Genomic DNA, 144179 nt, shown 5'->3' with positions numbered 1-144179 from the left:
TAAAGATGGAATTAAACTCACAGCCCTGGTTTTTAGATTGATGCCTTAATCAATGATATTCAGTGGAGCAGTTTCTGCAGTTTCTGCACTCACTGAGTGAGTGAGTAAGTGAATGAGTGTGCATGTGTTTTTCTGCATGGTATAGCCTTCTATGAACAACAAACTGCCAATAGAAGTGAAGAAAGCTCCTTCTATGTTATGGATTAGGAGAGCATTTTACTTAGGACTTATAATTTTCATATATGGTTTTGAATATTTATATTGCACATAAATATTTGTACTGTAAGCTCCTAGAGCATTTGTGACTGGATAGTACATTTATTTGTGAAATATGCACATAAAAAACACAAAATCTTTCCTAGAATTTTCTATAGTATGAAATATGTACTAATCAACTCTTCTCCTTGCCTCTGCAGTCTTGGGAAATGATTCTCCTTAATTCTCAGATTGTAAAAGTGCTTCCTATAGAGGATAGAAGAAAATAATGTAGCTTGCTTAATAGAATTTCTGATTATCACAAATTTCTACCTGATCATCACTGAAAGCAACAGCTAATATTTTTTTAGTGAGCAAGCTTCCAAGTATCTCAATTCTATTTTTTTAAAAAATCAATCTTTCTATCTTAAAGAAAGATGTATATGTTATCTATACATATGTACAGTAATAGTTCCACAAAGTCAGGGAATGTGTGTTACAAGTGTTCCTCATTACTGGAAGTTTCTAAACTAAGTAAAATTAGTAGGTTCTCTCTGGGCTTTTGTGAAGTTTTTCCAACTAATAGAGATGATAGGTCTGGTATTCTGAATATCTGAAAGAGTTTTAGGTGCACACACTAACGTGGGATAGTTAGGGTGTATGCAAGTACCTCCGACATGTCCATCAAGCCATCTATCCCACCAAAGAGCTTTTAAAAGATTAGATAGATAGATAGATAGATAGATAGATAGATAGATAGATAGATAGATAGATAGATAGATAGATAGATAGGTAGGTAGGTAGGTAGGTAGGTAGATAGATAGATAGATAGATAGATAGATAGATAGATAGATAGATAGATAGATAGATAGATAGATAGACAGACAGAAATAAAATTGGCATACTGTGTAAAGCACATACCTCAACTAATGTCCCTGTTAAGTATATTGAAATGATCGAGAGCAGCATAATAGGCCAATTCTTTTTTCCAGGAAATTGTTACTTTACCCTCACCATGGCAAGCATGTTTTTTAATGGAAAAAACGGTGAGGCCCAAGGGTCTAAGAACAACACATATTCCTTGGTAGTTTCTTTATTGTTGTTTGCCTACAAACAGGATCTTGCCATACTAAAGCAAGTATATGTAATAACTATAGCAGGGGTGTCAAACTGAATTTTATTGAGGGCTGCATCAGGGTTGTGTTTGACCTTAGGGAGCCGGGGTGGGTGTGGACAGTGTGGGTGTGGCCAGCTTGACATTATTCATGTCAGGGACACCTGTGGTGGCCCAAGTGCTCTGTCAGTGAAAATGGGCTCCCAAGCTCCATTTTCACTGGTCGAGTCCTTAGTTGTTTCCAGGGCATCCTAACCATCCTGCGGGCTGGATCCAGCCCCCGGGCCTTGAGTTTGAAACCCCTGAACTATAGGTATACTCTGTTAATTGCTAGGAAGGTTCTGATCTTGCTGTCTTCCTGTTGACCAAAAAAATAGCAGAGTTGTAAGGCACATTGGAGGTCCAATCTCCTGCTCAAGCAAGAGACCCTATATCATTTCAGACAAATAGCTGTCCAGTCTCTTCTTAAAAGCCACCAGTCATGGAGCACTCACAACTGCTAAAGGCAAGCAGTTCAATTGGTTGTTTTTACTGTCAGGATAATCTCCTTAGTTCTAGATTGGTTTTCTCTTTGATTAGTTTACATCCATTGCTTCTTGTCTAGCTTTCTTGGAGACTAGGTTGACCCCTCTTCTTTGTGGCAGCCCCTCAAATATTGGAAAACTGCTATCATGTCTCCCATAGTCCTCCTTTTTACTAGACTAGACATACCTAACTCCAAGAATTACAAGATCCGCTGTTTGTTCTAATTCCTTCACCACAAAGATGGACATACTAACCATTTTGAGATGGTACAATTAATTTACATATGTCCAACTTGGCCTACATAGGACACTGTGCAAATTAAGTCATTTAGCTGAGATCTTGAATCTTGTTTGGTAGAATAGCCAAGACTCATGTGGGTTTTCTATTTTTATGAATTCCAGTTTGTTGTTTTTAATTCTGGCTGGTGGTTTATATATATATTTCTGAAATTTTACGTCATTTTGCTTCACCAGTTGTTTTTTTAAATGACTAGTAGCATGATCTACCAGTAAGTGGAGCTCTTTGCTAGTTCAGAAAAATGCAGGTGCTATAATGATTGTTATTCAGCTAAAATAAATCCTTCAAGTTTGGGGAATGGATTGTCATAGCAGGCTGATTAGAAACTGTATAGAAGAGAAAATATATATTTCTAAATGAGAACATTGTAATTTCTCTATCTCTTTGAAACCTAAGTAAAACTTTATTATTCAGTTATTTTCATTCCTGTTGGACTCCTTACCAGAACTGGAATTATTCTTAAATTAATTTTTAAAAAAACAGAATTGTTTTCAGGAATAAAAAAACAGAAGTGTCCTTACCAGTACCAAATATATATCAATGTTTCCATCCTAATTTTTCTAGCATTTACTCTTTAATTTAAGTAGCTGTTATTCCAATCATGTAATGACAATTGAGAACTGTAGAATGTTTTCTACAGTAGAATGTACGACTGTAGAATGAAATTAAAATCAACAGAAAACCTTGTGGATCTTTTTATTTAGAAGACAATACCTTCTTAACAGAGATTGTCCAGTAGTCCAATGAATTGAAGAGGACTTACTGCCTATTAAGCATAACAGCCTTAGTTGTAAATTAGAAGCCTCTGTCTATACCAGAAGTAGACAATCAAGTATGTTTTGAACTACAACTCCCATAAGACTCAAGCTAAAGGATCAATATTTATGGATTTGGGGAATTACATGTTCTTACATGTCAGAATATACATTCTGCTTTAGATAGCCAATTAAAGAATTATAACCTATATAACTGAAAAAGAACAGTATATTTCTCTTCCATGCTTCTTGCAGAAAACAAGCAGCCTGTATAAAATACATAAAATAAAATAATATTTCATTAGCAGTCTGTTTTTCTTCCTCAGTGGCAGTAAAAAAAAATTATAGAAGAAAACATTTAAGTTTAACAGTTTCAAAGAAAGCTATCAATAAATCAGAGTTTTCTGCAGGACTGAAATACCTCCTTGGGTTCTGCTTTGCTCCAAGATTGTATCTGACATGAAAACTTGTTTTCATATTATCTCCAACTAGCATAACTTCCCGCTTCAAACTCACCCCATAATGCTTGGTATAAAGAAAAGAAAAAAGACATGTAAGTTTCAAATCAGCCTTTGATTGTCCTTACAATCTTTAATTTTCCTACTTTGAAATTTATGTAGGGACAGGTATATCTCATCTATCTGCATAGGGACCTATTTTACATAGAATATGTCAAATAGATTAGTTGAATATATCAGTTGATAATGCAATGATAGGGTTAGTTAGCTATTCAGGTAAAAAAAGATGCTACCCGCTTTTTGCTAGGCTGCCCATATTTTTTTAAATCTACAAGAGTTCATTAACTCTATCATTGTATAATCCAAAATTACTGCAGTGGGATGTCCCTGGGAATCAACCCCGTTTTTGTTTTATTACAGATGAAATATCTTTTTCAATTTATAATAAGGATTTTAAATTTCACTAGCAGCATTGACAATGTAATTATATACACTTTTGTCTTTGTAAAATATTAATATTGATAAGATATCACTTGTAATGTATGTTTGTGATTTTTAATGATGAAAAGAGTGGCCTCAAGATAGAGATGGCTGAGCAGCTCTGAATCTACGATTTCTCTTTAATTCTTTTCTATCTTCAACTTGCTATTTTTGTTTTTATATACTTTTAATTTACTTTTTATAAACTGTAAAACCTACTTTAGCTACAACTCAGTAAAGTATAAAACAGGATTCAGGAATGGGAAAAAAGAAGAAGAGATTGCACGTACACTTCACAACATAAACTCTATTGAAATCTTTGAAACTGCAGAAAATGAATGACTATCCAGTACAATAAACAATTTAATTAACTCTGAGCCTACTTATTCTCCAGGTAGACATGAGAATTGTATAACTACACACTGTATAATTTTTATAATTCCTTGGAATGGGATCTACAAACAGAAATTAAAAGTCAACAATTTACAGAACTTTCTCCTTCCCTGGTAGAGGATATTCCTCCCCTTCCCCAGACAGCTGCTATTTGTTCAGCAGCTGTATTGCTTCTGTAAGATAGAGAAGATATGAACTTAAAAAGGGAGAATATAACAGATTTAATATCTAGGCACTGCCTGCTTCCAGTGCAAGTGGTGGTCACAGTCTTCGAACTTTTGAACTTATTGCAGTCTAAAATACTACTAAAGGAGTCCTTTGTAAAATGTACTGAGAGTCACTCAAATAAAACAGCAAAAGCTGTAAAGACACCAGCTGCTCACACCAAGGAGCAACTAACAAGAAATTTAGAGCTGACCCCACTCCCAAGTATACTAGGAGAGAAAGATATAACTATGGAGGGTTTAAGTACCAAGCAGAAAAAAGACAGAGCTGAGATAATAAGGAAACTATTTAAACATTCAACAAGTTACATTCCATATTAAACTAACAGAGAACAATATTGCAGTTAATAAAAATCTTAAATCCATGGAAAATTAATTGAGGACTGTAGGTTTCTGAGTTTATGGTCATTCATTTCTTCTTACGGGTATTTTCTTCCATCGATTGAGGTTACACATGAAGTATATCAATATTTTCTCCTTCAAGGTTATAAGGTTAGCTTTCTACCAATGAAAACTTGGAAGTGAAAATTGGAAAGAGAATTTGATATAGTGATTAAATAAAGAATAAATATAGTTGTCTCTGTGAGAAAGGATTTCAACCTGCCTTTTTGTTCTCTTTTTCCTATTTTCCTCTCATTCTGTTTTCATTCTTTTTTCCTGTTTTTCTTTCCCAAACTGTTATTATTATTTTTATAATACGGATAAAACTTCTTCAATTATTGCTCATTCATATTTAAATCAATTCTGCATTTTTTTTCGGAATCACTATTTTGGGTGTCTTAACTAACCTTATTCTGTGATATGCTGTAATTTATTTATTTATTTTTAATTTACTTGACTGCCTATCTCTGGGCAGTGACTCTGGGTAGCACTGAACAAGTAAAGATAACAATCCAAAAAAAAAAAAAAGTTGAAATCCAATATACAAAGACATAAAATCATCAATAGTCACTTTAAAGCAAAAGTAATCATGGTCAGATGGCTAACGTCCATCCTTGGATCAAGCTCAACAAAATCATTGTAAGAGGTCCCTATCACTGCTGGACCCTCAAGCACATGGCAAAGCTGTATCTTCACTACCTTTCTAAATCCTGGCAGGGTTGGGGCAAATATAAACCCTGCTTCAGTTTGGTTAAATTTCTATTATATGCTGCCTATTTTCCATGGTTACATCTTTTTTTGATTTTTTTTAGGTTTCCAGTATTATATTAATAACAAAAGTGGAGGGATCTCTTAGCTGTGCCATGGATGCTAGTTGTGCCTGCCAACTATGGGGAGAGACAGAGATATTTGTATACAGCACTAGCATATAGTGATGGCATCAAGAAAACTCTGTGAACAGTTAGTGAGCAGCAGCCATATCCACTGGCATGATCAAGAGGACTCTCTGCCAAGGTTATGGAAGAGCTGCACAAAACAGAGAAGCCAGAATAAGTCTTATGATACAAACACAGGGACTAATTCCGTCACTAGCTGAATTAATCCTTCCAAAGAAGAAGGAAGAAATTTGCAGTGAGGAAGCCACGTGAAGCCCTGTGACTAAAATGACCTACTTATATCTGCCACAACTTGGGGGGAAAAAGGAACAATTGCAGGTATACTGTACAGATAACACAAAAAAGCATACTTGTTCATACCCAATGCATAAAAACCTTTATCTGCATAAAATCACAAAAACAAATTGAAAGATTACAAGAGCTTTTATAGGCCCTTAAAATAGTGTGTTTCAGTAACCAAATTTCCCAAACCTGCAACAATAGTTTTCAGTAACTTCCCTATCTTCTGTCAAAAATAAGTTTGAAAGGTCCATTTCAAGCTGGTACATGAAGCCACCTTGAAAGGTGAGGTTTAGAAGTTGGGAGAAAAAGTAACACAAATGTTCCCTCTAATGGAGTGCCCATAAACCCCTAATAGCTTTACTGATGCATTCATATTATTCAGCCTTTGGACCTCTGTTTTATTTATACACACACACACACACACACACACACACACACACACACACACGTGTGTGTGTGTGTGTGTGTGTGTGTGTGTGTATCCTGTTTTTAAAAATAGCCATTTCAATGTTTGTTACATGACAGCACAGTATTTTTTTAGTGTCGGACCTATAATTTATATGGTACGATGAATTGTTTCTTCATAGTTGCATGAAAGAACTATACTTATAAAAGGCTTAGAGAATATCAATATTATTTGCTCACTTTTATGCTTGCAATATTAGGAAGAATCCTTGTGCCATTATAGTCATTTCATTATAGTCATTTCACTTCAATAAAGTGTATTATATATACTTCATTGTATATAATAGATGGATAATCTATGTAGTTCAGTTTATGCCTTTTACTTTTCTAAATGTGTTACTTTTTCATTCTCACCAAAATGCTACTCTGGCTGATTTGTTGCCTTGGAAAAATAAATGTTACTCTGGTCCCTATCCCAGAATCCTATGCAATTTTGGGGTCAGAAAGCTAATTCACCCTTGGCTTTGCTTGAAGTCACATACAGTATATCACATAAAAAGCTCAGGATATAGCCTTAAACTATGATTTGTTAACTAAATGTGTTTATCAAGGGCTACTCATGGCAATACTGTAGCAGGAGCACCAGGCAGAATAGATACACTTCATTATTGACTTTTAAAGATCCATCAGAAACTTCCCCTCTCCCCCTGAAGTAGTTTGGAAGTGTTCCCAAGCAATTCAGGCTAGATTTTATGAAAGATGGATACCTAAATTGGGAGAGATTAATAGTCTGTCTCTTATAATTTATGTTTCAGTGACAACCACATTGGAGAAAATGATATCACAAAAGATTTCAGACTGCATGAGCAACCATATTATATTTTAGTACTCCAAGCCCCAGGCAGTGGTTATTGTGTTGAGCAAGACATTAAGATATATTCGACAGCACACACACACAAAAAACCCCAGTAAAAATAAACAGGTCCTCTAAATGCTGTTGAAATTATTCTCTCTCTCTCTCTCTCTCTCTCTCTCTCTCTCTCTCTCTCTCTCTCTCTCTCTCTCTCTCTCACACACACACACACACACACACACACACACACACACACAGAGATGCACACACACTATCAACACACATACTAGTAATGATGTATGTAAAAATGAGAAATAAATTTCGATAAATCTTTGAGCAAGTAGTTCATACACAGTAGAAGCATCCTCTCAGGAGAAATAGAGGACAAAGGGGTTAAGATATAAAATAACAGTGTACAAACACAGTTCACTTCATAACATCATCACACTTATGTTGTCTTTTTGACACAATCTTGGTTTCTGTGTAAGCCATGTAGAATGCAGCAATGCATACTGAAGGAGATTGACAGATATCTCAAAGAACAATGAGCAAAAGCATGTTTCCTTCTCGTATGTCAAACAATTTTGTTAAACAAGGAAAATGGAAGAGAAGACAAATGGCTACACATGTGACACGTAACTTACTTACATGCATTAGATGTCAGGATGCCAATACAGATTAGCAAGATCACCACATTCTCATCATTTTGGTGACACAGTTTTCTGTAGACTTAGCTGCTTCTGAGACAATGTTTTGATGTACTGGAGGAAGGACAACAGCTATAACCAAATTCAGATAAGAAGGAGACAAGCATTTCTCCACTGATAATTTATGGTGTTATCCAGCCTTCACTGAGATGAATGTAACTAGCGAAGGCAGGATTTATATTGACCCAATACCGTAATGGCTAAATGGCACAGTAAACTATTAAAGTGGGAAGTGGTTTGAAACTTCGTTGTCCTCCTACTGTTGGTTGGTGACCCCTTTTGATAAGTTATGTGTGACTAATCTGTTTTAGAAAGGCTTACATTCTCCCTGAAACAGAAGCTATGCTGAAAAAAGGCAGGTGAGACAGGAAAAAAAATATTTTGGCTGTGTCAGATGCTACAGGTTGCTCATCCCTATCCTAAAAATTGACAGACTGACTGATCGTGTACTATCAAATGACCAATAGGGAGCCCATATTGGGAACTCACATCCAGCAGTGCCGTTGGAGCCGCATATATTCTTATTTATCATTTTCAGCCAACAAATCACCTATGACCCTTTATGGATTGGGACAGCCTGACTGTGAACTTGCTGCTTAAATTACTATGTGTTACACATTGCATGTAAACTTGTTTTTCAAAAATGATATGAGCATTACAAATTTCTTTGACATACCAATGGCAATTCATGAATGATAGGATATTATCAGTGGTATTGGCAGGTAAAGAAGAGTTGGTTTTATTATTTTGCTGGGAAAGGCTTAAAGCATTATAGCCAAGTGGAATGATCATGGCTCAACAAAAAGATATATAGTAGTTGTCAACCTCAAGGTGTCAGGTTTGTCATTCAGGTGGGCAGGGGAAGGGAAAATCCCGCTTACCAGCTGTCATGTACAGGATGCTTGCCACTGCTGATTCCACCCTGCTCGCCATTGCCACCCTAGCCGCCGTAACGTGGAAACCTTGGATAGGATCGCTGCCGCTGAGGGAGCCGCCATTACAGCAGCTCCAAATCCGTCACCGCTGCACAGCTGAAAGGTGGACAGATGTTTGTTGGTTTGTGCCGGAGCCGAGGATAAAGATTTCTGGTTTGGAGAGCATTTCTGGTTTGGAGTATTATTTTACCACAGAAATCCAGAACCTGACAGTAGTAATCTTGTAATAAAATGGTTAAAATTATATAATCAAATATTAGGTTTGCACCAGCGGTGGGTTCTACTTACCTTTACTACCGGTTCGCAATGGGAGTACGCAGATCACCCATGATGATGTCATGGCAGGTGGGCGAAGCCTCCCACCAGTTTTACTATCCGTTCTATAGAACCGGACTGAACCGGCAGCAACCCACCACTGGTTTGTGCTATTGAACTTCTATACTTTCTGTTGAGAGTAGCCCTGCCAGCCTTGTGAAGGTAGAAATCTACTTTATCTCTTTAAAATAAAATAAACCCACTGTTCAAATTAATTCTAGTGCAGAAGGTAGCTTTACATATATTTGTTCATATTCCTTCCTTGAACACCAATTACCTATTAGTAACATTTGATCCAGACACTCTAAAGATTTGAAAGAATCTCTACAAGTGTTGGAAGCAAAGATCTTAATTTTCTAAGATTAAAAAATGTGAGAACTTTTTCCATTCTCATATTTTGTTTTCATTCTGCTGAATAAAGGAATTACAGATCAAAAGGTGTAAAGGAAATAAAAGTAACATTGCTCAGAAATATTTGTGTTTTTGTATAGTACATGATATAAAGCTAGCAATAAATGTCATCATTTTTCAAGGTTTATAGGTCTTGAGGCATTTTTAAAAAGAAAGTGACATTTGTTCAACACAATTGGCTTTTTAAACTAACATGGATGGTATTAATACTTCTCTTTCTGTTACTGTAAAATATTCAAAAATTTCTTGACATAAAAACAGTACAAATTAGACCAGGTGTAGTACTTGCTAATAATATGGCCATGGGTAAGGGACATGGTGGCTCAGTGGCTAAGACGCTGAGCTTGTTGATCGAAAGGTCGGCAATTCAGCAGTTCGAATCCCTAGTGCCGCGTAATGGGGTGAGCTCCTGTTACTTGTCCCAGCTTCTGCCAACCTAGCAGTTTGAAAGCACGTAAAAAATGCAAGTAGAAAAATAGGGACCACCTTTGGTGGGAAGGTAACAGCATTCCGTGCGCCTTTGGTGTTTAGTCATACCAGCTACATGACCATGGAGATGTCTTTGGGCAGCAGTGGCTCTTTTTTCACAGACTACAAAAACTAAATAAAATATTAATGGTACACACAGAAGCAATCTCATCAGAAAAATTGTAGATTTAAAGAATGAAAACAAAAATAGTAGTTAGATGGCATGATAAAATTAGGATACGTATCTGTCTTCAGTAGCTTCTGAAACATCAACTGTATGAGGACCAGATATAACTCTTGGTGGGAGATTATTCAGTGGCATCTGCATTCCTGCAAAAACCAGTGCTTTTTCACCATTACCTATCCCGAACATCCCAAAATGTGGGATTAATTGATTTTATTAATTAGGATAGTACTGATTGGGGTAGATAGTACTCCAACCAAACCATACAGTTTCCTATAAGTTAAAATCAACATATTAAAGTGCTCCTAGTATGCTATCACAGTTAAGTAATCAGACTACAACCAGGAGACTGTGAGTTGTAGTCCTTCTTTTGACACAAAGCCAGCAGGGTGACCTTGGGCCAGTCATTCTTTGCTAGCCCTGGAAGGTTAGCCCTGCAATGGCAAACCACTTCCAAAATCTTGCCAAGAAAAATGCAGGGATAAATCCAGGTAGTTAGCAAGACACAAAAATTAACCCAAAAGCACCAAAAGAAAAGAAAAGAAAAATAAATAAATTGACAACCAATGCAAGGTCCACAAAACTGGTGGGAACATTGCGAACCAGATAGCATGTATAAGGAGTTCTGCAAGTTACATGATCAATTGCCATCTACCGTGGTCATGTAGCCAGCATGACCTTTGTTTGTTAATTACTAACCTTATCAAAGAATTGACAAAGCCATGCTGTATCTTGTTAATTCTGGCATGTATAAAACAAACAGTTATTCTGCAATATGCAATTAATGATGCATAATCTAAGCAGATAGCTGCAACTACTGTATATAATCATGGCTACCTTTGAAAAAGGCAAATATATTCAGCTCTTCTTAGTATTTGAATGTGAATCCATACCTAGCAAGGCTATAAACTAGAGCAGGAATCTGAAAACTTCTCAGAAGAATACAATGACAAGCCACTTTTGTAGAGTGTGTATATTACAAATTTTCATAGCCGTTTTAACATATTAAGAAAAATCATTTGCTAACATACTGTATGTCTGCATTGGGGAGAATTACAGAAAATGTTGTAGTTAAGGCTTTGAATAAACATAAAAATATGCATATTAAGGGAAACAAGCATGAAAATATGTCTAAATTTTAATGCTGGGTACTTTTAAAAAATGCAGACAAGTGCAATTTTTGGGTCAAAACAATTTTGTTACTGGAAAATGAAAAACTGGGGGAAAATAAATAATAGTTGAATCTAGGATGGACATTTTGTGCTCTAGATTTATGCTGTGGCCCTTTCCCTCTTGAGCCCACTTTAGAAGAGATTCATATTACTGCGATGTTGACAGGTTTACTGCAGAATTGCACCTGAAATGTCTGAAAAAAATAATGATAAGGAATAGAAATGTATTGCATTACTGTAAATAATATAAAAATGTTGTTTGCCATAATGAACAACAACAAAAAAGCTTGTAGTCAAGCCAGAAAAGTAAATATAAATTCCTTACATTAATCTGATCCCAATTATCCTGTATATTAGTGACCAAAAGACCAACTCATGTAAGGATGAACAAATTGCCCATCTTACTCCTCAAATCAAATTTAAGCATAAAACTGAATTCTAGACAGGGTTGAGCATGAAATTAAAGTCCCCAAGAGCTTGTCAAAATAAAACTTATCTCAAAATAAAAAGCTTCATAAATCAAAAGATAAAAAGCAGATACAATGTCACACTTCACCAATATAGCACCCTGCTCACAACATCTAACCATGTCTGAGCGATATGATTGAAGGATGTATATTTTATAAATGATGGTTCAGAGAGGACCATTAAGTGAAAATGCTATGTCTTTTTTCCTCAAAAAATGGTTGATACAGAAATTCCCCAGAGGCTTCTGAATAACTACAGAAAAGGTAAGACATTCATTGAAGCCAAAGGCAGATTCAAAGGGCAAATAACATATTTTATTTATGATCTATTTTAATCCCTCATTCTTTAGTCTATGTTTAAGATTTAGATCTACTTGAACATTACCTTGAGGATTCCTCAAAGCATGCCATGAATAGTGTCATATTCAAGTAATGTGATAGTCTTGAAGCCAAATTGCAAACATGAATTGTCTCCAGAAAAACTGCTGGCCTCTGGACTAGATTGAGTCAACAAGACAATTAAACAAAGGATTAAAGATTCAAATACAAAGTGAATCTAGACAGGATTTAAAGGATGTACCAATTCCTTAGAAAAGTCAAAATAACCTTCCAATGGATCACTTAAAGTGACTTATTCATCTTACATATTATTGGCTTATACATAATCCACTTATGGATCCACTCCTTAGCAGGTCTTGAGGAAGATTTAACAAAATCCCAGCCATTCAAAGATGATGCCCTTGTGAAACTAGGGAGGTTGATTCAATTGAACATGTGATTTTGAGATGCCTATTGACCTCTGATCCTTTTGTAATTAAAACTAAGAGGTAACGTGAGGTTGCCAAATGTGCCTTTCTATCTTCAAGAACTCACTGTGTTGTTAAATAATGGCAGATAATGTATACAACTACGGCAGTATTTTTAGATGTATTTCATTTTTACTGTGTTTTATTAACATATTCCTGGTCTAAGATAGTTATAAAGTTTATGTATATTATTCATAAAAGCATTCAATGAGTTTCTGCAATCTTCTTCTTAAAGAATTAAAATTTAAGCCAAGGCATGAAAGTATGGACAGACATCTACATCTAAGTAACCACTTTTTGTCCCAACTTGATACTCTCTAGATATTTTGGATTACAACTCCCTTATCCTCAGTCATTGGTGGTTCTAGTTGGGAATAAAGGGAACTGCAGTCTATAATATCTGGAAGACAACTCACTTTCTCCCTCAGTGATTAACAGCAGCTATCAAAAGTCTTCTCCAGCATTACTGGGAGATTGTAGATATTAAACCTCTTCACAGAACCCTATCAAATCCTTGGGAATATTGCTTTACACGTTCATCCATCTCTTCTTCTCCTTCTCCTTCTCCTTCTCCTTCTCCTTCTCCTTCTCCTTCTCCTTCTCCTTCTCCTTCTCCTTCTCCTTCTCCTTCTCCCTCTCCCTCCTCCTCCTCCTCCTCCTCCTCCTCCTCCTCCTCCTCCTCCTCCTCCTCCTCCTCCTCTTCTTCTTCTTCTTCTTCTTCTTCTTCTTCTTCTTCTTCTTCTTCTTCTTTTCTTCCTCCCTTCCTCCGTCACTCTCTCTCTGTTTATGTGTATGTCAGTATATGAGTCAGTTTGAGCTCAGCTAAAGTATTATTCCTACACCAATAAACAAATTACAGATGCAGAAGTATTTCAGTTGAGATCAAACACACCAATAAAAACACTAGATATGCAGGAAAGGGATGTTGAATTTTCAGAATGCCATTGGGAGTGAATCTGTTTAATACTTTTATTATTCTAATATCAGTTTTTCAAAATCTTATTCTATCCTATTATCTCTCTATAAATTTGCCTAAGAATTAAGGGTAACATAGCATTAGAAAGGGAATCTTCAGTTTAACAGATAAATTTAACAGATCAACAGACTTGGAAGGGACCTTGTATTGTAGGTCATCTAGTCCAACCCAATGCCCCAGCAGGAAATCCGACACCATCTCTAACAAATGGCAATCCAATCTCTTCTTAAAAGCCTCAGTGATGAAGCTCCCACAACTTCCGAAGGCAAGCTGTTCCATTTGTTCTCACTGTCAGAAAATTTCTCCTTATTTCTAGGTTGAATCTGTCCTTGATCAGTTCCACCCATTATTCCTTGTCTGGCCTTCAGGTACCTTGGAAAATAGCTTGACCCTTCTTCTCTGTGGCAGCCCCTCAAATATTAGAACATTGCTCATGTCTTCCCTGGTCCTTCTTTTCACTAGACTAGCCATGCCCAGTTCCTGTAACCGTTATTCATATATTTTAATGTCCAGTCCCTAATCATCATGGTTTCTCTTCTCTGCATTTTTTCTGGAGACTCAACATCTTTTTTTATAATGTGACAATCAAAACTGGATGCAGTATTCTAGGTGTGGTCCTACTAAGGCTTTATAGAGTGGTATTAGTACCTCACTTGATCTTGATTTTATCCCTCTGTTTTATAATTGGCCTGTCTCTATCTCTAATTCTGTCTCTTCATACATATATGTAGAGTCTATAAAATATTTTTGAAAGCTATTTTTCCTTCACACAGAGCAAGCATTGCAGCTGCTATGATAATGTCTAAATAAAAACAGTCTAATAAAGGTCAGTAGCAAAGTAAATCATTGCTCTAAATCTGTTGTGTTTTCCTTGTGGGTCTCCACCTTCCTTTGCATGTTCCTGGATTTCTATTTATCTTTTCAGTAATTCTAGGGTTCCTTTTTAAACTCTGGAAACCTCAGAACATAGTGAAGTCAACAACATTCCATTAAAGCTTATTTGGGATTTGCTTCTAAATCAAGCTGTGTAGTACTGTGTATATTTTACACGTAAACCATGACTTCTTTCAATCCTCAGATGTGCAATGCTTAATCCGATGAGTGTTCATCACAGTAATATATTATTTATATGATTCTGACATTAAGTGGATAATGATTCCTAAAGATACAGCCTTGAACCTGCTCAGAAACTGACAATTCCTTTATTGTAAATGAACCATTATTTTGTATCTTAATTATTAAAAGCCCCAGATATGGTTTTAAATAAAAACCATATAAAATTCTCAACAAATCAAAGGAAAACCAAAAACTTCTAAAAGCAGCAGCAAAATCAAAAAAAGATTATAGACAATAGACTGCTATTGTCACACATTTTTCCTTTACTCTGAAGTCTTCCTGACTGACCACAACTCCGAGCCTGAAAAAAAAGTTCCCATCAGTGCGCAGAGTTGATGGAATAATTTCCCGTGAATTAAAGGATCGGCTGGAGAAATAACTGTGCAATGAAAGGTACAATATTATTTCACTTTCTTTTTTTATATATATGCAAATAAACACACACAGCTGAGTGCTCTTTCCTCAAACTCAATGACAACTTTTAGCAAAATAATAGAAGCACTTTTTTTTTTTGCAAGAAAAACAAACCTTTAATTAAGGTTTAGGAAGTAGTCAAGCTTCTTACCATATTGCAAACTCTCTTGATGCAACCATTGTTTCAAGTAACTGCTCCACTAGGCTAAATTATATCGAAATGTTCAATTTTTGATATGCTTTCATGTCAGAGTCAGTGATGAATGAAAATGATCTAATTGTCTGGCCCAATTCTAAATAAGAATAGCTGAATATGTTCTATTTCTCAATCATTCAGAGGAATGTTATCCCTAAACCTTGCTCTTTCATGCTTTGTTGCTTTAATGTTTATAGAAAATTGTCCTAGGAATTAAAGGTAAAAAACAAACTCGTGCCTTGAATAATCAGTGGCCCATCACATAAAATGCAAAGCCATAGTCTTTGACGATTTTCATCTAGCATGCAAGATAGAAGAAAGAAGAACATATTTTGGAAAGAAGTGTTACATGTAAATAAAATTACATGTTCTTAATAATTGTTCTGCACCAGCTACAGACCCCAAAGAATGCAGCACACACAAAATCTGTACAAATCTTAGTTTACTAAAATAAAATCAGTTTTTTTTTCAAACAGAGACTGTTAATTAACTTTCTTAACAGCCTGCAAGAATCCAAAGAATAAATAATCTTAATCTTACTATGGTTGACAGAAATCCCAGAAGCAATTTGCAGAGAACTAAGATCAAGGCACAAAAGAGAGTGAACAGTTGTTCCCTGCAAATTGCTTCAGTCGGCGTTCCTCCTTAAATAGGCTAAGGAAGTGGCCAATTAGCCCCAAGCCTTACTCTCAAGGAGACCTCCTCCTGAGGAGCCACTCCTGCCTTTTGGCAGCTCTGCGTGCCCATGCATCGAGAAGAGGCTCCTCCTCTTCGTCCTCTTCACTTAAGGGAGCTTCTGGAGGTTCTGAAGGCCCTGGCTGAATCCCCGCCTCTGGCACCACATTTTCTCCAGCCTCATTGTCCGGCTCAAGTGCCAGCTGCACAGGCTGCTGGCGCAGCACCACACGAATCTCCTCAGTGTCCGAATCAGCCACCAGCTGTACAGGCTGCGTACGGGCCACAACAATAATAGAAATAATCTGTGGTAAAATATATACAGTAGTAACTGTTCAGTCTGTACTTTCATGATGTATCCTGATTAGGATATTTTTACAAATAGAAGATATGTGTAATTTTGGCACTAGTGCCAAAAAGGAAAGAATGCTACTTTAAAATAGCATGGTTTCTTGTTCAAACCAACCAATCAAAACCCTATAAACATCTTTTGACAATAATTTTACTAGGCATATTAATTTCAGCCAGTCTGCAACTGAAAGCTTGAGTATGTTCAATTTTTGGTTTATTTCCATAATAATAAATTTCAAAATATGGATGCCTAGTCTGCTAAATGCTTTCTTCCTGTGGCAAAAAAGAGCTGTCTTTACAAAAATAGTGTTTCAATCTTGTCATTATTCTTGTAAAAATACTTAACTTTGTCATTTATTGTTCTGATAAATAGGCATCATATTATGCATGGAAATGTTCAAGATTTAACAGAAAATAAATGTTCTAAGCATTGTTGTTATACTGGGCTACTGGTTATTTATTATTTGCTTATACCTGCAAAAGTATAATAAGCACTTAACATTTCATTTAATGCTGACAGCCAAGTTATGATCATTTTAAGAACAAATAGGTTGATTGAGATATGGGTGAAGGCCATGGATACTACATAAAAAAGCAATGGTGGTACACAAAACCAGCACAGTGGCTATAAAAGCACTAGTAGCAGGAACACAAGGCTCCTGTAATCAGTACCTATTTCCAGAACTAAATGATTCTTAGAATCAGCATGGAAGTCAGTCCCAAGAACAGGTATTGTAACCAAATCATGGAAATAATGAGAAATGATAGGACCTGCATATACATAGCACAATGATTATGTTCTTAAAGTGGAATGATTATTTAAACAAAGTCTAGCCAGAAAGCTAAACAAATCATTGTTCCATAGCGAAGAACAGAAAAAAAGGCCACAGGAAAATATCTCTCTTCGAGGTCCTTTTCATTCTATACCATACTTGCTTAAATTGGCTATATACCTAGAAGTGTAAGAATCATCTATAAATGGATATTGAATTGGTAGTTAGAATTATGTAGGGCTGTGAAATCTTATTTGCCATCAGAAAGACAGACTAAAACTGTGATGGTAAACCTATGGCACGTATGCCACAGGTGGCATGCGTAGCCATATCTGTGGGCACGAGAGATCAGCTCCAGAGTGCATGTGTGTGCTGGCCCACTGGATGTAAGGAAGCAGGCTGTTTCCTGTCTCCAGAGGGCTTCAGGTGGGTGGTGGGGAACTCCTATTTTTCTCTCTCCCCAAGCTCCAGAGTCTTTCTTGGACCTTGGGGAGGGTGAAAATGGCTCCCTCCCTGGAGGCCCTCTGGAGGCCGGAAACGGTTCGGTTGCCAACTTCCGGTGGGACCAGAAGTCAGCAAACAGGCTGTTTACGGCCTCTGGAGGGCCTCCGGATGGATGGGGAAGGCTGTTTTTGCCCTCCCCAAGCTCCTAGAAAGGGTCCGGAGCCTGGGGGGAGAGAAAAATGGGCTACCGGGCCCACTGTACCATTTCGTGCCAGGAGCAGGAGGAAGCAGGGGGGTCATGCATGCATGGGCCGGGTGCATAGAATTATGGGTGTGGGCAGGTGTGCACATGACCCCCTCCCCCTTCCCCTCCACTCCTGGCATGCGATGGCAAAAAGGTTAGCCATCACTGGACTAAAGAAAAGCTGATATTCTTAATTATGTTACTTGAAGAACTTTTTGAAAATACCCTGGACTGCAAGAACAGATAATTCAATATTAAATCATACTTCTCCCTGGAAGCAAAAACAATGAAGCTTAAATATTTTGTACATTAAAGGAAAACATGAATCTTAGAAAAACCATAAGCAATCAAATAAGAATTTGACAAAAAGCAAAATGTTTAAGTTCATCCATCCATCCATCCATCCATCCATCCATCCATCCATCCATTCATTTGTTGTATGACTGCCCATTTTCCAAGTGATTATTTGGAGCTAATCCCCCCCCCCCCGCCAAACAGATCAGTATTAAAAATCCAACAAATTATAAAAAATAGTCAAAACAGCCAATAGTATTGGATATGGTGAGATATGTCATGGTATTTAGAAGTGACATATCTAATTTTGTTTATTTATTTATATCCCACCTTTTTACAAATAACTTAATATGGTAAAAGTATCCAATATATCTTCCTCCTATGTTCCCCACAACAACAACCGTGTGAGGTGAGTTGGGCTGAAAGAGAGTGACTGGACCAAGGTTACCTAGCTGGTTTTAATGATAAGGCAGGACTTGAACCTTAATCATAATAATTATCCATGTGCTGCATACTGAACCAGCTTTATGAGTGGTCTTTTGGCAGCTTCATGTATAGCAGGGGTGTCAAACTGAATTTCTTTGAGGGCCAGATCAGCATTATAATTCTCCTCTGCAGGCCGGCCAGTGAAGGGAGATGGGAAAGACGCTTCCTGCAGCACCCTGCTGGCCAAAATGCGGTATGGGGGGCTGTAGGGGGAGGCTACATGCAGCCCCCTGTGCCCTGTTTTTGGCCTGAATGGTCTCCTGCAGCACTTTACTGGGCAAAACAGAGCACGTAGGGGCCACGCACGCCCACCATGCCCCATTTTGGCTGCCAGAGGTATCGCAGGCTGGCCCTTTGCTATTTCCAGGCTGGCCCCGCAGGCCAGATTTAAGCACTCCATGGGCTGGATTCGGCCCGCGGGCCTTGAGTTTGACACCCCTGATGTAGAGTGTCAGGGAGAAATGTTAGCATTTCCCCAAACCAGATCACATTGCTACTGCCCTTTGAAAAAATCCATTGTGACCCATATTATGAATATTTTTATAATGGAGAAGTCAAGTTTGGGTAAAAAAAAATGGTAAGCTAACACCAATTCAATAAATACTGTAACATCAAAGCAGTATGTAAGAAATCGGAGCCAAGATACAGTAGGCAATTTCCAAAAGCAGCACAGAGAGTTAGGATGAGATTTTATTTTAAGAGTATATAGGAAACCTGTAATTCTAGTTAGATGAGCAAATGTTTCTGTGATACTACATAAGCTTAACTTTTTCTTGTCTTTCACTAGCCAAATAAAAATCTTCACTGAAATAAATTCCTCAGACATATTATTTTTCTCTGCATCTTCATTTTTGAAGCCTCTCTATGGATCTCAATATCCATGTGAAATGTAAGCTGTGATTCATGTTATGATTAAGAGAGAGACCTTTAAATGTTCCATTATATCAATTGAATGCATTTTAAAAAATAAAATCAGTGTGCAGCTGTTTTGGTTTATGTGGTCTGCTGAGTTCCACTTATGAAATAAAATTAGGTCAAGTCGACATGATATCACTTCCCTTTTCTGAACAGAGTTGAGAAATAGCACATAATTCAAATGTACGTGCACACTGATTTTAAGACTAAGCAGACCAGCTGGAAAATGACAAAAACTGGCAATCATCTTGTTTAAAACATGAATAATATTTTAATCAGATGCAAACATTTTAATAAAATAGACATTTTATGGAGCTATTTACAAATGGACATATTCATTCATATTTCTAATCCTGATTTCTCATGAACAATATTAAATATAATGCAGTTTATTGTTTCTAAATATTCATCCACTCCCAGTAGGCCTTAATTAAATGTGGACTGAATCAATGCAATATAGTCCATAGAATAATGTCTGCAAATTCAAATTGTGTTTTTACAGTACAGGGCAGTACAGTACCAATGATAGAAACAGGATTACTAGGTAAAATACTAGCATTATGTTCATTATTTTTGATTCAAAAATTCATAGGCCTGGCTCTCCTTCACAGATCTATAATCTGTAAATATGGGTAGGATTTCATGATAGATCCCTTATGCCTGAGTTTCCATGCAACTATTTTTGTGGTTACTTTAACTCATAACTACATTGTATACGGCCAATCTGTAAATTATGACTGATAGCTTAATGTATTGAGCACAACTGACAAATACAACAAAACAATATTAAACCATGGTTTAACTCTGTCCATAAAAAGAATATAATGAACTGAGTGCATTTTGGGATTAGACAAAGTGAGGTGAAGTGAAATGAATATTGCCTATCCTTGAGGAAAAGGCAGATTTCACTGATATAAAATGAAGGAACGTGCAGTAGTATGATGAACCATAACATAAGCAGGATGGGAGAGGATGGAAAATATTCTTGGCTAGCCAACAACAACAACAAAAAAGCTAGAAGTGGGATCTGGTTTTCCTTAAAAGCAGAAGAAAGTAAAGTACATGGTCAGATTGACTTTCATGCAAGGATATGTGGTCTGCTACTTATATAATTAAAAGAGAGTGATATCCCTTCTTGCTTACATAAGAATGAACAAATGGGCAATGAGTAAAAGAGAATTGTGTCTCAAGCTGAAAGTAGCTACAGCTGAAGTAGCCTTGTTTCTTGGATTGAGCACGCGTTACTTCAGTTTAGGTGTTCCCCTTCTTGTTTCTAGAGCCATCTCAATAGAAAATTGCTATTGCTGCTAAATTCCATCAGAATAGCAGTTCGGATTCAAAATAAGGGCTTCCAGTAAAATGGAAGCATTTTCAAAACCCAGAGTCTATCCCAAGAAAGAGATAAATTGCCAATGAGATTGCCTTCCCTTATGTAAAATATCCCGAACTTTTTAGGTTTCCTAGTTCAGTGGCCTCTCTTCGTATGGTTATCTCATTTGGCTAATATACATATTTAATCCCCACTGTAACTAAATAATTTGAGTCAGGGGTGGGCTTCAAAAATTTTAGCAAGGGTTCTCTGCCGGTTGCTGGGTGGGCGTGGCCATGGTGGGTGTGGCCTAGTCAGCCTCCTGCACCATGGCAGGGGCCGCGCTTTTGCTCTCCCTGGGCTCTGGAGACTTTCCTCGAGCCTCTGGGAGGACAAAAATGGCTACCCCAGGCTCCAGAGGCCCTCTGGAGACCTTCTTCCCAAACTTCTGGTAGGCCTATTTTTTGCCCTTCCCAAGCCTCCATTCACACCCTGTACTTACTTGCATCCAAAACGGGCCACGTGGGAAATCTTGGGAGGGGTGGGGTGGGCAGGACCAACCAGGAGTGGGATTTGGGCGTTCTCCAAACTGCACAGAATCTTAGCTAGAGGTTCTCCTGAACCCCTGTGAACCTCTAGGAGCTGACCCCTGGTTTGAGTCCCTTTTGTGATCACCACCCAATAAATGTTACCATAGAATCATGTCAATGTGATTAGATACCTACCAAATACCATAGATTTTTCAGAATCTTTCTGTTTTTATAGAAATCCCAAATGTGCCTTTTGAGAAAAGCACATTTGGGATTTTTATTTTTATACATATAGAGTATTTGTCTTGCAGCACTATTCACATATAAAAATAATCTTTCTTTGCTTTTTTCTAGTTGTCTGTCCATTAATCTCAACAAAAATGGTCTGGTTTTAGTTGAATCTAAGTCTTGAAAATCCTTTTTATCAGTATATATATTAATGTCTATGGAGATTCTCAATCATCCAGGTCATGGTTGTCCCAAAGGTGCTTTTTCAAGAGGCAACTTTCTGGTTTTTCTCTGAAGACGTTTTGCTTTTCATCCAAGAAGCTTCTTCAGCTGCCAGAGCTCCCAGAGCTGAAGAAGCTTCTTGGATGAGAAGTGAAACATCTTCAAAGAAACCAGAAAGTCCAGTTGCCTCTTGAAAAAGCACCTTTATATTCATTTAGATTTGTATATGTATGAATCTAAAATTTTCTGGCTTTTTTCAACAAGTCCAGCAGACATGATTAAATGGCCTTTCCTGTTCACATTTTCAACATAAACGTACTTTATGCATTCTAGACAGTTTTCTGGAGTCATATTCCAACAGAACATCATGCTGTAAAAAATTTTATTTTAAGTTATAACATAATGTGAATTTCAATCCTTTCAGCCAATAGAAAAACAGAAAAACAGGAAGGGACCTTGGCAGTCTTGTAGTCCAACCCCCTACTCAGGCAAGAACCCTATACTATTCCAGACAAATGGATGTCTAATCTCTTCTTTAAAACCTTGGCCAATGATGTACAGATAATTTCTGAATGTAACCTGTTCCACTGATTAACTGTTCTTACTGTTAGCTTGGATCAGGGTACAATTTTGGGTTGGAGCTCACTTTAAGGTTCCATCCATTATTTCTTATCTTGACCTCAGGTGCTTGGATGTTTAAGTCATCCAACTCTTCTTTGTGATATCCCTCAAATATTGGAAGACCACTATCATGTCACTCCTAGTCCTTCTCTTTGTTATGCTAGACTAGTGATGGCTAACCTTTTTGCCATCGCGTGCCAAAAGCGGGGGGAGTGTGGGGGGGTCACGCGTGCTCATGCTCACACCCATAATTTAATGTGCCCGCACGTATGCATGCATGATCCCCCGTGCTCTCCCTTCTTTTGGCATGCAATGGTACGGTGGGCTCAGTAGGGCCGTTTTTTGGCCTCCCTAGGCTCCAGAGGTTTTCTAGGCCTTCCCCACCCCCTCAGAGGCTGTCCAGAGGCCAGAAACAGCCCATTTTCTGACTTCCGATGGGCCCAGAAGGCCTGTTTTTCACCCTCCCCAGGATCCAGATGCTTTCTAGGAGCCTGGGGAGAGCGAAAATGGCCTTTCCTGCCCCCTGGAGGCCCTGCAGAGGCAGGAAACAGCCCATTTCCCAACTACCGATGGCCCAGAAGGCCTGAAAATCAGCTGGGCGGCACGCACATGTGCACTGGGACTGAGCTAGGGCAACACTCATGTGCCCACAGGTACAGCTCCGTGTGCCACCTGTGGCATGCATGCCATAGGTTTGCCATCACAGGACTAGACATACCCAGTTATTGCAAATGTTCATTACATGTTTTAGTCTTTGGATCTCTAATCATCTTTGTTGCTCTTCTCTGCACTCTTTCTAGAGTCTCAATCTCTTTTTTGTATCACGGGTGACCAAAACTGGATACAATATTCTAAGTGTGATCTTGTTAAAGCAATGTATAGAATAGAATAGAATAGAATAGAATAGAATAGAATAGAATAGAATAGAATAGAATAGAATAGAATAGAATAGAATAGCAGAGTTGGAAGGGACCTTGGAGGCCTTCTAGTCCAACCCCCTGCCCAGGCAGGAAACCCTACACCACTTCAGACAAATGATTATCCAACATCTTCTTAAAAATTTCCAGTGTTGGATCATTCACAACTTCTACAGGCAAGTTGTTCCACTGATTAATTGTTCTAATTAATAAGTGGAACATCTAATTAGTGATGCTAATACTTCATGTGGTCTTGATACCATTCCTTTCTTCTTGCCACCTAGGACTGTACTGGCTTTTTTTGGCAGCTGCAGCACACTGGCTGGCTCATATTTAGATGGTTGTCCACTAGAACTCCTAGATCCCTCTCACAATTACTGCTGTTGATCCAGTACTACCCTTTCTATACCTGTGCACTTGGTTTTTCTTGCTTAAATGTAAAACCTTACTTTCCTCACTATTGAATTGCAATTTGCTGGATAGGGCCCAGTGCTCAAGAGCACTGGTTCTCAACCTATGGGTCGTGAACCTTTTAGGGGTCGAACAACCCTTTCACAGGGGTCGCCTAAGACCATGAGAAAACATATATTTTCAATGGTTTTAGGAATAATTTTATGGTTGGGGGTCACCACAACATGAGGAACTGTATTAAAGGGTCGCGGCATTAGGAAGGTTGAGAACCACTGTCCTAGAGCCTTCTGGATCTTGAGTCTAACTTCTAAAGTGTTGCTATTCTTCGTAAATTGGTGCTATCTGCAAATTTGATGAGTTCCCCTTCTATCTCATCATCTAAATCATTAATAGAAATGTTGAAGAGAACTGGGATGAAGAGAAAAACTTGGGTTAATCCACTGCATACTTTATTCCATATAGATGTGGTTCAGTGATGGGTTGCTCCCGGTTCTGTCCAGTTCTTTAGAACCAGTAGTAAAAGTGGCGGGAGGCTCCGCCCACCCACCAGGACGTCATAATTGAATGATCTGCGCATGTGCAGAAGTTTCTGTGTATGCACAGAGGTGCGCCAAGTGAAGCAATCTCGCTTGCACTCTTTCGTTGCAAACTGGTAGTAAAGGTAAGTAGAACCCACCCCTGATGTGGTTCCATTGAAGACTACATGTTGAATGAGGTTTGTTAGCCAGTTATGACTCCATATGGTGGTGATGCTGACTATCCCACATTTTTCTATGTTTTCCCATTAATAAATTATGTTCAAAATGTTTAGCTCATTTTATCATAACGTTTAGCTCTTTGTCCTTATTTCAAATTTCAGCAAAAATGTATACATTTCAACAATTACATGTTTAGCATTCGTACATAATTCATCTTCAATTTTTGTCTTTAGTTACTCAGTTCCAAATATCTTATTGACTTTGAAGATAACCTTTTTATCTTCAATATAAAAACCATTAAAAGCTAAATTCATCTGATGCCAATTATTGTCTTGATTTCATCTTAAATTTTCCATGCTCTTATTCTAATGACTCTCAATAGGCTGACTATTTTTCTTTCCTTGCTGTTTCTTTTCTATAAAGTACTCCTTGTGCTAAGACTCATAAAGGCATCTTCAGGCACAGACTGGGTTTATACGGTATTTATTCCACATTCTCAATAAGGCATTTATGAAACAGTGATTTTTAAAATCTACACTAACCTTAACTTTATCATACCACAGAAAGCTACACCAACCAAACTTCAGATCATGCTATTCTAGTTTAAAATTCTTTTATTTCTTTGTAGCACCCATTCTTATATATACACCAAATGATTGTCTGGAAAATACAATTTTTATCCTCCTCATTCCTATGCAGGATTTTTTATATATATAACCATTGTTTAAATAGTACAGGGTTTTGTTTGCTGCTATGCAAAACTTGATATGTGTGACCAAAATGAGTCCAATCATTAGTTCTGACTACTTGAATGAGATAGCACCAAATGTCTTCCTCTTCCTTTTCTTTCATATTTTATAAATCTTTTCCTCTGCTTGGATTCAAGTGAACATATTGCCGGCATGGCTACTGACAATATGTGTGTTTTTAGTTTCAGTCCATCTGCAGCCAAACCATGGTTTCAAGTAGCACAAGGCTGCAAATTGAAGCAAATTTCTAGTGGCAATATATAATAAATGACCTTACCCAGAACCCAACCCAGCAAAGTTCATCAGAGATAAGTATGTTAGACAGTTCAGCCAAGCACAATCATGCATAATTTGTCATTTTAACCTTGAGAAGTATGTGAAAGGGTGTATGGCTTCAGAGTGGAACAATTGATAGTATATGTACAGAATCTCATTTTTATGTACACTATCACTAGCATTGGGCAAGTTAAATAAACTATTTTTATATTTTAATACCTTGTTATTCACTGCCTATAGTCCTTCTCTGAGGGAGATTAATGGTTCAAAAATGTGAAAATTAAAAAAAAAAACAGCTTCCCACTTCAGAATATTGTTTCCTGATCGAGGATTTCTGCCTTGACTGCTATAGATAGACATTGATGTGACTATCTATCTAAAAAGCCAGTATGGTGCTTTTTAGTGCTTGATACATGAATTCGCCCTCAAATAATGAATGTTTTCTTCAGATCTAAATTTCATCAGATGACATGACAGGGAAAGGGCAGTAAAGAGTTTGTCAAGGTATATCTTGAAAATAAGTCAAAATCAAGCTAGTTTGGAAATATACTGTTCACACTGTATCAACACTTCAATAATAATTTAATTCACAGGGACATTTTCCTTCATTAAAAGCAATTACCCAAGCCTGATATAGTGATTTATCCAGAGTACATATTTCTGTATTTTCTCAACTTTGATGTTGTGCGGCAAACCTTCTCTTATGATTCCACAATAAAGTAAATATCCAAGAGTGTCTCTCATTTTTTGCAAAATACTCGAAAGATTTTTAATGGTACTTTAAAATTTATGAGAAAACTCAATTGCCTAACATGGACTTTACCTTACATTTAATAAACTTCTAATATAGCCTTAGGTGTTTTCTCTTGAGACAGCCTGATTTCCAACGAAATATTGCAGATAGTAATTTGATTATCAGTAAATGTTCAAGCAGGCAAAGGTAATTTGTCATCCTGAAGTGCTCATTCTATTCAAAACACATAGCACACTATTTTAATTTTTATTTGCCAGCAAAGTATTATCATTCAGCCCTTATTATTTTCTATGCATTAATGAATATAAACATGTAGAATAAGATTGTGCATATGTGCATGCATGCTTTTATATAATTTTAAGGAATCTTTAACAAGTTTGAAAACAATACAAATATTAGAAAAGAAACAAAATAAGAAGAGGAGGGAAGGAGAAGAGTGGAGAGGAGAGCTATTATAAAGAAGTGGCTTCTGTTCTTTCTGACAGTGATTATAAATCACTGTCCCGACACTCTCATGTTACACCCCTCCTGCGGGACCTGCATTGGCTACCAGTTGCCCTCCGGGTGAGATTCAAGGTGTGGTAATCACCTATAAAGCCCTACATGGCTTAAGCCCGGGGTATTTGGCAGACCATCTGCGGCCAGCAACAGCTCCCCATCACCTGGAGCGTTCCCACAGGGAGGGCCTCCTTGGGGTGCCGTTGGCCAGACAATGTCGGCTGGCGACCCCTAGGAAATGGGCCTTCTCTGTGGGCGCACCTACCCTGTGGAATCAGCTCCCCCTGGGCCTCCGGGTGGCCCCTGACCTTCGCTCTTTCCGCCATGGCCTTAAAACATGGCTATTTTGCCTGGCCGGCTTGGGCTGAAGGGGTTTTAGAGGGGATTTTAATGGTTTTTATAGTTTTATTGGGTATTTTTAAAGGAAGGATTGGACTTTGTGTGTTTTATTGTTGTGAGCCGCCCTGAGTCCTTTTAGAGATAGGGTGGCATATAAATCCAAATAATAAATAAAATAAATAAATAAATACATTTAATTCTCTCTATATAAGTATTGGAACAGCTCTTCTTTCCAATTGCAATATATATATATATATATATATATAATTTGACACACATACACTGATAAACTATTATTTGCACAAAAATGGACAGAATCTGATTAGCAACAATGAAAGAATGGTTGATGAAGATAATAGAACTAGCAGAGATGGCAATATTAGTTAGGCTGATTAAAAAAAGATCAACAATTACATTCCACAGTGACTGGAAACATCTTATGGATTTTTTGCTGAAGAAAAAGAACAATGAACTAGTGATTCATGGCCTTGAAAGATTAGAAAGGTTAGTTTATCAGAAAAAAAAGGAAATTGTGATTTTTCTGCAAATAATAGTTTCTCAGGATATGTGTGTCAAAGTATATCTTTTTGCAACTGTAAAGAAGAGTTCCAAATATTGGGGGAAAAAATTCTTTTCCTAAGAACTCAGATTTGACCCTCTTTGTCTTTAACTGAATTTTTCTGTATATAGCAATAATTTTCAAGTTTAGATAATTAAAAAAAACAATGTATCATTATAAGTATGAATAATATATACCTGGTATGAAATAGGCCTCATTCACTTTTAAAAACAAATCTTTCATGTAACAAACTAGCAAGAACTTTTGGGTTTTTTTTATTTTTATTTTATTTTATTTCAAATTTATATACCGCACCTTCTCCCAAGGGACTCAGGGCGGTGTACAGCTAAATAAAAACATACAATACAAACATTAAGAACAATTAAAAGAATATATATTAAATTTATAAAATTATATATTAATTTGGCCCCAGTTTAAAATGGGTTAACTTTCCATCATCGCTCTGCCCACTACAGCCCCTCTTTCATATACCTCAACATTAAATCTCCATAGGTTTCACTGCAACCTAAACTTGTCCAGTCTAAATTCTTTGCAGAAACATTCAGAATAGGTTTCCATAAGTCCCTAAAGTTGTCTTGGCAGGGTCTTATGAGTATTAAGGTTATGTGTCATAGTAGTATCACTCAGCCATTAAGCAGTAGGCAACTACTAGAGTATGTAATAACTTAATTCAGCTATGGGGAGAATGTCATGGCAACTATATATCACTTAAATACCGGATCTGACTTATAATTCTTTAAATGAAAGGATCCTGTACTATTTTCATTACATAAAGAAAATCTCCTGCCAAGGCCCAGTCTGTAACTTACCTGCTCTTAAATTGTAACTGAAATGCATCAAGATTGCTCTTTGATGAGCAGCCAAGAAGTAAATTACTCTTTTTGTCCTTTCCCCATCCCAGCCTTTTAAGATCCAGTCTGGCAGCTGGAATACTTCCTTGTTTCTATTTTCAGCTAGAAAACACTGTGGCATGTTGTAATAGAGTTTTTGTTTTCTCTCTCACCCTCCGGGCCATATATTAACAGCAGCTTCTAAATAAGAAAACTGAAAATAAAATCTTAAAGTTAAGATGCTTCTCCAAATAACTCTGGAAATGTCTGATGAAAGGAAGTAGACTCCATCACAAAATAAGATCAAACATCAAAGATCAATGACTCGCTCCAGTCATTGATTAGCAATCAATCTAATACAGCATTTCCCTTTTTGGTTTATAATGTGATTCATAGTTACTGAAATTCCAGAATGAAACTTTCAGTCAGTTTTGTCTAGGTATATGACATTCCCCTTAAATTCAAGCATCTTTGTTACATATACATTCAAGAATTATATTTATCAAAAAGTCATAACCACTATAGCACAAACAACACAAACTATGAAAAGGATAACACTACTATACATCAGACAGTCAACCTGGTACAGTGGTTAAGGCATCAGGCTAGAAACCGGGAGATTGGGAATTCTAGACCTCCCTTAGGCACGAAGCCAGTTGTGTGACCTTGGGCCAATTACTGTCTCTCAGCCCAAGGAAGCAACAATGGCAAATCACTTCTGAAAAACCTTGCCAAGCAAATTGTAGGGATTTGTGCAGGCAATCTCTGGGAAACAGGCATAATTGAAAGGAAGAAGAAAATATATATATTCCAAAACATCTTAAAAAAACATCCAAGGGAAAAAAAACAATAGAGTCATCTACAACATACTGTGTATAGTTTGTAACAACCACTATGTAGACAGATATGCAGGTGATAAGCAGAGCAAATTTATGAATACCAACTAACAGTTAAAGCCAAAATGAACATTCCTTAATCTCACAATAGATGAACAAATTCAACCATAATTTCTACTGGGAAAATCTGAGCATCCTAGACCAAGTATAAACCCCCAAACAGTAGGGAATTCCTGCAAACTTGGCACTCAGACAAATCAATCTTCAATAGACACATACAAATAACCAATATTTACACAGCATTCAAAATAGATAATAACACAGTTAAGAAGGAAACAAAAAGACCAGAACGCATCTTCTTCCAGCAGCCAATACCTAGATAAGCAGGAATTAACACCAGGCAAACAATTAATCAGAAAATAACACCCTAATCAAGGAACTAACAAGTAGAAAACCACACTCCATCAGAACTGGCAGAGCAAGCTATTGCATCTAAACAGAAAACAAACCTTTCACTTACTTACATTGATGATGTTACCTAGTTGGGTAATCCCAAAGGCACTTTTTCAAGAGGCAACTGGACTGTCTTGTTTTCCTTTGAAGATATTTTGCTTCTCATCCAAGAAGCTTCTTCAGCTCTGACTGGATGGTGGGGAATCAAATGATTCATATTCCTTGCACACAGCTGATCATTTGCATTCTTTTAGAGAGTCATTGAGGCCACTTGGAGGTTGTCTGTGTTCAACAGTGAAGGGACACAGGGAAGAAAACATCCTGCAGAAAGCACAGCTCCACAACACAGTCCTTTCAGCAGTTCCAAGAACGGTCCATGCCCATTTGCACTACTCAGGTGACCCTGAGGAAGAAGCTTCTCGGATGAGAAGCAAAATGTATTGAAGGAAAAAAATAAAGAAAATCCAGTTTCCTTTTAAAAAAGTACCTGTGGGGCATGAGTCTGAGGTAGAGATTAACATAAACTTTGGGGTTAACTTCTAGAATTCTTTTTTTTCCCTTTGTAGTCAGTCATTCAAAGAAGTGACAAGTTACATAAATGTCATTAGTAAGATAATAACTAGATTTCTCAGATAGGACTTCTCAAATAGGAACATTGATGAATCAGGTACACATATATGGACCATGGTTGAGGGGAGGCAAAAATGGGTTTAAAATCCACTAACATTTCGTAACAGTACAAATGAGTATTATCAAGCATGCACTTACCTTATTTTTCGGAATATAAGACGCACCGGAGTATAAGACGTACCTTAGTTTTTGGGGAGGAAAATAAGAAAAAAGCTGATTGGCGGGTGGATCAGCCTCCTGGAATACCCCCTATCAGCTGTTCCCAGAGGTGAATTTTAGCAACAGTTTCCTTGGTTGTGATCTCTGTGCTTTGCTTTTTTTTCTGCCTCTGAAACTTCTGAAACTCTGTTTCAGAAAAAACTTTTTTTTTCTGCCTCTGAAAGCCTCCAAAACAGATCTTCAGAAAAAAAGCTTCTGAAGCTCTGTTTTGGAGCCTTTTTTTCTGAAGCTTCCTTTCAGGGTTTTTTTTTTTCCCTGAAGCTCTGTTTGGAGGCTTTTTATCTGAAGCTTCATTTCTGAAGCTTTTTTCAGCTTCTGAAACCTCCGTTTGAGAGGCTGGGTGGGACTACATTCGGAGTATAAGATACACCCAGATTTTCACCCTCTTTTTGGGGGGGAAAGGTGCATCTTATATTCCGAAAAATACAGTATGCCTTTTTTCTTTGAGACAAAATAATGTCAATTATTAAATGTTAAAATGAAGCTGCTTGAAAGTTTAATATCATATATCCATAATGATCCTGCAAATAAGACGTAATGAGCTGATGTATTTTTACAGAAGGAAATATGCATTATTTGGCTTTTGTTTTAAACTCTAATTTTAGAAATTTAGGTGAAAAGGAGATTTGGAATAAAAAATGTTCACCGCTTAAATGAAAAAGTCTGTTAACTCAGACATGCTAGAAAAATGAAATGTTGACACTTGGCTTTCAACATAGAGAAAATATTCAAGAAAGTAGGAAAGTGATAGATATGGTAGACAAATTAAAAGAGCCCAAGGTGCTAATGGGTAGATATATTGGATATTCTCTTTTATCTTCCTAGTAGTCTCCAAAGTTGAATTTTTCTCATATTGGAAAATCTGATATTAAAGTACATAAAAGAGCTATGGTGTAAGTTGATAAGGAAGCATGTTGAAGGAACCCATAGAAACAAAAGATCCATAGACTCTTGATTGACAGCTATGTTTACTGAATGTAAATATTCTTTAGATTGCTTGCATTGGAAACAAAATTCTTTAAAAATGCCAGAACAAAGGAAAATCTTTTGGTTCCTCCATTTGGCTTCATCAGCATCTTCGCAGCTAATATTTAGTCTTAATTTCTGAGCTTGTTAAGATTATTCCACCCATGGGATAAGATTTTAATTGCCTTAAGTATTCTCACCTTGCATGGTTTTGTTACTGAAAGTAAATTCAAACAAAATTTGTAAATTATAATTCAAAGAGTATGGGTGTGAATTAATAAGAATACAGACTAGTGAAATAGAGTACCACTGAATGTCTCAATAACAAGTTGGCCTGTACAACCAAGAGGACTTTCATAGCTCAAATTTGAACTAAATTATGGCCTGGGGAATGGATACTATGTAACGTCTTCATTGCTTCAGTCATTGCAACTCCAAAGAGGTTAGAAACTATCTGAAGAGAAAATGCTTTATCCCGAGAGTTATAACACTAGTTGGCCCTCATTGCTAAGTACATTACCTATATTTTGTCAAGGGACCACTATAAATCTTGAAAGAGCAGCAGCTACACAAAAAAAATAGCCACAACAACATTTCAGCGGAGATGACTATTTACTGCCTCATTCCCCATTGCTTGAATAACACTGACACTGCAAAGAGACATGATGCATAGCCTTTAAAGCTGCCAAAAACAAAAATTTGAGTTTCAGAGAAATAGGTGGCTGAAGACTTAGGAACAGGGATTGAGGGGGGAAAACCTTTTGTTGGAATACTAAGCAGCCCATGATTTTATTTAGTGAGATCACTAATGGAAGTAGTCTAGTTTATCCTAGAAGTTATAACACTGAGCTTCCAACAATTGTAAATTCCACAATTACTCTTGAGTATATTACATTAAGTACAAGAAATCCCATTAATTTAAACAGATGATTTTTATTTTATTCATTCATTCTAGAAGAGAACCCTTTAAATGTTTTAACTGTCCCTCTCCATTTTTTTTTTTTCAGAAATCTTAAAGATTGGCTGGTCTATCCAACCTTGGCACAAAGTTGCTTGGCTTGTCCTTTTTTTCATAATGAAATGGCTCTTTGGTTTTGAATACTGAGATTTATGTAGGATTGTACTATGATTTATAGCTTTTTATTTTGCTTTAGGTTAAGTGATGCTATTTTTGATGTCGTTGTCTTGTCTATATTAAACTGTCAGGCCAAAAAAACCTAAGTCATATAATAATTCTTCCAAACTCAATTCTTTATTCAAGTATCAAGTATCTTGCAAAACCAAAATATAAATTCTATTCATAGATAAAGCCAAATTTTAAAGGTGCTGCCAGTCCATGATTAGTTTATATGAGACTAGTTTCCAATATAAGTTGGAATCTATGTCAGATTTACTTTTAAGGTTAAAAAAAAAAAGTATTAGCATAGCAACTTTGTGGGTCCTAGATGCAATGGCAGAAACAGGATTTGGGCTTTTCTGCTGCCTTGATGTCAATTAGTTTCCCATTTTTTAATTAAAAGTATCATTTAAAAATATGAATTAGATAGAAATGAACTATTGGAGACAACCCAAAAATATGCTAGCAGGCATATTATCAGGCATATTATCAGCTCTGGGGACACAGAAGATATCTTAAATCTTCAACAGTAAACATTAAGATTGTGCAAATAATTCAGAAGAGATGTTTAGCACATGTTGGAATGAATATAAAGCTTTTTGCTTGAGATTGGGATGCAATAAAATAATAAACACAACTATGATGAAATGCCAAAAAATGGATTTTATTAAGTTTAAGAGAATTACTGGTGGGGAAAACAGCTGTACCATTCAGTATGTAACGAAATTTCATTTTAATGAATGCTGATTAGTGTATATTCAAAGTGACAATAAAGTTATTCTAAGTCTAAGTGTTCGTTCAGCTTTCCAGCAAGTCAATGGCTAGAAAATTGAAGGATGGACCCATAAGAGCCAGTGGCTGTGCATCACTCCCCTAGAACATTTAAACCAAAGATAAATTTTTTATACTTTTCTTAAGGAATTTTGAAATGGCTTGATAGCTCATTTAATCAAAGACCTGGCCTCAGCTTCATAAAGCTGAACCTCTGCCAGAGCTATTTTTAAAAGACATTGTCTCCAGCAGGAACATCTGGGATCATCTGATCACCTACCTTGCCAATATCTTGGGAATTTAGATTACTGATTGTTTCCTAAGAATATTTTTAAGGAAGAAATCATTTCAAATACATAGCCAGTGATCCCCAACCCTTCTCAGAAATCTGATTAGGGAGCTCAAGCACTTCTATTAACCTTAATTGTTTTAAGTAGAAGTACATATTAAAGGCTCAAAGGCAAGCATGACTTATAGTACAATAATTTAATCTGTAAATCTTGCTAAGTAACTTTTTCTAAGATTACATATGCAGGAATTTACAATACAAAATTTGTCTGAGTTGATTAAATAATAATTTCTACACTGGTGTCTATGCACTGTGTGCTCACCAATCTCACAGGCTGCCACTATAATCACCCTCCATAGCAAAATACAATACATGTTAAATTGCTGTTGTGAACAATAAACAATGGCATCAATGCACTTCTTTCTAGCACCATGAGATACACAATACAGTCTCATTATTGTATTATGGGAATTGTGGATTCTCTTGCAACAGAACTCAGCCTGAAGCTGTTAGTTCATGTAAACAGCAGAGTACCATAATTCACCATAAATTTTAAACATAAATTGATGGGAAACAGCCATTTTTAGTGGAACTGTTGGAATCAGAACAATAGTAGTAATGGAATAATCCCTAGTTACCCATAGTGACATCTGTTGTTTTACTCTTTAAAGAATTCTCATTCGCAGAACCTAAGAGCTCACAATTCTCTTGACCAAATGTGTGTGTACTGTATACCTTTTGGCTCAGCATTATCATCTCACCTTTATTGCTGGGCAATAATGCTATTTCTATGTTAATGCCTGAAATAATTGGAATAATTGTGTGAGCGCTGCATAGCATTAAGTTCAATAAAAGTAGATGGAGTCCAAGAGACATCCCACAGTACATGGATAAAAATTGCTTCCTCTCTTCATTGTGTATGAAAAGAAGCAAACAAAAAAAACCCTCTCTCATGTTAACCACTCTGCACTCCATTCCAAATGTCACATTTCTTCATGCTGCTGGGTAAGTTTCCATTAAAAAAAGACACAGAAAGGTCACAACACTCTCAGTTGTGCATGAAAAATAAAATCAGCTCAACTTCTGCAGGACTGCTTCATTTTCATGAGTTAAACGAAAAAGTGAATCCTATCCAAATGGCATTTTGAAGCTCAACTCCATTTTCTTGCAATTTGGAATTGAACATGTTTTGGTTTTCTTCCAACTTCTTTTTGTGTGGAACAAGCATTTAGAAGAGAAATGTGAGTTTGGAAAGATTTACTTATGTACTAAGTGTGCAATTTCTATGGAAACCCTGTTACCTGCCAAAGAAATTGCTTTCATAGTCCTCCATCTTCTTCAGCCAGTACAGTAAATTATAGTATTTGAAGTTCTGATGGAAACTCTAACGACCAGGTGACAGAGAGTGAGAAATGCCAAATATATCACAATTGGCAACTTAATCCAAAGGTAATTGCTATCTTTGCAGTCATTTCTTAGATACTCCTATCTGTAGCAAGAAAAAAATCTGAACGGCTTTTCTTTGCTACATATTTTTCTCCCATATTTACACTGCTTTTATTCTCCTAACAACAAGAACAAAATAAATAAGGCTTTGTATTTGGATGAAACCAAATATTTATTTGGTTATTCTTATTTTCTGAGAGATAGATGTGGAAAACATTTTAAACAGAATAATTGTCAGGTTCCAAACAAAAAGAAAAAGAAACACAGCCAAACACAAATTTAGTTTGTTGCTGCCTGCTTTACTTCTTTTTTGGCACACGCTAACAATCGCAAAAGGAACTTCTTGTTAGGGCTAACCACCCATGCTCCCCGCCACCTTTTAAACTACTGTATAAGCACCCACCCACTCACGCGTGCAGCTCCCTCCCACATGACCCTGAAATGAGCAGGGAATAACACATGTGAAGAAGCCAGCATCTGCTTTAAGTCCAGCCTTCCTTTTCCTCCTCCTCCTCAGATGCCAGTAAGTTTTTAAGGAGGACTGGTCCTCTTCCTTCTCTGTCAGTCAGCCTTTACTGTCAGTCAGCCTTTACAGGAGGACCCTTCCCGACCACTCACCCAGGACATTTCAGGATGGCCAGGGAGAGCGATGGCTGCCTCCCCTCCAAATGGCAGCTCCAGGCCGGTTGGCATGCCAGAGCTGACAATAATTGTATTGGATTTGTTAACAATTCTAATAATAATAGCACTGTGATATGCAAAACATCTATGGATGTTGTAGAATACATTTTAACATTCTCAATTGATTTTGATCATTTGGTCAGAATTTCCCCTCTAGATTGACTCCAGTTTTTGTTTTTACTTCGTATCACCTCTTTCTTTTGAGCTTTCTTGCTTCTAATGGTGGGAAGAAGCAATGCTTAGATTTGAGATTACCAGTAATGCTTCTAGTAATGTGGAAAATCCAGGACATTGTAGATACTTAAGGAAGCACCCTTTCAGTAAATGTATTCCTTTATAGGTAATCCTCCTTTAGTGGACCAGATTACTGGACCAGAGGAATGGACTTCAGTAAGGCATTTGATAAAGTAGACCATAACCTACTACTTGATAAGATATAAAAATAGACAGCATCACCACCAGATATATTTGTAACTGTCTGACTAAATGCAGTCAGCGTGTAATCATGAATGGAACTGCATCTACATGGAGTAAGTATGTAGTGGGGTACCCCAAGGCTCTGTTTTAGGCCCAATGCTCTTTAACATATTCATCAATGATTTGGATGAGGGGCTGGATGGGGAACTCATCAAATTTGCAGACAACAAGCAAAGGAAGTCTGTTCATCAGATTGCTTAGGATTTTCTACACCATGGACAAAATTTGAAGATAATCAATATCCTGCAAAACCTCATCTTCAAGAGTAGGTAAGTTAGTGCTTCCTTGAAAGAGAGTGAAACATGCAAAGACTAACACACTCCATGAATGTATTTAAGTGGCCCAAGGGGCAAAGGAGGATGTGCTAGTCAGGAGAAGCTGGAGCTTTTATTCATGACTTCAGACCATTTAAACTGAAAAATGACTGTACAATTTGTTCATATGCTGCACTGAATATCTTAGTATGCAATGCATATAAATAATGTTCAAATTAGCATGGAAAGCAATTTTATCCTTGAAGGGCCACAAATATCTCTATTTAGCAGGTCTTTCAGGGTTTTGACATTAGATTTTCTAGGTCAGATGGCAATAAAAACTTAACTACTTTAAAGAGCTTTGTTGGATGGTTATTTCAGAATGCAGTAAAAGTCATGAAGTTAGCTTTCTCTACAATAACATACAATAGGTATGATTATATGCAGTAATTCTATATAAATACTATTCACTTTGGAATGTATTTATTTTATCCTCTATATTCTTCATTTAAATGCATGACTGGAAGTCCTTCCTAAACAAAAAAATTAAATTATAAGTTGTCAGGGGAAAAGCCTGAATTCATAAAGAAAAGACTCCTAAATAATAGAGTGAGAACTGTCGTAATATACTTTGTAAAAGTTTTCTAAAATCAAAACTATTGCCTCACTTTATGGAACTGTATTCAGTTAAAATAGACACACAAGCAAGACCGAATATGTATTTCACTTGAGGTCAAGAAATACACTAGTATCATCTTTGAAATTTCTGTTGCCTCTGTATTTAAGTCTACTGTATATGGCATTTGTAATGGTAATGACCTCAAGAGGCAGGGCAAAGAGATGCAGCCAAGAGAACATTCAGATAAAAAAAAATCTTGTCCCACAGCAGGAATTTGGGTGGGACAAGCAGTTCAGAAGAGATCCACCCTTGTTTCTTGGGCTGTAAAGGCAGCAAGAAGGAAAATGTTCTTTCAGGCACTCAAGATTCTGTTAAGATAACCTTACCATAAAATAAAATAAGCTCATCTAGGTTACTTCCATATATGACAATAGCAGTGAGACTTTTATAGGCTCCAAGATGGAATGACTTATACATATTTGTGTGATTAGGGACTGGAGGCTAAAACATGTAAAGAACATGTTGCTGGAATTGGGTATGTCTAGTTTGATGAAAAGGAGGACTAGGGGTGACATGATAGCAGTGTTCCAATATCTCAGGGGCTTCATAAAGAAGAGGGAGTCAAGCTATTTTCCAAAGCACCTGAGGGCAGGGCAAGAAGCAATGGGTGGAAACTAACAAAGGAGAGAAGAAATCTAGAACTTTCCTGACAGAACAATTAATCAGTGGAACAACTTGCCTCCAGAAATTGTAAATGCTGTAACACTGGAAGTTTTTAAGAAGAGGTTGGATAACCATTTGTCTAAAATGGTATAGGGTTTCCTGCCTAAGCAGGGAGTTGGACTAGAAGCCCTCCAAGGTCTCTTCCAACTCTGTTATTCTATTCTGTTCTGTTCTGTTCTGTTCTGTTCCGTTCCGTTCCGTTCCGTTCCATTCCGTTCCTATTCGATTCGATTCGATTCGATTCGATTCGATTTGATTTGATTCTTTACAATGGACGGTGAATCTGGTGAAACTGGCAGAGATGGTGAAATGGACAGCCTTGATAAAAGAAAGAAAAGACTTTTGACACATTGTATTTCTACTTGGAAACCACTTTTGAACTTCCTTTGTGAGAAACTGAAAGAAATGAAAAGTTTATTTTGAATTTGATGATTAGAATTATATGGCACTATGTAAATAGCATAAACAAATATGAACTGTAGAGTAACAGTCTGATGTATTTAGTATATATCTGAACCAAACAAAGTTTGGAAGTCTTTTTTCTATCTTTTTCTATCTTTCTCCCTTTTTTTTTCTTTCTCTCTTCTCTCATATTAATGATTTACTATTTACAAACCAAGAGAATGATTTGGAAAGGGATGTTTCATTGGATTTACAAAAGTAACTGAACAATGCTTTAAAATTCAAAATGACCAGTTACCAAGACTTAAAAGATGAAGCTTTATAGATTTCTATTTAGATAAGAATGAAGAGCCACTATATTTGTTTATACTTGTGATGAAAATGGAATTTACTTCTTTTTCTCTTTATTCTTTTATATTTATTTTTTTTCTTGCACTTTTATTTTTTTCTCTTTCTTTTTCTTTAAGTTTAGTTTGTACTCGATTTTACTATTATAATAAAAATTTATAAAATTATACCTGCACATCAGTATGTCTACAAAAAGAAGAGATTATTTTCAACGTTCTTGAGCCACACCCTCATTACAAATGTATTTTTCAAATTAAAGTCTCTTTGTGAATTTTTACATAATGATTGATAAAATGAAAAAAAACAAACAATATAGACTGGTTTTTAAAGATTGGTCATGAAAGCTGTTACCGTCTCCTTTACAGTGTGCTGTTCTACATTTAAAAAAAAAATCTTTTTACGTTATATATTTAAAATGTTTCTATTGCCCCAGATCTTCTTCCAGCAGCTGGCTTACAGATTTAAAATAAAACCTTAAAAAAACATATTATGTTTACAACACTAAAAGGGCAAGCCTAATATAAGATTAGAAGCCTTCAAGATGCTCAAAATGTTTCTAATGAAAGCACTGGCTGCAAATGTTGGGATTCCCCTTTCCCCTTGTTAAAAATATAAACTTCATAACAACTCTTTTCATATATTAATGTTTAACGTTTATGGAAAAAAGTATTCTAAATGATTACAATATTGTTGTTGCTAGCTAGTTTGAATTCTTAGGAGAAAAGATGCAGCTTAAACATTTCCACATAAAATAAGCATTTTAAATAAATTAGCTTCACATATTGCTGCAGGGGAAGGCAAACTTCATTTCGAAACGATGGGGTGAATTGATGATTTAATGTGTGAAACTTCATAAATAATGTACAATGAGAAAACTGACTATATCTTAGAGGTGCATTTACATTGAATTATTAATCTTAGCGGAGCTGTTAAATGCATTTGTGAGGTCTCAGTAAGTAGCTGATATTTAATTAACATAACACTTTATTTTTAGGACATGCTTTCTTCTGCAAAATAGACTGACCTGAAATTAGTTTATTTATTCAATGCCACAAGAAACTTTTATAAAGATGATCTAAAAGGTTGTTCTTATATTTTTTTTCAATAATAACTAATCAGTGAATTACTATAACAATACTGAGAGACAGAGGGTGATTTTATTTATCTTTACCTATAATCGCTAAATTACTAGATTCATTAGTCTTATATTTAAACCTATCTTTAATCTGATATGGTCTTTAATCTGATACGTATAAAGTATTTACATCTACAAACGAAGCAAGTCTCCAAGACATTTAAGAAATTCTATACACCAAATAAAATCCCAATTTTTACAACTTCTCCTCTCCTCTCCTCTCCTCTCCTCTCCTCTCCTCTCCTCTCCTCTCCTCTCCTCTCCTCTCCTCTCTCTCCTTCCCTTCCTTTCTCTCTTTACCTGTAGGAAGTACATAAGGTATGAATACCTAATAGCCTATCAACCATTATGTTATACCATATACATAAACATTGGTATCTGTATTCAAAGTAATCCATAAATCATCTGCCTATAATCATTTGTGTCAGCTCCAGCTATACATGCCGTTCAATTATTCACAAGAAAAGCCAGTGACTACAATGTTTGCAAAGATAAAGGACATCTTGAGAAGTTCAAAAGGACATCCTGATGGGCAATATATTTAAATATAATTAATAAAGGACAATGCACACTTGGGGAAACTTTGCTCTAACCATTTCACTGTTCCATTTCAAAGGTCATTTCTGCATTCAGTGAAGCCACTTCTGCTAGTGCAGGTTTTTTTTTTTTTGAATGGGGTTTAACTTTAAATTTATCACTGGGGTTATGTTTTTAATTTTATTTCCTTGTGGAATTTAAATGATCAAGTGCAAAAACAACTATAGGTACAACTTCTCCCCACTCCCAAGAAAAGGGAACACAGAAGATTTCTACAAAGGTTAGTCATGTCCTAAAGTGGACATGTACTTTTGCTGAGTAGAGTTTGGGAAGAGTAAGAAGAATTCCCAAATCACATGGATTTGGGACGGATGTCAAGGGATAAGTATACCTAGGAGCAGAATAGTAGTGGAATAAAAGCTCCATAGGAAAAAAAAATCCTAATTCATTCCTCTCAGAATGAGAGCTCATTCAGCTAAAATATGAGCTATAAGGATATTATAGCTCATATTATATTATAGATATTATAAGGATGTAAGATATATTAAAAGTTGAAATGAGAAGAGGGGGGAAGACCCTTCTGATCTAGAGAAAGTGAAATATGAATGATAAGTTGTTTATTCCATGTTCCTGCAATGAGTTCAGACTTTGATAGAGAATTTTACTCATTGGCACCAATGATTATGGCCAAAATCTCCTTATGAAAATATAGCTCCTGTACTGTGGAAGAATTGACAAGAAAGGGACACACAAGGAAAGAGTTTCATCACAAAGTAATGTACAGCTTGCAGGGCAGCCTCAAAAGGATTAGCCCGTTCATTCCAATAGAACATGAATGAGATGAAGAGTGAAAAATGCATGTATAATTCAGTCCAACAAGATATTAAATATTAGAACCCAACTTAGAGAGACTTCTTGGTTAAGTGAATTAATAATGTAATCAGTGCAGCAATTTAAAAACAAAAATTAAAAGTCCCCCCCCAAAAAATTCAAAAAGCATCTTTGATAGCACGGGAAGGCTTCCTAAACAGAATAGATTCTACTTTAGCTGAGTCCATCTAAATGCCTTCCAATTGAATGTAGTAATAAAATAGTCCAATACAAACAGATTAAAGACATATTTCTTTGTAGAGGCTTTAATCATGGAGTGTCAAATCACTTGAAATGCTTAGCAAGTAAATGAGCAAATCAACACTGACGTTCCCTCCCAGAAAACATGAGAATTGACCAATCTATACGACTGTACCATTTATTCAATCTTCCCCTAAAGGGAATGAAAAACAGTTAAATACTAGTGTCCCCCTTCAATGGGAATCAAATTGTAGGTCTCCTGCCCAACATTCAATTTAGTAAAAATAGGAGCCTTCTGTGGTTGTTCCAGGAGTTTGGTAACCAAGGAAAGATTGCATAGTACAAAAGCTAATCATGGGCTATATGGAGGGAGTCATACTTAACTAAAAAAGGTAGGAATGGTGTTAGGAGAGGAGGAAAGGTGGATAAAGACTTTATATAAGATCTTATTGATAAGTTCTTTTATGCAGGGAAATCTCATATTACTGTACATTGGATAGCAAACATTTGCAATAATCTTGAGATCTAGGAATGAACTGAGAGGGCAGTCATATAATCATCTGTGGAAGGAGTAGGATTTGTGCTTCTCCTTTTCCCCAACATTGTTGTAGTCTGCATATTTGGCAGGCAAAGTAGGAGGGAACCCTTGCTGTGGAATTATGAGCATTGGAGATTTAAGGTATTGCAGGCTTGCATGCTGAGGAATAAAGGTGTATGTTTTCCTGACTCCGGTGAACATTTGAATTCTGAAATTCAGTCCATTATCAAAATTATTTGAAAAAATAATTGAAAGATCAAATGAAGTTGCAGAGACTGCTGATGATTCCTGGTACAGAATAGTTGAAGTTCCTAGGTACTCTGTTGAAATCTTGACCAAATCTAGCAAAGTTTCAAACCAATAAGAGATTGGGTAATAATTCTAGTTTCACAAATTTGCTACAGTGTTTAAACTTTGCTTTTTAGGCCAGACATTATTGGCAGAATTTTAGTCAGTATTAGTAGATTTAATGCTATCACTGATCTCATTGCAAAGTCCAGTGGAAACAGAATGTTCTTTTTTAAATTCTTTCTTTCCTGGTAGTGGTGTTCAGGGAGTCTTTTTACACTCCTGTCTAGAGCCCAAATTTGTAACACATTAGATCAAGTTTAATTCCTGTACTGAAAGAACTGTTTGGGCCATTACTCTAAATGGATTTTTCCACTTTCATGATTTATAATCTTCCTGTCTGAAAATGAAATATGGGTCACTTACCGACAAAAAAAAATCTAATTGAAGAAAAACAGCATATTAGTGAAAATAATTATTGCAGCTTTCAATTTTCTAGTAGTAGTATTAATATTTGTTCATTAATATTCACTTGCATATTCTAATATAAATGATGTGAAAGAAAACATTCATTTAAATGTCTTCATTGAAGTCATTAACCATTTAAAAATTACTCCTGAAAGCAAGACTCTTATTGATATTTTATTGCAGTGTACAATAACTTTTGAGAAATTTTAGGAGAATTAGGGCAATAACATTAAAACATTAAATATACTAATTCAAGGTTATTATTAAGGACCATGTTAAATACTTTTCTGTTTCTATTTGGGGGAAATTATGTGTTTAAAAAGGGATAAATTAATAGCTGTGGATGCCATCCTGACCTTTGGATTGCCATCCATTTCCCACCAATCAGCTTCCTGCAATTTGTAAGTATTTCTTTAATCTTGAGAAGATGTAATTTTTCTAAATTTCAGTTCTGTTTGGTTAATGCTCCAAATACATTTTTCCCCTTGTACTTTTTGTAAATGGGAACCTTACCCAATGAAGCACTATGGAATGGATAGGATATTGTAAGGAAGAGCAAGACAATGACAGAAGACATACTTAGTATTCACATTCAGTCTCTAGCATGTCCATTAGGACACCATCTAGAAAGCAATTATTAGTCAATGTAGACAATCTTGAAAGAAATAATATATCTATAATTTGATTTAATGGAGTACATTCTTTCATCCTTTATGTATTATAATGTAATTGAGGCAAATGATAACAATTCTTAATACTTTATCAAATGGACTATACAACCAACTAACGATCATGTCATCATATTGCCAAATTAGATTATGTGACAGTGTCAATCATAAAGACCAAATAATGTGAGAAACATCAGGAGCAGATAACAGAACATATTTTTTTCACCCTAAGTAAAAAAAAAAAATGTGGGCTGTGTTTTCATGAAAATGTTTTCCAAATACCATGAATTGGCATAGTGTTTATTACAACTAAGGTCAAGCATTTCTGTTTAAACTGCATACTGACCTATTTAAATAAATTATCAGTCTGATTCTTATATGTACCTTGGCCTGGTTCATTGCAGTTTCCTTGGCCATAAAGTCCAACTACATTTTTCCCCCTTTCGCATTGCCAACTTTGGCATTCTAATCTCCAAGTACCACATAACATATTTTGCTTGTATGTTCTGTCAATCTCAGATTGAACCTGATCAAAATCATCAACTTTTTCTTCTTCTGCATCAGTGGTTGATAAATTTAAATAATCGACATGGTAAAGGTTTGTCCACAAAATATAATTAGTATTTTTTGGTCATTTATTTGTACCCAAGTATTGTCTTTCCTAGATCTTTCTTGACTATGAAAGCAAAGCCATTCCTCTTTTGCTTTTTCTATTCAGATTAGTAAACCGTATTATATTATAATTGAAAATGTTCAATTACACTTCATTTCATCTCAATATCTAAGCTATCAAGGTGTAGTTGATTCATTCATTTTTTTACTGTTTTGAGTTTTCCTGTATACAATTCATTTCCAACTCTAATTCTGTCTCCATATTTTCATTTCCTGCAATAGCAACATCAATTAGACATCCAGAAGTTTTAATCTAGCCCCAGATTGTTAATACTCCAATCATCCTCTGCAATAGGCTCTTTCTTTGGTAGCATGGTGAGCACTATCTGGTTTCAGGAGCTCATCATACAGATCTATATTGTTATTCATTTTAACTTGTCTATCCATGTGGCTTTCTTGGTAAAATACAGGAGTAGTCTTCTCCCACACAGTATGAAATTATGCATTTTGCATTTTAGTCACTGACATTAACACCCCTTCCAACATGTTCCTATTTCACTATAATACAGGTGCATGGACAGCTGGAATGATCATTTTGCTTTGGTGGAATCATGCTGGAAGTATATATCCTTGGCATTCTCACCCTGTGTTCTTCAATCATCCCTCCCATCAGTCATAGCTCTCCATCATTATGAAATGACAATTTGATGGCAAAGAGGTGTGTGTACGTGAGAGTGAGAGAGAGAGAGAGGGAGGGAGGGAGGGAGGGGGAGAGAGAGAGAGAGAGAAAGAAAGAGAGAGAGAGAGAGAGAGAAACAGAGAGAGAGAGACACACAGAGTGTGTACTCAAGATGTAGCACAGTGAGCAATATTGATTACTATGGCAATACAGTAGAAACAATAAATTGCTTTCAAAAAATGAATCAGAGATTCTATGAGAAAACTGCCACATATAATTTGTTATCACTGAAGTGTTTCAATTTGGATACATAGTTACTGCATATCTACTAAATCATGGCTGATTATCTAGTTAATATTATATTCCCAGTATTCAATGGTTTCAGTACAACATGAGAAGACTCATCAGTAACAAAGTCAAACTGTCAAACTGATTTTTTTCCCATTTAAAATACAAGTACCATAGAATATATAGGATATATGAAAATGAAATGGATAATAAATTTATCTAAGTATCTTACCTCCTACTCTATAATTCATAGGAATCTCCATTCTAAGTAGATGCCAGTCCATTCAACTATTGCATTTTCTACAAGCCAATAGCATCAGTTTATCTAGACAATTCAAACATAAATCTCTTCTAATTGAATTGTTTAAATGAAACACAATATATGAGTTTTCCATGTTTTCAATAAGACACATTGATGAAGCATAATGTAGCACTCTTACACAGGCCAAAATAATGAAAGTTTGGACAAAAGATTGATGTTACTATAGAACAGAGCATTAGTTGCCTCTGATTCCCCTTAGGCATTTTAGTTGTGGCTTTTGAAACATGTATCTTGTTGATACCTTCCAAAAACTTGAATCCCACTTTTCAGGGAATCCCAATATTCAGGGAAATATTTTGTTCTGTATCAGTTTACACATCATCACTGCCTATACTTCTTTCTTGCCAGTCTCTTGTTCTTCTTTGCCAACCAGGAGCAGCTAAGAGAGTGATGCTTAACTAAACAAACCAGAAAATATTTTTAATTCTCTCTCACCCACACAGTGCATCTAGTTTTAAGATTTTTCAATAGATTTGGTCAGATTTGGTTTTATGTATTAAGTTTCAAATTTCCATCTGCCATCTTCTGTAATAACTGTAGGCGTGTCAAATGTCATGGATTCATTTCAATAGATTGTACTCTATCTAAAAGAAATATCTTTTCCTATATGTTCAATAATGATAGAAAGAAACATCTTTTCTCCTAATGGATGTTATCACTAAGATAGAATTATTGTGATGCGACATATTCCATAGATTTTCAATTCAGTATGATTTTTCCATACAATTGGTTTATGCAGGAGACTTTCCCTTCTCTTTCTGGCATCATCTATTTAGCTATGTCAATTGATAGTGGGTAAAACATTTTTACAGGACATAATTTCGAAAGTTTATATCTTTGGAATTTTGCTTTTTTTTTTTTATTTACAAGGCTTGCTTTACCTCCGATTATAATTGAACACTAGACAACCGATGACCCATTAGGTCAACCTTTTAGTCATAACAGTGAAACAAAATGGCCACCAAAAAAGCAGTTCCCCCATTGATGTTGCTAGCAGGGAATTTTGGAAATCATTCCTCCTACTTCTCTTCATCCTCCTCATCATCCTTGTTCTTCTCCTCCTCCTCCTTGGCTGACCTATGGAATTGTCTGCCACTTTGCTAAGGGGAAGGTGAAACAATGGAATAATCATGGCAAAGCAAGCTAAAAAACAATGGAAGCATCTGACCTCCTGCCAACTTTCTTACTGATTTTGATGAGGGGAAGAGGGCAGTGGTGGGTTGCCCCTGGTTCGGACCCATTTGCATGAACCAGTAGTAAAACTGGTGGGAGGCTCCATCCACTGACCCAGATGTCATCATAGGTGATCTGTGCAAGTGCAGAAGCTTCTGCGCATGCGCAGAAGAATGTGCACGGGTGCGAGTGAAGCAAATTCACACACATGGACACGATGCGAACCAGTAGTAAAGGTAAGTTGAACCCACACCTGGAAGAGGGGAAATAAAGGGAGCCATTGATTACAAGGAAAACTGCAACCCTGATCCCCATCCTGGCATGTCCCCAAGGCCCCTTCCCTCTAGGAATGGCTCATCAATCAACCAATGGTGCCCTTCAGATGCCCTACTTCCAAGTTACTTCCTCGTCCTTCCATTATTGCCCACTGCTGCTAAGAAATTACAAATTTCAGCATTGGTTCCAAAGGAACCAACCATCACTCACCTGTCAGGCCACTAGACAATTGAATGCAGTGGCCAGAGGCCAGGTGGAAAAAGGCTGGGGATGCAGCCCTCCCATCTTCCCTTGAGCCACACAACCTACAGATTTCTGGGGAAAGTAGTTGAAAAGCACAGTAGTGCTGAAGCAACCACAATTTAGTTATATATATATAGTTATAAATATTTTGTATTCTTCAATAAGCTTTTGATAGTTCAAGAAAAATGACCTAGCTAAGCTTGTTAAGAATTGACAGTGGGTTTAAAAAACATTTTTAAAGCATCAGGCTGCTATAAAGGACATTATTTTATAAAATAACAAAATGAACCTTTTAAGATGAAATATAGGCCAAATGATAAACCTTCCCAGGTTACTATAGTTATTCTAATTAAAAAGATAATAAGCAATTCTGTAAAATAAGTAGAATAACTTTCCTGACTTCAATGCCTTTAAAAAAAAATAAGAACAATAGTCTTTTATTGTGTGTATTTGAATTAAAACAAACATGACAAGTCGTTCTACTTCCTTCTGTTAGATGATTCAGATATATGTTGTTCAAAGTATGGCTGCTTTGTGAAGGATGACATAAGTCCAATTAATTTTCTATGTGGAAAAAAGAAACAAAAATGACCTCATCTGCTATGGACACCCTTGATCAATTGGAATAGTTAGCAGCTCAGTGTCAGATGCTGCATGCCTTTATAACTGTTTTATATAATCCTCTTTGAATAATGTTTAAGTGCAAATGAGATAATTGTAAAAAGTATAAAACTGAGGACATTAGTTCCGCTTGTAAATGCTCCATATCATGCTTTTAAATGTGTGTGTGTGAGCGTATGCATGTTCCAATAGAAAGTGTCCCAAGAAATAATTGTGGTTAAGGTTAAGTTATGGATCTCTTTAAGAAGAAAAAAGCAGAAAGAAAGTAATATGTATTGCCATAATTCCAATTCCTTCTTAGGTATTGAAATATCTGAGCTAGTCCATCCAAATTCTTTACCAAGGCCTACTAAGATGGCATTGAGCTCTGAAGCATGAACTATTTCTTTGTTATGGAAACATTCTCCATAGTTTGGATGAATATCACATTTGGGTAGAAAATGTTGTCACCTATATTTTTGTGGTTGAAATGTTACTGGAAGCTAGTATTCAACAAATACTCTTTGAAATGCAAATAGACGTTAGATTTATTTCCTTTCTGGATGAGTCCTAAAATGTTATAGCTATGTTTTTAAATTAAATTGAGTCTGGCTTGGAATAGTTCTTCAATGTATTTATAACTTTAATTCTCTTTTATGTTAAATATCCGTTCAAGAATTATGTTACTTTCCAAGTAGACATTAGGTATTTCCAGAGAAACAATACTTATGTGGCATAAATCTAAAGGAAATATAACACTAAGATTGCAGAATAACTTTTCAAAATGTGTTCCATCTATTGTCCAGTTTGTGAAAATGGATTTTGCTAAATGAGGACTACCTGTAATGACAAGACAGTTTCATTACATTCCATTGTTTTTCACCTCGAAATCCAGTTTAGATGCATAAAGTATATGATAGTACACAGGAAATTGTTTTAAAATAGCCCCATTTAACTCAGGCCTTCAAATATAGTCTGTGAAATAAAATATTTCTTAGATATTGTGCTGTATATCTGAGGATTCCAAAAGTGCTAACATATACAGTGCAGTTTTTTTGAAAAATAATAATAAAACCAGGCAATAAAGTTGTTAACATGAAACTCACTTGATGTATTGTGAAGCTCCAGGCTCTATGAAGAAAACAATAGAAAAGATACACATAAATTCTCCATTTATAAAATTGTTTAGTGATGCTAAATAGGACTCCAGCAATTTTTCAATGATGTCAGAAAACATAGCAACTTGTTACTTTAAATTCAGTCATGCATATTTAGGGTTTAGTAAAAAGTCATATGTGGTTTATTTATGCAAAATATGTGAACAGATTATGTCTTTGTTCCAAGGATTGTATTGTTATTATGGTTTTATATCTTTAAGATCTGTTTCTATTCAGCTGTTTACTTCTTCATGAATTTTCCTGGATTGTGAATGTTTTATATAAGTTGATGGTGTTATGACTAACTGATATATTTCATGCAAGCACTTAGTGGATTTTCCAAGTGGATTTGTTGTGCTTTTCCAGAACTAAAATCCCAAATTATTATTATTATTATTATTATTATTATTATTATTATTATTATTATTATTATCATCATCATCATCATCATCATCATCATCATCATCTTTATTCATTAAATATGAAACTTAGTCAACTGAACATTCAATAATGCATCACAAATAACATTGACTGGTGCTAATGGTTGATACAGGTTGCTGCCAGCGTCCTAGGTATCAACCAAATACCTTCTTAAAATGTGCTATGTTCCAAATAGCGCAGATTTTTGCAGTTCTGCTGGTGTTATTGCAGGAAGCTACAATTTGCTGATGTATGTTGTAAAATTCTTGGATATGGTAGCAAGTGCCCCGATGACAATGGGTATCACTGTTACATGTTTCATCCATAGCCATGTAGTTTCGATGGCCAGGTCGCAATATTTCATGATTTTTTCCAGTTCTTTTTCTTTGACTCTGGCATCTCCTGGTACCACAATGTCAATAAATTGTACGTTTTGGTTTCTGACAACTGTGATATCTGGCATGTTGTGTTCCAAGTGATGATCTGTCTGTATTTGAAAGACCCACAAGATCTTCACCTTCTCATTTTCTATAACGTTTTCCACTTTATGTTCCCATGACTTTTTGGATACAGGTAACTCATATTTTTTACATAATGACCAGTGGATTAATTTAGCAACTCGGTTGTAATCAGTTTGTGTGATTTTGCACAAAATAATAATAATAATAATAATAATAATAATAATAATAATAATAAATCAACATGAGGTTCCCAGCATAATATACTTAAGGAAAAACAATAAACAGAAAAAAAACTCAAATGGAGGAAAAAAAACCCACCATTTTGTTTTTGAAATAGGCATTCTGGGTGGTTTAAAAAACTAAATAAAAAACTAAAATCATTCTTGTATCATATTAAATAGTAATATATATATATATATATATATATATATATATATATATATATATATATATATATATATATATATATATATATATATATATGAAATTAGTCAACTATGAGAAAAAGGTATAACACTTTTATCTTAGATATGAGAGTTATAGTAAAATGTATGCATGGTCTGGATAAAAATCTTTGGGTTTTTCAAAAATACCTGGTTGGTCATTATGGTAAAAGAAACTAAGCTTTAAGTTTGATGACCATATCTCTTTTTTTCACTAATGAAAGAAGGACAATTTACATATCTTTGGAAAGAGCTAAGAATTAAAATTATTAATACCATGGACAGCTAAATCATTTATAGTATGTACACTGAGTTTCAGCTATAACAAAAGACTGATTTGATTTAGACTGTTTTATTTGGGGTCTGGATCTAAAGTAAGATTTATAAAACTTTCTATGTATCATTTATGCAAAAAATATTAAAAGACTCATCCCAAGCAAGCATACTCTAATTGTATTATTTTTTAGAAAAATGAAATGACATCTGTTGATGTAGTGATCCATCAGAGATTTTGGATCAAAACTATCTAAAATTTTCAGTTTAAAAAGATTAAAAATGACTATAACTAATATCTATGATATTATTCAAGAAAAATCTTTATACTGTCATTTTCAGGAAAGGAAGTTCCCATTATCCCTCCCCCTCTCCCATTATTTCATTAGCAATGCCTTTGATAACAAAATATGTTGTTTATTTAGAAAGATTCACTAATTAAAAAATAGATAAAATGCAAGAGTTGATAAAATAAAAAATATATCCCATGAATGGCAAACTGTTTACTGCAGAGTTGCTAAAATTAAAAATCATTAAAGGAGAGCAAGCACAAAATGAAGCAAAGGATATTATAAAACCAAAAATTCTCTGCCTTTGAGGACCATTTCTTAAAATTATAAAGTGGACATTCTTGTCCCTTCCTGGAGTTTACTGGAAAAACCTATTCAAATATAGACCAAGTGGCAGGTTTTGGGGTTTTTGTGTTTTTTGTGTTTGTTTGTTTGTTTGTTTGTTTGTTTGTTTGTTTGTTTGTTTGTTTTTTGCAAAGGTTCAAAGTGCTGAATTGTTTATGAAGCATCATGATGGTCCTAAATGAATTCTGGTCACTGCAGATGAACCTGCATTGTCTCCAGAAGCCTCTGAGTTGGTTCAGAAGTAAATTTGGGATCTAAATGTATTCTTGCATTTTCAATAGAGTTTTTTTTTTCAAATAAAATATCCTATTCCAAGCTTACATCATCAGGTTAAAAGAAATTTAACAAACTTTGGATACTCCATGAATCATTTATGAGATTTTTCATGAATAGAAAGTCAGAATCTGAAAGCAGAGCTGAAATTGTGATGAACCTCAGAATTCAGAATATACCAAGTTAAACCAAGATCCAAGAGATTAACCATATTTGCCCCAAACTCATTTAGCTGCTTTGCTTTTCCTTTAGAGTCAATCTGCCCTGAAACAAAAATGACAGTATTGAGCTTAGAGCCAGAAGTAGCTCTAGGAGATTTGGTGGAATTTCTGATTTTCCTTCCGTCTCAACTGTAAATCAGTTAAAAGTTATAATTTAATTCTTTGTTTCTTTAGTATTTCCTTCTAAGTCAGACAGTGGTGCCTCTTAAGTTTACTTTCAAAAGAAGGAATCCAGAATGATGAAAAAGCAGGCTTTTGTTTCTGTTTTTCAATCTAAGCATCAAATTACAATGGACTAGAGTAGCCAATAATAAGTCATTATAACGCTACAAATATAAGCATAAAACACATGATGGATTTGCGCAGTGTAAACTAATTACATCTTAGAATCCGGCTTCACACATTCTTTTGAATAAGTTTCATAACAGTATTCCTGGAAACAAATTTGATTTAAAAAGCAAATGTGCTGATTTAACAGAGAAAGGGAGCAAAGTTAGATACATTATTGTTCATTATAATGTATGTCATTGGTTTGGAAACTCAGTCTGGATGACTGAAAATAGAAATTATGATCCACAATGTTACTTCATCAAGTGAGTTGAAGCTGAAAAACATAGACTTAAAGCTTTAGTATAGTATTATTTTCTATAATTGTAAAGCTCTGAATAAAGGACTAAAGATCCTCAAAATGAATACACTGAAAAGACAAAATAACAAAATCATGACAAAGCTATCATTTCATGGAAACCATAATGAATTGAGAATTGAAGGGGATGAACTTTCTAGAAAACATTTATTTACAAACCTTTGGTTGAAAAAAGAAATTGTGGAAATCCTTAAGCCAAAGGATTAAAAACACTTAAAATATTTCAATTATGTGTAATTCTTAGTAGAAGTGGAAAAATAATATAGAATAACATTAAAATAACATAAAAATAATTGAATTAACACTAAGACAGGGGCAATGTATAAAGTCTCTATTTACTTGCAATGTGACTTTTATTTATTTATTTTTAGATAGAACTGAGGAATGTATTCACCTTTGCATATAACCCAAGCAATATTAATATAGAATGAATATCTTCAACTTCATAAATCATACCAAGATCTTAATCATAAGGCATAATTTGGTTCAGAAAAATAGAGTTTGGCTGGAAAGTAGCACTGATAAAAATAAATGGATGAAAGTATATTTCAGAATAAGAACATAACTAACTAAAATTTATTCCCTATAGCACTCGTTTTTATACTAAAGAAAAAAGAACTGTGCTTCTGGCAGTGGTTTGCTTTGCAGAAATCAATTTAGGCATCACTTTTGAAGAATGAGTATTATGATCCTAGTACTTCAAAGACATCTCTTCTTCACCACATAGAGTATCTAGCCAAAAAGAAAAAAAAATCTAGCAATGTTTATGATGTGTGGAGTTCATTACATCTAAAACAGAAAACCTTTAACAATCAAACACTATGCTGTTTCATTCCATTATCTTAGATCCTTCTTATTGCTTCATTTTTCCTTTGTGAGGGAAAAAAACTTGAATCTTTTCCAGGCAATCCTATATAACTAGGAACTTTGCTGTCCCATTTAAATAGTCAAAATACCAAGACATTTACAATAAAATCGGGAAAACTGCAAGGTTATACTATTAATTGTTTGTAGAGGAAAGAGTTCTAAAAATGTAAGGAAAGAATCCCTATAACTAGCAATTGATGATATTTGACTAAAGATCTCTTGAAGAGTGAAAGGGAATGCAGAGAACAAGTTCATGTTTTGTGCTATTTTTGGCAGCCATTGTAAGAGCTTGCTCTCCAAAGTCAAAAGGTCCTGATAGATTCAAAGGGTGAAGTTTTTATTCATTTACAAGAAAAATGATAAACTGTGCAAGTAATTCAGTTCCTGAAAAATTGTAATGCTCCTGTTTCTTCTGCTTAATTAAAAGGGTTATCTGAGACTACTGGAATTTTCAGTTGGTGTATGATTTAAACAGGTTGCAAAAACATCAGACAACATTTCATGTCTGTTGCTTAATCAACATAAGGCAGACAAATCATTTAATGAGTTTACGATACAGTCAATAAATTTTAAGATCGCTCAGACTCCAAGTTTAGTGAATTGTGAACCATTGTAGCCATTTTCTGTCAAATGTTTATAAGTCTCAATCCCAAATTGGCTCTGTCTTACCATCAAAAAAGTGGTCATTCCAGTGGCAATGGAGATTAGCTGTTCTAATGAGGCAATATGAGACAATGTGGTCCAATTCATCTGGAGAGAACCTGGTTGAAGAAGATCAGTATTTATTTTATTGGCCTTTTTCTTCGACTTCTGTTTCCACATGTGTAGATGCTGCAAAGCTGGCAAGCAGTAGTGAAATTCATTTTTTTTTACTACCAGTTCTGTGGGCATGGCTTGGTGGGCGTGGTGTGGCTTGGTGGGCGTGGCTTGATGAGCATGGCAGGGGAAGGATACTGAAAAATCTCCATTCCCACCCACTCCAGGGGAAGGATATTGCAAAATCTCCAGAGGTAGTATTTGCCGGTTTTCCGAACTATTCAAAATTTCCATTACCAGTTCTCTGAACTGCTCAAAATTTCCGCTACCGGTTCTCCAGAACCTGTCAGAACCTGCTGGATTTCACCCCTGGTTATGAGTCAGATCTAATCCTAGAGTTTGAATCTATTCCTTGAGTTTTGTCATCATTATCAACATTAGGTCCTATGCAGTATTCATTGGGCACCAAGAATTTTGATCATTCGTGCACCTTCAGCATTGTCCCAAGAGGAAATTAATAATTTTAAGATCTTCCTTAAGTGTTTGGTGCCAAGTTACAGGCTGGCTTCATTTTCTCTTTCTTCCAGGAGGTATCAAACATAGTGCAATTTTTGGACCCAGTCTTTAGGGATATGTAAGATATGGCCAACAAACCACATTCAATGTTCATTCACAGTGCTCGATAGGTGTTCTAAATCAGATCTTTGTATAGTCTTCATTAGTGATGTGGTCACGATATGAGATTTGGAGGATTATTCTCAAGCAGCATTGTTGGAAAACATTTAATCTTTTAATCATCTGGGTTGGAAAGTTCCATGTTCCACAAGTATATATTGCAGTTGGTATAACACTATTCCTTGAGTTTAAATAATAGTTTGAAATAGTCAAAGTGTAGCAATTCCAATCTGAAGCAGACAAGGTGTTTTGGAAAGGGTGTGGATACTAGTAGCATCTACTAGTCCTTCAATTGAAAAGCCATATCTTTTCTTAACTCAATTGGTGCCACCTTAACTCAAAAATCCATTCTCTTGGATCACACAGTTGCATCCCACCCAAAGTATCTTTTCCACTTTGTATCGGTACTATTGCACTTCACCAGATTAAAAAATGCAAAGGAAACAATATACCACACCATTAATATACCACCAGGCATATTAATAATCCTCCTCCTCCTGCTCCTCCTTTCCTTTCTCTTTCTCTCCCCTCTCCTCCTTCTTCTTCCATATATTTTAATTACCAGTATGTTATAAAAATGTTCTGTCTCTTTCCTGATCATTTTGTGAAATCCATTTTAAAAGTTATGAGTTCTGTAAATAAATAAATACTTTTAAAAATATGAGCTCACATTAAACCCTAAACTCCTGATTCACAATTATAATTTAAAGAGCCATTTGAATTATACATTCCCTAAAGACAGCTGTTCTCTATTGAAATGCAGCTGCAGAAATTTTGAAAATGAAAAGTCATTCTGGTAGTTTATGTATTGCAATCTAAACATGTACTTGTTGCTAAAATATTTTGAATTTTACTGCTTAAAGAATAAATATTGTACATCAATGAAATTTTAGCCCAAACAGAGATTTAAACTGAGTATTACTTATCCAGTACTTGCTTAAGCAAGCAGTTGATTACAGGATTCAAAGAATTTATGCAAAAGGTGGAAATCTATTGAATAATTTTAGAAAACTGCAATATAGAATTACTTTAGTAAACTTCTCACTGCTCCAGAAAGAATTTTAAAAGCATACAGTGGTAATAGTTGATATCATACACATTGTACTTGAAAGGCAAAAGGATAAGTCATATTTCTTTCCAGAGGTCAAGTCAACAAGATAAATGCCACAGAAGAAGTATTATTTCAACCACCCATTTAGTTTTGCTTAGATTTGTTTTGTTGGAATATTTTATATGAAAAAAGTAAAATAAAATTATTTAAGCTTTAGTACTCCAACTTAATCTATTGTTTTGGGGTGGTTCAATCATTCTTTATTTTGTCATGAGCCAGAACATATACTACTCTGTACATGGTTACAAACATGGGAAATGGCTCAAGTTCCAAAATATTAAAATTATTTTAAGAAAAATCATGATTTTAAGTACCTGGAAAGAATTTCTAAAAATTTATTAACAAGTTACTTAATAAGTCCTCCAGGTGAACAAGTCAGATGCCCTGAATCATATTTTAAAAACATGGCCAGATACATTTGCAAATATAGTGATAGAACTGGTACTATCAGATAGCTACCAAGTCTCACAACCTAGCAGTCCATTCTGACATGCCTCCCAACCCAGTTTTGAGATGGTATTTTCAAAGTGGACTGAGCTCCTTCATAACTCATACATATCTCTATCTGGATTAACAGATTAACAGAGTTGGAAAGGGCCTTATAGGTCATCTAGTCCAATCCCCCACTCAAGCAGGAGACCCTATACCATTTCTGACAAATGGCAGTCCAATCTTTTCTTGAAAGTCTCAAGTGATGAAGCTCCCACAATTTCCGAAGGCAAGCTGTTCCATGGGTTGATTGTTCTCACTGTCAGAAAGTTCCTCCTTATTTCTAGGTTGAATCTCTCCTTGGTCAGTTTCCATCCATTATTCCTTGTCTGGCCTTCAGGTGCTTTGGAAAACAGTTTGACCCCCTTCTCTCTGTGGCAGCCCCTCAAATATTGGAACACTGCTATCATGTCTCCCCTGGTCCTCTTTACTAGACTAGCCATGCCAAGTTCATGTAACTGTTCTTCATATGTTTTAATCCCCAGTCCCCTAATCATTCTGGTTGCAGTCCTCTGCACTTTTTCTAGAGTCTCAACATCTTTTTTATAGTGTGGTGATCAAAATTGGGTGCAGTAAATAAATAAATAAATAAATAAATAGATAAATAAATAAATAAATAAATAAATAAATAAATAAATTTATTTCTATACCACCCTTCTGCCGAAGGACTCAGGGCAGTGTACAGCCTATTAAAAGCACAAAGACAAACATCAGTTAAAAATAATTAAAATTATTAAATAATTTCAGCTCAGATTTAAAACCCCAAAAATTTAAAATACCCAATTTAAAAATCATTACATTGATAGCCCGGCCTGGCGGAACAACAAGGTTTTGAGGGCACAGCGAAATACACGGAGGTCGGAGATCTTACGCATTTCTGGGGGCAGTTCATTCCAAAGGGCAGGGGCTCCCACAGAGAAGGCCCTCCCCCTGGGTGTCACCAGCTAACATAATTTGGCCGATGGCACCCTGAGGAGACCCTCTCTGTGGGAGGGGACTGGCCAGTGGGAGGCTACTGGTGGCAGAAGTCGGTCTCAAAGGTACCCAGGTCCTATGCCATGGAGCACTTTAAAGGTGGTAACCAACACCTTGAATAGCACCCGGAAGACCACTTGGAGCCAGTGCAGCTCGCACAGGAGGGGTATCACGTGGGCACAATGGGTTGCGCCCATAACCACCCACATGGCCGCATTCTGGACCAGCTTGAGCCTCCGAGTGCTCTTCAAGGGGAGCCCCATGTAGAGAGCATTACAATAGACCAGCCGGAAGGTGACAAGGGCATGAGTGACTGTGCGCAAGGCATCCCGGTCCAGAAAGGGCTGCAACTGGCAAATCAGGCGAACCTGATAAAAAGCCCCCCTGGCCATGGCCGTCATATGCTCTTCTAAAGACAGCCGTGCATCCAGGAGGACACCCAGATTGCGAGCCCTTTCTGTGGGGGGCAGATATTCACCCCCAATAGTCAGCGATGGCACCAGCTGACTATATCGGGACGCCGGAAGCCACAGCCACTCAGTCTTGGAAGGGTTGAGTCTGAGCCTATTTCTCCCCATCCAGACCCGCACGGCCTCCAGGCAGCGAGACATCACATCAAGGGCATCGTTGGGGTGGTCTGGGGTGGAGATGTACAGCTGGGTGTCATCAGCATACTGATGGACTCTTACCCCAAAACCACAGATGATCTCACCCAGCGGCTTCACATAAATGTTGAACAGAAGGGGCGAGAGGACCGACCCTTGTGGCACTCCCCATGCGAGGCACCTCAAGGTCGACCTCTGCCTCCCTGCCAACACAAACTACGAACAGTCGGAGAGGAAGGAGGAGAACCACCACAGAACAGTGCCCCCTATTCCTAACCCCCTCAACATGATACCATGGTCGATAGAATCAAAAGCCGCTGAGAGATCTAATAGGACCAGGACAGAGGAGCAACCCCTGTCCCGAGACCTCCAGAGATCATCCACCAACGCGACCAATGCCGTTTCTGTGCTGTACCCCTGCCTGAAGGCCGACTGGTACGGGTCCAGATAGATAGCTTCATCCAGGTGCCGGGGAAGCTGTTGTGCCACCATACTTTCAACAACCTTCGCCACAAAATGAAGGTTGGAGACCTGACGGTAGTTAGCTAATTCAGCCAGGTCCAGGGAAGGCTTCTTGAGTACACTTAGTACTCTAGGTGTGGTCTTACTAGGGCTTTATAGAATGGTATTAGTACCTTACCTGATCATGATTATATCCCTCTGTTAATGCAATTTAGGATTGCATTGGCTTTTTTAGCTGCCGCTGCACACTGCTGGCTCATATTTAGCTGATTGTCCACTAAGACTCCAAGATCCCTCTCATAGTCACTGGTATTAAGCCCGGTTTCCCCCAGTTTATATATGTGCTTTTGGTTTTACTTTGATAACTACCAGGCTTAATACCCTACTTAGGTACCAATAGCCTACTTGATGTCTTTTTGTAATGTTTTAAGTTAAAAACATTAATTAAGAAGACAATATCCTGAAAGTATTGGTGTCAAAAAAATAAGTCCAAGAATATATCCAGACCCTGTGTCTATCCCAGGGGCATTCTTAGAACATTCATGTAGTAATAGGCTTCATCCAGTATTTCATTTGAAAATGTGCTCACATGCCCCACAATATGTAAAAGTAATTTGAAATTATAGAGAACAGAAAGTGATGTGGAGGAAATAATATTCATAGGGAACCTGCTGGAGGAATAAGTGATAAAGAGCAAGCTCATAAATTTGTTTTTTCAGAATTTTTAGTTTAGGAGTGACCATATTTTCTATTGTTATGTTTCCAAAATTTAAAATATACTCGCTGCCCCACCCAACTGAGGATTCTGATTCATTTCATTTTAGATTAGTCCATGAAATGGCGCTTGATATTGTCTATTACCTACAGATGGGAAAGTACAGGCTTCAATTCAACACTAGCACAAAATGATTTTGGTTTTTAACCCCTTCATCCTGCATTTTACTTTAATTGGGATGGAGTTGTACTTTCCAGAAAGAAGTGGCATGGAACATGAAAATCCTCACAGTTCTTTATCTGACTGGGTAGCAGCCATGGCCAGAATCACATCCTGTCTTGGACCAAGCAATGTTGCTCACATTCACTCATCCTTTGGTCACCTCCTGAGTGAATTGCTACAATAGGCTCTAAGTGAGACTTTTCTCAAGTAGCATCCAGAAGCTGCAACTAGTGAAGAATGCAGCAGCACTGACAGTTAAGGGTGAATCTCTGTGCACTAATATTGTATCTCTGCTTCAATGGTTTTTGGTGCAATTCAACATGTTAGTTGTTACCTAAAAACCCCTTCATGACATGGGGCCAGGATATTTTTATGACCTCCCCTTCCCAATTATTTCCACCATCCTGTACATTTTGTCAGGGGAGAGATGCTACAAAGTCCTGTTAATTAAAGAATGTCATCACGCAGGACTCAGAATGTGTGACTTTTCTATCGTAGCCCCTGCCCTTTGGAACACCAAATCATTTCCTTAAGCACAAGATTCAATTGGCCCCAACTCCTGCAGCTTTTCAGAAAGACGACTTGGCATTGTTCCTGGGGAAAGGGGGCCAGATGGTTAATGGGAGTTTGTGAGGATGTTGTTTATTTTGTTGTTATAATTTGCCATGTCACTTTGTTTGTATTTATGGTTATTTATTATGTCGATTGCATTATTTTTCTCTGTTGTTAGCTGCCCACAGTGAGTCTGGTGAGATGGGTAGCTATATAACATGAAATAAACATCCTCAACATCATCCACATTTTTAGCCATCAGCTTTTAAATGGTAACTCTACTGGGAGTCAATTATCAAAACATTTTTAGTCTGGAAGCATGAAACGAGAACATAAATATTGTTGCAAAAGAACAAATGACAATTAGAGAAGATTATTGTGACATATTCTATTTTCATTCTACCATGGTTGTGTTTAGTGAAACTTCTAGTGAAAACTATAATCTTCATTAAATATGGGAATGCAAAGTAGGGCATATCAAATTTTTCACCTTTCAGTTTCCAAACATTAGTGTTGCTCAAAAGTTATGACATGCCTTGAGGTTTGTAAAGATATTTTGGCTACTTTAATATAATTTAGAAGTGCTTGGTAAGTAACTACATAAATCTCATAATTTTTAAAGATTTTGCTTGTTTTATTCTCACGACATTAGCATATACTGTTTTCCAATTTAAAAAAGACCTGCCTTCATTATAATATATTGCATTATATCTACCATACCTAGAAAAGAGCTGCTGAAGGGATGACAACTAATTTAGTAAGACGTAACATTCCAAAATAAAGACTTACATCTGTTTTTCTTTCTATAACTTGGCTTGAGAACATGACATTTTTTAATGTTAAAGAAGAAAAATCAGCTGGATGATTTGCACCATCTAATAGTGTAAAAGGAAAGAAACTTTGATTTCAATGTTTTATTATAACTGATGTTTCCATTTTCACTAGATGTTCATCACTACAACATTTTCTGTTTCTACCATGATTGGTATCATGAACCTTCCAGGAGAAAATACAATATATCATTATATATGAGAAGGCAAAGAGAAAACAGTGGCTTTAAAATGACACGTTACCTTAATATGTTTCATAAGTAACCATGTATTCACTTATCTGAAAGTAAGCTCCATTGAATGCAACTGCATTTCTTTTTGAATGCCAAAATTTTAGCAATGTGATGTTAGAAAAATTAAATAGCTAAGAGCTTCCAAAAGTTGACAGTATTTTTTTCCTTTTCCTTTCTAGTTGAGTTTCTTTTTCCCAACTTTTGTTTGAAAGTTAGAGGTTAGAAAAAGAGACCCTACTAAGTTTACAATCAAGCTTTGCCAGATAAAATAAGCAACAAACATATTTTCTTCTTTTTTAGCGTACTCAGCATTTTCTTTTTGTGGGATGTAGTTGGATTTTTTCTCCTTCTGCTTTTTTTCAAGTAAAAGAAATTAATATGCCATAAATTAGCTTGGCTTTAATCCATAATATGCTATTTTTATTGACAAAGGTCATTAGAAACAATGGAGAATTAAATAAGAATTGAAACTAATATTAGAGGCTGACTAACAAAAGGTTAACCTTTTAAATATAATCATTTATTTCCATTCAATAGTTCTTAAATTAACATACCTACACCTAATGTTAGCAAGCCTTTGTTAATTTTGAACTGTTGTTCAATGTTGCCCTCTCCTGGATTGATAGAAGGCATAACTATAATATTCATAATATTATAAACCTTTGTCTAAATTGAATGTGTGGGCTCTCATTTATATTTATAATACAACAGCAACACATATGCTATTATTGCAGTAATTAAATCCATTATGTCTATTAAACCTTGAATGCAGTGGAGTTCATTATGTTGATTACTTAAAAACGTATCTTGAGATTTGTGACACAAAATCTAACATACATGATTTTCTTTGTTAGTACAAAATGCAGTTAATTCTGGAAAACTCACAAAGTTAATGCAAACCAAAGAGCATGTTATTGAAAAAAATACAGATTGAAAAATCCTGTCCAAACAAATAATTAAAAGCACTTCTCCAGAGATTACCTTGAAAATAAAAATAAAATAGTTTGTTTTTTTATTCTTCTCAGTTAATGACTCCTTATAATCATGTGAGGATGCCATACAGCCTTTGGTGTACATTTAGGCAGCTCAATGTTTGAAACTTATTTCTGCCAGCTCCAATGCCACTGCCGTGATAATGGTTGTGGAACAGCTCATTGGCACGTTTTGTGGGGAGACTTTCAATATTTCCGAAAAATTTAACAATCTGTTCTTGAGGGTCAGTGCAAGCTGATTCACAGTATACCACTGCATATAGACCATAACATCTGACCATAGGTTCTATAAAATGAATTTCAATGTCATATTTCAATAACTATTTCAGCAATTGAACAATCTGAAGACCAAGAAGATTGTCAACCAGATGAACAGAAGATGGATTCACAGCTACAGATTCACAAGAATTCCCAAAAGAAATATTTGGGAGGAGAAACTGTCTGAAAGAAAACCAAATCAGAGCCAAAAGGAAACAAACATGCAACGTGGCATCCTGAAGAAAGTACTGCTGCAGAGCAAGAAAGATAGTTCAAGCTAATGATGGTTTTGTTTCAGTTTGGATTAGAAAAGAATTGTATAGTCACTTTCTCTTTCTTTTGGGTAGTGCACAGTTTTTTTCTCTTGAAAGTGAAAACAAAGCTTGCTTAGGAGAGAATTAGAACCTGGCAAAAAGTTAAAATATATAAGAGCTTAGTTTATGGAGTGGTTGTGCAGCTTTATACTTGTGTGAAAACTGAATTTATGTCTGACAATATAAAGAATGTCGTTCTTTTTCCCTTATACAAATGTAAGCTGACAAGAATGAAAAAACAAGAGAAGAATTAGTTCATTAAGCATGTTGAGAAAATATTAGGCAAAATGTTTATTGAAAGAGTATTGAAAAATTTATTAATAAGCCCACTGGACAGTGCAATTCAGATTTATGCTCTTCAGAATCACACTGAGAAATCTATGAATGTGAGAAGATTTGCTGTAGATTTATTGATCCAGACAAAATATATGATAAAATCAATAAGTTTCAGATGTAGAAAAGAATGCATAAATATAAAAATTGAAGGTTGGATTCTGAATTTTGTAAAAGTAATACTGAAAATAAAGCATGCTAAGGAATGCTTGCAATGACATTAGACCAGGGGTGTCAAACTCATGTCATCATGGCAGCATCATGTGATATATCATGACTTTTTTCCCATTTGCTGAAGCAGGCATGGGCGTGGCCAGCACGTGACACATCTGGCCCGCAGGCTACAAGTTTGACAGCCCTGCATTAGTTCTCAATGCGTGCGCAAATTTTTATGTAAATTAGGTTGTATTGTTAGCTGAGAACTAAATGAATTGTTGTGAGTCTTAGATTGCATGATGTAACAAGAGTATGGATCAAAAATTTAATGTATGGAAAATTAGGGCAATTGTATTGACAGGAGAAATGGAATAAACAATTACAAGATATACACAAATATAAATGGTAACTATGAATTCATGTACCTTGGTAGAATGTTTATTGAACTACAAATAGATGGAGGAAATTTAATTCATGCAAATAGTAATCAAAAAATAATGGTAGTATTTTGTCTGTGATATGGAATAAATATTTGCTTTAAAAAGTAAAAATGGTTTTCTATAAAGAACCTACCTCTCCTTAATTTAGTTATATATCTCAAATATTAAGAATACTAAAAAAAAGTTGGATCAGGGAATGGATTACTCAGAATGTATGTGATAAAAGAAGAGATGGGATCAAAAATGCATGAGCACTAATAAATATGGATTGAATACAACAGTAAGCATTGAGTAAAGACTTACTGTACATTAAGGTGATTTTATCATTAGAGAAAATGAATGAGCATCAGTGACTAAATATGACATGTGAATTACGTGAATATATAAACTAACACTAAGGACACCTAATCTTTTAAATGCTAAGGCTTACAAAGCCTATGGAGTTTGAAATCATAAGAAATCATTAGTGGATGACCAAGTCATCCACTAATCAAGTCATCCTGCAGCAATTTCTACTTCAAAGAAATGTCAGTGAGATTTTAAAAGCAAGTGTACTCTTTCAACTACTTAACATTCATAACACCATTTAGTAATATTTTGTCTCCTAGAGTTTCATGGGTGATTGAAATAGCTTATAAATAGAACAAATAAACACAATTTTAAAATTAACTGTGATAATGGGGAAAAAAATCAGAAACCAGTGAGATGAACTGTTCTGAGCACCACTGAATATGAACTTCAACTCCCATCAGTAAAAATCCAACATCTGATCATTTTTATATTCTTATGAAATTGCTGTCTTGGATATTATTTCTGTAAAGACTTCTCTTTAAGAAAAGGTGAGCATTAATATAGCCAAACAACCCAATGGAAACAAGGTCATGTGGGAAGCATTCAGAGAAACATCTGGAAATAGTAAAACAGCTGTAAAGAAAATGAATTGACAAGGCCAAATATTGGGTTGCCAAGGATGAAAACAATGTTAACAGTAAGAGAATTTCCTCCCTCCAACTCAAAAAGGAAGATTGGCCACACAACCATATTTATTATATCAAAAGAAAGAATGTTCCAGCCCAGCAATGTGTGCACAGACCTTCAAACCATAATGTATCACACATAGGCTGTCTTTGGCAAATGGGTATGATCATGTGGAAGCACTTTTGTGAGATGTTTCCAGGAATTTCTTAGGTTTTTAAAATTTATGAATTTAAATTATAGTTGTTTATGTGTCAGGATAATGCAGGTAGTCCTCAATTTATGACCATAATTGAGCCTCAAATGTTAATCAAAAGTCATTGCAGTTGTAAGTAAAATGATCACATGACCGTATTTAATTTTACAACTGTTTTTATAATGCTTGTTAAGGGAACCCATATACAGTAATAGTCGTAACTGTGAAACCAGTTTATGAAATAGGCATTTTTTTCTGGAAAACCACAAAAAAGTAACAAAACATGATCATGGAATCATGGGATGCTGGTTGTAAATGTGAATCAGTTGCCAAGCACTCAAAATGTGATCACAGGACTATCGGGTTAACGTGGCAGTTGTAACTTCAAGATGGTCATAAGTAACTTCTTTGAGTATATAACTTTCCTATATAACTTCAAATGATCATCAAGCAATCAACTGTCTGTATGTTGAGGAGCACCTGTAATCTCCAAGAAGCACACAAGCAACATAGATTATTTATGGTCAAAATTACTTTTATAAAACAGCAAGCCTGTAAGATCCTTCTTAGAGAGCATTTAGTAAGAGTAGTTCTGAGGTATGAAGAAGAAAGCCAAGTCCAGATGAATAGTTTTCCATTGTGGTTATCATCTCCTTCCCTCTTCAAGATTCTCCTGTCAGGGTTCCAAGTAATAGACCCACAGGAAGCAAAACTCCAAGGCAGGTAGATTCCTCAAAGAATAGCTTTATTGGATATATCATATTGGCACAGATCTGGTGAAAACTGACTGAAGGATCCCGTAGTTTTCACCTGATTAAAAGTGAAAGTTTTTCCCTTTCCCCAAACAGTCACACTGTCCAATCGAGGCTCTGTGTGGTTGCTAGGTAACATCACTCCTCCTCTTTCTGATTAGGTGTGAGAATGTCCTTGGTTCCCAAGAGAAAGTATTTTGTTTTGGCTACAAAATCCCAGCTATCTCTATTTTCCCCATCCCTAGCCCTCAGCTCCAGTGTGGCATCACAGAAGTGGCAAAATGGCTTCAGTCAGGCCAGCTTCAGGATTGACATCTCCCTTTTTCCAGAATACAACTCTCAATGTAGCTGCTATTCTTCAGCACATTTTTTTAAAGTGTGAAATCCAACAGTGGATCAAGCTTTTTGCTTTTGAAAACAGCACTATTGTGAACTCACTGAAGCATATTATTTAGCATTCCGAGAAAGTTTTTAAAACTAGGGAGGTGGAAAAGAAAAGCCTTCAGATGGGTGGGTGGGTGGGGGAAATGTCATGATGAAGGAAGTAAAAGACTTTGGTAAGTGGCACTTTAAGACTGATTATCTTCTTTCCAAGTTTTGTTACTGTGCCAATATGCTTAAACTGTGTAGAAAGGAGATGATTTATTTGCTTGCATAAAATAGGCCAGCTGCAGATGTTGAGCTCAAAGATGCAATTTTGTACACATCTTATATCCTAGGGACCATTATACAGTTCATGTAGGGTACTTATATCAGATTTTCAAAAAAAAATATGGCAATGTTATCTCTGAAGAAGAAATGGAGAGCGGTTAATTTTGTCGATGAAGTAGTTATCTGATTTTATTTCCGTATCTTTTTTCACACATCTGTTTTTCTTCATCTTCAAGAGGTTGGCCAAGACTAGTAAATCTATTTTCTTCTTGTATTAATTTAGCTTCCTTTGCAAACCAAACCTTCCATTTAGACCCTTCCATTTTCTACCCTTTTCTGTTCAGGCAAGTCTCGAGGGTGCTTTTTCCAAAAGGCAACTGGACTTTGTTGGGTTTTTTTCTTTAAAAACTTTTCACTTCTCATCCAAGAAGCCTCTTCAGTTCTAAATGACTGGTGGAGAATGGAAGGATTTATATACCTTGCAGTCATTTAATCGTTAGCACTTTGGGTGTTTATCATTAGCTAAGATGACTTGACTCTAGTGCCTTTTTTGTTTACTATGAAATTTGGAGGTTGAGGTTATGCCTGAGACTGAAGCAATATGCTAGCTTTATTGTTATTACAATAGAATTTATGAAAATCAGTCAAGAAAGGATACTGATGGTGTCAAAAGTGTCAAGTTGAGAAATGAAGATTTAAACTAAAATTAATGTGGGACAGCCCTTCAATAAAAATTAGAATGATTCTGCCATTCTGGGAGATTCTAAGAGTCATAATCACTACATACAGGTATGCAAAACTGAAAGCAACAATTTTGCTCTTAACCTCCTTGAGCTTCAACTGTTATATAATCATTTGAAAATATTTGTTACCCCCACTCTAATGGAGTCATGATTCCATCAGCCAAATCTCCTGTGAACTTTGGGTTCTAAATACTTTTCTTTTAAAAAAAATATGATTCCAACTGCAAAAGAAAACCAAATAAGCACTTATTCTGACCAGAAATATGAGGTAGGCAATGACAAATGGATGATAGACAGCATGAATATGGATCTTTGATGGTGGAGGTTGCCCCTGTGTCAACATGTAACCTTCAATTGTTAGCACTCTTATAGATTCTACATTTAATAACTATCAAAAAGAAAGAAACCAACATTTCAAAAGATTGAAATGATAACATCAAATAAAGAAGAGAAATATTACAAGTGCATCACTGGAGCAAACTGTACTAGATCATCCTGTTGGACTTCTCCTCTGGCACCATTCATGTCTCAAATTTATTTTTAAATTACATTTTGGCAGATTCAACACAAAAATAAAAAATAAAAAAATTAGTGCCCTGCCAAAAAATCTCTGCATTTTATTTCTACAATTCTCATTCAATGTGGTGAAGGAATCTGCTTAGAAATACATTCCAAAGAAAAGGAGGTTTTATTGGTTAGAATGTGGTGTCCTTGCATTTATTAGCTACGAAATGGCCAAGGATGCATGTGAATGGTCTGTCTTTCATTGTGCAGATATTTCCCTTAGTGCTCTTCATAGTAGTCTCTGGCTTCTCCTGCCTCAATTAAATCCTAATGTTAGGCAACATTGGCTAACATCTCCCACAGGGCTTTTTAGATTGAGAAGCCTGCCAAATACTATTTTAGAGAAAAGAAAAACAGCAGCATTATCATCTTTTGCCACCTCCAATAATAAATACGTTCCAAAACACCACCAGAGAAATGAAAGAAAGAGAAAGAGGGAGAGAGAAGAGGGAGAGCAAGAAAGGAAAGTCCATTTTCTCCAAATGTTGGGGAAAGGAGATAAGAATACATTTAGCAGAAGGGAAAATTTCTTCTCAGGAGAAAGAGAAGAAAAAGGCAACTAGACATTATGTATACTCATGAAAGCTTCCAGCTTCTTTGCCAACCCTCTCTGTCATTTCAGATATATCCACTGGCTCATTGCTCAACAGCACTTGTCTAGATTTGTTAAATAAGGCTAGATGAATCTCTCGCATGCCATCAGAAATAATAACTGTCTGAACTGGGGTTTTCTTTGAAAAGAAATAGAAGCCAAATTCACTAACCTTTATTCAAGAACTAATGTCTCTGTAGAATCCTGCTATGTCCTGGCATGGTTTCAATAGCAGTTTTTGTTGTTGTTGTTTCCGCATAATGTGGTTTCCTTTATCCCCTATGCCACCGTGCTCACTGCTATGAAACTGCTTAAGAGTGAAAGTCAGCATTTGAAGAATTTCCCTTTGCAAGTCAGAAATGGGAAAGTTAGTTCAATTGTCCATATTATAACTCTTCAAACGTTTTCTTGGGTAATTACATACATACAGTTTTACAGTGCATGACCATTGACTACTCAGTGTGAGGGAAAGTGCAGTGTCAATGTCTGGTATGGGCTACAACTTATACATAAAGTGTTTCAGTTGTTTATGCTGTGAGCTATACAGTGGCATTCTGTTTATGTGAACTCTTTTTTTCATAGGTCGTCCCTACTATGTGGGTCACATGTGTGTTATGGTTCTGTCACTAATCTGCAGATACACGTTATTGACAAAGTGAAGAAGTTATTTATATATGAGTACAAAGGCACAAAGCCTGGTGGCAAGAGTCTGTTATTTTGCCATTTCTGATGATGTCCTTGGTGGGTTGAAATCCATATTGGTGGGGTGGGGAATATAATATAATGGTGGGCTATAATGGTGTTGTTAGGGAAATTCCTTGGAATTCTGTGTCATATTTTAGTGATGGTGATGCTGGGAATGCTCATAACCCATTATTTCAGTTATTATGGTTCCGATGTTTGAAACAATGGTACACGCTGCATTGCTTGGTTCGTGCATTCTGAGAAGTAGGTAGAAAATACCTGGTTGGAGTTTCTGAGGCGTTTCCATGTAAGCCTGACCCCGTAAGCATTTAGAAAATCCTTTCATTAAATTGTACAATTCTCTTTGCTATACAGGACCTTACAAGCTACAGGACCTTACTAGTGAAGTTGGTAGAATGTGGTGTTGGACAGTTGTTTCTTGGATTTCTTGATATAATCCACCTAATTCTTGATGATGTTGCAAATAGCATGATAGTGCCATTTGCACTTGTTGCTATGTTCCTTCATACCGAATTGCAAGATGGCAATTTTAAACTTTTTAAGCCTTGCTAACTAAAGATTTTCATATTTTAAGGTTCATTTTTCTGTTTACTATTTGTTTTATGGTCAGAAGGCCTAATTGTGTTTTTCACATCTGAGAAACTGTTAACACAAAAACTTTATAGCAATTGCCTTATAATTGAAAAATATCTTTTCTGTTTTCTGTTTTCTGTGCTATTCAGTTCCAAAAATCCCACTGGAATTTTTGTTACAGCAAATTCTTCTGAATTTCTTGGAAAAGAGCACTTAAATACAGTGTGACATTATTTATATTGTCAAATATAATATCTTGCTACACTACTCTGACTTAATTTGATCGCTTAATAATAAGATACAAGGTTTATGGTATGTTGCTTTCAAAATAGCATTTTATGGTTCTGACAAATAATTTCAAAAAGAAAATATAGGTAGTCCTCAAGTTTCTTCAGCAACTGGGGCCTTTTCTGTTACTAAGTGACATGGTTGTAAAGCTCAAGATCACAGCACTTCATCACTGAGTGATGGTTATTCTACTATTCCCCATTGCCGTTGTTAACTAAATCCCATTGGTTGTTGCCTAAGGACCCACTTTAATCCATATCAGGTTGGTCCCTCAGAGCTTCAGCATTTATCTTCCAAGATAAATGAGTATCTCCCCTTAAAGTCTCCCTAACCATCTATCTACTCTATCTCTGCCATTTGGAACACACTCTACTGTGCCTTGAACGCATGGTCCCAGGGCTGTTTGCCATGCTGTGAGTTAAAGCCTTTTTGATAATCCCTGGCTTTTTGATAATTCCTGGGATTATTGTACAAAAATCAAAAAATGGTTGGACAAAATTGTTGAACAGAAAATTGATATGAAGCCAGAGTTATTCCTTTTGGATATAATAAAAGGTAACATAAGCAAAGAAATTCAATACATCATGCTCCAGAGGAACAGAGGAAACTGTATTATGAGACGTGGAACAGGTGGTACAGGTGGTACAACTTGCTTGAAAAGAAGTCTAAAGTTAACATATAGTGAATGTACAGAAAAGATAAATAAATGCATAAAATGTATATATTAGAGTGTAGTAGACATGTAAATATTGTACCTAGTATAAAAATAAGTAACTATGAAATAAAAATGTATATGTATAAAACAATAGGCCTGTAGATAAGTTGAAATTAAGAAAAAAATCCAATAACGGAAAGCTGTAATAGTGTAATTGTGATTTTAAAGGTTAAAAATGTTGATATTTTTTTTAAATAAAGCCTTTTTGACAAGCTTTGATTCTTGGGCTGCAAGAAGTTCCCAAACCACAACATTTGTTTGTACAACACAGTACAACATTGCAGCCACACTTGAACCCCCACCCATCCTAGCCTGGCCCAGCAACACAGCCTCAGCTTCCCTTCACCTAGAGGGCCCTGCCACCCTGTGCTCGCCTGCCTTCACCTCCACCTTCACTGACTTCTTGCTCACACTGGTGATGAGATATACCCAGCCTGGTACTACATAAGCCATCTGCTGCCACACAAATCCTTAATCTCCAACTCCTATTGCCAGTCTAAACTGCTGCAAGTATCCTTAGGATGAAATCCTTCATAGCTAGTAACTGCCACCTGAATAGCCAGGCTGGCTTGCTTGGTCATCAGTGTGAACAAGAAGATGGCAAAGGGCAGCTGGAGTGTGGAACTCAGGGCAGAGGACAAAGATGGGAGAAGAATAGACAGTGGGGAATTTGAAATGTCCCCCTGGTTTTAAGTACAGATGGGTTGTCAAGCACCCATATTTTGATCACACAATGGTGTGGAACAGGGGTGGGTTCTACTGAGTAGTGGGATTCAATTTTTTTAACAACCAGTTCTGTGGGTGTGGCTTAGTTGGGGGTGTGGCTTGGTGGTCATGTGACTGGGTGGGCGTGGCTAGCTGGTCATGTGACCGGTGGGCGTGGCTATCTGCATAGGGACTACAGAGGGCTGAAAAAAGTCATTTCTGACTGGTCCTCACACTTTTGACCGGTCCTCACACTTATGACCATCCTCACATTTATGCCCATTGCGGCATTCTTAACAACCGTGTCACTCATTTCACCATGGTGACAAGATAGGGCAAAAACGTAAAATGTGAGGACAGTCGTAAGGACTGGTCAAAAGTGTGAGGACCAGTCAGAAATAACTTTTTCAGCCCTCTGAGTAGTCCATATGCATAAAAGGATACAGCAATAGAGAGGGATGAAGAAAGGGAAGACAAATTAGAGTAGAAGGGAGGATAAGAGAGGGAGGAAGAGAGGAAGAGAAGGAGAAAGGAAGAGGAAGTAGGGAGGAGAAGAAGAGGGGGAGGAAGAGAAAGTAAGAAGGAAAGAAAAGACAGAGGTGGTAGGTTTGAGGAGAAAGATTGCTGTACAATAAAAAAGATGAAAGGGAAGAAAGCCAACCCCAAACAAATATAAAGATATTAAGATAAAGAATGAATTGTTAAACTTTAAAGAATAAAAGAGAACAAATTTGAATAAATAACAATAATTAGAAACACACATACAAACATACAATGTATTTTCTTTGAACAGAGTATTTGGCCGGTTCACAAATTTAAACAGTGTTTAGTCATTTCAATTAAATTTACAATTTCTATATTTCCTTTTTGCCATATTTATTCCTCATCTATGTTTGTAAAAAACCAATATTACCCTTCATCCTTATCTCTAATCTTAATCAAATTCAATTTTTCCCTTCTATTCTATATTATACCCCTTCCCATTGTCATCTATTTTTATATCCATCCTCACATTGGTTAATTATGTAATATTACAGTTGTTTAATATAAATTCAACATTTTAATATAAATCAATTAGTTATATAACTATCTTTTTTGTATATTAATCAATATGAACATGAATATTCCAATTATTTCCATGCAATCCAATTTCTTACAAATCAATTAATTATATTGAATAATATAATTATTGAATAATAAACCAAATAATTTCCCCCATATATTCCTCCAAACCACAATTTAACCATTTCTGCTTTCAACACAATATGCAATTAATAGTATCTCAATTATTACAATTCCCTAGTTAAATAGAGCTTTTTTTCTTTTGTGTTTTAAAATCTTGAACTCTCCTCTTTTTCCCTAAATTTCCCATTGTTTGCACCTACCTTTTTGGGTGAGGAAAAAGAAAAGAAATCTGCCTGCCTAATTTTCCAACGTTGCAGCAACAACAAAGCCAACAGCCTGCTTTACTTTCAGTTTCATTTTTCAGCATAGCTAGTGGAAAAAAAATCTGCTCCAGCAAGCAGCAGAGCCCTGAGCAAAACAGCTGAGAGCAAATCAGCTGAGAGTCGGGAGCCGATCTAATCAAGGGCTAATTAGCCTATGCTGAAGCTCCACGGGCCAATAAAATTACAAAAAAACACCGAATCGTTTGTTAAATTGCTGGCTCGCCCACCACTATTTATTGACAATAAATAGTGGTGTGGAGGAGCGGGGCAAGGGGCGGGGCAAGCCAGCAATTTAACAAACGGTTTGGCTGAACCCCCTAGAACCGGCAGAATCCCACCACTGGTTCTACTTACCTTTACTACCGGTTCACAACTGGATCGCAACAGGTTCACATGCGCAGATCGCTTCTGATGATGTCAGAGTCACTGGGCAGAGCCTCCTGCTGGTTTTGCTACCAGCTCTATAGAACCGGTTAGAACCAGAGGCAATCCACCACTGGTGTGTAGGTGTGTCTCATGGCTGTAACATCAGGAGCCAGGTGCAAGTAACATTCATTCAGCACCACTGCAACTTTGAATCACTGAATGAATGGTTCTAACCTGAGGACAACCGTTAGTAATCAGAATATATATATCACATATCAATTCTAAGTATATCCACAAACTATTTTGTATATGCATAATTTCTTTGCTGGGGACAGGTTGCCATTTCCTATTTATTTTAATTTTCTCATAATAAGTTTTGCCAACCAATATATTAACTGAACAAAATTGTGGCTCTCAAAACTTTCCCAAGCATAATAATTAAAACATGAATGTAATATTTTCCATGTTATATAGAAAAGTAATTGTAGATATATCCCAAACCATGGGTATAATGGCTTAAAAAATGACCCTTAAATTTCCCCCCTTAAACTTGATCAGTGCTTCAGTGTTTCCTTCCCTTCCCCCAAAGAAAAATTGCATGATACTGGCCACTAAAAAGTTGTGACTCTATAGCAGCCATTTTTAAAATATCAACAGAAAAGAAACTCCCAGGAATTTCCCTACCCTAGATAAAGAAAAAAAAAATGCTTTCCAATTTGCCTTTCTTCTTAGTGGTTGTACTGGAGCACTAGCCCTACTGGAGCATTAGTCTAGCTCTAGAACATTCCCTAACCTTTTTCAAAACTTCAGTGAGGTCATCCTGAACTCACAGAAAATGCCATCCAATCATTTGCATAAACTTTAACTTCAGAAAGGAAAGTTGAGTTTTTATTATAATTCAGCAAATTACAAAATAACTGTGCATTTTGTTATTTGCTCCTCTGGCTCAATCATAGCGAGCTAAAATTATTTCAATGCGTAATGAGAGTAATTTTACAATTGTTTGTTTAATTTCTAGAAATCAATATATAAAATGGAAGAATTTATATCTGTAGGTAAAAATTCAATGTCATTTTCAATGTTCTCAGATATATGCAAGGAGGAGGAGGAGGAGGAAGAGGAAGAGGAAAAGAGGTTATCTGGACCTCGACCCTGCCAACACAATATTTGAAATTAAGATAAGACAATTTAACAATGAAAGTTTCATCTCTTTCCAGCAACATCTGTTTTGCTAGGAAGATCTTAATCTGTTGTAACAACCATAACAAATTTTTGACCAGCAACTTAAACATCTAGCTACTTAAAAAGGCTAACTTCAAAACTGAGACATGAGTAACAAAGGCTTTGTTTAATGTTTGCATGGTTTTGTTTGAGTTTTGTTGATATTACCTTACAATATTTACAGCAAAGGAAGCTTTGGGGCAATGTCCAAGAATGATGGGAAAAATGAAAACAGCTATAAGAGCAGAGGTTTTCTGGCCTTGGGAATGAATCCTAGTCCTACTGTATAGTTAAACAACTATTGTTAGTAGTTTAGAACAGTAGTATTTCTCAGCCTTGGCATATGTAAGTTATGTGAACTTCGACTTCCAGAATTCCCCAGCCAATTTGTGAGTATTGAGAAACACTGATTAAAAGAACTGTCATACTGTCCTAGTTATTATAAAAAGAGGCAGAAAATTCTGTTGGATGATTAGACCATCGGGATTTGAACCCGAAATTGTATCATAAGATTTTCAGACACATAGGGCTTCCATATGACAATAAAAATGTTTCAGACAGATGTTTCCACAGGGAAAGTTAAAACAAAATCAGTATCATGCTTCTGACTGAGCAATCAAAGGCCTCCCCTTTTTATGTGTGTATTAAACACACATACAAGGGGTGGAACTTCAATTACATAGTTGGAATCACCATCTTGACTGTTAACATTTCTTGCAGAGGTTGCTGGCTTCAAATCATCTGAAGCACATACATACATACAGTACGTACGTATGTACATACGTACATGTATATATATTAAAGAATTGCAGAATATAGTTACCTATATAAATAACTTATATTTTCCTGAAATCACCTGAAAGAGCTTATGTATAAGAGCTTACAAAGACATTGGTATGAAATTTACCAAGATACGTTTTTTCTTCTCTCTTTCTTTTTCTCTCTCTTTATCCTTTCTTCCATGTACATCCATTCTTTTTACATTGTTAAGACTGAAGCAGAGACTTCTTGAAATAATTTGTAAGTAGCCATGGGAGTTTTTCTTGGCTAAGGTTTAGAGTAAGATGCTAAACAATCAGCAAAATGAGCAAAACCACCTTGGAAAGGTATTTCAAAGAAAGCAAATGTCTGGAGGGGAAGGATTGTATAACTGTAAACTGACATAAAACTAAAGTACTGCATAGAAGCTTCCTAGAACACAGACAGAGATGAATTATTCACAAGAAAAAAAAGCAGTTTTAATCCAGTAAAATTGTTCTCGATCCTAAGACTAAGATTTATTAAGACTAAGCTAAGATAAACAACTGTAATGTCATGCATGGAAGAAAAACGTATGTTATTAAAACTTTTCTGTTCGACAAGAAAATACTTCTCAAAATTTAGACAAGGTTTTGATTTTTCAAGAGCTTTAAATAGACATGTACTATTTTTTTTCCTGGCATCACGGTTTGTTTCCACATAGATTTTAAATAAATATGGCAAAAAACCAAAGTTATCAAAAGCAATTTGTTTTCAGTTCAGAGAGAAATTCAAGAACGCATTTCAAAAATCTCTTTTTAGCATTTTCAAAGTTCTGGAGAACCGGTAGCAGAAATTTTGAGTAGTTCGGACCAGTAGTAAAAATTCTGAATGGTCCCACCCCCATCTATTCTCTGCCTCCCAAGTCCCAGCTGATCGGGAGGAAATGGGGATTTTGCAGTAACCTTCCCCTGGATTGGGGAGAGAATGGAGATTTTACAGTATCCTTCCCCTGGAGTGGGATGGGAATGGAGATTTTACAGTATCCTTCCCCTGCCATGCCCACCAAGCCACGCCCACCAAGCCACACCCACAGAACCAGTAGTAAAATATTTGAACCCCACCACTGACGCATACACATTTAAAATATAAAGCACACAAACAGTCATGTACAGTAGCATTAAATAAAAAGTCTATATTAAGTCTTGTAAATCAAGATTAACCAATAAATGGGTTTACATTATCTAAAAGAAATGCAAGTCTGAAGGAGTCTCTAAAAGGAAATTTATAAACTGTTGCCTTTAAGTTTTCAAAATAACTGTTTCCACAATTTTTTAAAGATTTAATAAATGCGTTTTACTTACAAATCAGTAAAGAAAAAAAACCAGTGAGGAAGTCATATCTCCTCAATTCATCCTCCAAATCTCTTTAACTTCTTTTCATTTTTGCTGCTGACTGCCAGCTGACTGCAATTTGGCAGTTCAAATCCCACCAGGCTCAAGGTTGACTCAGCCTTCCATCCTTCCAAGGTGAGTAAAATGAGGATCCAGATTGGTGGGGGTAATATGCTGACTCTGTAAAAACCGCTTACAGAGTGCTGTAAAGCACTATAAACCGGTATATTAGTGCTATTACTAAATGCTATTGCTATTTTTTTTCAGAATAGGGCAAAAATCAAGAAAACTATAATGTTGCGTGTTTTTTTTTAATGTCAACGATATTCTCTTGACATCCTCCCCTCCCCCACCATTCTTCTTGTGTGGGTCAGTGAGGTTTTGGTATCAGCCACTGCAATGTTGCAGATAGAAACAAAAGCCAGCAAAGTTCCTAGGCCTATGAAAAACTTCAATTGCAGTCCCAATCCCCTTTTAAAACATTCTTCAAGTTATTTATTTATGAAAGTACAGAGACCAAGTACAAAGCCAACCAGTTTCAGACAAATGTCTTGAGCTTGAAATATTTAAATAAATTATACTATTTCCTCCAGCTCTTTGAAGAATTTTATCTCTTTGTTTTCTCCAGGATTGATATTCATGTGCATTTGCTAATTTTTGCTTAAAAGCTATGGCTGATTGCAGAGGGGGAGGCATACAATAGCCTTTTGGTATTGTTGAAGTAGTTCTTATTTAATTTTTTTTAAAAATGGATTAAACTTGTTTATGCTGAACTGCAGGCAAAACCCTATTATTCACTGAATAATAAACAACTCCTTGAGCAGTCTCAGAATAATCTGAAGTATGTTGCTGAATAAACCGTAAAAAATTCCTATACTCACTATGAAATAGGAAATTTCTTTTTAAAACTATCTTATCCATAGAGGTTCAGTATAATGAAATTCCATAAACATCATACAATGGTTGAAGGAAACATATATGTTAAATCAGTGTTGGGATTCAAAAAAATTTACTACTGGTTCTGTGGGCATGACTTGGTGCGTATGGCATGGCATGGCTTGGGTGTGGCGTGGTGGGCATGGCAGGGGAAGGATACTGTAAAATCTCCATTCTCTTCCCGCTCCAGGGGAAGGTTACTGCAAAATCCCCATTTCGTCCCAATCAGCTGGGACTCAGGAGGCAGAGAATAGATGGGGGCATGGCCAGTCATAGGTGGTATTTACCGGTTCTCCGAACTATTTAAAATTTCCGCTACCGGTTCTCCAGAACTGGTCAGAACCTGCTGAATACCACCTCTGTGTTAAAGGATGATTGTTAATGTTTGAAAAATTAAACACTTTAAAGCTTTTTTTAAACAAAAAAAATCCCCATCTGCTGTTGGTTTATATGTGTGTGCGTGCATGTATTATGTATTTAAAAAAAACCAGACACATTAAAAACTTATTTTAAATTTTTATTTACCTCAAAATATACGCACTTTAGCACCTCAGATTTGATTTCATCATCTTTTTTCAAGTGAAACTTTTAAATTACAAACAGTAGGCACAGCAGAAATATTTAAAATTGTTCCCTTAAAAAATAAAGGCAAGTCAAAAACCTGATTTATTTATTTATTTATTTATTTATATTTATTTTTAAGAACAACTTCAGCTTTTTGGTATCCTGATACAACATTCAAGTAGGTTTTTTTTTATTTATTTAAGAGTGAAGAATTTGGTTTCTGAGGTTACTTGGTATTCTAAAGTTTTCTTAAAATGAGGGCTTTTATTGTCAAGGCTGGAATTTGTGCAAGAAGTTTGTTTAGAAAAGCTCAGGCCAATCAAAGAGCAAAGATACTGTCAAGTCAAGACTTTCTTTTCCCTTTTAAGGCACTTTACGTCTGTGAATAAACCAGGCACAATGTTTGGGCAAATGCTTTGCCTTTATCTATAATCAACTTGATCCTAAAAACAATATGAATAATTATCCAATTTTTTTTCTTTTAAAAAATCAAGACATGCAGCTTGCTATTTAGATAATTACCAAATGGAAAATCCATATTAACACTTTTACAGAGTGACCATATCAAGGACTTTCCACTTCTTTAAAACAGGAAGACAAGTAAATTATTTTAATTTTATTATATTTGCATTTCAAGGCTCAAAGCAGATGTTTTATAAGTACTGTTTTTTGTTGTCTGTTTGTTTCCTTGAAAACCTTAGGCCAAAATAAAGCAGCTGTCTAGAAGAAGCTTCTTTTGTCACTGTCATCTGGGAGAAAAATTATAAATAAAAGTTTGTTGTATGTTGTCTCTGAATGGCCAGGAAAATAAAATTAAGGGTCAATAAAAGATACTGCAATATATCTTGTGCCTTTCAAAATTGGAAGTCCTTCGTGTAAATGAGTAAGTCTTCCTGGATGCATGAAACTCCATCCTTTTCTAGGTGATTCAATTGAACAGTTGTATCTAATAAATTTACATCCACCTCCCTGTAAGAAATAAGTCAGAAATATCATCTTAAAGTCTTTATGTAACCCCACAGAAGTCAATAAAAACAAGCTCCTCTCCAAGTAAAATGTTTTGAATGAGATAACAATGATTGACATTACCATCCCATTCTCAAAGTATATTATTCTGGAGCAGTTGTAAATTTGGTTGAAAGGTTTATATACCATTCCATAGTACTTTACAACACTCTGCACGATTTACAATGTCAGTACTCTAACTTTCCATATTTGCATTTTCCTTGCATTAAAATGAAATGATGCATACAGATTTTATACAGTATTGTTATTTTCTTGACTTACAACTCCCACCCACCACCCCATACAAACTAGTTGAAACCCAGTTTTGAAAAGAGATTAACTATAATACACTGCATTTCAACATACATAAGCGGGATCTTACAGTTTATATCCAATATACTGGGTGACTCAAGAGTCAGTCATTAGCAATCACTTTATCTTCCTGTAGAGATAAAATGAGGAAATACCCCCTTTTGACCACCAAAAGAAAGCAGTTGCAAACACCAGAATGAATGGCTAACGGTTTTCACTTGAGATATACACCTGATACTGATAAGCTAAAGGTAAAAAGGGACTGTGACAGTGGTGGGTTGCTACCAGTTTGCCCCGGATCGGGTGGCAGTGGGAGGCTCTGCACATCTGCCTGGATGTCTCTGCGCATGCACAGAAGCATCATGTGCAAGTGTGAGCACAAGCGTATCCGCGAGTAAACTGGTAGCAGACGAAATTGAAACCCACTACTGGACTGTGAGTGAAACAGTCCACTTGGCCATAACTAACAGAATAACTTAGTTGGAAGGGACTTGTAGATCATCTAGCCCAACCCCCTGCTCAAACAGGAGACCCTGTACCATTTCTTAACATGGTTGTCTAATCTCTTCTTGAAAGTCTCCAGTGATGAAACCCCCACAACTTCCGAATGCAATCTATTAGTTGACTGTTCTCACTGTCAGAAAATGTCTCCTTATTTCTAGATTGAATCTCTCCTTGATCAGTTTCCATACATTGTTCCTTGTCTGGCCTTCAGGTGCTTTTGGGGAGTTTTAACTATTTATTTCCTAATGTGGCACTTCAAGAAAATCAGGCCCTGTCAGCAGTACTGTTTTCATAGTGGCATGTTATATTAAACTTAATATAATTACATGGTTGAATATTCAGTCTCTGTCCTTTAGTGTTTTACAAAAGCCTAGTCCAGAACCAGCTTTTCTGATTGTTGGATCAGTTTCTTATGTTTTTTTTTTAATTTGATTTATATGCCGGCCTTCTCCAGTGACTCAGGGCAGCTTACAATGCATTAAGCAATAGCCTTCATACTTTTGTATATTTATACAAAGTCAGCTTATTACCCACTATCCAGATCTTCATTTTACCTACCTTAGAAAGGATGGAAGGCTGAGTCAACCTTGAGCCTTCCAGCAGATGTCCTACAAATATTTGTGTGGACATGAGTTAGAAGTTGAAAAAACAGCATCAGTTCCTTAGATGCAAGCTAAAACTTACTTGGAAATCTTCTCCTACTTTGTTAAGGGCAATGTTGATGGTAAATGTAGATGAGTCATGGTGAGGTCTTAGAGAGCGCTGTCTTTCAGTAGTATATTTCACAACGAAATTCAACAAGGCGTGACCCTGGAAAACAAAATACGTGAAGAATTTAAAAGGCATGCTGTAACTTGTCATGAGGGGATTAATCAGCTTTGGATGCTCCAAGACTGGAGGTTTTTAAGAAGAGACAACCATTTGTCTGAAACAGTTTAGGGTTTTCTGCTTGAGCAGGGGATTGGACTACAAGTCTTCCAAGGTCCCTTCTAACTCTGTTATTCTGTTAATTGAGCAGTCACATCCACACACCCACAGAAACATTGGTTATGGGTGTGATTATTGCTCCTTTGGATGATATGTTCTAGTTTACTTATCTCCTTGAATTGCACTTCCCAGCTGCTTTTGTTTTTCTTTTTACTGCAAATGCTACAGGTTAGTATCTGTTATATTATTATTACAACTAAGAATGTTGCTATTATTATGAATAATAAGTATTATCTGTAAGTAATATTATTATTCATATTCAGATGGCTCAGTGCATAATATCTGGGTCCTCCTGGATGAATAACTTCTGTTCAATGAGCATGTGGCAGTCATGGCTAGGGGAGCTTTTGCTCAACTTCATGTTGTGCACCAATTAAACTCCTTCCTGGATCAAGAGGCCTTTCTTTCTGTCACACATGCTGTGGTTATTTCCAATATGGACTACTGCAATGCACGCTACATGAGGCTACCCTTGAAGCATATCCAGAAGCTGCAACTGGTACAGAATACAACTATGTGATTAGTTTTAGGTGTCCCTAAAATTGCACACATAACACCTCTGTTCCATGAGCTGTATAGGCTGCCAGTTTGCTTCTAACTCCAATTCAAGATATTGGTTATTACTGTTAAAGCCCTTCATGACATAGGACCAAGTTACATGAGTAACTGTTTTGCCTCTATTTCATCAACCTTTCATTCCCAGACAAGCAGGGAGGGTACATTGCGTACCCGGTCAGTTAAAGAATTTTGATTAATAGAGGTTAGGACTGGGGGACTGCCAGAGGACTGGAAAAGAGCTGATGTAGTTCCCATATTCAAAAAAAGGGGGGGGAAAATAGATCCAGGAAACTACAGACCCATCAGTCTGACCTCAATATCAGGGAAGATTCTGGAAAAGATAATCAAGCAACAAATCAGGAAACACCTAGAAGCAAACAAAGTAATAACCAATAGCCAACATGGGTTTGTCAAAAACAGATCATGCCAGACTAATTTTATTGCATTCTTTGACAAAGTGACAAAACAAGTGGACCAGAGAAATGCTGTTGATATAATTTACTTGGACTTCAGTAAGGCATTGACAAAGTAGACCATAACCTGCTACTTGATAAAATAGAAAAATGTGGGTTAGACAGCAACACCACCAGATGGATTCGTAACTGTCTGACCAACCACACTCAAAATGTAGTGCTCAATGGAACTGCATCTACATGGAGGGAGGTATGCAGTGGGGTAGCCCAGGGCTCTGTTTTAGGTCCAGTACTCTTCAACATATTCATCAATAATTTGGATGAGGGGATAGATGGGGAACTCATCAAATTTGCAGATGACACCAAGCTAGCAAGAATAGCCAACATTCCGGAAGATAGGCTTAAAATACAAAAGGATCTTGACAGATTTGAACATTGGATGCTATCTAACAAAATGAAATTCAATGGTGAAAAAAGTAAGGTTCTACATTTAGGCAAGAAAAACAAAATGCACAGGTATAGTGCATTTGATACTTCGCTCAATAGTAGTAACTGTGAGAGGGATCTTGGAGTCCTAGTGGACAACCATTTAACTATGAGCCAGCAATGTGCTGCAGCTGCCCAAAAAGCCAACACAGTTCTAGGCTGCATAAGCAGAGGGATAGAATCAAGATCACCTGAAGTGTTACTGCCACTTTATAATGCCTTGGTAAGGCCACACTTGGAATACTGCATTCAGTTTTGGTCATCATGATGTAAAAAAGATGTTAAGACTCTAGAAAGAGTGCAGAGAAGAGCAACAAAGATGGTTAGGGGACTGGAGGCTAAAACATATGAAGAACGGTTGCAGGAACTGGGCATGTCTAGTTTAATGAAAATAAGGACTAGGGGTGACATGATAGCAGTGTTCCGATATCTTAGGGGCTGCCACAAAGAAGAGAGAGTCAAATTATTCTCCAAAGCACCTGAGGGTAGAACAAGAAGCAATGGGTGGAAACTAATCAAGGAGAGAAGCAACTTAGAATTAAGAAGAAATTTCCTGACAGTTAGAACAATTAATCAGTGGAACAACTTGGCTCCTAAAATTGTAAATGCTCCAACACTAGAAATTTTTAAGAAGAGATTAGAGAACCATTTGTCTGAAGAGGTGTTGGATTTCCTGCCTAAGCAGGGGGTTGGACTAGAAGACCTCCAAGATATCTCCCAACTCTGTTATTCTATTCTATAGTAAGAGAGACTGTTCCTTACCCTTTGGAACATATTGCCCCAAAGGTGCAGTGTCCTTCATTCTTCTTTTTCCAGAAGAGTACCAAGACCTGCCTCTCTAAATTATATGGTAAACTAAGAATGGCATGCAATCCTCAGGGTGGTTGCTGGCTTTGGGATGCTACCTTCACCTTTTTGAAATTTTGTAGTTCTTAATTTTTAACACCTTTTAACTTTATTTTTAATATTTTTAATAATATTTCTTTCTATGTTTTTTTATTTATAAACTACCCAGAGTTACTTAAAAGAGGTGGGCAGAGCAGAAATAAGATGGAGTAAATAAATACATAATAAATGAATGAATGAATGAATGAATGAATGAATGAATGAATGAATGAATAGAGGAATGAATAAATAAATCTTCAACAACACAGGATTATTATTCGGTTTATTTACCTATTAAGGACAATTTCTTAATATATTATCATTATTTAGCTTGTGCTTTAGAACATGAATTATTTGATTTTTGCAGAAGAAAAGGATGGGTAAATACAGAAGCAACCTGAGTAGGATTCAAAGTCATTGCAGTTCTGTCTCATTTGTATCCACATATGCTTCCAATAACAGAGACAGACTGGGCAAAGGGCAAGAGGCAGGGGTGAAATTCAGCAGGTTCTGACAGGTTCTGGACAACCGGTAGCGGAAATTTTGAGTAGTTCGGAGAACCGGCAAATATCACTTCTGGCTGGCCCCAGAGTGGGGTGGGAATGGGGATTTTGCAGTATCCTTCTCCTGCCACGCCCACCAAGCCACGCCCACAGAACCGGCAGTAAAAATTTTGGATTTCACCACTGGCAACAGGCCCAGTGATACCACTCTTTGCATATTTGGAGTCCAAACCCTCAGAATAATTGAATAAGATACAAATAAATTTTCCTTAAATATCAGCCATAAATTATTAATAAATTCGTTCAAGCTTTAACATATGAAAAATTAAGAGTTAAACTATGTTCTACTCAATTACGTTACAAAATTTAACTTGCCTTTGTATAGTAGCCAGCAAATACTTTTAGGGTGACCGGTGCTATGAATTCTCTGATAAAATGCAACCATACATTTTCCAGGCCAATTTGCCTCATGTGAATGTCATCTGTTGGAACGTTTTCATAGCCTCCAGAAATGCGGCTATCCTAAAACAAGATGTAATGTAGCATATTTTATATGAAATGTTTCACCCCTTTTATTACTACAGCTATAAATAAAGGAACACAGATATTTGTAATTATTAATTCTTAACTTACTCCAATATCTAGAAATAAAATACTATTTTATATATAGTATAAGGGTCTATAGAACATAGCTCAGTTTATACAACCAAATGGCAGTTGCTTTTTATATCAGTTTTATGGTGTAATCTACAATAGAGAAAGCAAAACAATTTTCCATTCAACTTGTTGATAGTTAATACATTTACTTTTATTGTAAATCAGCAAGAGAAATTCATAGCCAGTATAACAACCTCAATACATTCAGTTCTAAATAAACCTTTATAGTTAAACTGTCAACTGCTTAAAGAGTTTTTAGATTATGAATCATCCATTTAATAAACACACTAACTTCCTTTAAAGGAAGTATTTCTTCTTTATTAACTTTTATATTATACTCCTGTGGGTTGCTATAAGAGTTTAGTATGAATTTTATGAAAATGTAATTCGAATTGAGCTAAACCCTTACATGATTATACAATAAGTGGCACAGAATCAAAATGTCTCACAGTATTGTCTACAGAGAGTATAAAACCTTAAAGAGAAGAGAAGTTTTTCAGCCAGAGATTAAACTTGATGCAAAACTCAATGCACAACTACTGCTAAAATAGTTATGAATTATACTTATATATTTATGAATAACTCTTAAGTTTACAATTAAAATTGCAGCCCACCTTAAAACATTGATCCTGCTCAATATCACAGACTTTTCCATTTTTTCTCTGGCTTTTGTTTATGGGCTTTAGCAGTGAACCAAGTGGCTAAAACTGGGTATCAAAACCCAATAGGATCTCCCCTAACCTCATCACTAACCACAATCTGTTTTAGCTTATTATTTACCTTATATCAGCATTATGAATTTTAAAGCTGCTATTAAAACTAAAAATAAGTTCTAAAAGTGTCCATGAAACGATTCTTACATGATGTTTTCCACCAGACCACTGTCCAAAGTGTTCCATTTCCTCTACTAATTCATTGCAGGCTGTTTCAGAAAATACAGGGAACCAAAACACATCTGGGCAGGGCTACAGGTTAGAAATAAAATGCACATACATTACAATGGATAAGCATTTGACACTGTATGCATTATTTGACAAGGTAGCCACTCATAGCCATCTTTGATTAGTACAGAAGGGATTTATTGTTTACAATTTTCTACCAGCTCTCTCCTACGATTGGAAAGTATATGTCATTTCTTGTCTTATAGTTGGTGGATTTAATAAAATAGTTCTGCATAGGTAATAGTATATAATACACTAGACCAGCTATATAATTGCTCTTATGTGAAATGTATAATTATCTGGAAGGAAAGACCATTCAGTGGTGGCTTGGGTCTGCTTGCATGAAGTAGTTTCCTCTCACATGCCCACAAATATGTAGCCTCTCTGGCCAACTTATGTTTGAGCAAGAGACGTTTTCCTTCTCAAGAGCCTAAATTAAGTCTATGAGACCAGCAGTTACAATAATCTGCACCAGATTGAATCATTCCGAAATGTGACCCTGGTGACTCTACATTTGAGCTGTGTAAATGTTTGGAAAGAGATTATTTACAATATATGGGAATCCATATGAAACAGGGGTCTCTGAAACACTAAAGCTGCTGTATCTTTTCCTGGGTTCATGCAACTTTTTGTACATATCCATATGCAAGTACAGACACAGCCACTTCACTTTTTATGCATGCTTTGAAAGGAGGGATTTTTATACACTCCCCTCCCAAAGCTGACTAAAAATGCTTCCAGGATGTGTGATTTTCACGCACATTACACATTAACTGCAGTGTTCACTGACATTACTCTGCCTGAAATATCTTCAGGGCTGACTGGAACTGGCTCTAGGGTGGGTAGCTTCAGCCAGCACTTCTCTGACTTGCTGCAGCTTTTTCTTAAGTTGCCTAGCATGGAAACACATTAGTTGGTGCTGCCCCTTCTTCTGCAAGAAAAGTCCTGTAGGGGGAAAGCTGACAATGAGTGTGGATCAGTGCAAAGCAACAAGGCTGCTTATTAGTTAGAAACAAAGGGGGCAGAACATGGGTGCTTCTTAATTAGAAGCAACAGGGTCATGAAATTTTGCAGGGTAGTTTTGAAGAAGTCCTTAGCTCAATGTTTGCTTATTTGTTGCCAAAACAAAGTTCCCCTTCAAAGCGTGTATAGTCCTACTGTGTTAGAAAACAACAACAACGCATCTTATATAAGCTCACAGGATGACATTTTTCTAGTCTTAGGGTCAGATTGTGTTGTGAAGAGTCATACTGTTTGTTAACAGTAAACTGAACAGTAACATAACTGTGGAGTCCTTGGTGCTCTCTTAGTTTAGTTGCAGAACAAACAGTAGCAGAAATGTGATTTCTGCTTTATTTTGGAATGAGAAGGAAGATAGGTAACATATACATTAAGTTTCCTAAATTCAGACCAACTATACTTTTGTAACTATAGCACATGACAAAATGTTTCCATTTGGTTTGCCTGAAACACCACAAGACTCTCTGCATTTACAGTACAAACTTATGTACAAATACAGACTCCAGTATAACATATGTAATTCACATGTGGTTGCATTTTCAACAAACCAAAGCATGCCAGGGAATGAATTGCTGTTCTTGACCCCTTTTCTCTCATCAGATGTCACCACACAGAAACATTTTTCTTATCACTCTCCAGGGAGAGAGATTGGATGGGGCTTGATATTATGGGATTTAGAAGGCCAGTTTTGGGAAAGGAAAACAATTATGAATTAAAGACATCCCTTTTCAAAAAGTTTTCTAAGAACCAGAAGAAAAACCACATAACAATGATTATACAAAAATGTCAACAGGATACTCTTTAAGCATCAGTAAATTAATAATACCAACTCCATTTTAAACATCTAGAACAGCAGTACTCTTAATCATGCATTAAAAATTACATTGTAATACTTTCATTGAGGAGAATTACCTGTTCTACTATACTTTCAGTAAAAATTTTTGAATAGTTGGGACTGATGTAACTTTCCTTCCAATCCTGCAAAATAAAGTTTTTTGGGGGGAAAGGATAATACATGAATTATTTTTAATGTTTTTCAATGCTTAAAACATCAGATTTCAAATTTTCACACAGAATATGGATGTGTATGACATACACAAAAGATGATTTCACACACACACACGTCTGAAAATTATTTCAATTCATAATTCAATACATACCACAGGATTTTCAAAGATCTGCCAGAGGTCATTATTGTAGTGAGAAGTATTGTAGTTAGCAGTTGATACAAGTCTCCCAAATTCATGTCTGTTAGTGAGGTACATAAATATTCCCTATTATTAGGGAGCAGGAAAAAATATATTAGTGATTATATATAATAATTTAAAATGTTGAAAAAACTATCAGCTACATATGGATCAAGGTCACTGAAATCAGTGGGACCCAAACTATAATTTAACTTATCAGTGTTCACAAGATTACTTTATATTTTTCTTTTTGTTCGCTCTTTTGCTTGTTCAAGACTTGCTAACCAAAGTGCTGCACCTTAGCGTCTTTAAATCAGCACAGCTTATTTGATGGGAATCAAATGGGTTAACGCTGTAAATTGACTGTACTTAGGAAGTGTGAAAGAACAGATTCTAACATATATACAACCTATTCAGTTATCTCTCACACATGTAGCATGTATTTGCAGTGAAAAGCAATAATAGTTTTTTGTACCCTTCTGTTACAAAAATACACCACACCACTGTCCAGTTTTATGTTCCATTACTTTTGATGGGAAGCATTACATAGAACTGGAGAAACGCAGTGGTAACACATGCTTCTAACACAGGTGTATTTAAAAATATGAGATTATGTGTCATGGAAAATGAAAAAAATAATAATACTACAAGCGTTCTTTGTTATTATAGCACAAAAGAGCCGAATTTATATCACAAGATTCAGGAAGAAACCTGGTATGGAAGAACAGGTTTTCAGGATCAAAACTGGACAAGAATAATTGTGTAATTCAACATAAACAACAACAATAGTGAATAACACTCAGATATAACTTTAAAAAACTCTTAAACTAGATTTTTCCTGATACCTACTTGAATTTTATTTTGAATTTTTTATTGTGCATATATTCATGTTAATTTTAAAAGTTAACATCTTGTCACTCTATGGGCTGAAGAATCAGTCTCAGACAATATGGTGTGGTTTAATATTCATTAACTGAGGGACAAATTAAGCATTTCAAACAGCAGATAAAAGTGATATAAAAATTATTAGCCTCAATGAAAAATTATCCAAAATCCCATTGAATTTTATAACTGAAATTGCACTGTAATGGAGTATAATAACCTACATCTGCTGTTACTAGAACAAAACTTTACTGTACATACAGAATTGAGTACACTATTAGGAATATTTTTAGAATTGTATGCATTAAAACAAGTTTATAAGGAATGATATGAAACAAAAACTAGGAAAAACTGATTGAATTTAAAATTGAAAGTAATTTATATAATTTAGATAAAAGGGAGTTTTACATATATTTTAAACCGAATGGACATAAAAATCCACTTTTGGCAACAAGACTATAAATAAGTAGACATTTTAATAGAGTTTCATAAAAATACAAATCATATCAAACAAAAATGATTTGCATATTTTTGTAGTTTTAGATACTTAGTGCAATAATAAAGTTTCCAAGAGCATTTTAAAAGCAAAACATTCAAAAAGATATTTTTTTTATTTTTTTATTTTTTTTTATTTGATTTATATGCCGCCCTTCTCCGAAGACTCAGGGCGGCTTACAATGTGCTCAGCAATAGCTTTCATCCTTTTTGTATATTTATACAAAGTCAGCTTATTGCCCCCACAAACTGGGTCCTCATTTCACCTACCTTAGAAAGGATGGAAGGCTGAGTCAACCTTGAGCCTTGGCGAGATTCGAACCCTGCAGTGATTGCAGGCAGCTGGTCTTAATAACCAGCTTAATAACAGGGTGCCTTAAACCCCTGTACTACCAAGGCTCTTGTATTTACTTGTGTGTTCTATATATAGTATCCTAAGTTCAGTGGTGTTCTGGTAAATATTTAAGAAATAAGTCTGCTGACTCTATTTTCCATGTTACACTGTGTTGCTAACAGATTGCTAGGCATCCTGGCTCAGTTTTGCTTTCTACCAGTTTACAGAATTCCAGAAAAGTTAACAATTAGTTCTTGTGAGCAGAGCAAGCCAGCTCTGAAACACGACTGTCTAAGAAATCTTATAGCATCTCTCAATAAGAACTAACAAGGGCTGATGGGAAATGTAAGCAGCTTACAACCTAATGCTGGAAGATACAGCACTAATACGTGGCATCACCACCACCATATCACCACTTTATTAAGAAAGTGGAGAAAGTGTAGAAAGGAAGTATCAGGACATGCCTAAAAAACTAGCCGATATATCACTATGTAAACTATAGTAATAACTGCTTCCTTTCCACCAGTTAGTTCTGTTGATTGTTTAGATCTGTTAACCACACTGTATCTGTTAACCACACTGTTTGGCAGCCTATAGCTCTAGAATGCCAAGTGTCTTTCAATTTCCCTTTCTGTAAGCTATATTTCTTGATTACAGCCCCTAACCCATTTTTAATAACCATACAGTGTCTGTCTTAAATTTAACACGCAGAGGGGTTCTTCTCCAACATTTAGTAACCCTTTAAAAATTCAGTGAGCTCTCCATGTGGATAATCTATCCTTGCCCTACACTCAACTTAGTTTTTAAAAATCAACATGATTAAGTAAACCTCCTGCTTTAATACCTTTCACTGCTTTACATGATATAGACTGAGTTTGTAAAAACTGTAGACGTGGGCCAGAAAGCTGAAGACTTTTTTTTCTTAAAAAGGATATCAATTGTATTGAAATAAATGATTAAAAATGTGAAACCTTTGGGGGGCTGAGCATATGGAAGGTCTCCACAGAAGGGGAGTCTTTTTCCCTCTGTATGGTCTAAAATGAAGGAGGAGAAGCAGCACATCAGTTGACCTTTCGTTGCTCTCTTTCACATTGTTAGAGCTGTATTAGGATTTCCACTGCCATGTTAGATAAACAACATTCTTTAATCAAAAGCTGGTAAAGGATTGTTACAAACAACATGCAGCTTCAAGCAAAGCTACTCATGTATGCGTTAAAAGCTTGATCTGTCAGCTCTTTATGTACTGCAATTAAAAGAAAAAAATGTGCTGAGCCACAGAACAAGAGTGTTTTGTTCTTTTTTTCATGAATCATGAAATGGAGTTAGATTTAATGAACATGAGCACATGGCAAGCATAGACTGTTGCAAACAAGATGATATTGACCGGGGTATGCTGTACAATGAGGATGAATAAAATAAAATTATGCCTTGTTAAAGAAGGGAAGAAACTTTAATACTTGCCAGCTTTTCTTGTTCAATTCAGCAAAATTATTTTTCAATGCTATATTGCCTGGGAATAGCTGTCATATGTTTCTGCTCTGGAACTAATGTAAATATCGGTACAAATTACAGATTTACAGTTGTATTCCAGTGATGTTCATATGTGATCTTAAACTATTACCACCCATTCAATACTATTAACAGTATTACTGCTTTTGTTTGACAAAATTTAATCAGCTTTACAATCATAAAACTAATGGCAATTCTATAATGCAACACTGGGACATTAGTACAATCCAATATTGTACTAATATGTATATAATGTATAGCACTGGGGGTATTTTTTTTAGCTAATAATAATTTCAATTTATAAAATGGCAAATAACTATATCTATAATTATACCACATGGAGTGGATTTTTGATTCATTATGTTAAAAAATAATTTTGCATCCAAAACTGGGCAGCCTAATTACAAATCTTTAAAAATACATAAAAATGATTTATTTTAAATTAAATGACTGCCAAGTTGAACAAAAGCTCAAAAAATTGGCTAGTACTTTCTTTTGTGAAAAGGAAAAAAAAAAGGTGACTTGAAGCATCACATGCATCTTACCATTTCCCGGGCATTCCTGCACATAGCCATATCAGAATCCAGCTTTTCACGAGCAAAATAATTTATTTCCTTCATCTCAGATCTGAGAGTCTGTCCTTTGATCAAGTATATGTTAGCTACATAAGGGACATTCCAGACACCTCTATGGAGAAAAAAATGGCCGAATGATTGGAATTGAAATAGTCATTCAGTTCGGCAAAGTTTTGGACCATAATTTCCTTGCATCTCTCTTAACTTGACTGATCAAACTTAAGTTTTGTTTCTACTTAATATGAAGTGAGAAACTATAATTAAAAACTTTGGAATGCACCAAGAAGATAACCAGCTTCCTGAGTGATTACTATCCTGATTTCTTCCAAAATTGTTAACTTTAGAAATGATGAAGAAACTATAATTGATGAAATTTGCATCTAAATTTATTAGGGCAAGGTCCAACAAACATATTTCCTCTTTTTATTCAGCATGAACAATATCATTTATCAATTTTACAAGTTGCAATGTTCAATTTCTATCTTCTATTTGAACATTGTTTTGTAAATCAATAACTGCACAGATATAAAAACTGCATTAGCAGCATAATCTGTTTGCTGTAGTTAGCCTATCAATGAACTGGAATAAAACTATGATAGGAAGACAATCATTTTCATGGTTGTTACTCTGCTTTGGAAGAGGTCCACAAAGCAAGTTTGCATTGCTGAATTTTACAGAACACTCGCCCCTTTCCAAGGAAATCAATTTCTTGTGGAATATCTGAAAATGAAATGCACATTGTAAACAATTCTGAAATTAATTTCCATAAGTAGCTATAATTTGTTCCATGTCCCAGTACACTGCTTCATGCAAAAACAGTTTTATAAAATTCAACAATCCAAGGGAAACACAAATTATTTTAATTGTAATTCATAATTAAGTCTACAAATAAAGAACATTTAACTTTTCAACTTGTGACACACAATTATACTTTATAAAGTTAATGACAATTTCTAGTTTACAAAAACACAATGCTAATAATTAACTTTATATTATTTACATGAATATTCCTTAAAAAGCTTTCAGTGAGCATTTGCCATAACTTTCACAAATTAGTAACTCTTAAATAAATGATCTAACTAGACAAGAAGGGATTATATCACATCCTGTAACAGGCATGATTTGATGGTAATATGCAAAATATTTTGATGTAATCATTTTAAATTTGATTTACTCATTTCAAATTTGAAACAGCCATTTTGATTGTGTGAAGCAATCTGAAGTGTGAGCTAGGTTGTATTTTAAGAATGATCAAGACATTTTGAAATACTTGAAAAGGAGCCATGTCACACAGAAAATGTGTTGTTGTTCAGTCGCTAAGTTATGTCTGATTCTCCATGACCCCATGGACCACAGCACACCAGGCCACTCTGTCCTCCAGTGTCCCAGAGTTTGCCCAAATTCATTTTTATTGCATCCATGAGACTATCAAACCATCTCACCCTCTGCTGTCCCCTTCTCCCTTTGCCATCAATCTTTCCAACAACAGGGTCTTTTCCAGAGAATCCTCTCTTCTCATTTGGTGGCCAAAGTATTTGAGCTTCAGCTTCCACACAAAACAATTTGGCTATTTTAAATTTAACATGACATTAAAATAATTTGCAAGTCTTTTTTATTCAACCCTTCAGTAAAGGAAAATGCAACATATATTTAACAAGTTTATTAAAACTGTTTATACTAGATAACCACAAAACAAATACAGAGACCAGCTAAGATATTTGAATATAAGGCTAACTTACATTCTGCTTCCTTGGATAATATCTATGTAATCTTCAGATCGAGCATAATACCCATCAGCACTTAATGCACCCCAAAAGTTAGACCAGAGTTTCCCATGACGTACTACAAGAGGTGCAATTATCTTTCTGTAAATAAAGCAGAAGGAAATATGACTTGATTGGAAATTAACAATGGAAGCTAACATAATAGCATTAATAGCATAGCATAATATTCACCCATGCCCTGGTTACCTCATGATTGAATTACTGCAATCTGCACTACATGGGGCTGCCCTTGAAGACCATCCAAAATCTATAGCAAAAATGCAGTGGCACAAGCAGTAATGGGCATTTTGCAGTGTGCCCATATAGCACCACTGCTAAGTAAGATGCATTAGCTGTCAATTGGCTTTTGAGTGCAATATAAGATGCTGGTTACTACCTATAGAACTTATATGGCACAGGGCTTGGATATCTGAGAGACTACTTGTTTCTAATAATTTATGCCCACCTAGTACATTCCAGTATTGTGGGTGTGCCCCAGGATCCCTCTCTTAAACTTTGCCATCTTGTGGGACCTAGGAAACATGCCTTCACTGGCCCCAAACTGTGGAACAGGATTTTCCCATAGATAAGTATGGCATCACCTTTCTTAGGTTCCAAAAAGTTTTGAAAACCTGGATTTGGTCCCAAGCCTAGTTTTTGTTTTGTATGTATGTATGTATGTTTGGTTGGTTGGTTGGTTGGTTGATGGCTCATGTTTTTCTTTATTTTCTTGGGATTCTTTTAGACCATTTTAGTCTGGGCAGTCTAATTCAATGTTTTTAATTATATTTTATGTTTTTTCTAGTTTTTTATGCTGCCCAAAGTATACTAAAGTTGGGTGGTAAATAAATCTAAATAAATACCAAACAAATAAACAAATAAATAAGTGATATTTTTAAGATATCAGTATGAATGTATCCTGATAGTCACATAGGATTCAAATATCTTTGCCCAGAGAAAACTGGAAATTCTATATTATATCTGGTTCATTCTGAATTCATACACAAAGGTTTATAAACATTACAGAAACAAAGAATTGTTTGAAATACCATAACTTCGTAACTGACAGATAAATATATGTTTTGCATGTACTGTATAAGACCTCAGATATTAACTTCGGCATTTACACTGGAACAACTGGGATAGCTAGAAAAATCTTCCATAGTTGCCTGTCCAAGTAGACCATGCTGGCTGAGATGGATTAATGGTTGCTATTAACTGTTCATTGCTGTGTAATGAAATGGATTCTTATATTTAGAAGCAATTTCTTTTCAAATTCAAATTCAAATTCAAATTCAAAAGCTGTATAAATGGTTTTGAACAAGTTCCTGGAAAAAAAAAATTACTGAGAAGGAAATACAATATAACTAACAGACAGTAATCTTAGTGAACAGATTGCTGTACAGAACATATTAGTATTTTCTCTAACATACACTAAAACTAAAGCTGTTTCAAAAAAATTATTAAATATATCTAAATGAAAAATTGAGATTAGATTTAACCCAGCTCTAACCCAGCCAATTTTCCCCAGGTTAAACATACCTATTTTGTTCTATTAGAAGCTTCAGAATATTTGGATTTGTTAAAATAACATCTGCATCAATGCTGAAATAGTAGTCACACTCTTTATTCTGTCGACAAATATCCCTTGAAAAATAGAATAGAAAGCAAAGCCATTAGGATTTATAAACAACCCAACATCCAAATTATTCATAATATCTGTAGATATGTATGTATGTATGTATGTAAACTTTGGTAGCTTAAATAGTATAATACGCAAACATATACATATACATATATATATACATATACGGTTAATTGTTCATAAAAAATACTTAGTGAGATATTAAATAAATAAACCCAAGCTGTTACAAGTCATATGCTAGATAAAGTACTGCAAAAAAATAATAATTCAGCAGTAAAAGCACTGTGGTTTCTCATGGATCGGATAATGAACCAGAATATGATTCAGAAATGAATTTTGCAACTGTCTGCAAAATTATTTGTCTGCAATAATTATTCAGATGACCTTTACAGTAATCTTAAAAATAAGCTATCCAACTTTGAAATGGGAAAATGACTCAAACAACATTGCCTCTGCATTAGATCTTTTCTTGGCTGTGATGGAATGTCAGGAGAATGTGGAACCATTACCAACAAGATCTAAATCATGGGAAAGTAAAAAGACTGAAAAAGTCTTCTTGGGTTTGGTACATCAACTGGATTAGAAAGGGGCTTTGAAAGGCTTTCAGAGTTCTGTAGCTATACCCTAATTGCATTAAACTACTTTCCAAGATGCCAAGTAACTCCTGCTTCCTGAAAGAATTAAGTTTAAATCATCCAAATAGTACAAGCTATAGTACTAACAAAAGAGAATATTTGTATTTTAGGATTGATATGAGGGGTCCTCGGTGGTCTGTGAGCTTGGTTATTTTCTTGCAGATTTTTCATTTCCCGACTTAGGTTGGGGAATGAAAGGCTTGCAAGAAAAAAAGTAAGCTCAGAAAGCACCAAGGACTTTGCAAGCTAACTGTAGATTACTGTACATTTGCTATTCTAGTAGCATTCCAGAGAGGATGTGGAAAGCAAAGTGGTCCAAATGAGGATAGGGGACTTGGGACTGTGACTTCTAAGTGACTCAACAGATCCCAGGAACATCAGAGCTCTCTATCCAAAGGAGTACAGTGCTAGGAACAGCTACGAATAGCTAAGATAATGAGCAGAACTCCCAGGCCTCTCATATAAGAATTGAGACTGAAGAAGACACATCCCACCCATCAGGTTGAGAAGGAATCCTTTTGTTTAATTTTAAATATAAATGTTATTCATATATGTACAAAAAAAGAGATGATCTGAGGCCTTTTTTTATGGCAAAAGGTATGAAACACTCTTTCCGGATATACTGAACGTATGCCTATTTTAATAGCTATCCAGAACAGATAAAGACAGCTTTATAATCTTCACTTTTGTTGAATGTCTTATTTTATTCTTATTGTTTTATTCCATGCATATTGATTCCCTATTTTTGTTGCTTTTTAATTTTTTGCTTCATTGTTAGTACTTATGTAAATATTTCTGAATATTGAATTTAAAAGACAGTTGCTTTCAAACCTCTTAAAGGTTAGTGAAGAAATTTGATAAAATAAACTGAAAACAATGAAGTTAGCAGAAGGCTGATGAATAATGCATCCCACATGCTCTGTTTCAATATATTTCTCTAACATACTGAAAAACTTATAAATCAAACAATCCCACAAAGAGAAAATGTGTATGAACACATAACTGGGGTACTTAATTAAAACAATTCTTTTTATATATATCCTATATATGTTTATTCATGTGAATTAAAACCCTCTAATCAAGATCATTATCTCTTATAATATATGCACTGGAAGGATAAATAATTAAAATTAAATTACATTCCCATGTTCCTGGCATTGGCTTGACTCAGATTTTCTTCAGGTCCAACAATTTTTATAGTTTTAATTATATTCTTGGCTTTTTCCCAAAAGATTTTTATATCCTTTTCATGATAAACCTCCTGGAAATGTTTTAAGAGAGAGAATTAATGAGAAATTAGTAAAACTACAAGAACTAAACATGCAGTAAAATAAACAGCAGACAAAATGGAAACTGAAATGAAAACTCTACACATCTGAAACAGATTATAAATGGATTATTCTTACTTCAAAATTTTTCTGCCAGATTTTTCCTCACATGATATTTAGACGAGACCCAGAGTTCACCCCATTGATCATATGGAATATGCACAAAGAGAGAGAGAGAGAGAGAGAGACAGACAGACAGACACACACACACACACACACACACACACACACACACACACTCTAAATATAAGAACAAACAGACCATGAAAAAGATGATGGCCATTCAACTGCATAGTGACAGCCACCTTCCCATTCTTCCCATTTATGGGTGCTTCTACTGCTGCCTGCAGCCTTAGAATCTATTCTCCAAATATCATTACTTTAAAATAACATTGAGGAAATTGCATCAATTTTGGCTCTATTTTTTCAATTTAATGACACTCAACAGGAAACTAAAAAGGTAGAAGTGGGTAGTAGGATGTTCAGGATGCAGATAATAATTCAAATAAAATATTCACCCAGATTGATAACACAATGTCTACTTCCATCCATCTCTACCTTTGTAGTTAGATTGAAAAAAATGTCCCTAAACCAGGGATGTTAAACTCACGGCCTGTAGGCCGGATGCAATACGCGCTGGCAGTGCTCACGCCCAGTTTAGCGAAGAGGGGGGGAGTCACAATACGTCACGTGACGACAACTTGACGACGTGAGTTTGACACCCCTGCCCTAAACAGTTGGGCTAAAGAAACATTTTGGATATTTATTTACTTATTCAATTTCTAGAGCAGCCCAGTTCAAACAAGTGACTCTGGGTGGCTTACAATTATAAATTATCAATCAAGTAAAACAAGTAAAGATAATAAAACTGTAAAACATCCAGAAAACAAATACATACAGAATCTGACAGTACATCAGTAAAGCCAAGATACAGGGCCTTAACACATTCCAAAACCCAAGCCCAGGTACACAGCCCAGGTTTTAGAACTTTGCAAACAGCAATCAGGATTGGAGGCATTCTAATCTCTGAAGGGAGAATATTCCATAAAGTAGAGGATATAGCAGAGAAGATACATCTTTTAGTTCCTGCCAATCAGCATTTTTTGGCTACTGAGATTTGTCACATGCCCAATCTGCTAGAACAAATTGGATAGATAGAGACTCTTAGAAAAAGACAGTCCCTCAGGTAACCTGGTCCCAAGCCATATAGGGCTTTAAAGGGGCAACCAGCACTTTGAATTGCACGTGGAAATACACCAGCATAGTTAGTGTATTAGTGAGTTTTTTTATTATTGGTTAATCTTTAGTGAGATTCACAGCCTTTGAGGCTGGTTAATAGCTCAGCGGCTCAAGTCCTAACCAAGGACCTAGGAACTGTTAAGGTATGGTCGGAGGATGTAAGCTGTTCCGAGTAAGGTGGTTTTTTGTAGAGTCAAAATGTTCAAGTCCGGCAAATTTAGAATGTCTAAATAGCGGGGTAGCCCTTTGGGTATTGCTCCAAGGACTCCAATTACAATTGGGACAACACACGATTTCTTTTTCCACAGTTGCTCAACTTCAATTTGCAAGTCCCGGTACTTTGTGATTTTTTCTTGCTACTTATCTTCAATCCGTGCATCACCAGGTATTGCAATGTCAATGAACCATACTTTTTTCTTTTCAACTATTGTTATGTCAGGTGTGTTGTGGACCAAGTGCCTGTCAGTCTGAATCCTAAAGTCCCACAAGATCTTGAGTTTCTCATTCTCTAAAAACTTTCTCAATCTGATGTTCCCAGTGATTTTTGCTGTACTGAAATCCAAACTTCTGGCACAATTTCCAGTGAATGATCTTAGCAACACGGTCATGGTGTTGTAGGTAGTCAGTTTGTGAAATTTTGCTGCACCCACTGATCAGGTGGTCGACTGTCTCATCTTTCTCATTGCAGAGGCGGCATTTGCTGTTGGTGGTAACATGTTGAATTTTTGCCTTCATGCAGTTTGTGGCTAGGTCTTGTTCTTGAGCTGCCAAAATAAAGCTTTCTGTTTCTTTTTTCAGTACTCCTGACCTTAACCAGTTCCAAGTTAGTTTCTGGTCAGCTTTGCCTTCAATACTTTTCAAGTATTGGCCATGCAGAGTTTTTTTTTATTATTATTATTATTATTAATAATAATAATAATAATAATAATATTTATAATAATATTTATATGCCGCCCTATCTCCAGCCAGACTCAGGGTGGCTCACAACAGTTAAGAAACATCTAATAAAAAGTTAAAAAATTAAATCCAAATCTCATAATTTAACAGTTAAAAGTACAATTAAGACTAACAAGTTAAAATTAAATTAGAAATAAAACCCCATCAGTCTAGGCCGACCAAACGAAACAGCCACATTTTCAAGTCACAGCAGAAAGAGATTTAATTCCCCCTTCCATAGATTTCTAAATAATTCCTAAAGACAAAGGAACCAGTGCTTTAAGATTTGAAAGAACAATGCATTAAAGAGACAACAGAAACACCAACTTGAGATGAAATTTTACTATGAACATACACGTTATGCATATTATATCACATGTAACAGCAGAATCATCTAAAACACGAATGTCAAACTCGCCGCGTCACGTTGCTGTCATGTGATGTTTTGCAACGTTTTTCCCATTTGTGGAGCTGGGGTGGGCGTGGTCTGTGCATGATGCATCTAGCCTGCAGGCCGCCAGTTTGACACCCCAATCTAAAAGTTTAATGTTATTTTACTATGAGTCTATATTATAAATTGAGTCATTTACTGATTTACAAAAATTACAATTAATTGCCTATTTATAAAATACTTACATTATTATGAATGAAGATGCTAAGTTTTTCTTTTGCATATTCCAGATTCAATATTCTGTCTAAACACTTTGATAGGAAAGGAGTTGGTTGTTCAATGAAAACACCAATTGTTACTGCTGGCACCTCCTAAAAACAATAAGAGTAAAGGTACAGACCCAAGAAAAGGACTGAGTTCAAAATCTTTGTAATTGTAAGAACAATGAACTACTATTATGAACCTTGAAAAAAGGCACTCTTTTCTGAATTAGTATTTTCCACACATTACTGAATACTTTAAATTATACCAAATAACTGATGCTTTATAAACTACTATAATAATTAGTTTTGCCTGAAATCCTTTAACTATTTACCTAGGAATATATTCTACTGGATTTAATGGAGCTTAACTGTTTAGTAGACATGTATAAGATTTCATAGTAATAATATGGGTGCATAGTTTTCAAGTCTTTTATATAACTAAGAAGGGACCCATTCAAGTGTTGATTTTAATCTTTCTAAAACATAGTATAGAATAGAATCTGGAAGGGAGGAGAGATTATACTTTATTATGTGTGGCTTTCCAATACCAACATAGCAAAGTGTCTGAGCCAAAGGAAAAATTCTGTGAAGTTAAAACACAAAAAGTAAAATATGAACTTAGGTATAATCACTAGGATTGCATTTGCAAATCCTTTAATTAAAAAACAGATAATGCCATCATATAGAATAAATCTTAAAATCACTGACACTATTCTTCATCTTGAAATACAGGTTTATGTCAATTGGAAATGTTGAGAATTTCCCTGTACCTGTTTCAGTTTAATCTCTCTTAATACTATTCACAAAATAACAACAACAAGAATAACAACAACAGCTATGTAATATTTATATTTGTATGGTAAATTTATGTGGTAGTTTATAACAAATCAGCAAGCACCATTTCCCTATGCATTGATAGTCTTATCTAGCTTGGTAATGAAATATCTTCAAGAAAACAAGCAAGCTCAGAGAATAAAGAACCCAAAATTCTGCCATAGTTGTCTCTTAGGGTAAATGTTAGTGCTATTCCTCTGGCTGAAAACTAGGCACTGCCCAGACTAACTTATGCCATGAAGGAGAGGGCATTGTGTACATTATTCATTTCTATCCAAACTTTCTATGCTTTGATGAGAGAAAACAAGTTACATTTTCTACAAAGGTTAGAAAAACCCTGACAAAACTGAGGTAGCAAAGAAACCCATTTGCAATCTTTTGCAGAATCTCCATTTCGTGTCTTCTGAGCTTTGGCAGAGGGCGACTATTTTCCCCACTTTTATTATCTATGGTCCATGAGATCACAGTTATCATGGAAACATACAGCAGGCTGTGGGGCCAGGTATTAAATTAGTGGGCTTAAGAACAAAAAAGACTACTTTTAACAGCCAAAAGAAAGATTTTTTGGCATTATAGGGATCCCCCATTGTGCCTCAGTGATTTGGCTTACCGTACTGAGAAAGAGAAGCCATTAAACAGAATTGTAAATCTCTGAGCACTTGTTTTCTGCTTTTGGGTCCATTACAATTCTGGTTTCTTGAACCAGTTTTGAAGATTTTTTGAGGCATTGAGCAAAGTCTGTTTTTTGGAAGCTTCTGGTGATTTGTTATTCTCCTATCTTAGTTAGATGAGAGACATCTGAATCATATGCAATAACGACTGGGAACTGGTTGCCCCCTCTTTGCTTGGATGTTGCTTTTCAATCTACAATATTGGACTGTACCTTGTTCTTTTTGGTGAAGAGGTAGAAAAAGGGGAAATCGGGAGAAAAGTTCCAAAGTTGAGTTTCATAATTTTTGCCACCCTTCCCCCCCTCCCCCCGGAGACTGCTAGTGTCCATCATGGGTTCGATCCAGGAAGGCTATTACCTCTCTTGAAATGCCAAGATTTTCCCTAGTAAACTTTAGAAATAGGAGGCCAGGACTGTCTCATGGAGAAAATTTTTTACATTCCGTTCTGAATTTCCATATAAAGTTACAATTATTTTTACATAACAGAAATCAGTTCCCACCATTATTTTATAGATAAATGGTAGTTAGATAGAGAAAAGAAAGATGACAATATCTGTTGGATGCAAGGGTATGAAAGGAGAGGAGATAGTTATGGACAACTGGATAATGTATCATTTACATTACAGTTCAAGTGCATGCAGCATATACTTACAGACAATGTAGCTATTTCTAATAAATCTGAATCACAGACACCACATCCTGTTTCACGAGTCCAGCCATTAGGCATATAATTTCCGAAGTAATTGAGATTAAACTAGGTTAAGAATGAAAGAAGAAACCACAATCAAGTAATTCAATAGATTATCATTTCTAGCTTTTAAATAAGATCTATTCACTTAATGGAACAAAGTGAATTTGGCTATGAAATTTCATGAAATGCATTGATCCTTCCTACCACTGTTGCTTTGCTATTAACAAATGAACTTCTATTTTTTTGCTGTTGTGTGGAAAAGCTCATATTGAAATTAAGTGACTTTCACTTACTTTTGTTGGGCCATTTCCATGAAGAGTGACTGGAAGAGTATCATGTATAGAATTCCTTGCTCTGGCTCTTCCATCTTCAAATTTCAGAAGAACTTCATCTGCAGCCCATAAAGAAATTAATAACACTTCAACTGCTGCTTACTCAAACAAGGATGATACAACATTTTGGGCAGCTTCCTAAGCATCCATAGAGTCTCACCTAATTTTGTAATTTTCTAACTACTCATTACAAAATTCAAAAATACCATATATATTATAAAAGATATTAAAAAGCCATAGGTATTAAATGTAATAATTACCAAAATATTGAAAGAATAGTATTGTAAATGAGTAACTCTACTATCTTCTCTTAATATTAAGGGATTGGATGTCGTCTCCCCTCCCCCTTTTTGGAGGGGGGGAAAATTAACATCTATTCAGAATTTTTTCAAATTCTGTGGAAAAATTATAAATTGGCATTTTTTCCCCTTATCTATTCCATTCTTTCTTCTATTCCTATGTCTATTGCCAGGAAATGAAAAACTGGATGATATTTGGATGAAAACTAATTTCAATAAATTAGTTTTTTAAAACCTAGAATTAATGTTCAATTAATTCCGAGCCTTCTTATCTTGAGATTTGAATATTTTTGGTAAATAAATGAAGCATATACCTAAAGCTCTGTTATCCATGACCACTAATTTCATACAAAATTTTGAAATCTTCAAAGGAAAGCTTCACTTTAAAATTTGTGATGCAACGTGGCATCTTCACATTTCCAGCATTCTCTCTCAACACTTATGAAAACTAAAAGAACCTTCCATGTTGATGCAGTTCCCGAGAAGACCTGTTTCTCAGCTCTGGCATGTAACTAAGACAAGAGACAGATTCTGTGGTAGCGGTAAATCATGCATATTGCAACATTAAAATGCAAATGTGAATTCTTTGGCAGTTGCATTATAGTGCTGCATTCAAGCATTATGTAGAGGTTATGTAGTTAAAATACTTAAAGGGTAGAGGTTATGTCATGACACTACAGTACATGCTTAGTTATTTTGATGAAACCCCCACTGCTGCAGATTTCCATGTAAGAGACACTATGAAAAGTTGAAGTGTTATGAAGTGTTTCATGAAGACAAATAGCATTTCTTCAAGTATGAGAATCATTTTATATCCATTTCTTCAGTCAGGCAAATCTAAATCATGTAGTCTGAATTCCTTATATCATGGGCAAGAATTACAACATTGGCAAAGAAGAAGCAATAACTGTATTGTTTGTAAGCCACCTAGAGTCACCTCCAATGAGATGGGCCGAATATAAGTTGAATGAATGAATGACTGAATATTTCATCACTTAACATGTACTTTTAATATACATACCAACAGCTCCATTTAGGGTCTGGAAAATATTGCATTTGTGATCCAAGGTAATATTAATACGTTCCTAAAGTATAAGAAGAGAAAATATGGTAGAAGTGGCCGTATAAAGTAAAGTTAAGTATAAAACTAAATTCAAATAGTGTTATATAATGACCAGATGTTTCACAGGCAATTCTTTTAAACAAACACACGCACACAATTTCTTTTGCAATGTTCCATATAACATCATGTTCATAATTCATCATGTCATCCAGATTTACCCTCATCAATAATATATACTTTGTTAAGACATTGTTTATATGTCACTAATACCAGAGATTTGCTTTCTGTTCCAAAGGCCAAGAGAAGTTCATGGCTTCTCAGAAAATAGTGACTTGGCAGTATATAGTACAAGAATATCTGCCAAATAACGCTAAAAGATTACCATCTTTAAAAGATCAGAATAAAAAGTTGAAAATAGACTACATACACAACAGGTAGTTAAGACTCCTACATAAATTAGCCTTGCTTATTTGTGTTTTTCTAAAAAGAACAGCAAGGCCCATTTCTAGAATCTATAGCTCTGCCTCAGTTCAAATGAGTGAAACAGCCATGAGATAATTTTAGTATCAATGGCTAATTCCATTCCATCTTAAAATCTTCACATAGGGAAGGAAAAATAATTTCTTAGGTTGAAGTCTATATCCCAGTTTCAAAATATAATAGGATTCAGTAAAATACTATATTTTTCGTCCTGGAATGTATTAAGTCAATTGTCCCAGAATTATAAGTCTCATATTCTGAATCTTCCAGAAAAATTGATGGGAATGCTAGAGGCTGCATCTAAATACTTTAGAGAGTAGACATTATATATCGCTAATCTAAATCTTAACAACATGCATTGTTAAAACTACCTAACATTAGCCAAGAGAATGATCTCAATAATCATATCCAAAATACAGTGCAAAACATTCCAGTTTTCCCAATGATTTTTAACTGACTTCAGATATCTATCCTTGACCATAGGAATTACATACACCAACTCCATCATGAAAAATTGAATTCAGTTCCATAAGAATAGTCAACATAATTATCCCTAATTTAAGCAAAAAGATTTTTTTACCGTAATAATTTTACTAGCAGTTCAAATGCAGGAAGCTGCACCACAAAAACTGTTAAATTTTTATGGTTAACATTTGAAATAATTCTGCTACAAGTCCCTTTTTTCTTCCTTGTTTCTTTTTTTTTTCTTGCTTTATATAAAAATTCATCTGATTATATTCCATGTATCTAAAGAAGCAGGTTGTGATCCACAATAGTTTATAGGACAATACTTTTGTTTGCTTTTGCTATGGTGTCAGAACATTTACTGTTCTGACACTAGTTTCCATTGGAAATTGTTATATTGACATTGGTTCCTTTTATATATATATATATATATAGTTCCAATCCAATGAAATGGTGAAATAGAATAGGGTAGAATTCTTTATTGGTCAAGTGTGATTGGACTAAATTATGTAAAAGGATTCAGGACTATGTCTGTCAGTTGAATAATTTTCAAAAAGCAGAAATGAAGGAGACGACATTTGGTGTTTTGGGAGAAATCAGCAAAACAGTTTTACAATTCAAAACCAGATTGGATTCAACCAAGCTGTGAACATGATAATAATCTATAAAATGTCCCTGACAGATGATTGAAATCAGCTCAAAAGGTTGCTGACTCTTTCATTCTAAGATTCTTCACTCATCTACATCATGTGAGTTAGAACAAAGATATTTTTGCTGGAAAACATTGCAGAAATTATGTTACGTTTTCCCTAACTTGTTTAGGTACTTGTTTAAAAGTAAAATTTATGTGAACTGCCCCCAAATATGTATTTAATACATTATCTTCAGAAATTTTCAATCATTGTCTTGATTGCTGATCAACTTCTACTTACCCTCTTCAGTGGATCAATATAAATTTTTGTATAAAAAAGCTGATCATCATCACTATCTTGGAGGTCCCATTGTTGTACAATATCATTTACATTCGGTGAATAACCAATAAATCCTGAAATAAACCATAAAAAACAATTTGATATTTTCTAGGACACCTACCATTAAACTTTAGCAAAATTCTAATAACCTTTTTGGAGAAGTTGTACCAATTTGTTGCTGGAGATTTCTTGATATTTATTTCTTGAAATACATTCTGTTTCCTAAATAGAAAAACTATTCTAGGTATCATTCTAGTTCTGCTATTGTTTGATGGAAAATGAAGTTGGGATGATGGCATGACACCCTTTAACTTGGTTTAAGCAAGTTACAAAACCAATGTGAAGTAATTCATACATAGCAAATGAAATCTACTATCAAATCCTATGCATCATTTCTAAAAAGATCTGTAAGAAAGGGCCTTCTGAAATGGACTTCATTCTGTAGCAGAAGGGAGAAGGTCTTCTCCTGCATCATTCCCATGCAGTGAAATATACGCACTACAAAATTTCTTTTGGACTTTGCATTTTACTGAGCAGCCACAATCTTTTTCTTAAACCTTAAATTAATATTTTAATTTTCTGGGTTGATTATTGTAAACCATTTGAATACCTAGGGCCATGATGGCGAACCTATAACATGCGTACCGGAAGTGGCACATAGAGCCATCTCTCCAGGCATACGAGGTGTCACCCGTTGCTTCCAGGTTCTGGTGTGCCAGCCAGATGGCCTTCATGCTCACAGGTGTGCCGGAAACCAGGAGAGCAGCCGCCCATGCACGTGCCAGAAAGATGATCTTCCCGTTTCTGATGCGTGCATGCACACTGGCCAGCTAGTCTTTGCGTGTGCATGCATGCCAGAAACCAGAAGACCAAGTGGCAGGTATCTTAACCAGTGTAAGAGTTCAGCAATCTCATAGAAAACTTAATTGGGAGTTAGGGATTGAAAGACATGATGTATATATAATGTATATTATTGTATATGTATATAATGTATATGTATATGACATGATGTATAAGTCTGGTTAACAATATCTCAGATATTTTTCTGGTAAATCATTAGTAGTAACCCAATGTTATATGTCAGCCTTATTAGCAAAATAATTTATATCATTTAAAACACTGGTGTCAAACTTGGAGCAGCATGTTGTTGTTACATGCCATATTGTGACATTTTTCCCTTTGTGGATCTGGGGTGGGCGTGGCTTGTGCATGACTCATCCAGCCCGTGGGCCGCCAGTTTGACACCCCTAATTTAAAATCTTTATATTCAGCACAAGTTCTCTTGAAAGTCTTCAAAGAAGTTTTTACAAAGATGATTTGGGATTTCAAAATAACAAATATAAACCACAGCATATCATTCAAATAAGCAATATTGTTTATATAAGCAAATAATAACGAAGATAACCTACAGATGCACATTGGAAAAATCAAATCTTTCCTAATGAATTCTGTTGTTGATTTATGGTTTTGTTTTCCTAAGACCAGGCACCAAAATAGCCTACAGCAGTTCCATTTTCTGTCATTCTTATTACAAATGAAATAAAATCAGTGTGTCAAATATTCTGTGAGCTTAATTCACCTCTTATTTAGTCTTGAAAAACTTCATACCCAAAAAAATCAGTATAACAATTGACTGCCTACTTCTGCTCTAATAATATTATCAGTTGTTCATTATTTTAGCTGGTGAAAAAAATATCAATATACGTCTTAATACAACAATAAAAAGATCGATATGTTTAAATATATGAGCATACTTTTGAATTATACATCACAAACCTGGAATTTATATAAATAAATTTGGATTTATTGAGCATTAAGGAATTAAAGAAGATCATTACTTTATCTTGGAAATATATGAGTATTTCAGATTTACAATCTTGGATTGCAGAAATGCATCAACTTTCTATTTATGAGGTGGTTCTGCCTTGACATAACAGAAGGCTGATAAAAATATTTCATGTGATTAAATTATTAGATTTCTTTTTTAAAAAAGAGAAATAATTATGATATAGTAGATAAACTTTTTATTCTTTCCAATCAATCAATCAATCAATCAATCATGTTTGATAGTTCCTGACTCCATTTGCTGGAACCAAAGTCTCATGAATGCCTGTTAGAGGGATGGTATGGTAACAAACCTCAGGTAAAAAAAAATAGAATAAAGTAAAATAAAAGTAAAATAAAAAATGTAACCTCTTGACCTAAAACAATGGCTCCCTTAAATATATATATATAAACAGTGAAGTATCTGCAGAACTGACTAAAATTCCAAATTATCCAAATGGCTAAAATACCCACAGAGGCATCCTACCTTAGTTCAAATAACATAAGATAATAAATTGTTCAGTTTCCATTTTAATGTTAATCTAACCAATTAGCACACAAACTAGAACATGGTATCAAATGTGAAGGCAAATTTATAACACGTGATTACAAGGAAAAGCACACACAAAAGCTGATGTAGCAGGGAAAAGTGTACATGAGGTAACAACACAAAAATACATATGTATTAATTAAAAATGTATTAAGATAATTCTGGCTAGAGTACTTAGATGACAGATGACCAAGCAGCCAGCAACCATTTTAATTTCTTGAAATGTTACAGAACAAAGCTAAGAAAGAAACATTCAATTCAGCCCAGGAAAGGACAAAGGAGAACATGAATCATTCCAGTACAGAAAGATTGTAGTTTCTATATTTAATCATCTTTGTTAGTGTCACATAATAACAGGCTATCTGTGATAACTATAACATACCTTGCAGTTAAGAGTATTTTTAGGAAAGTGCAAATTTGCCTAAGCAATTTTCCTTGCCTGAAAAACATTCTGAGGAATTTCTGCAACATTCTTCAAATGAGCTAGTTGTGAAAGAAAACAACTCTATGTTATTTTATAAATAGTGGGTCAGTTTCTGTCTACAGCAATGGTCTTCCAAGTTGGCAACCCTAAGATATCTGAATTTTGATCCTAGAATTCCTTAACAAGCATAGGGAATTCTTGGGAATTAGGGAACTGAATCCACACATCTTAAAGTTGCCAAGTTTGAAAAACATTCTCCTGTTTTTCTACCTTTGTCTTCCTTTTTGCCTACTTCAGCTCTCGTTCATAAGGAAAGGAGATGAGAAATGAGGCAAACTTATCTGAAATTATTTTTACTAAAAATGTACATTTTGTCTTCAAAATGTTTCAATTTGTAATTAACAAAGAAAACAAAAATTCGTTTTTCCAAGAGCAGGCAACAGAAACTTTTGCTTTCAAAAAATACTACTTACCTCCAGAATTAAGGAATCGTTTTCCACTGCGGACAATCGGGTATTTGTCAGATAATCTTTTATCGGGCCATATCAAGCCATCTGCTGCAAATACAACTTTGTGATTAACTTGCTGGAATTTCTTCAATAATTCCTCAGGTCCTCCAGCAAATATAACATCATAGCTGAAGTTTGAAGAGAGTAGAAAAAATGACTGTTAAAAAGTATTTCTACATTTCGATAGCAGCATTTAACACTGAAATAAAACAGAACAATTCTACCTTTATAGTGTATGGATACAGATGTTATACAGATGTAAGCTTTACATTTAGAAAAATGAGACTACTCTACTTTTTTTTTTTCACCTCATTTACTTAGCCTTAAACCGAATCAGGTTACTTCCAATTTTTCATTCAAAACCAGTCATCTATTGAAAGGAATATATAGATTAGCCCAGTGATGAAATCCAATTTTTTTTTACTACCGGTTCTGTGGGTGTGGCTTCATGGGCATGGTGTGGCTTGGTGGGCCTGGAACAGGAAGGATACTGCAAAATCCCCATTCACTCCCCACTCCTGGGGGAAGATATTACAAAATTTCAATTCCCACCCCACTCTGGGACCAGCCAGAGGTGGTATTTGCTGGTTCTCCGAACTGCTCAAAATTCTGCTACTGGTTCTCCAGAACCTGTCAGAATCTGCTGGATACTTTTCATCTATTTGCTTCTGTCCATTTACTGCTGCAGCCATTTTTCCTCATCTTAATGTATTTTCAAGATTGGAGCCAAAAGGATGAAAAGTATTTTCTGAAAGAATTGTAGACAAATGGCATGGGAGAGAGACCATTTACTGTACTTTTCAGTATGTTCCTTCTACTGCTGAGAGCAATGTGCAGAAACCCCCAACATTCCTCACAAGTTTTTTCCCCCCATAAATTTCATTTTTGGGCATACTTTTCCACACTCCTGAGAAATTCCATTCAATTCCCCATGGTGTGATTTACTACTTTACAATGTTGTTGGAGGTGGTAGAGCTGAAGCTGTTATCTTCTGTTACACAATTTTTCCCCCATTCTGAAGCCTCCATGGCTTATTCCGAAACATGTCATGTAAGGAATTTTTTAGGAAGCAGAAAAGCTAGAGCAGCTGCAAAGCTACAGAACAGGACATTCTTCCATCCTGTCCTATAGCTCAAAATTCCACCCAGGGTAATTACATGATATTACACGATATCATTTACTATTGCAGTTTTAATATTTTTATCATTTTTTTCCTTTTATTTATTGTTGTAAGCCACCCAGAGTAGCCCCATGTCAGATGGGTGGCCAATAAATTTAACAAATAAATAAACAAACAAACATTTCTTCTTTGAAAGAAATTTCAATGGCAAATTTTCTTTCATTCAACCTTAATCAGGACTGATGGAAAAAATGAATGTAAAACAGTGTGCATTGGGTATAATGTGCCCTGTGTTGCCCAGAAAGAAATTGGTTGAGAAAAGTTTCCAAAATAGTTGGTTCTTAACCTTTAGCAATAGCACTGTCTAAGTGGTTTACAGAGTCAACATATTGCCCCTCATTTTACTGACCTTGGAAGGATGGAAGGCTGAGTCAACCTTGAGCCTGGTGAGATTCTAACTGCCAAATTGCAAGTAGCCAGCAGTCAGCAGAGGTAGCCTGCAGAACTGTAATCTAACCACTGCACTACCGTGGCTCTTTAATTTGTATTCTCAAACAAATCCAAGATAGATAATACCTAGACACTCAAATGTGAAAGTTGTGCTCTATGCAGATCAAGTCTATGGTTTTGTACATTTTTCTTCTCTGTCAGCTCCAGAGCATTTAAAACAAAACTAATGAGTTGTTTCAGCCATGGTGCTACTGATATTAAAGCAGAAGTGTATGTGTGTTTTAGACTGAAAGATTACTTTAGTGTATTTGAAAATTATAGTAGATGGTGTGTTTTAAAAGGGAAACAAAAATTAAATTTGATTTAATTATAGTATAAATGTAAATTTAATTAAAATTAAAATTAAATCAAATATCCCTCTCTATAAACATTTCAGACTATCAACTATTTTTGGAATTGATCTGAATGGTGCATCATGTTAGATGTTAGATGATTTTAATCTGTGTATGTACCTAGTAAAGTTTTAAAAACCAACCTCCTACCCTGAATATGAGATATGCATTTCTTCTTGGAGAAACCAAGTATAGAATGGCTTAGATTGGGATGGATCCCACCTAACGACCAATGGGATTTGATTAATGAAGACAACAGGGACTACTGGGATTTTCATCCCTATGCACTCATGTGACATCACACTTTATGAATGTATCATTTAGTAATGGAAATTCTAGTTGCATTACTATTGTAACCTAAGAACTAGCAGTATAATATTTTGTAAATCTGCAGCTGCAACAATTTAAGAAAATTACTCTTCTGTGTTCTTTCCAAAACTTCTGAAGAAAAATATTCCTATAGAATCTGAGAAGCAACATAATTGCAATGGAATGTTGTCTTACAATCATTTTTCATCTTCAACATTATGTTTGCAAACAATTATATCAGAAATTTGTGCTGCCTTCAATCAGGGCTCATCTCAAAATATCAACTGTGGCATTACGGTTGTTTTTTTAAATAGGTATTTCATGAAAAAGATTTTTAATGCTCATTTTTGTAGAAGAACAACTTGGCATGATACCTCTGCAGAAATCTACACTCATGATATTAAATAAGCCACAGAACTATATATTGTTCTATGGCATCAGAATATTTCTTTTAATTCACCATGGAAAAAAGCCTACAAAATTGCCAGAATTTCTTCTGCGAACTCATTAAAACTAGAGAAGCATTAGAATAGTGTTTCTCAACCTGGAAAACTTTAAGCTACGTGGATTTCAATTCCCAGAATTGTGGGATTTAAAGTTACAGCTGTGTGGACTTTAACTCTCTCTACTCTGGGAGTTGAAATCCACATAGCTTAAAGTTGCCCAGGTTGAAAAACATTGCCTTAGAACATGATCCAATCAATGACCCAATCCTATTCAACCAAATTTCTACTCAGCACCGTTGTGATACCTGTGCTGTACTTTCTCTGCAAATGCAATTAATACAACAGCAACTTGATGAAATGTAGAGGCTAACTGTCTTTCCTTAAAGATTCAACATTCATTTCTGATATCTATAACCATGGAATCATTGAATTAATTATTGTGGTTTTGTGTGTTCTTGTTTTATTCTAGGTTATTCCCACTCTTCAAATATTTTCAAGCATTCCTATTCACCTCTATTGAACATATTATTCCACTGAAGTAGTACAAGCCAGGCTTCAATCTTCTTTATCTCTTCTTCTCTACATTATCACAAAACAACTATATTGCAGATGCAAACACAACATCTACATAGTCCCTTGCAGTTTATACATTCAGTTCCCCCAAATGGATACTTTTTTTTTTGTAATCATGAATCAGAATAACAGAGTTGAAAGGGACCTTGGAGGTCTTCTAGTCCAAGCAGGAAATCAACTCAGATAAATGGTTTGTCCAATCTCTTCTTAAAAACCTCCAGTGTTGGAGCATCCACAACTTCAGGAGGCAAGTTGTTCCACTGATTAATTCTTCTTACAGTCAGGAAATTTATCCTTACTTGTAGGTTGGTTCTCTCCTTGATTAGTTTCAATCAAATAGGACTGTGCAGAATTATATTCTTTACCTATTCCTATTTTCTGCTTTTAATGTCTCTACCTTTTTAATCTTTCACAATGCATTCTCTCACTGCTGCTCCAACTGTTTGAAATATTTCTGTCTTTTTTTATTTTCATCTTAGTCTTTTGCATGAAACAGAAAATGTAATTTTGTTTTGAACCTGAAACAAACACAGTGTCTCTAAAGTCCTGCCAAATTGTCCTGGGTTAGCCATTGGCCACAACTGGCCAAAAAGAAAAAAGAAATTGCAGAACTCTTTGTGCTGTTTGAATTTTGGCTAAAACAAAAGCTGCAGGGATCCTGGAACAATCTCATAGGGTAAGAAGGGCAAGGCTATTACACATCCTCTCTCTGCTGTCCTCCCAATGTAACATATCCCAGCACTTACAATCCCCTCCAGATCTTTTCTTTCCCTTTTGCTGCAGTCAACGCTTTGGGGAGGCACACTTCACTTCACTTCACTTTTTTTTTTGCATCCTCCTAGCTGCTGTCACTCATTTCCCAGAATTGCACTTCCCATTGCCATCAATATTCTAATGCTTTTTCTTCCCTAAAATTTTTAATGCTATACCCTTGCCATTTTTCCATTTCCCCCCTTTTTATTATACTGCTGTTATATTGTTTCGATAATGACATTTGTACAGCATTAATTAAAACTTCTATTGTTTTGATAAAGTATTAAAAATAAAAAGAGAAATAAATGTTTGATAGTATTAATTACAAGTTAGAATATTGATATTACATGAATTAAATTATCTTAATTTTTAATACATTATTGAGTATAAGATAAAAAAAGAAAAACTGCTGCAAATCACATCAAAGGATATTTTTTAATGCTATGTAGGTTTCAAAACGGAGCTAGTTGCTTAGTATTGAAGCCTCCATTCTATAATAGCTAATAAAAGAAAAGAAAAGAAAGAAGATAAGGAATACCAACTTAGCCAGAATTAGGAGGAGGAGGATTTTTAACTTCTCCATTTTTGTACATCTATTTAGTAGCACAAATGCACAAATGCCACCATATCTTTTTCGCTACATGCATGGCAGCTTTGTTCTTCAAAAGATAAAAATTAAATTATGTCCATGCCATATGCTATGGACCAACCTTTAAAATCCTAACCACTTCAGAATTTTGTTTCAGCACAGATGCAGCAATTTGAACATTAGCATCCCTTTGAATGGAGAAGTTTGGGTTGTAGGATCAGTAGAAGACAATAAAGTTTCCCTTTCCAAGCTAATCTTAATACAAGGCCTATGAATCTAATTATTATGAATTTATGTATGGTGTAAATAATGTACCATGTCTAGATGATTTAGAAAGGAAGTATGCTATCAGGTTTGGAAGTGAGCTGAGTGACTTTTTCCTAGTTATTATTTCCTTTCTCTACCATCTATAGATATAAACTGAAGCAAGTAATGCTATATATATCCCCTGACCTCTTGTAAGATATTGAGTGCTGGTTCAAATCACAAACAATTGTTTAGTAAATTTGAGTCATGTAATTTTGTTGCTTGTATCCTTACGATTTATCTTAATATTGCCTCCTGATTGCTTATTTGTACCCTATGACTATCATTAAGTGTTGTATCTTATGATTCTTGATGAACATATCTTTTCTTTTATGTACACTGAAAGCATATGCACCAAGACAAATTGCTTGTGTGTCTATTTCTATATCTCTTTCCAGTATAATTCAGAGTAAATGTTAAAGTTTTTAAATCAGAGTATGTTGTGTTAGGTTCTTAGAGAGTAAAAATAAGACAGAACCATGACACTAAAACTGAATATACAGGCTGTATATGGCCCTATTATTACAATGGTTAGAATCCTAAGTTTCACTTAAAAGCTGAAAAGAATCTCAAAAATCAAATAACTTTCATTAAAATTTTCTTTTGAAAATGCTCTAATTGAATGTAGAATATCTTAAGTACAAGGAATATCCTGAATAGACAAAATCTAAACATTGCTTTTCTCACCCAGACTCTAAGAAGCATATTAAAATAAGATTTATTGTAGGGGTTAAAATCTTGAACTAGGAACTGGGACACCATAAATTCTATTTTTCGAAGGCCCTTACACATGAAAACTGGCTGGATTACTTTCACTACACTCACTCTCTCTGAGTCCAACTGCCTTGAGTTGTACAAAAATAAAGGCAGGATATTCCTCTATAAATAGTGACCATAATTCTGTCAAAGAATGAAAAGCTTTCCAAGTTAATCACTAAAATACATGTCTAAATTATAACAATTCCTTAATTATAACCACTACAAAGCTGCCCACGGTTAAGTTTGCTAACCCCCTTTTCCCTGAAAAAGCCTGGTTGAGAAATTGCTACATGATTCATCTAGCTATTTTTAGTTTCATACTTAAACTTACTAAAACATAATCTTAGTAATTAAGATAAAAGGAAAATGTAAACTTATTTGGACATTAAGAGACAACATGTCCTTTAGTTAGGAGACTTCACATGTACCACTAAAATAGTCCTATGTGGCCAGGAGTCCTATAGTTCCACGAAGAGCCTCGGTGGCGCAGAGTGCAGTACTACAGGCTATTTCTTCTGACTGCCGGCTGACTGCAATTTAGCAGTTCAATTCTCACCAGGTTCAAGGTTGTCTCATCCTTCCAAGGTGGGTAAAATGTGGACCCAAATTGTTGGGGGCAATATGCTGACTCTGTTAAACCACTTAGAATGGGCTGTAAAGCACTGTAAAGCAGTGTATAAATCTAAGTGCTATTGCTATTGCTATATTCCAAAGACTAGGAACGTTTTATGCCGAAGTCTGCAGTTTTGAACAGCATGTCAGAACGTTCAGTTCAAAAAGTAGACGGGTGAATACAAACCCTAGATTTCCATTAATTTATATTTGATTAACATCCACTTCATTTTAAGAGTTAATATTATCCTTCTTTATTAATTTCATAATTTACTATCTCATATTAATCCCTCAATTTAGTGACAGCTATGGAAAGCTTTGAGAGTTTCACTCAATACTTGGAATGAATTCAGCCTAGGAGAGAGGATGTTCTCTGTTCTCTAAGGACTGAATAGGGCTTTAGCTTTCAGCAAAAACTGATGTGTCTCACAGATGTTACTATTTAAAACATGTATTACTTTGCAGAAACTCTATTCACATCTGGATATATATTTCTGTAAAAAAAACCTTTAAAGAATGCCTATGGTATTCTATGTCTGAACATAGAATATGTTCAATGTTTATTGTTTGAAAAGTTATTGCTAAAGTAGTGTTTTTCCAGAAATTACTATAAATTAAAATGAAAAGGTAAAGCAGCCTCCTTATTATTCCAAAAATATATGCATTGTCAGAAATGTTTGTAAATCGGAGTGTAAACCATTGTTTTAGAACAGGATACATAAACATTTTATTTATGTTCCTGAAGAAAGAACCATGACTAATTCTAGATGGACGATGACGATAGAGCCGTGATGGTGAATCTATGGCACGCATGCCACAGGTCGCACATGGAGCCATATCGTTGGGCACATGAGAGTTGCCCTAGCTCAGCTCCAGCGTGCATGCATGCGCTGGCCAGCTGATTTTCAGGCCTTCCGGGCCCATCAGAAGTCGGGAAACAGACTGTTTCCAGCCTCCGGAGGGCCTCCGGGAATGTGGGGAAGGCCATTTTCCCCCTCCACAGGCTGCAAGAAAGCCTCTGGAGCCTGGGGAGGGTGAAAAATGTGCCTAACGGGCTCACCATGCCATCATGTGCCAAAAGCAGGGTGAATACCTGGGGCGCATGCACATGCATGGGGGCGGGACACATTGAATTATGGGTGTACATATGCACACGCCCCACCCCACGCAACCCTCGCTTTTGGCACGCGATGGCAAAAAGGTTAGCCATCACTGTGATAGAGGGAGTGGGGAGGAAGGGAGGGAGAGGGAGAGAGAGAGAGAGATAATAGACAGACTGAAATGGTCTCTATTTTCTTTTCAGAATGTCAAAAGCATTTCTTTACATCAAGGGTATAAAGGGGAGTTTCTACTGTCTATCTCTCAGGTTCAGTAATAATCTCTAGACTCCCAAGTTTAAATTGTGCAAGACAAGTTCATAACCCTTCTAGAACCTGAAATACAAGACAAAAATGCAGCCATTATTTTGCTCATTAAATTTCTTTTTTTAAATGGTAGCTAATTCCTCCCTTCCATGGGTTTTTAATCAGCAAAGGAAATCATAGCAATGATCTACTAAAAAAAATCATTTGCAGGTAAAATTCATTAGTTACTTCATTAACTGTCCATACAATAACCCAAGATTTATCCTAATTGTGACTGAACAGATATATGTCTTCTACATAATATATCAATAGAAACTGGAATTCACAGTCTTTCTATGGTCATTATGAACTTAAAATTTATTTGTGTCTTTAAAAAAAGGGATGCATATCAATGGAAAATATAAGAATAGAATAGAATAGAATAGAATAGAATAGAATAGAATAGAATAGAATAGAATAGAATAGAATAGAATAGAATAGAATAGAATAGAATTCTTTATTGGCCAAGTATGATTGGACACACAAGGAATTTGTCTTGGTGCATACGCTCTCAGTGTACATAAAAGAAAGAAAAGATACATTCATCAAGAATCATAAGGTACAACGCTTAATGGTAATCATAGGAACAAATAACTACACAATTCACATTTGCCTACCCTGTTTTCCCCAAAAGAAGACATCCCCTGATAATAAGCGCAATCGGGCTTTTGAGCGCATGGTAATAAGGCCAAGCGCTTATTTCAGGGTTCAAAAAAATATAAGACAGGGTCTTATTTTTGGGCAAATATAGTATCAATATAAATATTGTATAATGGCAATTCAAGCTCCTCAAGAATCCCAAACTTGGACACTACTTTTCTGTCTGTTGCCAAAAATATTCCATAAACTTCTCTTAGGTAAGATGGATGGTATAGAAATGTGATAAATATATAAATTCCACTGCAGCTTTTTGCAGAATGCTCACTGATTTATCTAATGTTATATTCTTTGTAAGCAGTCCAGAGTCACTGACAGTGAGTGGTTGGCCATATAAATCTAATTAATTAAGTACCAATTCCAGAAAATTTCCCCAGGCTGAATTCTGTTCTCTGCACCTTTGTTCTCAAGATCTTTTGAAAAACAATAACTTCCTTTCTAAATAATTTATTCATGATATCTTTTGTGTGAAGTTTTGGTATACCTTTCTGCCATGATACATAAATGTTATGAATATGCAATAGACTACATAGAAGGGAAATGCATGCATGTGTTTCATCCTTGTGCATCATGTATATAAACTATAGTCACAAGCTGCTGGGTGACTTTGCTCTCCATTTCTCCAAAGAAATTCTGACTGGCATGCATGTTTTGATCATAGCAAGCAAATATTCTAATAGTTAAGGGTTAAATGGATGCTCTACTATTAGTATCAGAAAAGATAGTAACATTTAATTATGTCAAAGGTTATGGGGAATAAGGTTGCAACAATAACAAAGCACAACACATAAATAAATGAGAAGTATACAAATACAGTATATTAAGTAACAAAAAATGAACATCTTACATTAATTGAAAAGAGCAGTTTTGTAATACCTGTTAACAAGCTATGACTCTCGTAAAAGGGCATATAATGAATCTAGATTAGAAGTTTGATAAACAAATAAGTGAAAATCCATGGTAAATGGTAATGGTAAATTACTTCTGTAATCCTTCCCAGAAAAGCACATGATGAAAGTTTTTAGAAGTTGAGCTTGACTTGAGGAGTTTTATCTTTTACGAGCTGCTAATCCTATTTGGAGTCCAGGAGGGTACCAGAGAGAGTGGGGTGCTGTTTTACAAAAGGAAAAGAAAACAGACTCATTCCATGTTCTAAGTGTATGGCAGGAATTTGGGGGGGAGGGAGGGAGAGTAGGTTTCTAAAATCTTTCACTGTTACACTTTCCCCAAGTTTTGGCAGAAGGATTAAAGAAAAGAAATTTGCTTTTGGATTTCTTCTGTTTCCAAAATCCGTCGGGTTGATGCTACAAACAGCCCTCTGGACAATTTGACCAAACCAGAGACTAAGACAAAGAACAATGCAAAATAAGGAAAAGGTGACAGAGAGAGGAAAGTGGCAGCTGGCTCAGAGCTACGGTTTTCCTATTTCCAAAGCTGAAAGCATAAATGTTAAGCCGGTGACATGATCCAGATGCAACCCAGATCACAGCTTTCCAGACAGCATTTTCTTCACCACAAAGCAGAATGACCTAATGTTATTGTGCTGGCTTCTTCTACCCTTTCTCTGTCCCAGAAAATCATCCAAACTATTTGTTAAAGTAGTCACAAAGCAGTCAGGCAAAAAAGAAGAAAAAAGAAAAAAAGAAAAGGATATGTTGGGAATCAGATTACTTTTGTTAATTTGTTCTAATTATTTCTTTTTAATTAGTCCAGAGGTTAACTGGTAACCACTTAACTTCCCTAAAAGTAAAAAAATATATTAACAATAACTTTATTAACAAAAAGGCAAAGTGTGACCCTACATGTGTGACCCTGAAAATTAAAGATACTTTGTATTTCTTCCAAATATCAATAACAAATGCTAAAATTCTTATCTGACCCAAAGATACAATCCTTCTTTTTATATACTTGTAGGAAATATTTCCAGAGCAGAAAGAAAAGTAATATCAAGGTTCATGTCTCAGTATTTGATTTTCCATTTCAGAAGGTTGGAAAGTTGCTATTATCTAGCTACAGTTTCTGTGCATTTAATATTGCAAATTAAAAAGATATGTTGCCTAGTCTTTTCTGGCAGAAAGGACTAACTCATACAAGAAGAATGAGCTGTATAATTCTAGGCTGCACAATGCATACTCCTAAAGTCTTAATAATCTCTTTGGCATCTTCAAAAAGATAACTGCAATAGTCTTTGACAATGTTTTACATATGTAAATCCACTTGGAAAAAAAAACTGGATGTAGAAAACAGATTCTATCTCTGTTCCTTAAGAGAGACTTGGGCAGCAGAAAAGATCTAGCATGATGCAACAAAACTAACAATGTTATGACGTTCCCAATGACTAAAATATGAAATCCCAAACAAGGAGTTCTTCTTACCAGTCCACATACATAACCACCAAATCTTCCTGATCAGCATATGTCTCCAATGCAGATTTTATCAGACGTACTTTCTGGCCTCCACCTATAGAATTCGGTCCATTTCTTCCTTTCCACTTTTCACCTTTGCCTAAGACCTAGAAACAGAAATAACATGGTTTTTATTTTTATTCTTTTGGGAGGTAGGGCGAGGGTTATTAAAAATATATTGCCATCATTTCTGTAGTTAACAGGAACACTGACAACTGGGCTGTGTCAGTGTCAACCTTGAAGCTGATATGGTCGAAGCCATCTTGAGCCTCAGTGCTGCCACAATGGAGCTGCGAGATAGGGAAGGGAGATTAGAGATAGGTGGGCTTGTGTAGTCAAAATAAAATACTTTCCCCTGGGAACCAAGGACATTCTCACACCTGGCAGGAGGAAGGAAGATGTCACCAGACCCATGGACACTGCCATAATTGGGCCATATGACTGACTGTTTGGGTTTGAGGGAAAACTTTTTACTTTTAATTAAGTGAAAACCAAGGGGTCCCTCAGAGTTGGTTTTCACCAGATATGTGCCAATATGATATTTTCAATAAAGCTATTCTTTGAGGAATTCTCCAGCCTCAGAGTTTTTGCTTGCAATGGATCTATTACTTGGAACCCTGACAGTGAGATCCATAGCTGCTCTGGTTTTATTCAGTTCTACTTCAGATTTTTACAAAGGAATATTTCCTAAACCTGCCAAGGATTGAATGTGCTGAAGTCAATAATCAAGATAAATTTCACACTGTTTCTCAACTTCAGTGTTTTGATTCAGGTGACAAAAATTATAAAGTACTTCTACCTATATCATAGCCATTTTTTTTAGTTGTGAACAACAGATACAATTATTTTTTTAGTTTTAATAGAAATAGCAACATCTACCATGGGTCCAGTCTTGAAAGTGGACTAAATCTGAATTTGGTGCTCTCTGATCTTGGTTGTTTGCTTGCAGATGTTTCAACACCCAACATCATCAGACTGATGATATTACTTGGTTAAGTAATAAAACATCTGTAAGCAAACAACCAGGATCAAAGAGCACAAGAGAGGTATAGTTCAACCCTCAGTTATAGATATTTTCTTCTATTGGAGTGAACTAACTCCTCTCTGGAAGACTACCAGAAAAATATCCTTTGTCCACAAAAAAACAAAAACTAATAGATTTACTCACTATTTTGAGTGGAATTCAGACAAAAACTGTAATATAGATAGTCTTCTACTTACAACCATACATTTAATGACCATTCAAATTTACAATGGCACTGAAAAAATGACTTATGGCCACTTCTTACACAGAGAACGTAAAGAACGTAAAAGAACGTAAAATTGCAGCATACCCACAGTCACATAATCAGACAGGCATGTATTTACAATGACTGCAGCATCCCAAGGTCCTTGGATTATCATTTGCAACCACCTTAGGGAACTTCTAATAAATAAAGTCAATGGGGAAGGCAGATCCACTTATGTATCTCATGATTCACTTAACAACTATATTGATTCAGTTAATAACCATGGCAAAAAAGAACGTAAAATGGGCCATTATTCATTTAACTGCTTTGCTTAGCAATCAAAATTTTGAGCTCATTTGTGGTGTTAAGACTTATACAGGAATAATATATATACACTATAAGAAAGCTTATCAACTTGGAAAAATACTAATAAAACAGTCTCCAATTTCTTTTCCCTAGATCTAAGAAACTTACACTCCTACCCTTATCCATTCTGTACCATCATTCTGTTTACAGTGGCCTTCTGCCCATGTCACAAAATTTTGCAGAATATTCTACTATATAGAATATATTCTATTCTATTTTAAGAGTTGCTGTAAGATAATGCTGTAATTTCATGTGAAAGAAAAAATGGGGAGGGTTACTATATGGTTAAGAATATCCTCTCATATTTGAAGACTGGTGTCATTGGTTTCTGTATTTTGGGATACAGAAAATTTATGAGTAGTGAAATGCTGGCTTAATACAGATTAACTTTGGAGGATATGATATTTGAAAGAGCGTATATATGCATAATAGGCTTCACTTTAACTTTTCTTTTTTTAAAGAAAAGGATAGTTGTCCCCTGACTCCACTTGTGTTAAAAGAACTGATTGATATTCACTAACTTTTACAACATATGCTTGGAATTAAAATATCAAAAATATAAAAAGAACCATAAGTAAGGGTAGACTGAGGAAAATTACTCCTTTCTGTGCAAATCGGGAAAAAGCTTCTGGTGCTTTATCTCTATTCCTTTACACTGCACTAATACCTAAAAAATGCCTAAAATACTAAATATGTTTTTACACTATTGTAACTAAAGTACTTTCATAATACTAAGCTGCAGATTGTTCAATCACTTTTACATGATCTGATATTTACTGAAGTGGCTGGTTGTGAAATTCAAAAAAATTGAGACGGGATCAAGGTTTTAATAAATACAAAACATTAGAACAAATATGATCTTTCTTGTCTTCTTTACTCCTTTTGATTGTGATTATAAAACTTTTTTCTCAAGCCAGTAACTAGGTATAGTAAACTAGAAAAACAGGAGAAAGCTCACACCTGATATAATGATTTCCAATCGCTATTTAGGTTGGTATGAAAAGTAAATTTGGTTGTTTTTTAAAAGAACTTATAAACTATCTGGAAACAGTCAATAGCGTCTAAATATATTAGGTGAATCAGTTATTCTCTGCACAGATGAATTCTGTTCTTTCATTCTTAAATATGTCATATTTTTTCCTTTTTAAAGAGATCCTTTGTGGAAATAAGTGACACATGTATAGGCATCTTCCAGAGTGGTACAGTGGCCTAGAGGTGGAGCTCTCACCTCACAATCAGGAGGCTGTGACTTCAATCCTAGATAGACGCAGATATTTCTCTCTCTGGGCACAATGAGAATATATCTGCTAAACAAAACACTGCATTGGCGATAAGAAGGGCATCCAGCCAGTAAACACTCTGCTAGCTCCATTCAGTTGCCCAGACTTCACCCCGCAAAAAAGATGATGTATAGGCATCTTCCACTTGATCAGTTGCTGCCTTATTTTAAAGTTACTAAACCATGACTATGTTTGAAGTCTTTTAAGCACATAATTTTGCATACATATGCCTAGGCTGTTAATAAAAATGTTTACTGGCAACACAACATAAAGCACAATCCAGTTTCCACTCCAAATTTTCAATATCTCTGCAATACTAATTGGATAAAAAAGTTTTTGTTTTAGATTAAAGGAAACCTGATCTAAAGATCATGTCCTGAATATCTTGGTAATATTCACTTTTAAATGATGGTGCTAAAACTAAAGAGGCCATTATCATTATATGTGTATTGACTAAATCAGAGAAACAAGTATCTTACTGAATCTAGGAGCCAGAATAAAATCATCAAACCAAAAATAAATTGCACTGAGATGGCAAGAGGTGATATTGTTAATATGAAATTATGGAATAAAAGGGAATATTTTGGAATTGTAACAGATGCAAGCACCATGAAAATAATTGAGTGGAAACAGAAAGAGGTAATATTTACAGACCGTTAAAAATCTTGCCAACATTTCAGTCTATAACTCTTTGAAACTGCCTCCTAAAATGAGTAAAAGACAGCATCTGGAAGATTAAGAGCTAGGCAACACTAACAAAGTGCTATAGGAGGGAATAATATTGAGCTGGCAAACACATGCAGCACACAGCAACAAAAAGATTTTCTAATTTCATTCTATGTTTTCATTTTAGCATAGTATAACCTAATGCATAAATTTCCCATATACACAGAGTGGATATTGTCTGCAACATCGTGAAAGGGCAACTGAACACAAAATACCTTTACTGTGTAGTTGAAGTGATTTGCTGATTGCATAAATCGGTGGAAGCCATCTGTTTCCTTGGTTGCGATAGTTAGAATTAAAAGCTTATCTATTGAAGGAAAAAAGAGAAAACATTTGTTCCTGATTGATAAAACAAGATAGCTGAAAAATAAGGAACAATTGTAAAGTTGGCCAAATTCATCAACATCTCATGTAATAAATCAAATCTTCATCTTCAATTATAACAGTAAACTAAGTTAATTTGTTTCATTAGCTCAGAATTTAAGAAGTTGACATAAACTTAGCTGTTAAAAAACAGCATAAAAGAACACTATTAAATGGAAATATATTATCCATTATCTAAATGATAGTTTAATTTAATTATACAATTATATAGTTTATAACTAGGATGAAATATAATCTATCAACACACTTCATTTTAAAGACTGGAATGAAAACTGTCAAGTCTGTTTCAAAAGCTGGTTTATGGAAAACATCTGTCTAAATGAATTGTCAGTGTCCAATTACATAAAATGGGAACCATTGCAAGTTCAGGCCAGATTTATAACTTGGCCTCTACAGCATACCACTTCTAATCAAAATTCTTCAAAATGTTTATATTCACAATATCTTATATATTCTCTGAATATCTGTCTGTCTATCTATCATCTATCTATCTATCTATCTATCTATCTATCTATCTATCTATCTATCTACCTACCTACCTACCTACCTACCTACCTACCTACCCATCCACCTATCTACACACACACAGACACATACATGAACAAAGCCATTTAGAAACCATTCACATTCATGGAGGGAAAGATAGATAGATAGATAGATAGATAGATAGATAGATAGATAGATAGATAGATAGATACAGAGAGAGAGAGGGAGGGAGGGAGGGAGGGAGGGAGAGAGAGAGAGAGAGAGAGAGAGAGAGAGAGAGAGAGAGAGAGAGAGAGAGAGAGATCTTTGGTTATTTGGGTTTTCTCCTGCGTAAAATTGGAAGTGTCTTGGCGACGTTTCGACGAAGTCTCATTCGTCATCTTCAGGCTGGTGTTTTCGGCTTCATGCTTCTAGGAGCAATGTGTGATCGCAGCTGTTTCTTCCTTTTAACTGCCAGTGGAGGTGTGAACTGATTGGTTGGGGGCTTGGCTGTGCTCTGATTGGATGGGGGGTTGGCTGTGCTGTGATTGGATGGGGTGGTGTTCTTTTTGGGTGGGGGCTTGGTTTTGCTCGGGTTAGTCTGAGTTGCAGGGGGATTTGAGCTGGTGAGCAGCTCAATATATATGTGCACATATATATGTGCTTACTTATATAGCACTAATGGAAAAATCCATTCTGAGTGGCTTCAATTTGAATGTTACTGAGAATTAGTCAATAATGGATTTCTACTTCAGTCTATTATTTTAAATGCCTCACCACTAGTACTAGTTATAGAGAGCCAATTTGGTGTAATTATTAAGGTATCAGGATAGAAATCAAGAGACTGTGTTTGCAAGAGAATGACAATGATTTAACTAGAAATCTAGGGGACCTTGGATCAGTCACTTTCTTTCAGTCCTAGAGAGGAGGAAATAGCAAACCACTCCTGAAAATTTTTGCCAACATGTCTAGACGATCAGACACAATTAAACCAAAGGGGGAAAAACAGGACTACAGTAGTTATATTTCAGCATGGGGGAAATTATATTTATTAGATATGACATTAATTACAGGTGTTGTTATTATTTTTTAAAAAAGTACTAGTGAATTGAAAGTTGCAGTATAATTCTTAACAAATTCCCTTGTGAACTATAGAACAATGCAATGATGAAGCTACTATTTTTTCTTCTTTGTTTGCAAAGCAAGAATTATGAAGCTTGTGAAAGAGAAAAATAGAAATATAGTATTCTGGAAAATGAGATTGCCTATGACTAAGTAATAAAAATCAAATCTCTCAGCAGCAACAAAATTACTTCCATTCCATTTTAAATAACATTGTGGAAATAATGAAACTTTGATACTGTATATACTGTACGATTTTTGTGGAAGGCCTGCAAGTTCAATTCATTTCTGGTATTCTAAACAAATTCCTAATCTTAAGATTTGGAACTTATTTTACATTAGATTCTAGTTAAATCACCATCATCCTCTTACAAGCCAAAAACCTTCTTACTCCTGTTTTATCTTACCAACAGTCTTCCAAATATTCTTTCTCAGGAATTAATAAGCAATGGGGTTTAAGTGTGAGATACAAGTAAGAGACGTGTTTTCTGCAACCATAGGAACACGCCTTTGCTCTAATCACCTGATAGCAAAAACATTTAATTGTTTACAAATATTCTACTCCAGTCAGAGTACCACACAGAAAAAATGTATAAATTAATATTTATCTATAATGTTTTTAATTTTATTCCTTTATAGTTAACTCTCAGCTGAGTCCACCTGAGTGGGTTGTTGTGGGGAAAATAGCAGGAGCAAGGAATATTAGGTACTACATTTGTCCCTTTCAGCTACATATAAAGTGATAAAATCAGGATAAAAATCTAAAGATAAATAAAGTAATAGGTCTGCTTATATGTCAAAAGTACAGTAATTCAAAAGTGCACAGGAATAGACAAACTGCTTTTTAAAGCAGCCATATCTTTTCTCTTGTTTCTACTCAAATCTGAAGAAAACAGAAAAGGTAATCTGCTTTAAGTAGTTAAATGAAGCATTGATTTTTTTTTCACTTATGTAAAAAAAGATATGGTTGCTTTAAAGAGATGCTGTTTCTCTTTTTAAGTTTTTTTTTCAAAGCACACACAACTATACAAAAGAATTTCAAAGATTTTGACCATGCTGTGGATTTTTAGAGTTACAAGCAATAAGGCAAGAAAAGACTACCTGACCATAAATTAAATTCAGCCATAAATTCATCAGGACTGCTGAAGCTAAAAATTATGTCAGTTTATAGTTTATTAAATTTCTTCTTCTGATATTATTGATAGATATTACATTTCAACTCTTTTTTTAAAAAATGCATGCTTTCTGTATGACTGCATTTTAAGTTTATATTGCTCAGTGTGTGAAAAGTAAGGCTTAATTTAATTTCTATTATTTGTATGTCTCAGCTTGCAAAATTTGTATTTTGAGAGACATCAAAAGAAATTGCTAAATAAACAAACAACATTCTCTTATATGAAGTTAATTTAATCATATGTTGCATCAAGCATTAATGTGGTTGCTTGGTTTTATTTAGAATCATGTGTGACTCGGGCTACTGTGATTTGTTTACCAAATCATGATTAAACAAACGTCAGCTTTTGCAATTTGTAAAGCCACCCTCTCTGAGTGACAAGACGGAAATTATATATTAGAATTTATTAACTCTTACTAGGGATTGAGAAACAACAAAGAATCAATTTGAACAGGATTCTAAAATTCAATCATTTGGATAAAATTCAATTGCCTTGCATATAACTTGGTCAGCAAACTTCTGGGGCCATATTCTGGAAAAGCAATATACTTTATACTACTTAAAACAATGAAGGGCCAAAATCTATTTTGTACTTTATTGGAAACATTCTTACTGTGCAAAAAGATTTATTTTCTTACGTTATTCTCAAGGTGTTTCAGAATTTCTTTAAACATTTTTGGTGTATTTATTTTATCTTCATTGTTACAATATGCTGTAAATATTAGCACAGAGCTAATATTAAATATACGAAGCATTCAGAATTCTAGTACATTGGCCATTTTATGACAAGTAATACTTAAAATTAACTACTCCCTCCACCTACATCCCCCCCCCATCCCCACAAAATACTCCAAACACAACAAACCATTTACTTCAATTGGTCTTTGGATTAGTATAAAGTCCATTTACAATAAATATGGATTATTTTACATATTTTAACAAGACACAGTTATATTGTATGTATAAATTAGGCATCCATCAGTTAAGGAACACTATGTTTTAATACTGCTAGTCATACCAAAGAGAGACACCTGTACCCTTAGCTTTTTTCACAATTGTCCATATTGACTGAAGTTGTTGGAAATTGAAATTCCAACCTCTGAAGGGTCAGAGTTGCCAAATCTCCATTCAAATCCCTATTGGTACAAACATAAGCTAAAATACAGCTAATTTCACTAAACATGGGAGTGATAAAATAGGCATTCTCTTGAAAAGCTACATAAAGAGTTTGACCAAGAACATTCTATATCAACTTTATCCATCCTTTTGCCCTTCTGTTTTGTTGGATTTTAAGACCTATCAGCCTGCCTGGAGATGGTGGGAACTGCAGCACAATGAAGGCTAGAAGCTACTAAGACAGAAAAGGCTGTCCTTTATGCCTACACTCAGTAGTCCATGTGTCCATAACATTTTCCCCCTGATTTACAAATATAGGTATGGATTATGCTCCTATAAATTTATTTTTATATATCTAAGTCATCTACTTATGCAGTAATTTTAATAAAAGTTATTAAGGGTTATAATTAAATAGATAAAAACTAATATAAACTAAAATATGAAAGAAAAAATTACAAATAGTGCATAAAAGAAAAAATGCAAAGGAAAATAAGAATATAGCAAAGAAAAAAGAAATATATAAAGGAATAACTTTACCCGTCATCATTTTAGTAACTTATCATCTTTTCTTAAAATATAACAAATAATTTCTTCTTCCCATATCCTCCTTCTTATCTATAAATAAATCCTTAAAAAGTCAATTTGGTTTAATGGTTAAACCAGGAGGCTGTGAGTTCTAGTCCCGCCTTAGACATAAAAGCAAGCAGACTCACCTTGAAACAGTCACTATCTGAGTTGTTGTGAGGAAAATGGCAGAAGGAAGATATATTAGGTATGTTCATTAACTTGAGTTATTTATAAAATTAATAAAGGTGGGATAGAAATAAATAAAATAAAGCTTCATTGTTCAGTCCTGATAAGCAAATTTTTACTAAGGGTTACAAAAGATAACAACATATCTGCTTCAACCTTGATCAAATAAAGCAACATTATATTCTTTCCTTTTCCTTTTAACAATCTTGAACTTTCAATTTGAAAGATAGCTCTTTCAAATAATGTCCTGGTTTGTTTTTATTTTTTCTTTGTTCCTTGTCACAAAATTCGTCAAAGCTTTAATAAGACTTTTTCTGTTAATCCACTATAGGAAATAGTATAGAAAAGTATAGAAGTCACTCCCTTGGTTTGTTATTGATATATCCATTTTAATTATTAAGACATGAGTTTCTTTTATAATTCCAGTTTAGCATCTTTTTCCATATCATTCTTGTAGCCTGTCATTTCTAAATCAAGCTCAATCTTGTCAGAAACAAACTTGTTCCTCTTCCATAACTTCTTTGAAATGGAGTTCTATCTACAGAGGTACACACTTTTCAAATTAACTACTGGGTCCATTGTTCAAACATATTATTCATTATGAGAATATTAAAATATTTTGCTTCTTTCTGTATCAGTAGATTAAATTAAGTGTTCTCTAGCTTTTAGCTCATTCTGGTTCCCTTTAGTGTCCAACATTCAAATTCTCATCCTGGTTTTTCTCATGAGGAGCAATCGTCTGGAGCACTTGTGGGCACTCTATATTAGTTGGTCCCAAGAGGAATCACGAAGAGCTGGTCTTCTCGCCAGCAATTCATTTTGCTACATTTGTTGGCTTTACTTCAGTTCACCATTTCTTCCCTGGAAGTCATGCTACTTATGTAGTAATTAAAAAAGACAGCATTTTCCATAATGAAAATCAAATGCTAGGCTGTTTTGTTTGAGCAAGAAAAATGATTGCCTACAGGAAATTAGCATTCTTCTGACAATAATTGAAAAGTCTTCATCAGATTTATATTACGTTTAATCTATGGTCATATAAAGAACCACTTTCTTTTTACATCCTAAAATGCAGTTCTGTAATCCATTCAAAATTTCAGTTCTGTCATTGTCTTTTTCAATAATTCATTAAAGTTATTTTATTTTCCAAGCATGTGGGATTAAATAGAAACTTAATGGACACTTTGAAAATACAAGTTATAGGACTGTATTGCATTACAAATCTTAATTTAGTGTAGCTAACATATGGAATGTGTATGCTTTCTTTTTAGACCTTTTTTAAAGGATTGTTTTTATAGTTTATGCAAATTATTACAACCAATTTGAAGTCCTGCTTTCAGCCAAAAGTTGACTTCTTCAAAAGAGAGAAAGAGAGAGAGAGAGCTTTGCATCAGGGGTGAAATTCAGCAGGTTCTGACAGGTTCTGGAGAACCAGTAGTGGAAATTTTGAGCAGTTCAGAGAACCGGTAGCAGAAATTTTGAGTAGTTTGGAGAACCAGCAAATACTACCTGTGTCTGGCCCCAGAGTAGGGTGGGAATATAGATTTTGCAATATCCTTCCCCCAGAAGTGGGGAGGGAGTGGGGATTTTGCAGAATCCTTCCCCTGCCACGTCCACCAAGCCACGCCCACCAAGCCACACCATGCCCACCAAGCCATGCCCACAGAACCAGTAGTAAAAATAAATTGGATTTCACCACTGCTCTGCATCCTTTACCTAACATTTATAAATGTTAGCACCATCACTTTTCATGAATTTTTAGCTTTCACAGGAGAAAATGCATGACTGAAGTAAAAGAGGTCATTAGGTTGAGGATAATATAACTCCAAGTACCAACTTCAGGAGAAGGATGGGAAAGTTGTCTCCTGCTTGTAAATACCCCTGATGCATCTGAATGGCCACTGGCAGGACCAATAGGCTCACTTAAGGTGGATCTTGGCCAGACCCAACCAAACAGTTCTTACGTTCTAAGGTATGAAACATTTTTACTTATATTAAATATGTGCACAGCTGACATTACTATAGTTTTACACTGAAATTAAACTTTTTAAAATATTTCCTGAAATATACACTGATAAACTACTTGCTCACTTGAATAGCAATTACTGGCACACAGTGTAAACTACAAATTACTGTAATAATATAATATTCAAATCTCTTTCTAGTGCCTAGCCAGTTCACAAAGAGTAAAGAAATTTATATACATTTCCCATTCCCACCTTTCCTCCTGTCCGCTATACCAAATGACATGTCATCCAGGCACTGAGGTTACACACAACCAAGCTATTTTGAAAGGAAGGAACATTTTTTGTAAACTGGGCTTAAAGAAATCTGAATGAGAGAGGCATGCACAAAGCCCAGCAATTTGTCCAATATGTACAGAGGATTTTCAGTTGCCATGGGGTATGGATTTAGATATAAAAGCTGTTGTTCTGGGATGGTTTCCATAACACAATGCATTTGCATTGGATAATCAGAATGCTGTAAAATAACTACTTCCACAGATCAGTGGAAGATAATGGGGACAGTAAGGGATAATGTTATGAAGTTAAATTTTTAGGCAACATTATAAGGTACAATAGGAATGATTACCAATGTTAAATGCACTTTGACACTAATCCAGTTTTCTCATTCAAAAATTAATCTAAAATTAACATTTGTTTTCTGTTACTTGTTATCCAAATCTTTCTGGATTTATTTATTTTTTTAAATCCAATTGTTGAAAATTAGGTTAATTCAATGCATGGATCCCCTGGGACAGAAATTACAACTTTTGAAAAACGTAGTGGTAGAATGAGCTAAAACATCTACACTAACTGCCAATCAGTTACAGAACCATATTCAAGGTACTAATATTAGCATTTACAATTCTAAACAATTTAGGCCACTTAACCATTTTGCTTTTGCTAAAACAACTGTATGAACATGTCTGTCAGCTGTTCAAGACAGTCCAGAGAGAAAGCTAAAGCCATGCGCACTACTACATTTATTGCAAGGTTTATTTATTCATTTATTATTTATTAGTTTAATTTATATGCCGCCTTTCTCCAGAGACTCAGGGCGGCTTACAATACGTTTTTTAAAAAAACCATTATAAAAACATTTAAAAATTAAAATATTAAAACCCATTCATACTATTTATGGCCGGATGTCACAAGATCGCAACAGCGAGATCAACGGCCCCAGGCCTGCTGGAAAAGCCAGGTCTTCACCGCTTTTCAGAAGGCCAATAGGGTGGGGGTGGTCCAGACCTCAGGAGGTAACTGGTTCCAGAGAGCTGGGGCAACCACAGAGAAGGCCCCGTGGGCCCGCCAGCCGGCATTGTTTAGCTGACGGGACCCGGAGGAGACCAACTCTGTGGGATCTTACCAGTCGCTGGGAGCTATGTGGTAGAAGGTGGTCTCGAAAATAGTTTACAGTAAAACTGAAAGCACTTCTACCCACCCTTGTCTTTGCCTTCCAATAAACTAGGGAAGGTCCCTTCTGAGACACTCTACTCACCCCTTTCCTACTGTGGGCTGAGACATCTCTTATTGACCATTGTCCTGGCTGAGGCTCCTCCTCTATCTCCCAGCCCATTACAATATCCATGAAACTTTCAGAAGTTTGTTTTGAAGAGACCTTTTAAAAATATATCTGATCTGTCCTCTTTTCTGGTCCTATTCTACTGGCCACAATTTAGAGTATGAGTGAGGGTGCCTTCTCCATGGTAACTTCTATCCTGTGGAATAATCCTGGCCATGTTCATGGGTCTATTCAGTCCATTCCCCGCACACCTTTGCTCTTTCCTCCAGTGGCTTCAAATGATTGCCTGGCTCTTCTATAAAGTAATCTGCTGTTTATAAAACAAACTTTTAAAATCTGCACTAATGAATATAGTTTATCCAAGTCATGGTTTTTAAAACTGGCCCAAATCCTATGCACATACCAGTACTGGCATAAGTATTCTTTGTGCTAGATCAAGGTAATTGGAAGAAAAAAAAATACCCAAGGTTGTTGGCACTAACCAGTTACTATTAAGAAAAACTGTGCAGCCAACTCTTGAGATATACCGTGAACTCAGAAGGTCACTGTGTCTTTGTCAAAGGAGACAGACCTTTCCCTCTCAGGCATGTAAATGTGTGGAGTTGAAGAAAAATAAATAACCTTCAGTTCTCAAATGAACACTGCAATTACTTAGAAGCTGGCAATTTAGAGTCCACATAATAGGCATGTACATCCTCCCTCTAATTGAACTGAATAAAGCCATATGTGCGAGAGGCAAGCATGTGTTTTCATAACCCTTTGTGCTTTCAAAACCCACATTCATAAAAATCGCAAAAATAACACAGAAATGAAACAACGTTGTCTATGGAGGAAGACTTGATCCATTCATCAAGCTACTGTCAACTATGAGAAGTAAATTTCCACTATTAATAAGGTGTGCATTTTTCTGCCGAGTGGCAATACTGTCCCCATGTGAAATATGTAGGATTAAATATGTCATCAGGTATTTCATGATTGTTTCCAGCATATTAAAATATTGAGCAGGAGGGACATATTTGATCCAAACTTGTGTATTATAGGTTTCCCAACAAATACAAGAACTGTGAGGTGAAAAACTGGGGGGAGGTTTCTCCCATAACCACTGTAATAAGACTCATTGCCAATGGACATTCCAAGTTCTTGCATTTATGGCACTGTAATTTTCTGCAGTCAGAGAAGAATAAACTAGTTAGAAACAGAAGACCACCAGTGATTTTATCAAAAATGCCAATTGGTCAGAAGCAGTTCCATTTTCTGTTCCAAATTTCCTTCAATAAATCCATCTAAAGTAGAAAATATCTACATTTATGGCCAACAATATCTATATTTATGGCTAACTGGAAGCTCCTTATAGTCTTTTTGCATGAACGGAAAAAAATGTCCTTGTGACTTGTGGTTTATAATTAGGAAAAAAAATGATGATAGAAAAAAGTGAGCTTCTTTATAATCGTAGGGTAAGAGAGAATTTGATAATGGTACTTATATTCCTACAACAAAAATCAGAAGCTTCTTTTTTCCTCTTTTTATTGTTTCATAATAAGACCTTCCCTTATTTTCAGGAAGGTCTTATTATTTTGGGGCGCATGGAACAAGATGGGGCTCCTATAGCTATCTTACCGGATTTCCAACTCTGCGATTAAATATTTTCGGAGAGGGCTTATTTTTGGGGGGAGGCTTATTTTAGCGCATGCACTCAAAAGCCCAATGGGGCTTATTATCAGGCGATGCCTTATTTTTGGGGAAACAGGGTACTAGTTTGTTAATTTTTATGTTCCTTGTAAAACCTTTAATAAAATTATTTTGAAAAGCAACCCATCTAAAGCAGAGACAGGGAGTGGGACCATACTTCTCTAACCTTCTGAATTGTTGTTGTTTTTTTTATTTTAAAAATATAAATGGGAAAATAAAATTCATTAAAGCAAAATGTACCATAGAGTTTAGAAACATCCTTATTTGCAAAAATTTACATATACTCTTTTAGAATAAGAAGTGTGTCTAACAATGGTTTGTGCCTACAAACAATCAAACCAATTTATTTTTCTGATCATCTTTCAAGATTTATAGTTAATTCAGAGCTTGTGATGAGTTTTCAACCAAGTCATTGAACTGAACAAAGATATGGCATATTGATGTATAAGTGATAAAAAGCAACAATTTCTCATTTACTATATTTTCTCATTCCACTGCATACTGTATTTTATGTTCCCAAATGGGGTATATATATACATTTCATTATTGCTCAGTGACTCAGCATTTAGGAACACTTAGCAACTGGCTTCAGTTATACAGAGTGAGGAAAGTTTAGAGAAAGTTTCTTGCTCTTAAACACTCTTTTTACAAGGCCAGCTGTTTAAATAGCAGCAGGCAAATATGAAAACCCAGAGAATATTTTAAATTACTCTCCAGCATCCAATTTGTTGACTTTTTGAGCAGACATAGCTACTGCTCTTCCATCATACTTGACCTCCTTTGTGCATCACTTCCTATACTTCACCCCAGTAATATATATTGTATTTTATTATATACTGTATTAACAAAACCACATAATATACTAAACTTCTAGAACTGGTAGGAACATTTTATAGACGAGAATACAAATCAATTTTCAAATTCTACACAATATTGCTAAACCAAGAAATTAACATTTACAAAAAAATAATGAAGCAAATTAAGCAGTGATATGCTTGCATGTAGTTGTGGGTTTATTATTAACCACATATTTTACTTGTCTAAAGTAAATTATTTTGTAGAAGAAAACACTCTCGCAAGACAAAGTTACATATTAAAACTGTTACACTCTATACTTCCCTATTTTTATTATAGTTCCTAAGTAATTGCTTCATGTTACACATCTCTTCCTAACACGAGCCACATTTATTATAGTTTTGGGGGATGTTTTTAGGCAAGAGAAACATGTGCTATACAAGTTCATTTATTCTGATCTGAGGATGAATGGAGAGCTTAAAAAAACCATCCAGCAGAATAATTTGTTTTGACAGGAACCTGAACTATAACTAGTATGTCAGGACTTGAGCAGCCAATAAATTTGGGATATGCTCCATAGTGCATATGTCCTTCAAAAGCTTTTTTTCTGGCAGTGCATTTTAGCAAATGTAGCATGCATAGCATTTGTTGGTTACAAGTACAGCAACAAGTTAACAGCTAGTATTATTTATTCTATTCAATAATTGCTCTTATGGGTACAAAGAATAGTAGCATGAAGGAGGCACTGTTCTATCTATTCATGATCCTTTCAGCTTTTTCCACTCAAAGCAGAAGTGGCAGGTCCCTCCCCCTCCCATTTTTTTCTTTCTCACTAAATCAACTGATGAAGCTGAAGGACTGAAAGATTTAATAAGTGGACCACCACTAGCCCTAAGGTTACAACCCTGCTCCCCTTTTTATCTGATTTTGAGATTTCTCCAGAAATCTGGTCATGCATCGATGAAAATCAGCAGCAGTGATTTTCCATTATTCCCCATCATTCTAAAAAAGGGAAACTCATAAGATAATAGTCTCACAAAAAGATGACTTGGTAATAACAGACTCACAAAAAGATGACTACAGCAAAAGTAGAAAACAACAAAATTAGAAAAATAGAAAATCCTTTCTTAAAAATCCTTGACATTCTTGTGCCCAATTTGCATCACTAATATCCCAGCTGTCCCAAATCTTAACTGGAACAGAAGATGCCTTCCTCTTCTTCAGGAGAGCTGCAGAACTGCCAGGGAAACATCATTTTAACTTTTTAAACTATTTGGCCATAGTGAAGGCTTTTACTATGGTGAATACTTTCTATGGCTGATATGATTCTACCCAGCAGAACACTCAACTGTGATGTGCAAACACATCATACCTCAGGCATGTTTTTAAATCCTGCCCAATGAATGCCTTTTTGCATTCTAGGCAAGCGGTATATCCTTATAGTTGGACTTAATCCAACACTGAGGAATCCCTTTTCCAATCTATTTTTTCCACTCCAGATCTAAGCTATGCAAGAGGCTTTCTTTTTCTTCTTTCCTGCTGTCATTCATAATTCCTCTATAGTTTATTTCATTCCTGGCAATTGCAGATCTCCTTTCTTCATGTCTGCTCCAGTCTAGACAGAGCCACTGTTACATGCTGACTCAGTGTAGTCTGCCATCTTTTCACTGTGGGGCAGTTCGTGAGTTAACTTTTTGTGGCTTTCAAACCAACCAACCAACCAACAAAAAGAAACCCACCCTGATATTTTGTTCTACTTTGCCTTTCCACTATCTAGGAGAAAAAAACTTGTTTTTTTTGGAATTACTATTCTTTTGGGAAAATGTATTGCATTGTGTTAACAACAGGAACCTTGGTAGTACAGTAGTACTACCTGCAGTACCACTGTACAGTAGTACCATGGTCTAAAGCACCCTGTTATTAAGACCAGCTGCCTGCAATTACTGCAGGTTTGAATCTCGCCAGGCTCAAGGTTGACTCAGCCTTCCATCCTTTCTAAGATAGGTAAATTGAGGACCCAGTTGTGGGGGCAATAAGCTGACTTTGTATACAAAAGGATGAAGGCTATTGCTTAGCACATTGTAAGCCGCCCTGAGTCTCTGGAGAAGGGCGGCATATAAATCAAATTTTAAAAAAAACAACAACCAGATTTTTATCATTGACCATCCAAAAGAAAAACACTGGGAGAAAAAATAAACATGTCAATAAGATTTAGATAAGCTTGGAACATGAATAGCTCAAAATGAATCCAATTTCCATTGAACAAGCTCAACAAGCCACAGCATGAAACTTGGCTATACAAAGCATAACAACATCTATAGCTATATCATCTGATTAAAAATATAAAAATATGTCTACCTAGTCTTTCAAGGAAAAAAGAGTAATATAAATACTCAACAAAATGAGCAATGCAATAGAACATGAATCAGAACATTAACTAACTCTGAGCTAAAGAGCAGAATTAGTCTCCCTTTCCAGTATTATGAAATTTACCCTTTTCACACACCTGATAGTGAAATGTTAAAATGTCACAGTCCTACAGAAAATGTTTTCAAGAGTACTTAAGTACTTAAGATGATATCTGGCTGCTTGGAAAAAAATTAAAAATATGTCAAAATAATACCTTCACGCCAGGCTGCAACATGAGTGTAAAACACATAGTCACATTCTAGAGTCAAAGCAGCACATTTCATGATGATAGTCCTGTTGTCTCCTGTAAGTCTAAGTTGGAATGTGAATATCCCTCAATGCAAGTCATCAACATCTATATCAGTGGTTCTCAACCTGTGGGTTGCGACCCCTTTGGGGGTCAAATGACCGTTTCACAGGGGTCACCTAAGACCATCGGAAAACACATATTTTCAATGATTTTAGGAATAATTTTATGGTTGGGGTCACCACAACATGAGGAACTGTATTAAAGGGTCGCAGCATTAGGAAGGTTGAGAACCACTGATCTATATGATTTATGGTCAAGAAAGTAAGTCCATTAAGCCTTCAATCTTAAGGTAGTTTCCTATTCTGCACATGTTCTTTATATGAAATAAACAACTTACTTACACTTTAAGCATATTATGAAAAAAATAAAGCTTTCTCTTTAGTAGTTGTTTGCTACTTTAAAATGTACCCCAAGACTCTGGAGAGAGTAACAAATTCTCTTGGCATTGGTTCTGGAAGATTGTTTAAATGGTATTTAAATATTAATAGGCAAATTACAAGAATTTAGGCAAAAACAACACTAGATTTTTTTTCTCTTGCATTTTTAACTCTCATGTTGATTTCTGTCTTTTCTTTTCCTTACTTTATATTAGTTTGTATTAGTTTTTATCTTCCTAAAGTGTGTCTGTGGGTATAAGTTTCTTGCATTATTATCAAGGATGGAGATCAGACATTGTGATTGAGTTTCAATGCAAAATACATGTAAGAGTATGAAAAAAAGGTCCAAGCAAAAAACATGTGGCAAACAAAATGTGTGTTTTAAATGCATTATCGCAGTTGAATGAAAGTCTTAAGTGCTTTTCTTTGAACAGGTTTAATGCATGTTCTGCTTTACACATTGGGGATTGAATTTCTTACTGCTTTCCAGCTCTTCACAACAAGCACTTTATAAGATCCAAGAAACAGAATATGAGCAAGACTGGGGCACAAATTCATCCCATTTTGAGAAAACTGGCTGGGGGAACAGGAGGATATAAAAATAACAGTTACTAAGTTGAATAAATTATTTTCCCCAACCTTGCTCCTCAGGCCAAGTCTGTTACCAAATGAAATGATGCCAAGAAAGCAGCATTTCCTTTTTTGCCTAAGAAAGGATTTCTCTCTGAGCTTGAAACTGGATTTCTACATCTTGCTACGTGGGTTCTGAAATTGGAAGCATCATAGTGAAAATAAATTCTTCATGACAGCCATTTAAGTGCATTTGACAAGTTACAATCCTCCCCCTCTTCCCCGCCCAGCTGCTGGTGTTTACTCTCTACCAACAATGTATGAGAATCCACAGATGCCCTCATAGCTATTTCATGTTAAGACTCTGGACTTAATGCCTCCTAGGACCTCCTCTCTTTCAAGAACAATGGCTTCTGCTTCACTTAATTTAGTTTCTACAACACCCTTGTAATTTTGAGAGCTTTAGAAACAGCTACAAATCTTTCCCTGACAGAACATAGTTAAAAATCTGAGGTTCCTGAAATAAACTTTATGGAAGAAAAGAACATTGCATTTGTACATCTCCATTTCTTTTAAATTTTTCTCCCAGACACAGAGAATTCCATTTTAAAAAATCCTCAAAATTTCAGAACATATTTCTCTCTGATAGGGGAGGGTGTGAGTTGCAGTTAATATTGGAAAGGTGCTTTAATCAATATCTTTTTTTTAATTACCACCATCTTTATCCCGAATATAAGTGTTTAGAAACCACAGCCTTTAACAAGTAACACTTGTTTCAGTTTGTATCTAGGTGAGCATTTGCCAACGATTTAGGTTCTACATAAATGGGGAAGCAAGAAAGAGGGAAAATAGGAATGATGAAACACTGGATCATTATTACAAGGAAATGAATGGCCACAAAACTTTGGTCTCTTAAATACAAGAGGAGAAAATGCTTTGAAACGGCTTCTTTGACAAAGCCAGAAATTAAACTCCATACAAAGGTGCTGCAAAACCAACATCTTTTAAAATCTACTTTGGCAAGATCTGGGATTCCCCTCTCTTCTGTCCTTTCAAAGGGACATCAGCACCTCATCCATTCATCGGCTGTTGGGCTTAATCTCGTTCAAACAGATGCAAGCATTTCTCAGAAAAGAAACGAAGTTCCACCTCCTTGAAATTAATTATCCTCTTATAAATCAGTCTGATAATGGGAAGTGCCTATGGGAGGCAGGAACACTCCCGTCTTCTGTAACAGGCATATAAACCGTAATCCGTGGAAGCCTGGCACGCGTTAAGCTTAGAAGTAGAACAAGGTTAGTTACCTGCAGGAAGGGGCGACTGATAGGATTCTGGCTCAGCAGGTTGGACCGGAGAGAAGAACTGGATGACTAAACCCAAGACGAGGGCGAGGGGTCCAGCGGTCCTCATCGCCATGTTCAGCATTCCGGTAAATCAGCCAGCAAAATCAGCGGCTGCGTTTCTCGTTCGCTCAAAGGGAATCCTTTCGCCTGCTTTGCTTTCCCTTTTAATGCCAGGCTCGGGAGGCTGCCATTTAAACTCCCGAAAGGAAATGGTCTCTGGAGAAAAGTTTCCCTGCGGGGGAGAGGAAGTAGGACTTGAAAATTCCACGGCTTCCCTTGGAAAGAGTTGGGGAAGGAGGACGCCCCCCCCCCGGTCTTCCGATGAAGTTGGTCAAACGCACGGATGGAGGGATTGCCGCTACCTTCTGCTGCTCCTCCCTTCGGTCCTGGGTCCTTGGGCAGTAGGCAAAGGGCACGCGTGAGGCTCGCTGGAGCTTTTATACGCCAGGCGGGAGTGGGAGGGGAGGGGCAGCAGGGAGACCTGAGCGAAGCGAAATCGGAGCTTCTGGAGAAGGAGCTGCCAGATTCAGCCATTGGCTCGCGGCGAGGTCGGGCGGGGAGCGTATCTTTCTTCTTGCATTCAGCCTCTTCTCTCCCCCCCCCTCACGCCCCACGCCCGCCCCATTTATTTTATCTTATTTTATTATTTTATTTTTGCACTTCACAGAGCTAGTGCGAAGAGAACAGCCAGCGCGCTTAAATGAGCATGTGTGAAATATGTGCACATGCTCAGTAGAGACGTGAAGCTGTCGCCCCAGTTCTGAATGCTGTTCTTGATCAACGTCGAGCCGCTTTGCTTATTCCAGCGGCTTGCTTTCTTTTCCTTTCTTCAATCCCGTGCAATTGCGCGCGGAAAGAAGAAGGGTTGTTGGGACTCTTGACTTGGGCAGCCGTGGCGTCATAACAACCTACTTTTCTATTTTTGTTACTTTTTGGCAGCTTGGTTACCGCTTTGATACAAAAAGGTGCAACAATGCAGAATGATATTGTTTCTCAACCTGAACAACTTGAAGATGAATGGACTTCAACGCCCAGAATTTGCTTTGTTCTCTTCGTTAGACTAAACCTGCATGGTTCTATCAACCATTCTTCGTACAGTTTAGCCTCCAGACCAGTGGTGGGATTCAGCCAGTTCGCACCACTTCGGGAGACCCAGCTGTTAACTTTCTGAGCAGTTTGGCAAACTGGTTGTTGGAAGAAATCATTAGGGCAGAGAACCGGTTGTTAAATTACTTGAATCCCACCACTGCTCAAGACCCTTTATCATTTTTTTAATTTATTTTTTATTTATTAGTTTGTCAAATATGTCAAATAGCAGGTATAAATATGAATATGGACATGAACAAAGGAAATGAATACAGATAAATGGGGTCAGTAGGACAGAGACGGTAGGCACTGTGGTGCACTTATGCACACACCCCTTTACGGACCACTTAGGAGCAGTTTGGCAAACTGGTTGTTGGAAGAAATCATTAGGGCAGAGAACCGGTTGTTAAATTACTTGAATCCCACCACTGCTCAAGACCCTTTATCATTTTTTTTATTTATTTTTTATTTATTAGTTTGTCAAATATGTCAAATAGCAGGTATAAATATGAATATGGACATGAACAAAGGAAATGAATACAGATAAATGGGGTCAGTAGGACAGAGACGGTAGGCACTGTGGTGCACTTATGCACACACCCCTTTACGGACCACTTAGGAATGGGGGAAGTCAGTGGTGGGTTGCTACCGGTTCTACCCGGATCAGTATACCAGTAGCAGTGGCGGGAGGCTCCGCCCACCTGTGCCAGATGCTTCTGTGCATGTGCAGAAGCTTTGCATGCACAGAAGCATCACATGTGCGTGCGCACATGAGCGAACCAGTAGTGACGGGTTTTGCAACCCACTACTGGGTAAGATCTACGGTAGACAGTTTAAGGTTGAAGCTGTGAGGGTTTGAGAATGTAACAGTGGAGTCGGGTAGAGCATTCCAGGCATTGACCACTCTGTTGCTGAAGTCGTATTTTCTGAAATCAAGTTTGGAGTGGTTTACCTTGAGTTTGTATCGATTGTTTGCCCTTGTATTATTGTGTTTGAAGCTGAAGAAGTCGTTGACGTTGTAGCAGACAATTTTGTGTACTATGCTTAGACCAGACCGCAGGCAACGCAGTTCCAGATAGTCCAAGCCCAAATTCCAGATTGTCCAACCTTGCTTCTCTTCCCCTTACTCTTTCTACTGCCTCAGCATCTTTTTTGTATGGTGGTGGCCAAACTGGACACAATATTCCAAGTGTGGTCTCAGTCAGAGGAGTTGTTATGGCACCAAAGTAATATTTTCCATAGCACAAGTAAAAGCTCTTTGACTGCTGCCCTCATTACATTTCATGCCAGTCTCTCTATTCTACCGCACTGTGGCAGGAACACCCCATCTTCTTCCCTTACTGGTGATCTAGGGCCTTTTAACCTAAGCTTCCAGACTGGTAAAAAGCTGGACATTTTTTAAATAAATAAATTGCCAGTGGAAGTGAAAGGCTGGTTGGATTTTCCTTCCTTTGAAGCCTTCATTTTTAATTGAATCCTATAGTATAAAAAACAAATTAAAATAAAGATTGTAGGGAAATGGAGAAGGAAATTGGGGGAGAAGTGTGACACGGGGGAAGTGGGGGAAAAAGCATTAACTTCCAACGTTTTTCAGCATAGTAGGATAACAATAATAAGGTACAGCTGCAACTTTTTGCTTTTACCATTTCTATGACAACAGACTTATCAGCAAATCTGAAAATCAGACTTCAGTTTATTGTCTTGAACACAAAGTCTAGAATTGGTTTCCAAATAGAAACAAAACTGATTTTTTGATTAAAGCAGTTAATTTGGCCATCTCTGTCCTAACCACCAGTTTTTCCATCCATTATTCCATTGTAGGGATTGTTGTATCTTTCCATTTTTGTACATAAACAATTATTGCTGCAGCCAGCATATACAATAATAAAATTCCAGATTATTTTCAAGTTCCTTGTCTAGTAGTCCTAAAACAAAAGTCTCTGGTTTTAGCTTTATATTAATTTTAAGAATCTTCTCCACTAAAATATGGCGTCAATATTTTTTTGAGAAATGGTGAAATAGTTAGGTATTTCCTTTTTTTCCTTTTGTTATTGTTAGTTGCGAACAATTTTTTCTTTTAAAACAAGGTAAAATTGGTAAGAGTTGCATCAATTTCCCCTTCAAACCACTGGTGAAATCGGAACCAGTTTACTACCAGTTCGCGTGCAAGGTGCGCGCGTACAGTGCACGCTAAAAGAAGGCATGCGGTAAGTAGAACAGCGTGTGAGGGGGATGATCAGCTGTGGCGCGCAATCTTTTTTTTTTTACTTTTAAAAGCATTGCTTTTAAAGCCTCTGATGATTGTGCGGCTCAGCTGGGATCGTCAGAGCCTTTTAAAAGCATTTTTTTTACAACCTCTGAAGAGGTTGTAGAAAAAATGCTTTTAAAAATTAAAAAAAAGCCTCTGATGATCACGCAGCTCAGCTGGGCATGGGGAGGGCAGGGATTTTTGCTACCGGTTCTCCGAACCACCCACTGCCATCACTACCAGATCAGGCGATCCGGTCCGAACCGGGAGCATTTCACTGCTGCTTCAAATTGAATGTTAGGAATAATGGTAAAAAGGTGGTGTTCTTTTTATTTTTACTCATTCTCCAGTGGTCACATGAGATGGGAATGTATCAAGTATGGAGAGGGAGGTCAACAGAAGACGTCTCAGATTTTTATAAATGGGAACCACATATCTGGAAAGGCCTTTCCATGACAAGAAAGTGGGTGGTGTTTCATTTTTGGCATGGGTGGAAGGAATAAAGAAGCAGGGGACTTCTTTTGGACGGAACCCCAGACCATCACAGCAGCCAAAGTGGAGGAAGGAATTGCAGTCTGTAAAAGATTACTTAAGTAAATGGCTGCATTGAGTTTATGCATAGGAGTCTGCAGAATAGTTTCTTGTCTGTTTTCCCGAGAGTTATTCCCAAAAGATTAGCATCGAAATGGATGGTGTCATGAGAACTTTGTGGGTTCACAGCACAAAGTCCAACTGACAAACACAAAACGCTTCTTGTTTCTTCCTTGTTTGTTTGTTTTCTTCCTCTATTAGCAGAGCAAGCAAATTTATGCACTTCAGTTGATTTCCAGGGTTGGAAAATAACTCAGGCACTGACATTCCTCTCCTGAGCTTCCTGATAAGTTACAGGGAAAGGCAATAAACAGGCCTGATTTATGTGAATTAACCCAAGTGTTTGAGAGTTAACTCTCTGTCTACTGGAAGAGAAGAAAGAAAAGGGAGGGAGGGAGGGAGGGAGGGAGGGATATTCATAACTTTATGTTCATTCAATCATGTCCAGTTCTCAGAGACTGGACATGTCCCTGACGTTTTCTTGTCAAGGTTTTTTAAATATACCATTGCTTCCTTCCTAAGAGAAAGTGACTGACACAAGTCACCCAGTTGGATTCATGCCTAAGGCAGCATTAGAATTCAAGGTTGCATTCATTGAACAACTTGTAGCAAACACAAGTTGCATCTAGTCATATGGCCAAAATTAATTGCCAGAAAACCTAGCGGGTACTCTGCTTCTCTTATAACATACTTAACTTATCTCTAAGTATAGGAGTATAGAAGTATAGGAAGACTTACTGATTGCAGAAAATATGACTTCAGCAACAGAGTGGTCAGTGAGTGGTCAGAATGCACTACCTGACTCTGTGGTTTCATCCCCAAACCCCCAAAATTTTAACCTAAGACTGTCTATTGTTGACTTCCCCCATTCCTAAGAGGTCTGTAAGGGGCGTGCATAAGAGCACCACGTGCCTACCATCCCTGTCCTAATGTTTCCTCTATTTGTATCTATTTTATGTATTCAATTCTTACTTATACTTGTATATATTACCTAATATGTTCTTGACAAATAAATAAAATTAAAATAAAATAAAATATCTAGCCCTTCTGCAAGCTGTATTAAATGCCAATAGAGGAAGATTCTTTACCTGGAGAGTAAGACCCATCTGAGTCTGGACACATAGAAACAACAGAGCTTGTATATAAAAATAATGAAGATAGACATAGATAGATGATAGGCAGATACTGTAGATGATAGATAGATAGATAGATAGATAGATAGATAGATAGATAGATAGATAGATAGATAGGCAGGCAGGCAGGCAGGGATGGGTGGATAGGTGGGTAGGTGGGTGGATGGATGGATGGATGGATGATAGAGATGATAAACTAAATGAGCATCTAATTTGCCTACTAGAGTTCTTTCTTCTTTATTTATGAAAGAAGCACCTTCAAATTATCGACATATAACATTCAATGCTGAGAAAGTAAAATAGATACAAAGTAGACCATAGAGCATGGATAACAAGTATATAAAATAAATAGAATTAAAATTAAATGACATTCGCCCACATTGATAGCATGTTCTCTTGCCAGCATGAGGTCTTCCTCCATATACGTTGAAGGACATTGTATGCACTGTAGCATATGTGAGTTGGAATGTTGTTCCCTTTTTACACCCTGTAATCCTTTAATTCAGGATATAGTTGGGCATACACAGTATCTTCTATAGGGAAGCCCATTGCTCTTTGATCTTCATACCCAGAATATTCTGTAATTTGATACATATAGCTGTAATCATACTAACCTTTATGCTCCCTTTATCCATTTAATGTTCCTACACCTCCTTTTAGATTTTTAAGACATTTGTTTTGATAAATAAAACAATTTGTTTTATATTTTTAACTTTTTAAAAAATTACTAATACCTTAGATTTTTATGTACCTTTTATACTTTTTAGTTTTACTGTGTCCCATCCTTATATTAGTCTGTCTATTGTAATA

General features: G+C 35.8%; 1 protein-coding gene across 4 annotated transcripts; it reads right to left on the bottom strand.

The window, feature by feature from the left end:
• Positions 1-77278: 77278 nt before the first annotated feature.
• PLOD2 (procollagen-lysine,2-oxoglutarate 5-dioxygenase 2) lies at positions 77279-139038 on the bottom strand. 4 transcript variants are annotated; one of them, XM_087872645.1, is made up of 21 exons: positions 138674-139032; positions 138273-138543; positions 122495-122586; positions 118649-118785; positions 107869-108032; positions 104559-104671; positions 102640-102703; positions 101281-101378; positions 100949-101050; positions 98774-98899; positions 95774-95895; positions 93897-94001; positions 92331-92456; positions 90562-90703; positions 89479-89541; positions 86770-86883; positions 86522-86587; positions 84509-84613; positions 83367-83513; positions 79844-79969; positions 77279-78307 (listed from the first exon to the last, which is right to left on the bottom strand). In XM_087872645.1, exons 2-21 carry the CDS (start codon positions 138391-138393, stop codon positions 78152-78154), a joined length of 2289 nt encoding a protein of 762 aa, XP_087728771.1. In that variant the 5' UTR covers positions 138394-138543; positions 138674-139032; the 3' UTR covers positions 77279-78151. The 4 variants fall into 4 exon arrangements, with proteins under 4 accessions (XP_087728771.1, XP_034295187.2, XP_087728772.1 ...); XM_034439296.3 differs by having other exon boundaries at positions 138273-138996; XM_087872646.1 differs by lacking the exon at positions 89479-89541 and having other exon boundaries at positions 138674-138798.
• Positions 139039-144179: the final 5141 nt, after the last annotated feature.

The sequence above is a fragment of the Pantherophis guttatus genome, chromosome 6 (assembly GCF_059756535.1).
Source record: "Pantherophis guttatus breed Tessera chromosome 6, ASM5975653v1, whole genome shotgun sequence".
Taxonomy (NCBI): Eukaryota; Metazoa; Chordata; class Lepidosauria; order Squamata; family Colubridae; genus Pantherophis; species Pantherophis guttatus.
Note: the sequence above shows the minus strand (reverse complement) of the source record. Positions and strands in the feature narration are given on the sequence as shown.

Coding starts and splice junctions, on each gene's coding strand:
- PLOD2 (XM_087872645.1), bottom strand. CDS start 138,393: ATGCTGAACATGGCGATGAGGACCGCTGGACCCCTCGCCCTCGTCTTG. Junction 104,672..107,868: donor ACGATTCCTTAATTCTGGAG/GTAAGTAGTATT, acceptor GGTTTATTTCAG/GATTTATTGGTTATTCACCG. Junction 101,051..101,280: donor ATGGAAATGGCCCAACAAAA/GTAAGTGAAAGT, acceptor TTCTTAACCTAG/TTTAATCTCAATTACTTCGG.